Source organism: Tyto alba, unplaced genomic scaffold (genome assembly GCF_018691265.1).
Source record: "Tyto alba isolate M040663 unplaced genomic scaffold, T.alba_DEE_v4.0 Super-Scaffold_45, whole genome shotgun sequence".
NCBI lineage: Eukaryota > Metazoa > Chordata > Aves > Strigiformes > Tytonidae > Tyto > Tyto alba.
This window is the reverse complement of record NW_024881321.1, coordinates 15,664,742-15,808,920: the sequence shown is the minus strand read 5'-3', so window position 1 is coordinate 15,808,920 and position 144,179 is coordinate 15,664,742. Positions and strand designations below refer to the sequence as shown.

Genomic DNA, 144,179 nt, shown 5'->3' with positions numbered 1-144,179 from the left:
TGGATTGTCAGCTTAAACTACTTTAAGCTTTCCTGGATGAGATTTCTTTTTTACCCTTAAAAGCTTAGTAATGTTTGCTCTGGTAAAATATCTGTTTAACTTGCCACAAATATACAAGCTCAAGTATATCTCCTTTCTAATTAAGAGAAGAAGAAAAACCTTGCATTTGGCAGACAGCAGGTATCGTCCTCCAACTGTTTCTGGAGGTACCTTTTCACCCATTAGAATTTCCACCTTCAGAAATCAATGAAATTTATTTATATTCTGGTCCTCCAAAGTCCAAAATATGAACTTTGAAAGAAAGTACATGCCACATCTTCCTAAAGGTCTTAAAAAAGAAGTGTACACCATAGCCCTGCCGGTGTAAAGGACGCTATTCACTGTGTTACAACACTGGTGTTCTGTCACACTCCTGATTATTGCTAAAGTGTGTGAAATGTCTTCATAAAAGAAAGCATTTCATGTTGCATTTAGGTCAGCCTATAAGTAGTGGCATGATTTCCTCCTGCAGCTCTGGTGAAGGACTATGTGTCACTAAGTTCCTGTTACTTTCTCATTTAGCTCATATAATGGAACCTTTAGAGCCACACTTCTCAGACAACCCAGTCCTTAGTGATAATAATAACATAAATGTGTTCCTAAAAACAACTCACCAAACTTTTAAAGCAAGAAAGCTTTACATTCACAAACTTATAAGAAGAAATCACAGGAGACTATTAAGATAAATTTACTGGATTTTTTTGTTATCAGAGAACACAGAATTAAAGCAAAGAGAGGAAGAAATTCAGAATTTTAATAGGAGTGGCAGGTTTATGAGTTGAAATCTGAACCATGACATAAAATAGTTTTTAGCCAATGTTTGCATTGAATTGTTTGGTCTCATTTACATTTAAAAGTCCTGGAATGCAAGCACACAGGACAAAACCAGTTTCCAAAGACATTAGAGAAGTTTACTCCACTCTGGTCACATCTGTTAGATTATCCTGAAAGGCCCTAATAAGAGTGAGAAAATAATGCAGCTCTTTCCCCACACATGGCCTCCAAAGTACATCCACTTGGAGGGGAATGAAGTGTTCTATCCCACGCTGGCCCTTGAATAACAAGTTAATACTAGACCGAGGGTATATATTTCACATTGCAGAGAAAAAATTGCTTTAATAATAAACCTCATATATTTATCAAGCATCTAATGATGTCTAATCCTTAAACAACCTGATGAGTAACTTGATTATCAGCAGAACAAACAATCTGAAATTCATTGCCCCCAGTCAGATAACAAAAGACAACAAAAGCAGATTTCTGTGAATCTACCCTCAGACAATTAGAAGATAAATGCAGTATCTTGCTATTATCTCTCTTCAAAACATTTTGTCTTTGATTAACCTTTAATTGTTTAATTTTTTGCTGGAGTTAAAAACAATGATGAGCTGTGCTGAACACAGTTGGTTTTAGAACATATGCTATTACAATTACTTTCTGTAAAAATAATCATATTCACTATGCAAAGAAACTTAAGAGATAAAGTGTTTTACCTTCTGAACTTTCTTCAGAGAAAAAAAAAAAAAAAAAAAAAGGAAGAAAATCTACTCTATATGGTTCAAACAATCTCTTTAATATTGGTACCAAAATAGCAAAATGCAGTAATTACATCATTATTTTGTCAGTCTCTGTCAATCCATTGTAAGAAAATATTCTCTCTCTCACCCTTTATCCAGGTCTTAACATCTTCATAACGTTGTTATCTCTATTGTCTTAGAGTGCATGTTTTTCAAGTCAGGGATATGTCTTCTACTTCTCTGTAAAATGCCTACATATTTACTGGGTTATATTAGTAAGACAATAAAAAAGTAGTAATTTGGTATATTTGTGGTTCTTTGTACACATAATAATGCATCTACTGCAAAACAGGCTACTGGATTACACATAGTTTTCATATCTACTTCAAATAGTGAACATTTTTATTGACTCCTATTAAAAAAAAATCAGACTCAAAGCTCACCTACCAAAAGAGCAAAAGGTTATCTTTCCTGTGCAGCAGTAGTACTGGACAACAATTTGTCATAGTTTATACTCATAAGTCTTTTGGCCTGTATCTATATTAGTAAATTAAACAGGGCCAGAAAACTTTTTCTGGACACTGGAATGCAGTTGTCTATATTGTTAAATTATAATAATTCCTTGTGTGATTTTTGGTTTGTTGTAAAAAGCATTCTCAAATAGCTCTCAATGACAGTTTAAGAAAAGCACAATTCCCAAAAGACAATATGAATATAGCTTCTGATTTTGGAGGGTATAAGTTTATTAAAACGAATGCAGTACTAATAATAAATGACAAAGAATGATCCCATTAGTTTGTGCACGAATATAAATGCAGACTTGGTGATCAAAATGCCAAATAATGTCTATGGATGAAAATATAACTTTTTATTCCAAAAGCTTGAAAAAGCTTTGGAGTTGATAAAGGTTCAGTAATCTTACTTTGGTTTCCCTGCTGCATAACCATGTCATGGTGATTTCTCACAGTCTCTTTTTTATCCCCAGGAAAATCTATGACAAGAAAATCACAAATATTAAGTGTTCTATACAACTTATTTTTCATTTTCCATTAATAGATATAGTAACAAATTAAATTTTATTTAAAAAGTTGTATTCTGTGTGATACCACAAAAATCTTCTGAAATAGAACAGTAACAATGACCATGTGCCCTGTAGTAAATCTAAATATATATAACTTTTTTTCATATTTACATACAGTGGACAATCAAAGGATGTTTAACTAGTGTGTTATTAGATAATCCAAAGTACATTGTCAATTCCAGGCTCACAGTTTAAATGGTCATAGGTTTTCTGAGTCTGCAGTTCATCCTGATGAATTAACCAGATCATGAGTCTTTGAACATGGATTCATTCTGTCTGTATATTTAGAAAAACTGTCTCATATTCAGCAGTTCTTCACAGACTGGTCTCACACTTATTTTGTTGTTTTTTTTTTTTGTTTTGTTTTGCTTTGGATTGTTCTGTTTTGTTTTATTTTGTTTTTGTTTGGGTTTTTTTGTTTGCTTGTTTGCTTGTAGTTTTTTTGGTTTTGTTTTTGTTTTAAATTAACAACCAAATAACAAAATACTAGAGTTATATGTAGAAATCTAAAAAGTCTAGTGAGGACTTTATACCTTTTTAGTAATGAGTAATTTTTCTGGTATAGATTTCAAATAGCTCTACTTACTGCAGGAACATTTTGTATGCAGCGTTATATAGTAAATTGAGAAGATGTAAGCAGTTTAAATAACTGACTTAATTTCTTTGCATTAATATGAGACTCTAGATATTGAAATACCTGTACAAACTACATGCTAAATAGAAGCATAGTCAGATTTAAATAGAATAATATTAGCAAAGATATTTAAAATTATTCAGAGTGTATAGATAAATTCCAAGAAGTCTTCTCTTTTATCATTGCAGTTTTGTATAACTGTACCTGGAGGTATTTTGCAACAAAAAGATATTAAGGTAAATGGAGAAATTCAGATACATAATATCTAGAGCTCTATGATTCCCACTGCAGAAATCTCCTTAATTATAGAGATTATAGAGATTGTACACTAATACTAATTCTCCACTAAAACTGATGCAATTAAAAGATAGTAGTAGTTCTAAATTAAAACTTCAAATTTGCATTTGAAAGATAACAATTAGATTAGTCAATAAAACTTTGTGAAGTAAAAATGTAATCTTTATTTTTTTTTTTTCCCATGGAAAAACCAAGAAAATAAAGAACAGAAGAGAAAGACTGAAGGAACAAGGTAATTATTTACAGCGTAGCTTTGTTCTCCTAGTCACTGCAACATTTCAATTCTGAATTTTGGGAACATCTGTTCACACATGTAATATGTATATCTATACTGCAATAAAAGATAGATGATAAGTTAGGCTTCCAAACTGCTGTTTGTATTGTTGAGTTTGTCATTTAACAGTATCTTCTGGGTATACATCAGCCAACAGTAATGGAGGAGGGAGAAGGGGGAAATGGCAAAGCCGACCTTTCCACACTGTGCAATATTGGGATCAAAGTTCACTTTGAATTCCCTGTGTAGGTGCCAATATTGATTTTTTGAAGTGGTAGAGAGAAAAATTGTGAAAACTTTTGTGAGAAAAGATTCAACATTAAAAAAAAGGTTTGAACCATCACCAGCTTGCAGGAGAAACTTTGGCAAAGTTCATAGGTCGTAAACGCTCGAGCTATTTTTTTGTAAATGAAACATGGAAGGTTAGGAATTTGGTGCGTGTGCTTGTTCTCCAAGCAACAGGGATATTTTAGTATTTGTGGTCTAATGTCTAATCCAAGAAAATGGATTGCAATTTTATTTAGTTATCACCTGCTGTGTAGAGACCTTATTACAAATTCAAGAATCATAGGGGGTGTTGCACGTATATGTATTTTTACCCCTCATCGCTTCAAACGTAGGGGAAATAGCTCTCTCCTTAAATCTTAATGAGTCAAGGTGAATTCAAACCAGATGTTTTCTGTTTTTATTCCCACTTACAAATCACAGCTCTACTTGCTGCATAGAATGCCCTACATGTAATGGCCAGCTAGTACTCCCTCTTTTAGGAGTGAACATTCATGGGTCAGCCTCCAAGGTAAATATTTATTTTTCTAACTGTTTTATAGTAGAATTTGGTTAAAAGACTTGGCTCAATGTACTTCAGTTTAATTTTAAGCTTGACAGCAGTGCTGGCCTCAGAGTGTGTATGTGTGTAATTTAGTTGCTGTGCTACTGGAAGTCTATGGAAGATTAATGAATAGTAAAGCTCTGTGGCAGTTGTGAAGAGATGCAGGATAGAGAAAACCAGTTACCATCTGTTCAAAATGCCTCTTACAGCTTTTTTAAGGAAAACCATTGTCAGCGGGAGATAAAGGCATACAATAGTTTTAAATATTAAATTTTTTCTGATATCAGTGGGAAGTTCTGTTTCTGTACTTACCTTGTTGTGGCAGTAAGTGTCTCATGTAAATGTATATACACATACATACATACATTTGTGTTTATGTGATGTATGTTTAACTCTGTTCTTAATGTGGTATTTAAAAAAAAAAATCAGAAAAAAACATCACAACACGTAACAAAACACTAGACTCTTAATAGTTCAAGTCACTGAAAAATCTACCATAAATTTTATTTTCCTCAAAGTAAAAAGGAGATATTTACTTCCATATAAACTATTATATGCATAGTGCATATTGATTGAAATAAAAGTTGGATGGGTGTATCTAAAATTTAAAGCAATGTGATTTTATATAATTTCACCATGGGACATCCACATTTTTCAGATGAATTTACTAGGTTTAGTAGAGTTCATAGCAAAATTTCAACTTAAAATATATGTTACCAGAGCACAAAATGCTTATGATTTGGTTACCCAACATTTCTCTGTGTCTTGGTTTTCAGAGAAAGAATATAGTGAATGGGAATCATAATTCTGAAGAGGCTCTGAATCTGATTGAGTTTCCAATGTCCCTCAGCAGTTAAATCTAGATGTAGCTTCAAAAACTCTCTGAGCCTCTGAATGTTTTAACACATCCTATCACATAAATATTTGATGTTCTGTATTATTTAAGGGTTAATTCTGCTGTTACCAACTTCATCAATAACAGACAAGATGGAATTTCTGTCATTTAACTTTAGGGAAGAGATTCTGCTCATCCTAACCCCTTTGAGTGCGATCAACTTTCAAAATAAGGCACTTCAAGTATTCACACAAAAATATCTAACTCTAAGCAGAGTGTCTAAGCTTCCCTTACAACCAATATGGTTCCAGACTACAGACACTGGAATCTGGAGAGCTATTCAGGTGTTCAAATGTAGATGACTACTGCAGGATGAGACAAATAACTCTTCTGCACATCATGGACTGCAGTGACGAGAGAAGCAGGTGACACAAACTTCTAGTGCAATTTTATGTGCTGTAGGTTATTCCACCTGGCTTCTGTTTCTTCAGAAGGGGTTCAAGTCTCCTCCAAGTCTTGCTTGCTGTCAGGCAAGCTTCACATTATTGCATCAGTATGCTTAGGGCATCTCAAACAGAATGAGATACCTGTGTGTGGTTAGTTGAATCCCACCTGCTATTTCCACTGACTTCAATATGAGTTTAGGTCATCTGGATCACATGTAGCTGTAGATGTCTACATATAGATTAACTGCTTACTGTTCAAATCAACTAAGATTTATCTGATCATCTTGAGCTGGATTTGTATGAGAATTTGGTACTACTTAAAATGTCCAAGTATATCAGCCAAGGCTAGCAGATGTTACTGGACTCTTGGGACAGATGTCTGGAGCTGTTGATGGAAGCCAGAAGTAGAGTCCAGGACATCACAAAAGAAATATGTTCACAGCTGAACTGAGCTCTTTGCCTCTCTTTACACACGGTGCAGGGAAATATACACTCTGGAAGATGTTGAGTTGCAAATAATTTAATTTACAAATATAAAAGAAACAGAATAGCAAACCAAAGACTGAAAGCTTTTCCACTGAGTTTAACTTAGACAAATCGTGAAACAGGCAAAAGAACTTAGAAGTACAAGTTATGCAAACCAGTAGTACAGAAATAGCATCAAATTTGATTCTATGATGGCGCTCTGCATAACAGCACCAAACCAAGACTCCGACTTAAGAAGGGATGAACTGCTCTTCAGAGAAGTCTATTTCTCATTACTGATTACAGCAGGAACACAGAGAAATCAACTTAGATGTAAACTATCTTTTCCATATACCTCAAAAACTAGGTGAGACTAATCACATCCATATTTTATAAACTTTCCTGACTTACCTGTTATTGTCCAGCCACATTTATTTACTCTGGAAAAAAAAAAAAAAAAAAATTTTCTTTGAAAAAAAGTAAATAAAAAGTAAGGATCTTTCCTTTCTGCTTTAATGAGAATAACCTTTTTTTGCCTTCAGATGGCAACCCATCAACTACCATAGAGAGTGCAGAGCTAATATATTTTTTTTTTTAAATTTCTGTATTTTCAAATAAGCTTTTTGAAATAAGAAATTGCATATTATGCCTGCATATAGCTCTATAAAAGGCTAAAGCATGCACAATGCAATAAAAGTACTTACATTTTATTTCCTTCACTTTTTGCATAAAATTATTGTACACTTTGATGTGTTTTGAAAATCTCAGAACAGATAAACTACACAGTTTGTATTTGTCTTTTGTCTTTTATAATAAGTGTGAAGATCATACATATCCTCACTCAGTCAAACAAGCATTTAATACTATAAAATAAACCACCATTACTTTTTCTAATTAGCCAAAAAAAAAAAAAAAAAAAATATTTTCTGTAACGTGTAGAATTTCAGGGTTTTTTAATCCTTCATATAGAGTGCATTATCACATCTGAGCAGAAAATGATATTTTTCAATTAGAACACTGTACACAAAAAATTTTAATCATTTATTATTCTTGATGAATGGCAAAACATTCTTTTGACATTTACTAGTCTATTCATTTATTTGGTTTAAAATGATTAGAGGCTACTAAGGAGAAGCGTCTTTGGTTGAAAAAATTAGACATTTTATTGTGTTTATATTAAAATGTGTAATTGTTTTTAAGAGTTTAACATATGTACAAAGTCTATGCTCTTCTAAAAAGCCAAAATTCCATCTCTAACAGAATATTTACTTTAAATCTTTATATTCTTCTCTAGCAAACATAGTGTCTATAAAGAGATATAGTGATCTGTTCCTCTTTGCTTAGATCAAATGATACAGAGGACGCTAAAAGCCATCTTGAAGACATTAGTCCCAGTTCAAGAGTCAGGCTGACATATTTAATGAAATGAGATAAACTGCAGACATCAGAGTCATGTGATGAAGTAGCCATTCATGAAATGACTATTAAATTAACCTGAATCTTTTAGTCTTCAGGGAGACAGGAGCTATTTTTACTAAATATTCAAGTACAGAGAGTTGCATCTCCTTAAAGCCCTATTTTCTGAAACCTGTGAAGATCTAGCATGATCAGTGGTCTTTGTTGTGGTACTCTGAATCAGCCAGAGTCTTCTAGTGGATCTACTGCACATTTCATTTGAAATTAATATGTCAGAAGAGACCAAAAGGCTTCCAAATTTATGTTTTATTACAGTGCAAGAAGAAGGAAAATTACTCTTTTAGTTTAATAAAATCTAATATGCTGAATAAGAAAGACACATCTTTCCTTTTCATCTTGTTTTTCACTCAGCAGCTCCAGGCAGTTATCAACGACTCCTCTAGTTACAATGCAGTGTCCTCCTTTCTAACACCATGACTTGAGTCTGCTTCCTAATATGTCCTCTGTTTTTTTTCAGAACTTCCCCAGGGTCTTCTCCTGGCTGCAGTTTCACCCATCTGCCCACTAGAGGCATCTCCCCACTGTGAATAATTAGCTGCTCAGAGGACAGGAGAACCCGGTTAGAAAAAGATTCTGTTCCCATCTTACCCATGCAAAAAGTTTTAGGATTTGGTTCATAAAAAAAATTCTAATTTTAACTATAAGAACAGCCATATAGGACAAGATCCAGACTGCTTGTTTCCAGAGCCAATTTAATTATTCTGACACTTAACAGAAAGAGACAGCTGTAAGATAAATTTATTTAGATTCTATAAATTAAGGGATTATGTTCTCTATGAAATCACTCTGAAGAAGTAAGTGTTTCTGAGGTTGAACAGGGTGTAGTCAATAAGACTAAACAATATGAAATCATACGTACAGAGACATTTACCTTTCTGCTGTTCTCTGCAGGTTAGCAATCTGATAAAGGTTGTGCTTATATAGTGATGCAATTAAGTTCTTGATCCTGAGTTTAATCAAAGCAGACCCGCTAACACATCAAATTTATGTCCATGTTTGATATGTTAACATACACTAAGCCTGTCTACACATAGTCAGTTATGGAGTCTAAGCTGGGAGCTGGAATTTAATAGCTGAAAGGCATCAAGGAACAGCTTCTTAAATTACTTTTAGTTCTGAAAGGCTTTGTGAGCAATTTCAGTTAGTTAAAAAAAAAAAAAAAAAAAAAAAAAAAAAAGAAAGAAAGAAAGAAAGAAAGAAAAAAGATTGTAAAGCTCACAACCAAAAATTTGATTATTTTTTTTTTAAATGAACTGGGGGTTTCACCCCACCAGTTTCAGTGTCTTAGCTGGGAGTGGTAGCTAACCAAGTAAAAACCAGCTGCGTAAACACCACTCAGCTGAAAGTCTTTGAATTACAGACCTATTACAGTCCTTTATCCCTGCAGGAGGAAGAGTGTATTTAGTTTCTGATTCTGAGCGCTATCAGTTTACCTGCAGTGCTCTGTTTACCTTTCAGAGAAGCTCCAAATTACATTTTACTGGGTTGATGGTTCAGATGGTAAAACTCAAAGGGAAAATTTAGGGCCTTACTGAAGTAACTACATAAACATGTCTTTAGAGCTATTTCCTCCTTCTGGGGATCCAGACTTTGTGATCCTCATGTGAAGGCACGTGACTGAGTCATCAAACTCTTTCTGTGTCAGAAGACAAGAAGAGGATAACGTAGTGGTGTCCATCTTTTATACAACAACTATGGAACTGGAGTGGTGGATTCAAAGCTCCTACTAGCAGAAACTAGCAAATTCAAGAAGACTAAGGGAAACCTTCTATCTCTTCTGTGGAAGCTGGATTATGGACAAGACAGGAGTCAAGAGAAGGGAATTAAGAAAAGAAAGCAACTGGAAAGCAGCCATTGCTCAGAAGTTAGTGTACTACTCTAAGAAAGAATAGTTGTAAATTCTCCTCTTAGTTCTCCTTCACTTTTACTCAGCAACTGTCTAATATTAAAATGAATGGACATTTCACAGAGCAGTGTTGTCTGTATCTAATCTATTCCAAATCAAAATATATTATACATATTGTCCTGGCTGGGGCTGGCCTAGAGTTCCCATTGGTCTGGCAGCGGGAGGAGCTGCAGCACCCTGAGACCCCAGGGGCTCCCCAGGTCCCAGTGCCCTCACCTGTGTGCGGGGGCGGGGGGAGCACAGCTGGAGGGCTGGGCCCCGATTGGCCGATATCCCATGTCATGTGACATTGTGCTCACTATATAAAGGCAGGAGTGGGCCTGGAGGGGCTCTCCCTTCTGGGAGTGTTGCTGTGGTGCCTTTGTGTTGGGGATTGCTGGCCGGGAACAGGTGGGTGTTGGTGGGTGGGTGGTGAGCAGCTGTATTGTACATTACCTGCTGATACTGCTGTCAGCGTATTGTTCTGTTACTGTTATTAAACTGTTTTTATCTCAACCCGCGAGTCTCCCTTTGCCCCTCCGATTCCCTCCCCATTCCCAAGTGGGGGGAGGGTGGGTTAGCGACTGCGTGGTGTTTAGCTGCTGACCAGGCTCAAACCACAACACATATATACAATTATATTTATATATATATATATATATATATATATATATATGAAAAATTGTGTATGTAATATTTTAGGCTGGGTAGAATGCAACTGTGATCTGAGCAATGGTTTACCACAGCTGATCTCAGAAACCAATTTACATAACGTGCCTCTTCATTTTAGGCCTTACAAAGTAAATTTAGAAAAGTGAACCTTTAGGCCTTCAAACACTGGCTTCAGCTATCTTACTTCAAATGTTTAAATGTGTGTGCCTCAGTGGCCTTGATGGTAATAAAATTACACAGGAATATAAAGATGGGAACAATAGGTCAATATGATCCAAGGTTTTCTCCCAGGTTGCTAGGGAAAGAGTACAAGAGTAAGGAAACTACTTTCCTGGTTTGCGCTCTCAACTTAAATGAATGAATGGCTTTGGGAATTCTCAAGCTTGAGTATGAAGTCAGTCAGTTGGACTTACCTTCCACGATTTTGTCACATTCCTTTTTGAACTCATTTATGCATCTGGCATTCAGGACATCCTGTGACATTGTGTTCCCTAGTTTAACTATGCATTGCATTGCATGAAAAGAACTTCTTTTGAGGAACAGTATGTCTTTTCCCAAATAGAAATCCCTTCTAAAAGGAAATTTCGTAGGAAAGGCTAAGATCTTTCACTAGATTAATAACCTAGCTGGATAAATAAGACATCTGTGTGTCTGAAGCCCAGTCTGCCTGTTTGTTTGTTTACTTCTTGCCAAATATATTGCCTGGTTTAATTACCTTTTCCATAAGCCTTACCTTGCATCTTCACTTAGACCAATGATTACATTTAACAACAATGCAGCTGTGACTCTTAGCAGGAGATACTTGAAAATATTTATTTCTGATTTTTATGTCCTGGGATATCAACAGATAAATAGAATTTGTTCTCCTATTTCCTGGAGACTTCCAACTTTAAATTGACTTCATCAACTCTCATTGGTTATGTGATGTTAAATAAAGTATGTGTTTCAAATAGTACTTTTTTTATTAATAAGATGTATTTAATTTTCATTATTCTCTGTAATTTTTTTAAATCATGATTTATATTTTGTCTTGATCCTGGGCCTCCATTGTCTCTCATAAAACAATTCCTGTCACAACATCCTCAGCAAAGGCCACATAGTGTTTTGTAACTAGCCTCACCTCCACAGCTATTTGTTTACTTATAAGCAGGCTGTATTTAGCCCTGATATTTGAAAAGGTATGAGAAGTATAATCAAATACATTTTATAAACATCAGATGTTTAATCCAGCTCTGCATACTCTGGATGGTAGATTTTGTTAATAAGGAAACCTTGCTTAGACACTAAAATTGGAAAGCACAGATCAGAAAACCAACAGCAGCACAGTTCAGCCACACAGTCCATTATCTACTAAAGGAAAGGTTTTTTAATGAGATTTCCTTGACACTGGTATTCTTCTATCACAGCCAGGGCTGCTAATGTACCAATCAGACTGAAGCAATGTTGCTTCCAGCATTCTTCCTTAAAGAATGCATTTTTTGTTATGCCCTGTTAAGTATTTAACAGGTTTGTATTATACACAAATCCTTACAACACAGTTTAGTTTTTCATATGAAATAAATCAGCCTTCAGATATCAAATGTGGTTCATTTCAATGAACATGCATTTTTTTCTTCCAAATGTCAATATTAATGGGGATAGAAGTGAATGGGTGCCTCTAATAGTTTTTCTTTGTTGCCCTTTAGGAAAAAGCTCTTAGGTATGGAGTAATACAACATAACACCTTACTTTTTCCAAGTTATAATCCTCTCAGCCCAGGCAATTAGGGTAGCTAGCACAGATGAATGTAGCACATAGAATGTTGCTTATACAGACCCAATTTTAGTTGTGTGGGCAATTAGGAGTTGTGGCATGTTTAATTTATTTAGTTATCTACAGAATTTAAGCTTTTCTATTGTTACTTGCTAGTTCTGAAATTAAACACAGAGAATATTGTGCTGGGCATGTAACAATGAGAACTCATGCAGAACTGTCTTGAGGAAAAGAAATATTTTAATTTTGTGTAGTAATGGAACTCTAGATGTAGCACAAATTCTATGCTGAAGTCCATTTTAACAAAGTTTATGAAATATTTCCACTTAATTAGGTGAGTTCAATTTAATTTCAAGAATATTATAGAGGCAGCATGGTCTGATGGTTAAAGAATTACAGTAGTATAAGGTGTTACCAAATCCTGTTCTGCTATCCCTTCATGCTAGGATCTTTGCAAATACTGAGACTCATTAGAGGAGTTATATAGAGTTTGGGTAACTAATTTACATTAAACACATAGCAAACAAAATGTAGTTCTAGGAACAGTAACTGAGGCTTTCCTCTTCCCATGTAGGTGCCATAGAATATAAAGACAAAAGCAAAATAATTCAAAACAAAAAAAAAACAAGTATGGACTTGTTCTCTATGTCTGCTCCTCTTTCAGTAACTCTTAATTTTTTTTGCTGCATAGTTTATCTACCTTGTTGAAAGAAATGAAAATGTCTCTGTCTGGTATAGCACAGTGGTAAATTAATTTTCATGGAAGCAAGAAGATTTAATCTTAGACACTAGGAGAAGACAAGGACACTAAAGTCATAAAGTCATGGCTTCACCTTATCAGGAAGGCTTTTACCTTATTATTCCTTCTAGAATTGTGTGCTGTATAACAGTGATCCCCAAGAGTAAAAGCGTGAGAAGATATCAATGGCCTTGAAAATACAGGTACAAGACAATACATAAGACCACAGAAGTATAAGGACATATCACATATGGTCGTATAAGAATGAAACTTTAAGAGCTAGGTAGAACTCACTTTAGAGTATAACAAGAACAAAAACCGCATGCATTTAACATATATAATGAATCTCTCATACAGTGAAACACAAAGGAGATAATATATAGACATTGAAGTCCGCCACAGCTTCTACCAACATGGGAAAAAGGGAAGAATAGAAAGAGATGAATTACTGATGTATTGCTCCTCTTGGTTAAGGACACAATGCCTGATCTGTACCACTGCTTACCTGCAGAAGGTCCCTCTCCTCTTCAGCAGAAAGGACTGCTTTTTTGACTGCTGTTTGTTATGTTCTGCCTAAACATCAGAGGTGATCAAAGGTCATTGCTAAAACATGTGCTTTTACTTTTTTTTTTTTTTTTTTTTTTTTTTTTTTTTTTATTTAATAGTAGCTTGTGTCTACATTCTCTGTCTCTGAAGTGAAGGTTATGCATTTCTCTTACAGATTTCCCCCTCTGACTAGACCGACAAATAATGTTTAGGAATTTGAGATACTTTTTAGACAGTCTGTATTTTCCTGAAATCCTTGGCTCCCAAATTAAATATCTGACTATAAAATTTCCATCCTGGAATTAGATTTGAAGAAAACATTCTAAATAATGTCAATACTTAAGTAAGTTCCCTCTTATGTGCTTAGATTCCTAATTTTAACTACCAGACAGATTTCTTCCCTTAGAAGATTCATTCCTTTTCTACTTTCTTCTGGGAATAGACATCGAAGCCCTTTCGTTAAGAATTTGGCATTTCAGACCACTCTTAAAAAAAGGAAGGGTAGCTGGCAATGCCCTCCCCGCACTTTTTTCTAGTAACCAGTAGTTAGGACATTTACTTGGAAAGATTGAATTCTTTGCTTCAGTGAGTCTTATTTGATGCATAGCAGAGCAAATTGCACAAATGAGAATGAGACATGTCTGTCCCAGAAATACCCGTGGCCTGTTTTTTATTGTGTTCACTGGGGACATGGTCTCACACCCCACCTTGTTGAGGAGAGACTTAAGCCTAGGTTACCATTTTAAGAAAGTATCCCAAACTTATATTGATAAGAAGAGTATTTGGGAATGACCTGCTCCTAGTGTTTTCCTGGGGGGGGGGAAGTCATAACTCTGAATATGTCCATCAGTTCAGATTTGACACATGAGTTTGTGAACAGTGCTAAAATGTAACCATGAAGTTGAAGATTCAGGTTTAACTGATGATGAAAATTCCTAGGAGCAGGCACTTACAGGGTTACATCAATAAATATCAGTATGCTTATCAGCTTAATAAAAGGGTTCAGTGCTTCAACCTAAGAACAAATAGATTAACTTGCATCCACTCTAAGAGCTATGTCTCTCTGCAACAGAGAAATATGTTTGGAACAGGTCAAACCAGATACAAGGTAAAATCAAAGAACTAAGCAATGTGGGTGACCAGGGTCCCGTGTGGAAGTTTATTTCCTGTATCCTTATTTTTCATCATGTAACTGTAAACATACATGTTGACCTCAGGGAGTTATGACTGTGGAGTAAATGTATTTGATTTAGCTATCTAACTGCACTCCTTTTGTGATTTTTTTTTTTCTTACGCAATGTCAAATACCCAGATACTTGTGTGATGGCAATTCAGATCAGCTGTGGAAAAGGATAAAACACAATCATTCTGCGGTTAAGACAGCTGACTACTAACTTCTTAATTTTCTTGGTGGCAGTTTTGTTTTCCAAAATGTTTATTGACTCTGAAGTCAAATGGAGACATTCTTTGAACATTTAGGATGGGGTTTTGTGATTGTGTGATTCACGTCCACTAATTTAAGTTGCCTAATTTCAAAACTTTTTGGTGTCTAACCTAAAGGAGATTTCATCTACTCCATTAAATCTTAAATCCCCTGACAATCAGTTCCATGGTATCTCCATTTGGGCAGCCAAAATAAATATATCTCTTGGCCTTAATCTGTGCCTGTTAGAGTTGCTCATTTGTAAAATGAAGACAGTACCACCCCTCCATTCCACTGGGGAGAGTTGAAAAGTGTTTCTGGCATCTCTCAACTTTTAAGTGCCTTCTTGTGTAACCCTAACATTCTTGCAACATGGTATAGTAGTAACAAGGATAAAATGTAGTTTTTGCTACCATAACAAGGACCTTGGAGTCAAACTTCTGCTACTTGATCTCTGTCTCCTAGAGATTTGTTTGCAATTTCAAACTGTCTACAGTTCATCTCAGAAGCTCAAAGTAAAAAACAAAGAAGAAAGAAATAAAAAATTGTAAAGACTTATCACAGACTTGAATCTTTGCTCAGTGTATGTATCTCCCCAGATAATACTTCCTGGATTTTTGTACCTGTTTTGAGCTGCTATAAGCCTCTGCTCATTATGACATTCAAAAATGTTTTTTTTTTTCAGAGTTTAGAGGTAAAGCTTCTGTTGTTCTTTTTGTTTCAGACAGTTGTTTCTGCATTTTGGCTTAAATCTTTTTAATTACCTGAAGGAATGACCTTGCTCTGATATAATACCTACTCTATATAGTTTTGATCTATTTATGTGTATGTCTCAGTCTCCTTTTTGTGGCAGTTTATGCTGAAAGTACTACTGATATTGTTAGGGAGAATCCATTATTTGAGGTTGTATCTTTTTCATATTTTGAGAGTGTGGGGAATATTAAGAGGCTATGTATTCAATGCAGCAGCAGTAATGACCCTGCTGAACGTGATAATATTTTGTGACTGTTACATGTTAGACAGGCACTTGAACACACATGACCTGTTCATACCAAAAAGCCCCTCTATCTACTATAATGCTACAGCTTTTCACACTCCCCCTGCTGAGTTTCTAATGCAAACTATCACAGTGTGTGGTCCCCAGTACTGTAAACATTAATTCCTTTCTCATTGTGACTTTATATCTTCTACACTGATTATAATGATTCTCTGTCAGCTCAAAGCTGTCAACATGCTCCTGAAAGGACTGCTAGAGGCAGCAAGGAAAAAGAAAAAAAGAAAAAAGGTCTCGGATAGCTAAACAAAATAAAGTGTGACCAGAATCAGGAAAAGTTCAAGGATCTTTTACTACTTAGTTACATGTAATCAACAGTATATTTATATATGCTGCTTCTTTTGCCTTTCTCTTATTTTTTTAATTAATCTGAATAATTTAAGAACAGGCGTAATCTCTTCCCCTCTATTTCATATATTTTAGAGACATAAAGATGCGTACATCACACAGCCAATATCAGTTGGAACTCATTATATTCACCTTGCCCAGTGTAAAGTCAGAAGTGAGGCAGGTCTGCTTCTTTCTTTTAGAAAATTTATCCACAGTATTGCTTAATCTTATGTATCATTTAAAAATGGCAGTGTTGGTGAGATTGCCACGTTGTTTTTGCAGACAAGATGACACTTTATTACAATAAAGATAATAATATCACTGAAGTTACTGTGTATCTCCTTGATCATCCACAGCAGGTAGCAATACTGCATGTGGTAGTTTAAATTTTCTTCAGTGACTTGGCAGCTTCCAACGGAGTAAAAGAGTCCACATGTTTAGATGGATTTCAGGGACTTGGAGCACAGCCTTTGGCTTCAAGAACTTGAAGCTGTGACACAAGTGCATGATCTCCTGTGTCTTTCACATAAAACCCATTCACATTATATTTTTGGGCTGTGTTATAACCATGTTTTATGAGAAAGAAGCAACCGTGTTGTTTCTTTATGAGACAGAAACAGTGTTGTCATTATGTAAACTACAAGGAATTTCACAGAATCTAAGCATGGGCAATCTTTTCCTCAAAAATATTAATTTCTCTACCAAAGTTAAGGAGAAAATGTAAGCAATGATAGCGTTTCTACTACAAACCTCTATCATTTAGCTATGAAAAGTTATAAATCTACTGGTCACTCCAGGACCAAACATGACCATTTGCTAACATATGCTGTGCTTCAGAACAGGAAGTACAGGAGGTAAAGAAACAGTTACGTTGTTCCAGCAACAGTTAATGTCTACTTTCATTAATTACAGCAGGGATGTGAAGCAGACAGCTTATGCACTATTAGCTGAAATAAGCAAGTGATCAATATGACTGTTACTTTCACAAATAGCAACAAATATCCTGGAAGCCCTGTCGTAAGGTACCAACTGAAGAGAATTTTTGTACTGCTGCTTTCTTCACTCCAATCATACTCATAGGAAAAGCAAGCACAGGACTGATGTTCAATAGACTAAATTTAATGCTGCTCAGTGATAATCAGGGTCTTCAGACACAATACTAATAGTAATAGTCAACCACTATTATATTTTTAGATTTATGTGAAATGATTGAAATGCTATTTGCTATCATTTTTGTACAAGGTTCATCCAGTTGTTTATGCAGTATGTCGATATTGATTCTACACAGTTAAGTGTTTATAGCAAGGGCCCAGTGGCTAGTACATCTAACATCTCCAGTGCCAGCAGCAAGTGAGCTATGCCAAGCGTTAGTGGCAGCATGCCAAGCCATCCAGTACCCAGTTCATCTTTGCTAAGCTAGCTTATTTTGTACTGTTTTGTTTTGTTCTGTTTTGTTTTGTTTTTAATCACATATGTTTCTCCTGAATATATTTCCCCTTTAGCTAACACAGTGTGCAAGAAAAACAGAGGCAGGCAAAAGTCTTTTTAATGGCTCTTTCTCAATGAGGAAAAGATACATCTAGTAAAGATACCACTCTAGAGTCATTAGATTCTGTTATGTGGGATCGGTGCTGTGTCATTTAGCAAAGTGTTGCTCAGTGGGTGCAGCAGCTGGTATATATGATTTTCTATACCACCTGCAAAAATATCCCATACCATATAATCAACCACCTGGATAAAAAAGAGGGGTAGCGAAACACTGTTTATTATGTAGCAGCACCCATATTTTCCCTAAACTTCTGAGTACATAAACAGAGTTTGATAGTACAAACCTGTGTACAGGATAAGGTTTGTTAAAGCTTTTCTGTTCAATAAAGCATATACTGCCTGCTGTTCAGATAGTATTAAACAGATTTGCCTTATTTCTAATGAAGGTGTTTGGGCAATTTTCTGGCACAAATGAAGTAAAATTATGTACTTAAAATGTTCATTAAAAAAAAAAAAAGCATTCAACCAGCCACCACTATTTTCCTGTAACAGATTGGAAACTACAAAACATACAAACGGAACCTCAGTGATAAATTGGTATCATTAGTACTGTCGAGATTACTCATTTGCTTAGAAAGATCTTGTCCAGTGGCAACATTTCAAACAACTATTTTAACAACTTCTGATTAACAAGCTGCCCTTTAACATTCACAAGAGACATCTCAGATTATCATTTCTCAGCCAGCTCCCTCCCCACAGTTCCCATTGCTATTACACTCATTGTGGCCTCTGTGATTCATTTCCATGAAGTTATAGCAGTTTAGTCCTGCTGAAAATCTGGCACTCGGTCTTCAGCATCAAATCCAGCACACCTTTTCACCAACTAAGTAACAGTACTCTTTGTGTGTGCATCCACCCCTTCTGTTTATTGTATCAGGTTTTAACATATGCAGGGAAAGACTTAGAAATCAGAGCTATTGCTTTTGCCCTGATTATTTTAATTTTTATTTCAGCAAATGTGTTACTACCTAATCTTTAAAACATGAAAAGAAATCAAAAATTTCATACATAACAGCAACTAACATAAGTAAATGTTGCAGTTTAGTAAATGGGCAGACTAACCAGTTGAAGCAGAGAAGAAATATTCTAAAAGACCATGGATAACTACAGATTCTGTAGCATTTTGGCATTCTGGTTAAGTTCTTAATGTGTACTTTATTTCTACAAGCAGAACCTGGGTTAGATATGTATTAACCAGATCTACACAAAATCGGAATGGAAAAATTAAAGGTCTTTTATGAGAAACTAAAATAATTTCTCAATTAATATCTTCCAGTTTGAGCATGTTGTGGACTTATTTAGGTATCTGAGTTAGCCAGAAACAATCTTCCTGAAGGATTTGAAAGACAATCTGACTGCATGAGAATTTTAAGTATCTATGCTGACTGACTGATTCATTAAGAATCCAAATTTTAGTCATACGTTACTGTCCATATGAGGCCACGCTGGAAGTATTTGGGTGATGTTATTTATCTGTTGCAAACATTTGCAAATATCTTGTTGATTTTGTTTACTTTCTTATCTCAAATTCTCAGCATTCTTCACAATTGAGGTTTTGGAGGTAATATCATTTACTGAGCCAATAAAATGATGAAGAATCTTCGTTATTGAACTACTTTTTCTTTCACTTTTACTACTGTGATAGTTACATTTGGTTATCATTTGCAGAATTTGTTTTTCTGTCATAATAAATTAATTTAAATAGAAGAATTAAATGACAAAGAAAAAATGTAGAAGGTTATGGAGATTTTCACCTTCAGGTCGCTAATTCATATCTGACCAAGTAATAAGTAACTCAGATTTTTTACCGTCTGTTGGTTGTTTGAAGTCCTGCATAAAATGAGCTGACAATCTCTGGTGGATCAGTAAAGTCATCATATGTGACACCAACTGACAGCTTTGTCTGTAAAGGCAAAGATTCTGTGAAAAAAAGAGGAAAAAATGTTCTGTCAAGATCAGTTTGGTCAGAAAAAAAAGGAAAAAAAAAAAAAAAAATTCAGAGGAAAACCAGGAACACAAAAATCATTAACTGAAAGGGGGATAAAGGTTTTGATAGAGCTAACCAGCATTTTCAGGACTATTCATTTAGCAGTATTCTATTAGGACAAAATACTTGTATGGGTTACAAACCTACATGAACTGAAGACATGGGAAAACATTAAACATAAAATGTCACAGAGATGAAAAGCATAAAAATACCTACTGTCATCACACCCTTAGGAATAGTACCCTGTTCTTTTAGAGCAGTAATGGTTCTGTGTGCCTGATTTGAGAGAGCTTAAAAGGCGTGCTTTTCTGACAGCTCTTGTTTAGCAGTGTAGAATACCATATATTCATACGTTTAGGAACTTAGAACGAAATCTCTCACAGCAGACCAACAAATAAAAAAAAAAAAAAAAACAAAAAACCAGAAAAAAAGAAAACCAAAACAAAACACAAAAAAACACCCTGATTAGTAAACCTGGCTTGTTACTAGCCTTATATAAACTCATTTTGTAGCTGCAGAGAGGTTGATTTTTCAGGGTTGTTAGCTCAATATCTTACCTCTGTAAAAAAACATCTCTTCAGGAATTAAAAAAAAATAAAAATCAAAAATATGAACAGTGCTAAAACACTAATTAAGTCTGTTTTCCAATTATGTTAATGAAACTACAAAGAAAATGCAAATCTAGAAGTCTCCAGAAATTCTAACAGTTGTGGTGTAGCACCATGGCTGGTAGTCCCACAGCAATACTTCCACAACCCCCCAGGAGAATACCATATTAGTGGTTCACAAATGTGCATTAAATTAATCTGTTTGATCAGTAAGTGTTTTCTATTTTTTGGTGAACAGGGATTTATTTTGAACTCTGTTCCATGGGATTCAAAGATTGAAAAGTAACACTGCCATTTGAGTTACAGAAGTAAAGTGAGTAAAAATCTGTCACTATTTGTAACACTAACATAATTTTTCAAGCCTCATGACATCAGCCAGCAAGATTCTCTTATTTTAAGTAAGATATAAGTACACTTCTAAGTAGTGCTATTTCAGCCCACTAGAAGTCTAAGAGGTCCCACTACAGCAGTATAACAGTCACAAGACTAGTGATGCAGCACTTTAGGAGCGCTTTGCTTGCCTAATCATATTATAAACATATTCATAGTAGTCCCATGGAAGTCCAAGCCTGCTTTTGTAGTAGGGTACTTATGCAGTACAAATGAAGCTCACTTTGTCGCTAAGGAGAGGCTTTTTAACATTTTCTTTGGCACATGGGACTCTTGTTACTACAAGTTTTCCATTATGTTTTTCCATACACAAACACCAACCATATACTTTGTCAGATTGACCTTTGTTTGATATTAATTGAACAACAAAACAAGCAAGAACAAAGGCAAGCATCTGTGAGAAAGCATGCAAGTGTGTATGTCTCTGCACTGTACAAAACACAAACAAAACTGCAACAATCTGTGCGTAGAAAGGGGACATTGTTTTCTTGTAAAAGTGAAGAAAGAAAACTGGATAATTTCCTATGCATTTTGTAAAACCCCCAGTTGAACTGTGATTACATTCATTTTAATGGTTGTCTGCAGCTATGTTAAACCTGACTTATCTTTATTCATTTACTAGCTCAATTTCTCTAAGGAAATATTTGTTGGGCACAGACAGAGAGAATTGATGGTCTATATATCAGGGACAGGAGTCCTTTTCTCCTTGTGTCACTTCATCCATTTACCCTTATAAGTAATATAAAACTTGAGTTTAAACAGTCCTGGGTGTGAGAGATGCAGGAAGGCCTCAGTGGGATGCTCAAAAGTACATCAGGATATTAAATGTTGAAATTCTGTTGGTACAGGTCTCCTTTAAACATCCATCTGCCCAAGTACTTTTTAAAAAAAGCTATTAATTATTTCTTTAGGTACTTGACATGATGAAAAGGGGGCTCTTAGTTTTTCAAGTGAGCTCTCTAAAACTCTAATTCTTGTTAACTCTACAGTGTGATTAAAGATTCCTTGCTACCTCTTGCAGAAGTAGTGGTTAGCCCTTGGATACTTCTTATGAGTCTTTTGCTAACTGTAAGTTACATATTGTCCATTGATTCTACCCTGAGTGTTGGTGCTGGCTTCATTTACATTTCAGGTCTTGGCCTGTAAGCTATCAAATGCTTGGGTTTAGATTTTGAAAATTTTCAGTATACGTTATATAATGTATGTCTGTATTACTAACAGGTTATGTATGTAGCAGTTCATAAAGTAGAATGAAAGAAATAAGTAATATAAAAAATTATACTAGCATAAGATATTTCTAAGGGTTGTAAATTTCAAGGTTTGAGCATAAATACCTGCTTAAAAACCAAGATCCTTTAAAGTTTCTCAAATAAGGGATATTCCAGCCGTCCTTTTCTATCTTTTCCCTTTATTTCTTTTTTTTTTTTTTGTAAGACTTTAAAGTATATATTTTAATTCTGTAAAAGCAAGTATTTATTCTTAGCATCACAGTGTTAAGGAAGATAACAGAAACACATTTCAATTTTATCCTCTGATTCTGCTTTTAAATTCCCATTCAAGCAACCAAACATGGGCCATTGGTTTTTAACATGTACACCAGCATGAAAACCATTGTGGTTTTCAAATTTAGTAATAGAAATGTGAAAATGGACATCTCCTCACACAGGAGTAATTGCAGATTCTTCACAGTACCTCCTACATTGGAGGTATAAAAATCAATGCTATTTTTTTAAAAAAATGAGCAAGTAATGAGTCCTTTTATGGTGACTATCTACTATATTTACTACAACATTATTTTCTAGCAATACGATGATTTCTTCTTAGGTGTTAGAAATCTGAAGATGGAACAGGAAAGTAGGAGTTAGAATTATTTAGTTTTATGAATGCTTTTTCAATGGCTTCTCTTATATACATATATCACAGTAAAATGTTTTTTGAGTAATTATTGTTTATTGTCACATAATGATTCTTTTGAATATGCAGTAATGTGAAGTTATCCTAGTGTCTGTCCTTTCAGTACTTGAAAGTATACTTGTGGGAGTTTCACATTGTGACTGGATAAAGGTTGAAAGAATCATAAAAGTTACAAAAGTAAAAGGCATATTGTTCACTCCCCCCTTCCCTCACAGACTTTATATAGGCAGTCCAGCTGGATTTCCTCTCTCCTCCACATAGATTTTATATTAACATTTTTTCCATTCCAAAAAAAGGATCACTGAAGTCCCTTATTTTTCCAATACTGTCTTTAAATCCCTCTGAATTAAAGGTCGAAAATGTAACTGATATAATGCATCAGAATTAATGTCCATGCAAGCAAGATCATGGTTCAGAAAGTGGATGCTGAGGGAAAGAGCATGGGAAAGAAGCTATCTATTCAGTGATTTTTTATTTAATGTACCACCAGAGCTTCTGGAAGTCATCAGGTAGAGGCTCCTTGAACTGAAGATGGCAGTGATGCAGAGACACAAATGGTCTAATCCCTATGATTTTTTCCAGTCTCTGTCTGAACTAGGTCTCCTTTTTGCTTCCCATTTATCCAGTGGTTCACAATTAGCCACACACTTGTTAACTCACTCATTAACTATGCTGTAGAATCACAGAATATCTCAAGTTGTAAGGGACCCATCAGGATCACTGAGTCCAACTCCCTGCTCCTCTGCTATGTCAGAAGCCGAAGTGTAACTGATCAGAAAGTTGGCTCTATACCATATCTTTATGAGTCATGATCTAAGACATGTCTGGAAAGCGTTAGAAGTATTTGAAGGTGCAAGTTCTATTCAGATAGCATTGAAGGACTATTTCAGATGCGGGGAGACAAGCCCTGTACAGTTTTCGACATCCTGCCTGTAGTGTTTCCTGAAGTGCTCTCAGGACCTCATTCAGGTTTGCTTTGGAAGGAACTAGTTTGTTCATTACAAAGGGGAGAGCCCAGTAATAAAGTAATGTGCGTGCAATGTAGAAGATAAGGGGTTCTGCATGCTGTAATAAATAAGGTGTCTAAATTATTTGGCTACATATATGTATCCCATTCTTTGTTTCACTGTATCCTTCTCAAAACAGGATAATAAGAGAATTGTGCATTACTCAAGGGGAATATGTACCATGCATTTATACAGTAGCATAATGGCATTTTCTATTTTTATCTTTATTCTTTTTTTCTCAAAGTTACTAAAATTCTGTGTGCCTCACCATCATGCTAATGGAGCAACAGGTATCTGTTCACAGGGGGTGACAAAATCTCTTTCCTGACTGCAGTAATACCTAATCTGAGTCCATCAGTTTGTTTGCACAGCCAGGATTCCATTGCACTTACCAATATGGTGTATCTCCTGCTATTTTATTGCCCATTCACTTTTTACTTGAGTTTTAGCAGAGATAGTTCTGGAAAACATTATTTATTTTGTAAATTAGTCACCTCACTATCCACATACTTCTCCACTGGTGACCTTTGTGAAAATCAACCAGCTATTTTTACCTTTTAAACATGTAATAATCCAAGTCATAGATACTCCTTGTCAGTTTAGTTTCTTCAAGAGTCTTTGATGAGGAACCTTTTCAAGAAGTTTTGGAAATTCAATTGCATTATATTGATTGAAACATACTTAGACACATGATGATTCACAGGCTCTTGTAGTTCAAAAGTCTTAGGTTATGTGATAAAGACTATCTGCTCCACAGAGGAGCTCTGAGAGACAATGGCAGTATAGGGACCCCAAATAATACCTTGCTGATCTGATCCCAGGTCCATCACAGAGGCCATCAAATGATCAAAGGCCCATTTCCACAAACCCAGAGGAGCATAGGGCAGGCAAGCCCCAAATTACAGACCTCCAAGGAGCGAACATCTTGTCTGGGCCCCTCTCAGGGCTATCCCAGCAGAACCATCACCTCCATGTTCCAGGCATAAAAACCATCCAGAACAGCTCTCCAGATGACCTCTCAGACTGATTGTTGTTTAGGGTGGGATACACTATGGGATGCAGGGGAAGAGCAGTTTTGGATTATGTAGGATTTATTACAGGATGGTTAAGGGAGAAACCAAAGGTAGGAAAAAGGAGGGGCTTAGGTGAAATGATCTGGAGAGGAACATGTGTGGGGAAATAGAGCACTGAGGGGATAGAAAGGGCCAGTTGTGTGTAAATAGCTTGTTAGTCGGTACACTTGAATGGTTATGCCCTGCACCTGACCAGCACAATCTGTTTTACCATCCTTTCTAACTCTTTCCTGGGTTAGAGGGCTTTCTGTTCTGTCTGCATGTGTGCGTACAGAGGTGCTAGCACAGAAACTGGAGTCAAACCACAGGTTGGAGGGTTTTTGTGTCTGTCCATGGTGCCAGCAGCTGTATATATGTAGTGTATGTGTGTGCTGTGTGTGCACGTCTGCTGAGGACACATTGTCAGCCTTGCTACTCATTGTATCTGGGAGCATGGAGTAACAGCAGTCTTGTTTCTCTTGTGGTGTTGGATCTAGCATGATATATTTTCCTATAATAAAAAATAGTGTAATACTTTTCTGCAGCTTAGTAGTGAAATAAAGGAAAAATAAAATGAAACAAAAACTCTGTGAATGCTAGATTTTGTCCTGAATTGCCACTGCTTTTTGTATTGTAGTCATTTAGTCCTCTGCAAAATAAATAAAATGCTATCACATGGAGCTAGGAACATTGCTATCTTATTTTCATACTCACAAATGACTACTTAAGGTGCACCACAAATAGATTTTCAAGAACATTCACTAACTGTGTGAGCGTAATGAGACTTCGTTTAGCTAAATAGGGTGAATTTCCCTGCTCATTCTTCATACTATACCTGGATGAATCCTTTCAGTGTGGTGCAGTTTCTGTAGCAATGCTAAAGCATAGCACTAATTTAAAGAACTAATATTCTGCTGGAACACTCTGATTCAGAGCTCTTTACTTGACACATGGGACCATGCTCAGTGCCCATTTTGCTCTACACACCAGATACAGTAACTATCAGGTCACTGAATGTAAACTCTTTCCTTCACTGTCTGGGGGGCTGCTTATGATAAATTTTAAGCTCACAAAACATTTCTCTAATATAGTAAGGGACTAGCTCCAGTGTCCTGACTAGCCATTATCTTTCTCATTAAAATAATTATTGCGTCCAGTCTTGAATGTGAACTATTGTGTGTTATGATTGTGCATTTGTCTACAAAGTCATTGCGCTCTTGGAAGCTATTGTAGCTCATTTCTATAGGAAACCTTTTTATTATCTTGACTGTGAAGGGGAGTGGGGAAGAAGGGAATTCTGCCTTTCCCATATTCTGCATTTATTAAACATCATCTAAAAAAAAGCATTTTAAACACATAAAAGCTTTTATATGGGCTCTGCATCCAAGAGAACACATTTACTTTTTCTGCTACTTTAGCAGCATGTATCTGGTGATGGTATTTTGAAAAAATAGGTCAGGACCATTTTCACCCTAACAAAGACAGAACCATTTCATGATGTGCTGGGAAAAGTATTTTCCTTGTATTTTCTTGCATTTCTTAACTACAAGTAGGTATCCATGTATTTAGAAATCTCCAACCTGCGTTATTTCCTATAACTGTTAGAAGTGACTGGAGATAGTTCAGATCATTCTAATATCTACTGGCTGAGATAAAGTCAACATCATAAAGCCCTGTTTATCAGGTGGATTTTCTTATGCATTGTGCTACACTGGTTAAATTAAATAACTATGGCAAACACTTGCTGTCCTAAACTGATTATCTGTCTTTTGAAACATTTTCTTTTTAAATTTTTGAATGTGAATCAAAATTTCATGCTAAACATATGTGCATGCATTCCAGTTATAGATAAAGTCCATTCTTTGTAAATAATAACAGTCTCAAATTTTTCCTTCATACAAATCCTCATCAGTCCAGCTTGGGCTATTTTCTTTATCAACTATTCATATGTGTCCATAACGATTTCAGTCACCCACAGATGCCGTTTTATGTTGTCTTACATCTATGCGTTTCATTCACTTTCTGCCTTTTGCTAGGACTGTGGCTCTCTGAGATGAGGCTTACCTTCTTGTGTATTTAACACAATATGAAACCATTTTGTCTGATGACATTTTCACAGACAGGCAAGATGAAAAAGAACTTTTAAGTTTATTTTAGAATCATAGACTCATAGAATAGTTTGGGTTGGAATGTACCTTTTAAGGTGTACTGGTTTTGGCTGGGACAGAGTTATTTTTTTTCCTGGTAGCTTGTACAGGGCTATGTTTTGGATGTGTGCTGGAAACAGTGTTGATAACAAGGATGTTTTAGTTACTGCTAAGCAGTGCTTACAAGGCCAATTCTGCTTCTTATACCACCCCACCAGCGAGCGGGCTGGGGGTACACAAGAAGTTGGGAAGGGACACAGCTGATCCCAACTGACCAAAGGGATATTCCATACCATGTGATGTCACGCTCAGCATATAAATCTGGAGGAAGAAGGAAGAGAGTAATGATGACATAGAGCGTCAGGCTATATGTAAGCCCAGGCACATCACCATTGCTATTATCAAAATGTTTCCAGGCACAATGGAGTAAGATGATAAGCAGTGTAGCAGTACAGCAAGCAGTGAAAGCAAAAAGCAGCAATTAATGAACACTAGACTAATATACAGTAAGGCAAGCAAGTCCCATAGCAAGCACAGAAGCCTGCCAATTGATAGCTAAACAGCACTAACAGCTACAAATGAGACCTAGCAAATTCCAGTCAATTCTGTCATTATCTTGAACACTTTGAGTCCCATGTTGGGCTCTAAAAGGACTGTTGTGGTTTAACCCCAGTCAGCAACTAAGCACCACACAGCCACTTGTTTGCTCCCCTGCCTCCCAGTGGTATGGGGGAGAAAATCAGAACAGTAAAAGTGAGAAAACTTGTGGGTTGAGATAAAGACAATTTAATGAGTAAAGCAAAAGCCACACCTGCAAGCAAAGGAAAACAAGGAATTCATTCACCACTTCCCACTGTCAGGCAGGTGTTCAGCCATCTCCAGGAAAGCAGGGCTCCATCATGCACTACGGCTACTTGGGAAGATAAACGCCATCACTCTGAACATTCTCCCCCTTCCTTCTTTTTCCCCCAGATTTAAATGCTGTGCCTGATGTCATGTAGTATGGAATATATCTTTGGTCAGTTGGGGCCAGCTGTCCCAGCTGTGTCTCCTCCCAACTTCTTGTGCACCCCCAACCCCCTCACTGGTGGGGTGGGGTGAGGAGCAGAAAAGGACTTGACTCCGTGTAAGCACTGCTCAGCAGTAACTAAAACATCCCTGAATTATAAACACTGTTTCCAACACTAATCCAAAACTTAGGTCCATACTAGCTGTTGTGAAGTAAATTAACCCTACCTCAGATAAAACCAGCACAAAAGGTCATCTAGCTCACCCTTCCTGTAATAAGCAGGGACATCTTTAACTACATGGTCACTCTCTGAGGTGATCAGGTCTGGTGCAGGTACATCCCAGAGAGGAGGGGGGATTGAAACAAGTGAGGGGAGGTTTCCTGAGTCTGGAGACCCCCAGGGGAGCTTGGAGGCCCACCAGGAGCTGGCAGCTCTAATGAGAGCAAGCTGCTGACAAGGGGTGGGAGGGGCAAGAAGTAATGACATCAGATTTAAATGCTGTGTAACCACCATCAACTGTCACTTGCCAAGGTGATCAGCTCCAGTTCAGGCCAAGGGCACTCATCCTACCTGTCCCTCAAGGCAGGATGGCGAGCACTCATCTGACAGCAGAGGCTGCAGCTCTGGCTGGGGGTTCTGCACCATCCTCCCCAGCAGTGGCTGATGTCTGCACCCAGGTGGAGTTGCTGAAGGGAGAGGTAGCAGGGCAGAGCTCAGGCTGCAGGGAGTGCCTGGACCTTTGTGCTGGGGCAGGCACAGGTGGCAGAGCTACCTGCAAAAGACGTACCCAGGGGAAGGTCCTTCTGCAGCAAGTGGCTGGGCTGCAGGAGGTGGTGAGAAGGCTGTGTAGCTTCAGGGAGGCTGAGAAGGAGTTAGTTAGCTGGTTCCAAATGCAGTCTGCAGTGGACCCATACAGCCAAAATAGCCAAAAACTCCCTCACCAAAATAAACAGAAGGGAGTGAGGCCAGTATTGCAGAAGAATGGAAGCTTGCAACAGTGTAAACCTGCAGAAGGAAGGGACTTCACCTGAAGCTTGAGGTGCCCTTGCAGAACCACTTCACTACTCTGCAGACTGAAGAGGAAATCCCTCTTTGCAATGCAAGTAGCATGGGGAATAAACAAGAGGAGGTAGAGATGTGTGCATGCCTGTAGAGCTATGATCCTATTGTCATCATGGAGATGTGATGGTATGGGTACTATGGATTGTTGGAATGGAAAGAAACAAGCTCCTTATGAAGGACAGGCAGGGGAGATGAGGACAGGGTGTTGCACTCTATGTTAATGACCATCTGGAGTGCATGGATCTCCACCCAGGTATGGATGAGGATCTCACCAAGAACTTATATATGAGGACTAAAAGGAGGGCAGGGACAGGTGATGTTATAGTAAGGGTCTGCTACAGGCCACCTAAGCAGGAAGACCAATCAGATGAGGACTTCTATAGACAGATAGAAACAGTCTCATGTTCGCAAACCCTGGACTTTATGGGGGACTTCAACCACCCTGATATCTGCTGGAGGGAGAACACATCAGGGGATAAGCAATTCATGAGGTTTCTGGAATGCACTGAGAATAACTTCCTTCTCCAAGTGATAGAGAAGCCAATGAGGAGAGGTGTTATGCTGAACAAAGATGATCAGGAGGCGGGACCACCTCCCTTTTGAGGACAGCCTGAGAGAGTTAGGGTTGTTCAGCATGGAGAAGAGAAGGCTCCAGGGAGACCTTATAGCAGCCTTCCATTACTTAAAGGGGGGCCTACAGGAAAGATGGGACAGGATTCCTTATCAGGAGATGTAGTGATAGGATGAGAGGTAATAGTTTTAAACTGAAAGAGTGTAGATTTGGATTAGGTATAAGGAAGAAATTCTTTACTGTGAGGGTAGTGAGACACTGGAACAGGTTGTCCGAGAAGTTGTGGCTGCCTCCTCCCTGGAAGTGTTCAAGGCCAGGTTGGATGGGGCTTTGAGCAGCCTGATCGTGAAAGATATGCTTGCACATGGCAGGGGATTGGAACTAGATGATCTTTAAGGTCCCTCGCAACACAAAGCGTTCTATGATTGTATGATTCTAAATCAGGTTGCTCAGAGTGCTGTCCATTCTGACCTTGAATGTTTCCAGGAATGGGGAATCTACAGTCTCTCTGGGCAACAAGTTCTAATGTTTCACTGTAAAAAAATTCTTCCTAATATCTAGTCTGAATCTACCCTCTTTTAGTCTAATACCATCACACCCTGTTCTATCACAACAGGTTCTACTAAAATGTTTGTACCCATCTTTCTTATAAGCTCCCTTTAAGTACTGAAAAGCTGCAATAAGGTTTCCCTGGAGCCTTCTCTTCTCCAGGCTAAACAACCCCAACTCTCTCAGCCCGTCCTCAAAGGATTGGTGTTCCAGCCTGCTGATCATCTTCATGGCCCTCCTCTGGACTCGCTCCAACAGGTCCATATCTTTCCTGTGCTGGGGCCTCCAGATCTGGGCACATACTCCAAGTGGGGTATCACAGAGCAGAGTAAGAGGGGCATAATCACCTCTCTTGACCTGCTAACCATGCTTCTTTTAACGAAGCCCAGGTTACAGTTGGCTTTCTGGGATGTGAACACACATTTTCAGCTCATGTCCAGTTTTCCATCCACCAGGATCCCCAAGTCCTTCTTGACAGAGCTGCTCTCCCTCCCTTCATCCGTTTGACATCACCCAGGTGCAGGACCTTGCACTTGGCCTTGTTGATCCTCATCAGGGTCACATGGGCCCACTTCTCAAGCTTGTGCAGGTCCTTCTGGATGGCACCTCATCCCTCAGGCATGTCAACCACACCCCTCAGCTTGGTGTCATCTGCAAAGCTGCTGAGGGTGTATTTGATCCCATTGATATGTCATTGATGAAGTTATTAAACAGTACTGGTCCCAGTCTGGACCCCTGAGGGACACTATTCATCACTGATCTCCATTGGGACATTGAACTATTTATCACTTTCATTGCAGAATCAAGGTGCCTTTTTCCTCTGAAGTTTTACTCCTGATTAGAGGATGGTGAGAGAAAAATGAATGTAAATATCCCGTTTGGGATTGAGTCTAACAGTAGTGATATTACTGTCACAGGGAAACATAGCTGGCTAATGATATTGGCATGAATGTCAGGACACAGGACACCCACAGCCTAATTAACAGAAATAGAGTTTATAATGATCTGATCTAGGTTTCACTGCACACCTCAAAAGTATTCTCTTTTTGTAAGCTCTCTATTTAGACATTTATAATTAAGAGGATCAAAGACAACTCAAGATGAAAATCAGGAAATGTTATTTGTACATTTACAAATGGCTTAGCAATTTTTAAGACAAAAATAAAGAAACTAACCTACACGCATGCACTTGTAATAACAGTTAGAGTCTGGATGTATTTAAAATTATTTTCTCATTTGTATACTAGTGTTTCTTGCCGACTTGACTTTGGTCACAAGATGCCCAAGCACTAGATGAAAAACGTTTAATTATTTTATTATTTCACATATAAGGAAATAATTTATATTATACACAATATGTATGTGTACTTATGCACACATGTAAGTCTGTAAAGTACACCTCAAATTATTTTGTTAATCAATTCACTGAGATGTGTGATTGAAAAGGGCTTCAGTTGATCTAGCCTCCCGTACTGAGAAAGTCTCGAAAATACCTGTAATGATTTTCATGCATACTATTAAAAAAAAATATAAATCCATTTCAAATTAAATCAGAAATTATGACAGCAAGTATTTTATTGCTGAACTGAACAAGGCATAAAAGTAATTTAAATTAAGGAAAAGAAGTACTGCCCTTAGTCTGCTAAGATAATGGAAGATACCGGCTAAGTATTTAGAAACGGTGTGTAAGAGTATTTAACTAAGTTCTAAGAGCAGCTCCTTTTCTCAAGTGAAGAAAATATTTTCTTCTTTTCAAGTTTCATGAGAAACTGATTACAAGTTAAAGAGGCAGGAGTGCTTTTTCATCTTCTATTCTATGAGGAAAAAAGTCAAACAAACAAGCTGTGAAGGATGACAGGTATTGCATGGTGATTGGAGAAAATCAGTCAGCTCCTGAGACATGGATAATACTTTGTTTTGTCTAATAATTCAATTATTTTCCAAGGCAAAATTAATCAAATATTTTTTATTCTTATTTCTTGAGCCCATTTAAGAGTTTTACTTAAGTAATAAAAACCATTTTAAATGACATTTTATTTTTTTTTATTAAAAAAAAAAAATAGTAGCTCTAAATAGTAAGTGAATGAAACTTTCATAATATTTCCCAGTATACTAAAAACAAAAAATAAAAAATTAGAAGACTGAATAAATATTTACTGGACAATGTAACTGCCTAAATAGATGTGAACAAGCAAGATATATATTCCTAGTTAGCAAATAGAAATAAATTAGCCTAAAACTTCAGTAGGACAATCATTAAGACATATGAGGGTGAGGTTTATCTTACATAACTTAGATATTTAAATGTTCAGGTTTGCCATAAAGTAAACAGCAACAGGTCCTTCTGGAGGACATTTAATCTGTTTATCTATCAGAAATCTTCTTTCTCTATGCTGAATCTACATGATAGGCTTGGATTTACACAAGTTATTCTTTTAAATGTGTAAGGCAGCTAAGAAGATTCCTACCTATATTTGGTTATTGACATTGAAGGTTTTGAGGCTTATAGATTTAGATAGGATTAAAAGTTACAAGTGAATCTAGTTCCCTGCTGAAAACAGAGCAGCAGCAAAGTTGCTTTGTATTTGCCCATCCAGTTCTTGAAAAATAATTTTCAGAGCTCTTCCATCCTCTTGTGGTGGGATAATAAAATGGAATCGTGACTCCTCTTCCTCTCCCTCTTAACATCCATAGTTTAGTTCACACTTAAATGCTGCTTGTGGACAGAACTTTTTTTTTTTTGGAGGGTGGATGTCTTTATAAAAATGTTATAATCTGCAGTAGTAAGGACAAATCTTATGACACAACAACTGAAAGGAACTTTTCTTACCATTACTCCATGTAACTGATTAACCAAAGATCTGTGAAAAGAAATTCTCCTCTATTGTAAAACTGTCATTTATGACACCTAGACCAAAATTTGGCTGTCCTTTGAATCAAGCTGGCTTTAAAATATATTGTGTAGAGGGGAAAAGGCAGACACTAGCAAGAGTTAATTCCTGAAATCTATAGCTCCTACAATATGTCATGCTAACACATATAGCACATTTACACACTTGAGTGGACACTTTCTGGTGGTTGGCAGAATCTAACACCTCTTTTTCTTTGTCTGATTCATTGCTGTTAGGCTGGTTAGTTCATGTGTCTGTGTGCACATCCATAAATCCTATTTTTTTTTTTTTTTTTCTCTCCTATGAAAATTCTTACTCATTTAATATAACTTTCAGTTATACTTAGGTCTCATCATAACACTCTGTAAAAAAATTGTCTAATGAAATAAAGACAACTAGTTTTCACTATTAGTTAGTCAAATTTAAAAGGGTAGAAGATTCAAAAAAGAAAATATTTTTAGAAGAAAGACTGAGGGCCTTTTTCAGAAGATAGATTTCTATGACCTTTGTTTGTATTACTATTTGATCTTTGCTGAGTAACTTCATTAAAACTATTAAAAATATTCAGGTTAAATATGGTACAAGATCAGGACTCTAGCCAATTGTTTCTATACATATTTGTTCAATCCAGTGAGTGATTCTTTGTTTGAGTAAAGACCTAGGAAGATTCTCACAATTTGGAGCAAGAACTGTGGATAAAGACCAAGATGATTCCTTGACTGAAAATTAAATGTATATTAGCAGTGTGACATGGCAACGAGAAGTAAAATAAGTAAAATTTTGCAAAAAGAATGCAGACTTTTTGGACAGAAGAAATTCTTCCTTTGAATTTTTTAAAACCAGTCTGTAAAATTTAATAGAGGATAAAATCCTTAGTATGAATTGTGCTCTTTGTCAAATAATCCAGAACAAAAGCTAGAGATCAGTAGACTGATCTGTATGAAACCACTCTACAGGAGGAAGTTTATCTGTAATTTTATATATGCTTTTGTTATCATTTAGGTAGCAGTGAAAGTAATAATCATGTTTATTCCTTTTTATTACAAATATTCTGTTTCATAATCAAAGGCGTGTTTCTAAACTTTGGATGGAAATTGACTTTGTAAGTGAATGTACCTGCTTCCTAAGAATGCTTGTAAATTCTTGTAATGCAGCTTAGAATTTTTTTTTTTTTCATATTTTTTTTTTAAACAATAAAAACTAGTCCTTGGTACTGAAAGGGAAATGTTAACATCATTTGCCATTAGTCAGAAGTATAACTTCATTAAAGCAGAAGGCCTTATAATCCCTACAGGAGCTCTCTGCAGGAAATACTTTATTCTTACTTAGCATATCTGTGAATTCTATCAGCATTAGTGTCTTTCACAATGTTTGTTTCTTTTGAATATTTATGAAGGACTGTCCAGTGACCTGCTTAACATCTCCAGGTTTGTTCTGCCTTAACAATCTCTCAAGTAGAGTGCAATCAGACAACTCATTCTCCCTCAACAGCAGCGATCAATATGACAGAGGCCAAGGAAATGGCTGCAGAAAAGAGATTTCTATCAATAAAATGGAAGAAACAAAACAAAATATAGGATTGGACTATAACTCACCAAAAAAAAAACCCAAACACCTAAGAGGTGACAGTCTCTCTTTGTTAATCTTTGTGTTATCTAATCACTACATTATAACAGGTCACCACAAAAATTCTCCACACAAAACAGAGGTAGTACTTTTTATAATGAATTTGGAGAGCTTTTGAGATCAAAGAAATAGTGTTTCATCATAGTTTATTGATACAATTTAATTAATAAGTTAAATGTTTGGATTAAATTAGCTAGGATCAGAAGGTTTGATTTTTTTATGGTTATTTTTTGGCATATCTAATTTTACTATATTATTGCAACTATTCATGAAACTTAATGAAGTCACACACTTAGTCACTGTTAAGTTACTGGGTTTGTTATCCTTCTGAGGATTGTGCCCCAAATTTCCAATTATATATAGATGTCATATACATTGGTTGAGAATGTTAATGTACCACTAAGGTAGGTCAGTCATCTCATTGACTCTATAATCTCTCACTCCCAAAAGATTAATTCCCTTGTAATTGATAGTATCTTTACTTATCTTGCCAGATTTTTTGTTTCTAACTCATCTGGAAGGTTCTACATCCACTTGTTTGATTGCATGGGGGTTATTTTTTGTTGTTGTTTGTTTTTAACTTTCATCATAAAGAGCCATCTCCAGCATTATGTATGGACCCTCCCTAGATACGTTCACGTAAATGAACAGACTGATCAGAATGCAGATGTAGTGTTTTTGAAGATAGCTAGTATATAACACATATCTATCACTTGCATGCAATTGTCATATCTTTAGCATCAGATTTTCCAATGCAAAGTACATTATATATAATTTCCTAGATTTTTTTTTTTTTTTTTAATTTTGCAGATTAACTCTTAGACTACATTCTTCCAGGAAATATTTTGTCCTCTACTAAATGGTTAGCAACACAAAAGATACAAAACTCCTCCCTAGTTAAATCCTTGTCTGGGCTCTAAGTTTCTACCATTTTATAACCTTGAGTAGATACAATTGGAACTGTATATATTTATCAAGGACAAATGGCCTTGTTAGAAGTGATAAAATATGTTTATCACCTTTGAAATTCCTCCTGAATTCTGACTTTTATGTGTACATACAGCCTAGATTAATTCTGATAGACTTGAAATAAAGTTAATAGTTGGGCTTTTTTTTTTTTTTCCTTCCTTTCTTTCATCCCTCCCCCCACCCCCTGCAGTTGAAGACTTCTGGGAACTAAAACAAACAGCTGCAATTTTTTTATTATACATGTCTAATGTTACCCATATTAGCAAGAAATATTAACAAAATTTAGGATCTCACAGAGTAAGGAACGATTCAGCAAGAAAAATAAGGAGATAGTCAATTTTGATTAAAACAAATATATTATTTTAATTTTCCTGGAAGAGAATAACAATCAATCAGAAGAACACTACTTGTTTATAATCCCAAACTCTGTTCTGGACTCAATTTAGTCCAAATACATTTTTTCTTTTTTTTCTTTTTTTTTTTTTTTTCTGTCTTGAATTACTGGATGGCATTATTTGTTTAAGATGCAAAACAAGGATGGATAAAAAGGGAATATTATTATGTATTTTAAAGATTGTTATGAAAAAACTTTAATTTCAGGAAAAAAATTGAAAAACAGTCAGGTTCATTTATAAAATCAGAAGGCTAAACATAAGTTCCTTTGTCCTAAAGCTGAGGAATATTATTAGATTTCAAAACAAATATATATGGATATGGACAGGTTAAAAAAACATGGGTGAATTAGGAAATGCAGGAAGGTGAGAAGTTTGCCTGAGAACTCTGGATAACATAGAAAGCTCCAAATGAGAGCTAAGTGAATTTAGAGTTGAGTGTAATTAAGTGCTTTTCTGCTGTTTGACTTTTGTCTTGTTCAGAGACACAGAAGTCTGATATTCATTGTAAATAAGCACAGTTTAGACAGAAATTACCTTGCTTCATCTTGTAATTCTCCTCCTAAGGATATCAGTTCCAAAATTTTCCTTATGCATTTGGACTAAAGTGCTTGTTTTCTGAAAACAGAGACTATACAGAACATTTTATATGATGACATAACAATTTTAATAAAATAAAGCTAAGTGTTTGGATTGATAAAGCCAATCATATAAATTAACAAAATAAACCAGTTCTGATCTATTTAGAATGAAAAGGATCATACACTTAAGAAAAAAAATAATAAAATCTGGCTCTTCTTGACCACATATGGTAAGACCTTTGTTTTCTCTAACATCCAAAGAATTTCACATGTAATTTCAAAATTGCCTTAAGTTGTTAGTCTGTGCTACTGCCAAAAAAAGGTCTGTGTAACTGAGGGAAGCTGTGATATTCTTTCTACCTCATTGAGGACATACACGTCTGTTGGTTTCCATTTGACAGCTCTAGCTATCCATTATCTGAGTCAGCTCAGCTCAATTTCTAGAACACCCATGAGGGGAAGAAGGATGTGTGAGAAGGTGGCTGGGGTGAAGGAAGAGAGAAAGTTTTTTCATCACCATCCTGTAGTTAGGAAGACTTAAGCTGTCTTGGAAACCCTACCTAATATGACTTTGAGAATGAGAATTTTATGAATAGGAATATAAAGATTGTTCCTTACTTCTGTAAGTTGACATCTAAATAAAGGGACTGATTATTTTCAAAACCATAACAGAAAGTCTAGTCACTATAATTAATCCTTATAGTAGACTCCTTATGGGAGCCCCAAAAGGCATTTTGAAAACTGACCATTTTATCTATCTAACTATGAAGATAAAAGTCTACATCTAAGATCCAGTTACATCATTCTCCTTCAGTTTTGAGCAATATGCCTAATCCCAGCCATCCTGACAAAATGATGAAATACTGGTTGAGTACTAACTCACAGGGAAACTTGATAGGTGGAGGATGATCAAAACTACTTCCTAGAGTAGTCTTATTTATTTATTTATTTGTTTGTTTGTTTATTTATTTATTTATTGGAAGTCTGCCATCCAGGTATTGACCAGCTTTCATGCTGTTTAGCCTGTAAAAGCTGACAAGATCACAGCCCAAGGTTAAATGGCTGCACTTCATATAAATCCTGCAGACTTTAGGTGATGCTACAGAACAGCCAACAAGCTGTTCTAACGGAAGCCCATAATACTCTTTACATCTTGCAGAAGCAGCATACTGATTGAAACACAATTATCAAAGTTTATAAGGAAGGCTGAGTGAATCCAAAATATCGGCAGTAGTCCTTCCAGTTAAACAATCAAATTTATGTAAGTCTAGCACTTAATACCTGTTCTACTTTTATTGTTTACAAATATTGTTAAATTATAATTTGGAGTGACAGAAATCAAGTCTAGTATATTTTTGCATTTTTACAAGGAAACATCCAAGTATGATAAAATCAACTTTGTAACACCTGGTTACAGCTTATGGTAAGAGTTACATGGTGAAGAGAAGGATGGCAAAAAACTACTTGATTGAGTAACGTGTTTTTATTTTTAGGTAACAAGTAAATTTTTTTGAGAGGAAGTGTCTACAAATGAAATCTTGCCCTCTCTAGAGCCTAAGCACTTGCAAATAGGATTCTTTTTCCTCATCCTCTTATTATAGTAGGACACTAAGTTAATTTTCTAAAGAAAGTTAAACTTTTTTAATTTTTTATCTAGCAGTTCAGTGGTTAAAATTTACCTCCAGATTGTGAGAATCCTGGGTTCAGTTCCTTTTCTGCCTGAAGAAGTTTACATATTTCTAACCTATCATGAGATTGCCATTTTCCACAGAGTATTTTCTAATACATGGTGAAAAGGAAGAATGCCCAGTTTATCCTACTTATACTCAGCCTAAAATAATTTAATATTTTTTTCAAATAAATGAGAAGAGGTGCATAGGATATTTAGAAAGGGAGAGATGAGCCCTGCTGGGTGATAACTGTAAAAGCACGAAGGAAGGTTTCAAACATAGGCAGTATCTACTAAATAAGTTATACAAGTTGCATCTGTTCTCTACCCCGTGACTCTATTCATAAAATGATCAACATTTCTAATGGAGGGGCTGTGAGAATCACAACATCATTCTTTTTTTTTTTTTTTTTAAGTGACCTTAACCTGTTAATCAAGTGACGTTAATCAAGTGACCTTAACCTGTTAATAAAGTCATATTCTTGGGCAGTTCTACTGGAAAATTGTCTGTTGGAAAGTGAGGCAGGGGTTAATGTTTCAACTATTATGGCAATATTAACACTGGCTCCTGATCTGTTATAAGAGCTCAGATTGTTTATTAGACTGAGTTGTCCAGGTGTCACATGGTTCAGATATACAACAAACTACCTACTATGAAAAGTTTAGGTGCATGGGGTAAACTTTAGTATCAAAATACTTGGTCATCAATACTTTAAATAAAGTTTTCATTTTAGTCCCTGAAATATTTTTGTGGATCATCTCCAAAATGTGTTGAAGAACTAGCAGGAAGTTCTCTACAGTTAAATTAGTGTGTGGAAAAAACACATCTTCTGTGGTTGCTATTAGAAATAAAGAGGCTATATTTCAGAATTATTTGATTTCAAACTACAGAAAACTCATAAGAGAACAGGACTGTGTATTTACTTTACAAGTGACTAATATGATACATAAATAAATATTCTTCATCACTCGAGACGTATTTGAACAGCAATAGGAAAAGCTGCTTAAGTACAAAGGAGTGAATATTAATGTGAGACAGACAGTATGGAAGAATGTTATATAGATTAAAAATAAAAGAGTGTTTCAAATTGCACTTTACACCTGATCTGGGACTTGCCACTTCAGACATTTTGCATCAGAAATACATTACTATTTCACAATATCTCATCAACTGTGTACTAAGGCATGAAGTGCTCCACTTAATACTACAGCTTACACAAATAAACATATTTGATTTTGATGAATCCTGGGCTTGCTTTTTGATGAATACTATTGAGACAGCTCATTAAAAACTAGTTTTTTTCACTTTGGTCACATTACTATCTAGAACAAAGTCAGGCTGCTCTGCAAAATAATAAAAAAAAAAAGTTATATAATGACTTGGATTTCACCTCTGCTTATTAAAACAACATCACAGCCATGTGCTGATTTTTCTAAGAGGATTAATGTAGTCATGACAGCCAATGCTATCTAACATATTGTCAGAAACTTCACTAGATGCTCCTCTGTTGGGGGTGGGGGGGAATCTTTAGACAATCAGTGTGTTTGTAAGACTACATCTGTATGCACAACTCAAAGCAGTGTTAGAATTGCTGGTAACAACTGCGAACAATCACGATTGGGACCAGGAGAAGCAATATAGCCATGGAGATGCTGTTATGCCCAAACTCACAAACCCTGCAACTCAATAAAAGTAATGAGGTTACATGGAACTCTGCACTGGTGTGCCTATACTGCTTCTAGTAAGGAATTTTCTTAAAGCTCATATGAGTAACTCTGCTGCATTACATTGTTTGCTCTCCCTGAATTCACTTCCTTAAAACAGAGGTTTTACTAAAAAAGATTTGTCCTTTTTCCCCCTCTTTCATGTTACAAATATAATCTGAAATTTCTAAGTGTTTGTTAAAATCCTTTACTGTCTGACTACATTAATTCTCTATATTTCAGAGTCCTTTACTAGGGTTTAATGGAGAAGGCCTAGGAGGTAGAACTATATTTCTTCTAATTTATTGTGTAACTTAGGTATTAAGTGGCTTGTTTGAAAGTTGTAATAAAAGTGGAAACAATACCTCAATCTCTATCTTATTTGCCAGGTCACAGAGTTTCTTAAGGAAAAGAAAAAAAAAAAAAAGTGATCTGTGTATCAGTAAAGCTATTCCTAATATGGACAACTCCTGATTTCTTTCTTTTGTGGTCATATTTTATTCATTAATAAAAATTAATTATCTTGCTTCTAAACATTATTTCTGGTGGGTATGACAAGTTAGGAAACATGTCAACTGGAAAGGCTAAGAGGTAAGTGTGAGGACCGTGATGGGAATTACCCAGGCCTGAAGATTATTTCCCCGTGGTCACAAGTCACTTGTTTACTCCTTTATTTGAGTAAGACTTTGAGACTTATTTTCCTCCTTTATAAACACTTCAGGAATTAATTAAAAAGTTCAAAAATATTCAGGTACTAACTATTCCACCTTTGTTGCTGCTAATTCTGATAGCTGGTATGGAATAGAGCACTGAAATAACCTTGTGAGTACTTAATTCAAAAACAGGTGTTGTTCCACTAGAAAGGTAAGTGAAAGAACCATCTTTATTTGCGTATAACTAACCACACTCATCAAGGAAAGAATCACTCTCATCACATCAAGTCAAAACAGCTGTATAATTATTGACCAATAACTGGTCATATTTTTCAAGTATAAATTTCTATTCGAAAATTTGTATGCATTGCTTTATCCAAATTGGATATTCTATTTCCTTTGAAAGGCTGAATACAGTGATCACCGCCAAGTTGTTATCTTGGTTTTCAATTTGTGACGTGATAAGAACCAAAGCAAGTTGAAATGTCAAGTGTTAAAATACCATTGGCCCAATTTTGATTTAATATTACTGGAAAACTAATTTTGTCAGTGTAACTGTCTTACATAGACTTTGCTGTAACTGTGATGCTTATGTTGGTCTGACTATATATCTTGCATCACTACCATGTTTAAGTAATTTGATCACCAAATACCTAAAAACTGAAAGCTATCCTCAACTGATGACTGTTTTTTAAGAATATAACCCAATATAGATAGGTATTGAAGTGACCAACACACTTCATGAAGAATGCATCTGGGGATGTAAGGTCAAGAAGATGAGAACAAAAATGATGCTAGTCCATAGCTCAGCTCCAAACATTTAACAAACAGGAATGTTTTTGAGAAAACCAAATACTATTATTAAAAAAAAATTAAAAAAATCTGCTTTTACAATTTCTGCTTTCAGACTGAAATAGAAATAGATGTTTTAAATTCTTCTGGCAGTTGTCTGCTCACATTATTGTCTGTGAAAAGGTAGCATAATGCAGATTTCACAAGAACAACTACTTTTGTGTGACCTACAATTAAGTTTTGTAGATGCTTTTGCAAATTATTTAAATAATTCATGTTTATTTGGTCTTTTCTACTAAAATGGCATATGCTGAGGTATGTCAATGTCTCTGTTAAATACTTGTGTGACAATAAAACTGTCTTTCTCTTGTTTCTTTTCCATCCTAGGAAGGGGCTGTGTTTATCATGTCCACAGGATTTTTCTGTTTGTTCATTTGTTTATATAGGTACAGGTGAGGATGGATAGGTTCTTACTTACAAAGTAAAAGAAAAGGAAGAGTTTTTGAGATTAAAATAGTGGTCAAGTGAATTCACAGGTGATGTTTATCATTGAATTCCCCTTCACAGAAAAATTCACTATTCTCACAAGATTTCTTTTGTAATATACTATTTTATTGTTCCAGTGGAAAACAACCTAACAGAGTATTATGGGCCACAGGAAGGAATGGTATCTTAAGCAGGTCAGTCACACAAGAATTTGGATTTCTCTCTACAGTTAGTTAAGAGCAAGTGATGGGCTTGTGGTGACCTACATAGCTAAAAGAATTCTAGTGTTTATTTGAAGTAATTGGAGCTTTTCAGGATATGTGTCTCAGTTGCTAAAGGGAAGCTAAAATAATTAAGTCTAAATCTTGTGTCTAGATCTGTTCAAAAGCACAGACCACAGTAATCTCTTAAATATATAAGGTGTAGATACTTCACGTTTGTCTGTTTTTATTACAATGGTTGATAGAACTCCTTACAGAACTAAGGAAATCAAAAAGACCACAAGATTGTAAACCAATTTAATAAAGCCCTCAGCAGTAGGGATTATTATAAAGAAGATAATCTCTTTCAAATGCTATTCCTACTTGCATCTATAGCTACATGACTATCCTGTTGATTTGAAGGAATGACTAAAAACCTGCAGTAGATATCTGAAATGAAGGAACATAAAGTCTGTGTTTCACCTCTTGATGTTCCACAAGCTTTTTTTGTGTGTCTTGTGATAAATGATGTGAAGGTCTTGTGATACTTGTAATATAGTAAAGAACAGTCCATACTCACTGTATTTAATTTAAGGAGGAAAAAATGTAAAATTTCTAAGCTCTTCTTACAGTCAGCGGGGGGAGTCACATAAAAAATTGGGTGCAAAATACCTAATGCAATGGCATAATACACGGAAATATCACTATGCTTATCCCTTGCTCACAAACAAAAGCAGTCACCTACTAAAAGTCATGCATGTGGGTCTTTATTTCTTTAATTATGACTGCATATTAATTATTATCTGGTCCAAGATTTTGACAGCTGGTTTGTCATTTTTGCTGGTTTCTCTGGTATTACATATTAGAAAAGGAAGACCAGATACTGTATTACCCAATATTTTCAGAGAGATCCATATTATAGAACCATGATTCAAAGCGTGTATTAGGAATTATTTTATCACAAGTTTTAAAGAAGATCAAATAGGATCATTAACTAAAGATTCATTAAAAAAATCACTTTAAATTAAATTTTTTTGGAAGCCTTCATAATGTTGAATTCATTCCAAGTTGAATGTTACTTAATTTCAGCAGAACTTAATTGAACACAAAATACTCTGAGGTTTGTGGTAAGTATGCAGATTGATAGACCTTTTTTATTTCTTCACATGATAATTTTGGCATGTTGTCTCGATCTTTATTATCCATTACCTTTTAAAGGGATACAAATAGGAATTAGAAAATGGGTATAACAACAACAAAAACTTGAAAATCTTAAATATAAAGATATGTTATATATTAATTTTCAGTAGGATTCAAAAGTTAATGTTACATTTATGTTCTTTTATTAGCTTTCTTCCCCAGTAAAAAGTTTTATTCAATAAAATGTACATATGATTTTGTATTTTTATTATTATGATTCTATTTAAAAGGAAAAAAGGAAATAAGACATCTCTGTTTGTTCATTCATGCCTTGAATACCAGCCATTGTATGTAATGTGTTTGTCTAATGAGAATTCCAGAGCTGTTTGGCACAGTCAGAATAAGAGACCCTGGCTTTATCTCCACACTATTGATGTTTTACATGGAACCATAGGCTTTGTGAGAAAACTAAGCAGTATATAAGTGTGCACACAAGTTTCCTGTAGGATAGTTTTAATTTAAAAAAACTTCACAGATGATTTGTAGTTAGTTTTTCATGCTGGTTAAGTCTATGGATCAGGTGTCTTGGACCCATTCTTTGCCAAGAGATTTACAATCATTAAAAATTGCTCTTGAAAACTTTGTGTGTTTGTTGTTGGGGTTGTTTTGTTTGTTTGTTTTGTTCAATTTTTTTTCCCCTCCATTAAAATCTGTTTTTTTGTATCGGCTTTAGCAAATGAGCCCTGGCTTGTCTCACTCATGTGGATTTGAAGACTAAATAAAAAGTTTAATACAAGGAGTAATAGTTTTGAACAACCATAGATATTCCCAGTTCTTTATTAATGGAAGGTAAAGTGACTGAATTTCACCCCCTGGGAACACATTTCAATTAAAAAAAACCAAACAAACAAGCAAATAAACCTTTTAAATTTTAAAAAATATATGCTTATGCTACTGTTTAAAAATCATACAATATTTGAAATTCTATTAATTTTCTATTTCTACCTCAAGTTTGCAATATTCAGTATACTCTCCTACACATAATTGTTAACGTTTACATGGACATAACATTAATTCAAACTATCTATTTGACATGTGTAGAAAGTTAATTCTGGGAGAAGAAGAAGGAAGAAAATGGAAGTCAATATCCATTTCTACTGATGGATTCAGCCAGCTGTGCCATTTGAATTGTATTTTGGATCTAAGGGGGCCATTCCACGGTGCTCATGAAACTTCTATGGCTCAGCCACTTTCAAAAGTCTCTTTAGTGCTGAAAGGAGTCCTTAAGCTTTACAATCCTGTTAAAGCCTTCATTTTCCACTCAGATTAACCTTTATACTTTGAATCATTGGGGTATTCATCCTCACTTGAAAGCAGACTGAGGAAGCTATGGAAAGTTAGAGACTGGAGTTCATCGTTTTGAGGCTTGGCTATTTTTTTTTAAATGTGGGGGGAAAATAAACCTCTCTCTTTGAGCCCTACAAATAAAAATGCCTCATTCTAAGGAAGAGACATAAACTATCAAATATAATGAAATGTTTTTGTTAAATAATAAGCAACAGAAGCATAAAGAAATAAATATTTTTCATAGAGGTAAAATATATACAACTATAAAATCATAAATATACTGGAGAATTATAATATGAATTTGTAAATTGTATGCAAATAGCTTGAAACCAGATCTACAAAGACATAAATAAAGCAACAAGACTGAAAGGTTTATATGTTGGCTTGTTTATAGAGTAGCACAAACATTTTTCTTTTTTAATTGGCAATTAATTTTCAGCAGCCATCTAGGTACTTTCATGTCAAATTACTTTCCCTATACTAAACAAGATTAGGCATTGAAGCAGCAAAGCACTTATGTGAAAAGTGAGAAACTGACTGTCAAGTAGATATTTTCCACATATAACCAATTAAAATGTTTCTTTTGTGATGAATGGATGTTGTAATTCCACATCTTGTATTTCCACTTTGGTCTGCACACCTGCCTAAATTCCTGGTTCTTAAGTCTGAGGATAGATAAAGGCAATACTGACTTCTCTTGCTATTCCTCTTACTCTTTAACTTCAAGACAAATGTAGTGTACAGGCATCTGTTATTGAGGTCTGAGTTATAAATAATATATCCAACAAGTAATGCTGCCCATACATATTTTAGTTTAGATGAATATCCACAATACTATGGATGAATTCAAGCTTTTTAGCAGGTCATTGCTTTGATGACTTTTTTTCTTTTGCCTCACTTCAATATTTCTTCAAGATATCTCTACATTTAGAAGTAGGGCCACTGACACATAAGGTACAAAGTAATCTATTATTGATACTCTTAAAATGAATGACATAAAAAAGAAAATATTGATTTTAAGAAGATGTCTCATTTTTCTTATTTCACAGAAGACTGATGCTGTTTCATGTGGCTATCAATATTATTTGAATTAATGCATATTCCTTACTATTGATTGTTTTAACAATGATTGTCATAACTGATTTATGGGCACTTACACATGTTAAATTTTTAAAAAGGCAAATATCAGATTTGTATATATAGATAGATTGACTTGAATAAACAAGATTGCTAAATGTTAATGACACAGTGTTTGATATAATTTACATTATAATACATTATGTTCAATACTTTATTTTAAAAGTGCTAGTGAAAAACCTCAAAGATTTATTGGAGAAATTTTACTGTAGGACAGATTCTGCTACTCCCATTCATAGTATCTTATTCAACAAGACATACCTTTGATTTCAATGGGATTTATTATAAATAAAATAATTTTTAAGTGTTAAAAGTACCTTAAAAATCAATAGAAACAACTGCATTGACTTCAATGGGCTTTGGATCAGGCACAAGGATGGTCCCTATTCCACCTGAACATAAACAAGAAAAAGTGGGTGGGAGGGAGGGAACTGAAAATTTTTCAGGGGACGTGACTGTCTTTGAAAGGGAAATAAACCCAGGTCAAAAGGAATGACCAGAACTATGTAGTTGAGATGACTTTAAGGAATTTAAGATACATGGAAGAGAAATTCCGTATTTTAGAAGAAATGCCTTGAATTATAGAGAAGAATCCTGGACAGCACAATATAGTGACTTGAACTACACAAGTGCCCTGATATAGTGAAGAGACCATTTGGAGAAACATCTAGAAGGTTTATGAATTTGTCTTGCTGTATGCATCTCTAAAGGAGTGGTATTGGCTGACGAAGTTGGGCTGCAGCACTTCAGCTCTTGGACAAGTGTGTTAGACAGAAAAGTAGGGATTAATTTCACATTAAGTTCAGTATCTGTAAGGTCTTTGCTAGTTTTTGAAGTCTAATCAAGTCACTCATACATAATAAATGGGGAAAAAACATACAAAGGATGATACATCTAATTTTTAAATGGGTTTGCAAAATTTGTGAATTGAAACATGCTTCTGAATTTCTTATTTCTTTCCACTGACTGGAAAGAGAAACCAAGATGATTACTTTAGCCTTAGTAGACTATGTGTTAAATAACTCAAATTAGCTGAAATAAATTCCAGGTATTTTGAGAGTGCTTATAAACAGCCCAGCAAGTAAAACTGTCTGGATTTTGTTAGGACTCAAGGAAATTAAGGATGACCGGGGTCTAAGTTAGAAGCAAGTTCAAGAGCCTACTGTATGTCCAGCAAGGCAGTTTCACCAGGTTAGTTACCACATTTGCTTGACACAAATTAGACAATCTCTCTTTCAGAAGAAATTCTAAACTAAGCAGAGGAAGATTTAAGGAGTGTTTTGTTCCATCCAAATCCTAACTGAGAAAGCAGCTTTGAGCTTATCTTTAATCATGTTGGCATTCCGACTTAATTGTATCACTTTGTGTTTAAAGATAACCATGCACTTAGATTGCTGTTTTGTTTGGTTTATTTCTTTTGTTAGGGTTTCGTTTGTTTATTTAAAAAGCCATACAGAACACTTTGATCAAGGCAGGAACATGTAAATTTTTAACCATGAATTTTTAAAATGGTAACCCCTTACCTTGAAAACTTGAGAGGCAATTATCCTAAATTCACATGTGATTTAACTGTAAAACTGTATCTTGAAAATACTAATACACAAATTGTCCAGGATGCCATTATATCAAAAACATTTGGAGGGTTTTTTTGTTTACATCTCTATTAATTACAATTATAATATCTCTAATATCTAATGACTTCATATTGAGAGCTCAATTACTTCCCACTCTTACTGCAGTTCCAACAAGGCAGCTGACATCTGATAATCCTTGAGACGCTTTGAGTTCTGTCACTATTTTATGTCCCATATTTGGATTGGAGAGATTGCAAACACATACGATTATTTTTTATTCACAACCTATTTACTATGTAATTGCACAGTAAATACTGTATAATTACAAGAAAATTACATGCTTGCTTATCTTGGTTAAAAAAGTAAGATATTCTGCAGCTATTACTGTTAGAACCATATGACAGTTACACTACAAATGCTAAACTATTTATCATATAATTAAAAGTAAGTACTGCAGATTTTATTTAGTAGAAAAATTAACTCCCAAAGACTGTCACCTTAGCTTTGGAACTTTCACAGCACTTCATGCTGTGATTAAGAAATTGCATCTATCTCCCTTTGTATACACATACTGTACCTCTTCAAACAAGAGATGAATTAGTCTTTGCAATGTATTCAAAGTCTACACCAATAAGAATGTAATAGCCATTTGCAAAACATGTGTTTAGAAGACAGGCTTGAAAGATGGTGGTGTGATTCAGACAAGCAGTTTGTTTCCCAGGAAACAGCCTTCTGCCTATCTCTCATTATGTTTTTGTGGGTATATCTAGGCTAAAGGAACCTGATAGTGTTTCTTGTATCCCATGATCATATGTACACACTGGTTGTATCTGAAATCTATGTTAGGTGAGACCTAGGTGTGTTTTACTGTTTATTGTTGTTTGTCTATTTGGTAGTTTTAACCAGCTTCTACAAAGAATAAATGATAAGGTATTGACCAGATGGTATCCATGGCCTACTCCAAAATCTATCCAGTCTCAACAGTGAGAGGTAGAAGAATGAATCTCGATCTAGTCCAAGACCTCATCAGCACTATGGTTTAACTTTCTGACTATGAAACAAGGACAAAGACACTTTGTTCTCTTGATGATAAGAAAAGTCACAGGATGACAGCTGTATCAGTACTAGTGATATTTATTCATAGGTTAGAATTATGCAAATCTTATTTATTTATACATGCTATTGCTTTAGTAAGGTCCTAAATGGCTAGAGTAATAGAAAACAGGCAGTCTTGGGGAGGCCTTCAGTATATCCATTGAATTAATCTAATTCTTACACATTAAATAATCTTATCACTTTAATGTAAAAAGTCACAGAAAAATTACAAATCCATTACTGTCAGCATTTCTATCATGATATAGAATACACTGCAGACTTAGTTGGTTTATTCCTCCTCTCTGGAGCACATTTTGTCCCATCAGTCACAGGAACTGTGAATTTGAAGAATTTCCACTACTTCGGAAGATCATAAAGTCTCATGGGAAATGTAGTTTCTTTATGGATAATGATTTCTAAGGAAGAGGGAGTATGTTAGCCCTTCAAATGCAAGCCTTCATGACTGAATAGGGAAATGAAATTTAAGATTGATGTTAAATAGTGCAAATGTGAACTAAATGAGATTGGTGAACTCTGCTATAAAAGTTCCTAAAAACAACTATTCCAAAATCACGTCATTACCAATGTAACAAAACACCACCTCACTCTTCCTGATGTGATTATATCAGCAAAGCCTTCATACTTTCATGTACTAGAGTAGTTTAGGGAAGAAACAGAGAAATGAGATTCATTAAACTATCATTAGTGACTGATAAAATGATACTACGTACTATGGTCTTAGCTCTGGTGGTGATCTAAGCTACTGTGCTTGGCTTTGTGCTTAAACAGGCTAACATTATCCATTTGATCAGTTACTACACTTCAGGCAAAAAGGCAGTAACTTGTTTCTGAGGAGTGAAAATTTCTTAGTTTATATAAATTCGTCTGTCATGGCAAACTTGTGATGGTTTAATTAGCCCATAAAAAGTCCTGGAAATAATTGATGGAAACTTGGATAACAACATTTTGTTTTACAAAATAGAAATACAAAATCAAAAAGATGAAAAAGACATTTTCTGAGCACCAGTTCAACAACAGTTTTGACAACAGTAATGTATATTATGCTTACAATACACATCCATTCTGATTACTAAAGTGTGTGTCATTTAGAAAGGATAGATGGATTCATTCACAGGAACAACTGTAACATTTTTTTTAATCAGAAAAAAACCCCCAAAACGTAAATCCATATACACTTTATAACATGGGGAGACCTCAAGATTGTCTTGAACGATGACATTAATACTTTTCTATTGCTGCTGGTACTTTACTTAGTACACCCTATCTATCCTCTTTGACTTTTTTTTTCACAGCTATATTATACTGATGGCTCTTAGTTATGCTTACGGATCTGATACCATTCTAAAGACAGTTTTAATTGTACAAACACTCAGAACCGTTATTTTTGTTTTGGGCTGGAGTCCATAAGTATTTTCAAGCCTTCAAACACTTTTGCCAATCCAACTGAATCTTTCTCAGCCATCCTCTACCAAATAATGCATGACCTCCTCCTTTCACAACGTAAGGATTTAACATATGTTGTTTACAGTTATATGTTACCTTCACCATTACAACACTCAGGGGAGTGAGGATTTTCCTAGTACATGTTTTAGAAACACTGAAGTTTTCTGCAATTTCACCTTCTTAAGTAGCCTCTGACAAACCTGCCATGAGATTACAGAAGCAGCGGACTCTGGATCAAGCTCAAATTTATATTACATTGCTTTCACTTGCAAAGGAACTTAGATAATAACTTCTAAATTAAACAGCTGTGGAGATGTTAAGATATTCTCTGTGGACTCTGTGCTTCGTCTGTAAGCTGATGATTCTGGAATTCACAGGTATTGTCCCCATGGGGTGCTTTTTGCACTGACCTGTACATCTTTTCTGTGTATGTCCCAGTTTCTTTGCACAGTGTTTGTCCTTGAACCAGCAATAATTGGCACTGTGAGACTGTTTCATAATAAAAATATACAATCTGTAGGTGTTCCCTACACCATCCTTCCTGCTCTTCTCCTGGTGTTGATAAACCGATTTTCTGATGCTGTTGTGACCCTTTGCCATCTTCAGTACCAAATTAAAATAGTAATAACTAATATACATTTTATGGTGAAAACAACAACAATCAATAGCTGATTTGTGTTTTCTTAATCTTGCATACTACATACTATAAGTCCCTTCATAATTAAGAATTGTCCCTTAACTCTTCATTAAAATCACCTATGCCCTAGCAATGCATTTCTTTATTTCAGACACTTATTAATGTTTGGGTTTTTTTGGTTTTGTTTTCTTTAACCAGTCTGTACGCACTCTACAATCACTAGCAACTTCTGAAGTAAGGTAAATTTCTAGAATTTTTGCAATGTCAACATTTGTTTAGCATTGTGGTTTTGTGAAGCAACAGAAAATATGCAACAATATATAGGTTCAACCACTACTGCACTCAATAAAAGTGTTACTTTCTTCTCATCAGTAATATCATTATTGACTATATACTGTTGCATTCTCTCAGTATAGGTGCTTCAGTCCTCTACTAAACTATCAAATGAGAATGTTTACCCCAGGCAGACAGTTTTAGTTCCTTTTCCTTCTCTATTTGAGCTGCACTGCACCAGTTCTGCAGAACATGGTTTTAGTTTTACTATCCATCTACAGATAATTTGTCTTTAACTATATACATGGAATAAGGTCTTGTGTTTTTCACTACTTATTGTGTCTTGCTGCTTGCTTGCAGCACTGAATCTCAAATAATAGTATGTATTACCTGTGTAGGAGTGTACAGAATATGCTGCTATCTCAGGGTTACAACTCCTAGACTTGACATGCAGACACGACAGGCCGGTAACTCCATGGCTCTTGAAACAAAGCTGATGCTTTGAAAAGAAGATGTTGTGACTACGTTCATTTTACAAAAAGAACTTGTTTTGTCAAAAGGTGAACACCAAAGTTGTGTGTCAGACAGTAGACATTAACAAATATCCAACACTCTGTTGCATCTAACTTACAGAAAAAAGCATGCACTTCATTGTGCCTTTATTGTATACAACCCAACAGGTGTTTCATTTGTAACTAGAAACAATCCAGACATTCTGAGGTTATAAGGATAAATTATAAAGAGGAAGCTCAACAGCAACATATGTACCTACATTTAATGGACTGCATTATAAAAAAAAAAAAAAAAAAAAAAGAGGGAAATCACCTAGTGGTGTATTCTGCATTTATTTATTAATACTGAGAGAATCTATATGAAATCTCATTCCTAGTCTCTTGTCAAGCTTTGTTTCTGAGTGTGAAGGCATGTTTTAGATAACAGTCTGAATTTTCAGTAACAATCTGGTTCTGTGGAATTGATCTATTACAAAGAATGTGTTAGCATGCCAGGTTTCTGAAAGAGGGGAGCCTGTGGATAATTGCTCACCCATTTAAGCATTTAGTACCTAATAGTTAGAAGAAAACCCATTCTTCGCTCCTCACAAAGTCAGCTTCTTTAAGAGCAGCACTTAGCTGAAAAAGCAAGAGGTCTAAGTGGACACTGCCATCAACTAACTAGGCTATCATTCTATGTAATACCATCAAAAGAATTTGGATCTCTCTATTTCAACAAAGGAGGCTAAATATGGAATGAGCTTTATCCCACGATTTTTGTAGAATATATATGGGTCTAACTAAAACTATCTGTATAGTATTTCATAAACTTGATTCACATAAAATACATAGAGGAGAGATCAGAAAGGAAAAAAAGCCTTCTTCCTCTCTTCTTTCTTTTTCTAGTTCTATTTTTCCAACTAAGTTTTCAAAGCCTTCATTTGTTAGTACTCTTGTACATCTGTTTATTTATGTAAATGGTTTACACTTGTATGTACATTTTAGAAACGAACACTCAAAGTGGTATTAGTGACCTACTGATTTTTTTCATACTATTGAGTATGCGGTTTATAACTTCAAGATATTGTAAAAATGAAATATTTTCAAGATTGTCTAATGTTTGGGTTATACCATGATGTAGAATCATAGAATCACAGAATAGTTTGGGTTGGAAGGGAACTTTAAAGGTCATCTAGTCCAACCCCCTTGCTGTGAACAGGGACGTCTTCAACTAGATCAGGTTACTCAGAGCCCTGTCCATTCTGACCTTGAATGTTTCCAGGGATGGGTCATCTACTACGTCTCTGGGCAGCACCCTTCAGTGTTTCACCACCCTCATTTTTAAAAATGCATTCCTTATACCTAGTCTAAATCTACTTCTTTCAGTTTAAAACCATTACCCCTTGTCCTATTGCAACAGGTCCTACTAAAATGTTGATTCTCATCTTTCTCATAAGCCCCCTTTAAGTACTGAAAAGCTGCAATAAGGTTTCCCTGGAGCCTTTTCTTCTCCAGGCTAAACAACCCCAACTCTCTCAGCCCGTCCTCAAAGGATTGGTGTTCCAGCCCGCTGATCATCTTCATGGCCCTCCTCTGGACTCGGTCCAGCAGGTCCACGTCTTTCCCATACTGAGGACTCCAGAGCTGAACACAATACTCTAGGTGGGGTCTCACAGAGCAGAGTAGAGGGGCATAATCACCTCGACCTGCTGGCCACTCTCTTTTTGATGCAGCCCAGGATACAGTTGGATTTCTGGGATGTGAGCACACATTTTCAGCTCATGTCCAGCTTTTCATCCACCAGGATCCCCAAGTCCTTCTTGACAGAGCTGCTCTCAATTCCATCACACCACAACCTGTATTGATACTGGGGTTTGTTGTCACCCAGGTGCAGGACCTTGCACTTGGCCTTGTTGATCCTCATCAGGGTCACATGGGCCCACTTCTCAAGCTTGTGCAGGTCCTTCTGGATGGCACCTCATCCCTCAGGCATGTCAACCACACCCCTCAGCTTGGTGTCATCTGCAAAGCTGCTGAGGGTGCATTTGATCCCATTGATATGTCATTGATGAAGATATTAAACATTTCTGGTCCCAGAATGGGCCCTGAGACACTACTTGTCACTGATCTCCATCTGGACATTGAGGCTTTGACCACTACCCTCCTGATGTGACAAATCCCACCAACTCCTCATCCACTGAACAGTCCACTCATCAAATCCATATCTCTCCAATTTAAGGAGAAGAATGTTGTGGGGGACCCTGTCAAAAGCCTTACAGAAATCCAGATAGATGACATCTGTAGCTCTTCCTTTGTCCACTGATGTAGTCAATCCGTTATAGAAGACCACTAGGTTGGTCAGGCAGGACTTGCCCTTTTTGAAGCCATGCTCCCTGTCTTAAATCATCTCTTTGTCCTCTGTCTGATTTAGCATAGCTTCTAGAAGGATCTGTTCCATGATCTTCCCAGGCACAGATGTGAGGCTGCCAGGTTGGTAGTTCCCAGGGTCCTCCTTTATATAATTTTTAAAAATGGGTGCAATGTTTCCCTTTTTCCAGTCACTGGGGACTTCATCTGACTGACGTGAATTTTAAAATATCATGGGCAGTGACTTGATAACTACATCAGCCAATTCCCTCAGGACTCTGGGATGCATCTTGTCAGGTCCCATAGATCTATGCGTATTCAGGTTCCTCAGGTGGTCATGAGCCTGATCTTCTCTTACAGTAGGAGAGACTTTAATCCCTCAGTCCCTGTCTTGAGGGATACACTTGTCCACTTGAAGGATGTGGGAAGAGAGGTTTTCAGTAAAGATTGAGGCAAAAAAGTTGTGGAGAACCTCAGCCTTCTCCTTGTCCGTTGTTGCCTGTTTACCAGTTTTGCTCATCAGGGTGTATGCTTTCTTTGGCCTTCCTTTTCTGGCTGACATAGTTGTACAAACCTTTCTTATTATTCTTGTCAACTCACACCTTGCCCATCTAGTGACTGAGGAATAAATTTCCAAAAAAGAGGAGGAAAACTTAAAACATATTTGATACGTTAAAAGGGAGACTAATTTTTAACAATGGGTCTATCAGAGAGAAGAATTAGTATAGGAATTTCCCATATTTTTCTAGGGATCTAAGCATAACCTGGGTGAGGTAGAGATATTTCTCATGGGGAAGGGCTGCAACTGTGTTTATCCATTACATGTCTAAGAATGAATTTCCTTCCTTATTCTCATTAGATATCAATCTGTACCTTATTCAACATTCATACACTAATTTATGTTTTTACCTAAGGTGCATAATAATCCCAAACCTCTCATTTTAAAGGACAGTTACTACATTAACAGGATCAATCTTAGTCTCTAACACTGTGGGATAATGATAATGGAAAAATTGAAATGAAGATAAAGAAATATGCAAGTTAATTTGTTTTACTTGTAACTGGTTTAGCCACCCAGTAAACCTCTTTCCGTAGAATTTCTCTATTTTAGACCACAACGCTACACAAGTAGTTTTAGAAGTTTTTGTGATTTCTTGTTGAATATCTATTCAAACATCCCTCTGAATGCTTAAGTTAACATGAAGACCAATCTTATGGTTGAACTTTCACTCATCCTTATTCCTTTTGTCTCCAATTGTTGATAGAGGGTCCATAGCCAGAGCAAACAGCAGTGACCACAGTGACTATTTCTGATTTTTTTTTTTACTTACATAATACTGTTGTTTTAAGTTTTGAATAAAAGAACATATATGCAAATCCTCAGTTTAACTAAGACCAATTTTTCTTGCAGAATTCCTAAATATCCATTCTCTATCTTGTCAAGTACATTTGTACATATCAGCACCTTGCTCATTTTTAGGTCCAGTTATATCCCTATTATTACAAGCCTACTTGGCAAGTAGCCCAGTGTCTCTCTTTTTTAGCTGTGATAACTCTCTTTGCTTCTTTCTAAGAAAAGACAACTTCTCATTGTGTGATCTCATTACATAAGTCTATTTTCATAGGAGTTAAATATTGTTTTAGAGCCCTGTGAAGGCTGGCTATAAAAACTTTGAGCAAACTGCTTTAGATTTCTAATAACAATATCCACTTTCTTATTTCTAATGCAGCAACACAAGAATTTATTTTCTTTTCCCAAAGGAAGAACGCTTTGGGATTGTTTATTTAACCTTCTGTTTGGGTTAGCTCTATCTTCCTTTATAAAATTAACAGAAAATGTCCATTCTCTCTTCTGAATAGTGATCAACTTCACCTAATTTCACATTTCTTTAACTAATGGGGTTCCTGTAACGTTTTTTTTCTCCATGCTATATCAAATAGTCTCTTTTCGTACAGTGGTGAAGGATCAGGCCAGCTTCTAAGAACAGTCTACACCCTGGTTTACTATAGAAAATATTATATATACAATATGCATCATTGTAGAGACAATACTGGGATCTCTAATGCTAACACATAAACTACAAGCTCATTAGCCTCAAGATCTCATTTTTTAAACCATGTTTTCAGCAGTTCAAAAAATCCTCCGTTTTTCAGTTCTGTATGTAAAACTATGACAATAAAATAGTGTGCTCTGACAACACATACAAGAGAAATTCAACACATATTCACAGTAAACCATTTATTTGACAGCCATGCAGTGTGGACTTCTTACCTACTAACAATGACTTTGTCTGAACTTTATTCCTATAAGAATGTTTATTTCTGAACTTTGTATTTATTTTAGATGGTCTTTGTTACTCTCAATCTCATGATTAATTATATTTCACTATAAAATAAAAAAAAAAGACATTAAACACTTGATATATTTAAAATAGTATCACAAAGTAAAGAAAAATTATGATACATTACATATACAGTATATATTTATATATAGGTAATTGTATATATGTGTGTATATATATGTACATAAATATGATTATATATGACTATATACATATGCAGCTTTTATTCTTCTTCTAAGTGTATTCTTCATTATTGCAGTGAGAGAACAGTATGACCTAGTGCTATTTCCTAAGAAGGGCAGGTTCCTCTTTCTCTTGTAGCCCTTTGTACTTTGAAGACAACACACTAATCCTTTCTTTATACAGTTTCCTTTCTTTAGACCCTTCTTATTCCACAAATCTTCCCCTTACAAAATATTATCCCTGGAGTCTGATGTATGTGGAAGAAGTACACACTTGAACAAAAATATTCTTTCATTCTGTACTCCATAGCACTCTAAGGTGAGTGATAGAAGGACCTAAGGTTAGTGATACAGATCTAGGGATCTGGATTTCTTTTCAGAGTCTTACTTAGAAGAATATAGGCATTCAATATGATGTCTCTGCCATTCTCTTTGTCTGTCTAAAAGTTACTGTGAGTTGATCATCTAGAATCTCTCAATAACCATAGAGAAAAATGGGATCTTCCAGAGTACAAGTTTGCTTTTAAAACAAGTCAGAAGAATGGCTCTCCATTGACTGAAAAGGGAGACATGAAAAGTAATTTAGGCTACACACTTACATTTCAGATGGCTTAATTTAGGTGAGATTAATCTCTTCCCATGAGTGAGGGATTTCTTAATGACTCTTTCTAAATAGGGAGAAGTAATATCTTTCTATGCCAGAGATAATATTATGCTGAATTAATATAATTCAAATTATTTTCATTTTACTATCTTGAAGGTGTTGTCAAATTCCAATCTGCACCTACCATGTCATCAATGCAATACTATGGTATGTTGGACAAGTATGTATTATTGAATAAATTGTTAAAACATGAATAAAGTAAAAATTGCATATTATAACCTTTATTGTCTTTCAAGAGAAGGCTAGATATCAGATAGTTAATAATGAACTAAAAAGCTTAATAGCAACCTATATCTATATCAACATTTTTATAAAAGGATTTATTCCCCCTCTATTCCTTTAAAATCTCTAATAGACTATATTAATCACAGCATTTTTTTTCTTCTGTTAAAAATCCATGTGGGGCTGGCAGATATGACACAGTACTTGTAGAGAAACAGTACCATTACAGAATGGCAGCTAAAATTCGTGTAGAACACTCCAGCGATCTCAGATGGGGCTTATGGTAGGCAACCGAATCATGTTATTATGATCTACCACATGACTAAATTTATGGAAGATCTGATGGAACTGCAAAACATTTTATGAACATATTAAATGTGTTCTGTATTTGCAGTCAAGGTTAATTTTTCACTCTCCTTCTTTGAATATTCTATTAAAATATCCCTGGCAATTAAAAGTTAAACAACAACAGTATTTGGTTTAGATGATAGCAACAATGGACCTCAATGGGCCAAAATGATCAGAGCACAGATTATCAGACAGCTTAAATTTACTATCACTTTTTGCACATAGCTAATAAAGGTTGACAGCAAAGGAACATCCACCCTGAAAGTAACTTACTAAATATTTCTTTAAGGTCAGTTGTAGCGTATTTGCAAAATTACATGGTAGGCAGCTGTAGAGTGCGCATTCCCACAGGCTGGACAGAACATCATGCCCAACTTCCAGGACAGATCTGGCTGCTAATGTAACTGTGCTTGTGGTGACATAGGTCACCAACTAGTACTCTTCCTCTGCCATCCCTATTGAAGTTAAAGAAAAGAAAAAAACAGAGGAACAGTAGAAAAGGAAACAGCAAAAAAGAGATAACATTAAACCCAAACAAACTAAACTAAACTAAACTAATCTAAACTAAATTAAATAAAATATTTTATGGGACTTAACTGGTCCCACTTTCTCCTATCATGAATAACTTATTATTCCTTTCCTTAAATTTACATTGTTTTCCCAGCCCACAAATATATTATTGCAGAACACTGTCAAATCTTCTCATCTTCCATCTGGGCACCACAAGCATTCTTGCTCCTTTTGAATAACTCTTTGAATAACTTTGAAAAACTGAGGTGCTAGAGCACATCCAAAGAAGAGCAATGAAGCTGGTGAAGGGTCTAGAGCACAAAACTTATGAGGAGTTCCTGAAGGAAATAGGACTGTTTAGCCTGGAGAAAAGGAGCCTGATGGAAGACATCTCTCTCTACAACCTGAAAGGAATTTGTAGCAAGGCGAGTGTTGGTCTCTTCTCCCAAGTAACAAGCAACAGGACAAGAGGAAATGGCCTCAAGTTGAACCAGTGGATGTTTAGATTGGACATTAGAAAAAATTTCTTCATTGAAAGAATTATTAGGCATTGGAACAGGCTTCCCAAGGAAGTGGTTGAGTTCATCATGATCTTAGGGGTCTTTTTTCCAACTGAAATGATTCTGTGATTCTATGATTATAGCTCCTCACAAATACAGTGATTCACAGTTTCTCTCCCAGGGTATCCAAATATCTCAAAAATGTATCTGTCTTATTTTTTTTCCAAACTTTCTTTAGGTATTCAGTTTCTTACATATTCTGTGGTTCCCACCCTCACTCTCCCCCTCTCCCCACCACACCCCCACCCCCTCACACTTTAACTATCAGCTTCTTTGCAAATATTTTCTATCATCCAATCCAGATTCCCTGACAGTCTTGTCCTCACTAACCCAGATTTTCTATAGACTCTTCATATGAAACATTCTTATGGCATCAGTGCTTCTCTTAGTGCAGAATCTTGCTCTTGATGCGACAATTGTATTACCTAAAGAGATGAAAGAGAATGAGTTTTACCTGAGGAGACATGTAAGCAACACCGATTCTAGTCCTAATAGCCTAATGAATCGATTTTCATTGCAAAATTCAGAAAAAAATATTTTCAGTACATTCTCTGAAGTTTTGTCAAGTCATATTCTACATTATTTGCAATATTGTCCTGGGAAAATTATTTCATATACTGGCATCTATGACATTATATGTAGCCACATGCTCTTTTAGAGAAGAGCTACACTCAATCTTCTTATAAACTCTTACACCGTATATTGAAACACTAGTGCAGTCGACATGTTGCTTAATTGCTGTCTAAATCCTAATAACCTCAAAGAGAGTAAGAGCAGCTACTGGCAATTTAACAGCACTAACATCACAAGATGAATCTAGGTAATGGATATAACATGTGAGGGAGCAGTGGGCTAATTTACCTAAAACAAAATGTGATTAAATGATCTGAATACAAAAACCTTCAGCAGGTCAGGTACATCTATACCATCTGATGAACTGCTGGATGGATGCCCAAACCAGCACTGGAAAGCTAGTATTTCTAAACTGTCAGTTCAGAAACCAGATGTATTATAGCCTGTAGCAAACTTTGCATTTTCTGAGGCAAAGGTGAGTTGGAAGTACTGCATTAAAAGTGCTGCTATGAAGCTCTGAGAAATGTGATAAAAATAAGTTCTAAGTGGAAAGAAATAGGAAATATTGAAGTACAATTTGTCTGATGTATTTAGATGTCTAACTGAGAAGAGACGAATTGTACCCTAGAGTGCCTATTTATTTCCTTGGAGTATAGGTGAACTCATATGATGATAGATCTGGCCTGATTCATTTGCATGAAGAAAGGACTCTTATGCCAGTTGAGACACTCTAGAGTATCTGAGACAACAGTTCACAGATGTGACACACAACCAAGAAGACCCAGTTGATTTCTGCTATGGTAGCCCTAGGCCAGATGGAAGATCTAAAGCATCTCAACTGGTATTACTGGCCTCTGTTGTAAAAATGAATTGAGCCCCACAGTGTGTGAGAAAATGAGAGCTCAGGATTATAGACACCCATATGTAGGCATCTGAATGTGAACATCTACATGAGGGCTTTATTTCTAACACCTCATTATAGTCTACTTTACTATACGGGAAGGGGTTTTGCTGTCCAAGCATAGGCATTTTAGTGCCATTTCTATTCTAGATTCATTTCAGTTACTACTCCTGATTTGTGCTTGTGCTCATTTTAGTTGATAATATTGATAAAGAGATACTTAACCAACTATGGGTCTTTGCTTTAGGCTGCACCCTGCAAGACACATTGATTGTACTGACCGTAACTCCATTGGCTGTATCTCCACTGGCTACAGTGAGAGCATGTTCCACATGTGGCCACCACCATTTAGATATCTGTGCATAGACATACTTGTTTACAATTTGGAAAGAAGTCCCATCTTGTAGTCTAAAGTTAAATCACGTAAATCCAGTATCTTTTGCTGAGTTTCTCTTGACTCCTACATCCTGAAGTGATCTAGTGTCTGGAAATTAACTTCACTGCAGTTTAAGTTTAACACATAGAGACATGTCAGGCCTGGAACTGTATGAAGACTAATATGCCTTCTGGTACCTGTAGCACAGAGAAGCAGATGAAGAGAAGGCTGCTTTCTAGCTAGCACCTCCACCTTGGGACTGGTCTTCTCAGTTTTATGCTAGATTTTTATTTCCATTACCTCCACCTTGGGACTGGTCTTCTCAGTTTTATGCTAGATTTTATCTGGCACAATGGATGTGTCTACTTTGTGTTTTTGTTGTGATTTAAACCCAGGCAGCAGCCAAACACAACGCAGCCACTCGCTCGTCCTCCCCTGCCTGGAGGACAGAATTGTAGGGGTAAAGGGAGACTCGTAGGTTGAGATGAAAACAGTTTAATAATTGAAATGAAATAAAACAATAACAATAATAGAAAGTACAAATGGGTAATGAACAACGCCATTGTTAATCACCCACTGACTGATACCCAGCCTGTTCCCAGTTAATGATCCTGAAATACCAAGGTCCAACAGTTGCAATCCCGGAAGTGAGAGAGAACACTCTCCTTCCTGGACTCCCCTCCTTTATATACTAAGCATGATGTTACATGATATGGAATATTTAATTGGTCAATTTGGGTCTGGTGCTCTGGCTGTGCTCCCTCCCAGCTTCTTGTGTACCTGCGCACAAGCTGGACATGGGGAGTTGGAGAGTCCTTGATCTCTCAGCAACAACTGAAAACTTCAGTGTGTTATCGGCATTCTTATACCAAATCCCATGCTGAATACAAAACACAGCACTATGCTAGCTACCAAGAAGAAAAATTAACTGTATCCCATCCAAAACTAGGACAGTTTTTGAGCACTTTGATGGGATAATTTATTAGGCTGGCGCAATGCTAAGATTGAATTATAAGCCTTCTCAACTTCATAAAATACCCAGAATTTAAGTGTAAAGAACAGATGTGGAATAAATGGCTCAGCTCAGGGCTGTCATATGCAGAACTAATAAAACTTGTCAGCTCTGTGTAGAAATCTGGATTGTCTCTTCACTAAGTTCATGTTTCTAGAAACTTGGTGCAGATGTTGGAGAGCAGCACAAAGGAGATGGGCTGCCACACACAACTGTCTAAATTGGAAATTAGAAAATCCCAGGACCCATAGTATTAATTTACTAAGAATATACATACACACAGAGGCCTAATTTTTCAGAAGTTTACAGATGCATGGTTTACATTCATCTTAGTTATAATTACAAAGGAAAAATAAGCATGTAATGAGTGAAAGATGAGGCGTTGTTTTTTTTTTCTCCCCCTTTTATTTTAGTTCAAATGTTCATGTCTGCTTGATTTTGATTAACAGTGTTTAAGGGAAGTGAAAAAGAGATAGGCAAAAGTGAAAATTTTATGTATAATATTTAGAATAATTATAGTAAGAAAAGTGAAAGAGGAAATGTGGCTAAAACACGATCAGAAGAGTCTGATTTGTTTTTTTCTCGAATATTTTATTTATTTATCCAAAGAGATACCATGATGAGACTCTGGGATAAACAGGAGGTTCCCGAAAGTAGTCACAGGAGCAGAACAGGCTCTATTACCTTCAGACTCTCTGTTCGGAATGTATTAAACTGCTTTGAGCAGTCTTTCCCAGGCCTCAAACAGTAAGCTCAAGCATACTCTTCATTTATGGGGGAGAACAGAAATTTAGATTGGGACCATGGATCCAAATAATCTTAACTTGTTATTATAATTATAATAGGGGGAAAAAAAGAAAGAAAAGTGAAAAGAAAAAAAAAAAAAAAAAAAGAAAAAGAAGAGATATCAAGGGACTGTAAATCTAATCTGCATGCTATTGCCAAAAGATGCAGCAGAATCTCTCTCAACTTGCTATGCTTGCCAAAGTCACTGGAGTAATGTCTGTTATAATAACATCTTCCAGCAAACAGCAGTGCAGTGTTGCTGCTGTCTGCCGAAACAAGACATCAAGTCCTTAGAACAGTATGATTCACATCTAGGTGCTTCTCCAAAGAAACCAAAACCACCCACCCACACTATCCACCCCCCCAAAAAATACCATCCAGAAAAACAAAGGACGAGCCCAAAGTTTTTGTGTTTTCTTTATTTGTTTTATTCTTTGCAAGAATACAGTGGGTGATTTTGGAATTCCCAGCTATATGTGGGCTGAGATTAGAAAAAATAATATGGATTTCTACCCCACCCTAAAGTTTGCTTCCTAATTCAGAGTGCATGCTAATGGCAGTTCTTAGGTGACATACTATCAAGTATGTCGCATATAGAACTAGATCTTAGAATCCACTGATATCTTTTTCCACTTTTGTTCTGGCATTTGTAAGAACCTGCAAAACTGCTTAAGTATTAGAGAAGATTTCAATAAATCAGAAGTACACAGGTAACCTGCAGCAGTGCAATTCCTAGTGTTTCTGCCCGCATAAAAATTTTAATGAAAAATACAGCCCTTGTAATGTATATAATGGAGATACTGTACACATACAGGACGTTTTTCTAAAAAAGGTCTTGACACTTCATCATATTCTTAGTGGATTTTGGTGTTATGTAGATATAAAAGCTGCCCTCCTAGTTAACTTGCTGTAATTAGTAATTAAATGAGCAATTAGTAATTAAATGAGCACTAATATGAAGGTCTCTTTACCTTATAGTGAGATCATACTTGTTGCGAGAAAACAGTTGACATATAGCACACCTATTCCACATAACAAACAATTCCAATATCTACCAATTGATCCAAAACTAGAGGTCTAAAAGGACTCAGATTTCATGTAGATTCTCTCTTACTTGCCTACTTCATACAGATATCTCAGGTACCACAAATGGCACCAGATACTTGAACATTATTCCTAAACTGGACCCTAGAGAAGACCAAATTTATAGCTCTGTTTCAAGGTGGGTTAAATAGTTGTCCAAAAGCTTTTCATGGACAATAGATCTGTGTTACTTATCACAGACATTTCAACACCTTGTTCAGGTATGGAGATCTAAATTTATGCATTTAAATTCAGGTATCTACAATCTGGAAGTAAACTCCACTCTACTCATAAAAGCAGTTTTTTCTTTACTTCCGTCTCTCAATTAGGGAAAACAAAACAAAACAAAACAAAACGCTGTTTCTTTAAATAATTAAATAATTTGCAAGAGATGAGATATAGTTGATATGATTGTATTTATATGTTCTTCATCAGTAAAGTCTTACTATCCTCAATACAAGAAGAGTCAAATGATACCAGATAATGCTCTGCTCACAGCTCCAAGCTTCTTTAAATCAGCATTTTACCAACAGCTAGCTGATACCCCATTTTTCTCTAGGATCACACTTTCAGTCTAGCTGTGGCAGTCTTTTTTAGTTTAATCCTTTATTTTTGTCAGACATCTGTGGTCATTCCATCGTTTTGCAGTTAGAAAATAAGACAAGGAATCAGTATCCTAATTTTCAATCATTAAGTTGTAAGGGAGGCATGTCTTGATAATCTTTTTTTTTTTTTTTTTTTTTCCCCCCATGATGCATTTATATATTGTGCACTCAATGGTAATTCAGTAAAACCTAGAAATAGTGCAGAGACTGGATTTCAGATCAGTGATCACCAGACTGGATGCAGAACTGACAGTCTTGAGTTCACAGAGATGCAGCCCTGGGTGAAGTACTTGATTTTCTAGGTATTGCAGCTAATAAATTGTAAACACTTAATTAGGTAGGTCTTACTTATAATGATTTTAGTGATGCTAGAGCCTGGACAAAATTAGAAACTTGAACTTTTGTTGTCTAGCTCTCATGATACTCTGTTACGTCTAATGTAGAATTTATTTTTAATCTATTTACCATTTTGTGCCTAGAATGGTTTTATGAATTCTTAGATATTTAATGTGTACAGTGAGATAAACCTAGGAAGAATGAGTGATATGAATAATTTTGAGACTAGAAGCTCCAGAGTATAAGTGGAATATCACATAGATTCAGTTTCTCTTTGAAGGTATTATTCCCATTTAACCCGAAGAAAACTTGTTTGTTGTTAACCAGGATTCAATTATCATTCCAATTAAAGGTAAAGCAAAAAAACCTACAACCAAAACATCACTACTAACATGGTCAATATTTGGACTTCCTAATATTAAATATATTTTTTTTTTTTTAATCTTGTGGTCTTTTCTGCTTTTGCTCTGAGGCAAAATACGATTTCAATCATCATGTGAAATTCAAAACAGAAATAAGGTTAAAAATGTGTAACAAATTGTCTTGTTCAAACCAAAACCAACAATTTTTCTTGGTACTTAGCACAAGCTTCTTACATCTATGCAAGACAAGTAAAAGAAGTTATCAAGTCACAAAGGTATTATGTGAAGTCATCATGTATTTATTTTCCATACATGGAAATACACATCATCGTATTCCAAAACCTGGAAAGCAAACCAGATCAAGTGTCCATAGGTTAAGCACCCTGCTGTAATTATTTATGTGTATTTTTAAAATTTTTAATTTCTATCTTCTATTTGAAAGCGTCTTAAAATGCAACTTACAAAGCTAGAATCCCTACCCATTATAGATGTAGTAATAACTTTCTAATTAGTGAATTCATTGCTATACTGCATAATCAGCTCGTTGAAGACATGCATTATAGTAAAAAAAAAAAAACCCCACACTCAGTAGTAACATAGCTGTCCCATTAAAGTCTTGATTAACTTTATAACAATAATGCAATATCATTATACTTTCATAAATTAGAAGACAAATTGGATGTATATCAAGTAATAATCTTGTAACTTTACAAAAGCATGCATGTTTAATTTAAAGTAAAATAACTCCAACGACATTAATTTCTTAAGTAGGGTGATGACATATATAAACTCAACACAAAAATATAAACCAAATATTTCAATATCTCAGAAGTATTATGTTAAAGTTTTCAGAGAAAGCTATATAGCTCCTAGGCATTAAATGACATACAGTAACGTCAAAACCAATTGATGTGAGCAATGCCAACTGATATTATCTATTACAGACAGGCTGACCCATCCAGGTTTGGTTAGCAGACACCTTTTACCATCTGCTTTACTTACATTAGCTCCATCTTTTCTATTATTACATAATAGAGATATGGCTAGATGGCAATTTTGCTTCAACATGCAATCTGAGAATCACAGAATTTTCAAATTTTCCAGTGATGTAAAACATTTTTTCATTGTTCAAAATAAAAAGAAGATTAAATTTATGAGAATCTAAAATAATATAGTACTGATATTTAAATCTACAATTTGTATGTATATTTATAAATGAGAAAACAAAGACTGGTTTCCACATGTCAGAATTTTATTTCTAATACCAAAATAACTGAATGAAATGTTCATAGGCTAAATGGGACCTAAGGAAAACATTCTTAAAGGTAGAAAAGATTCTATATATCCCTGTTAGTATCAAAACTCCTCTCACTCCATAAACAAAACCTACAGCATCATTGCTCTGTAACTATTCCAATAATATTTTTGAAACTATATTGCATGGTATAATCTCAGAAATTGAGTGAATAACAAAGTATTTTTCATAAAATCATTAGATAACAGTCAACCAGTCATTTAAAAGACTGTGCTTTGAAGTTTAATCACAAAGAACCATAGGAGCGTAGAAGAGAAACAGTATATACAAAAGGAAGACGGAGTCAGAACACCAAACCATATCCATATCCCTACATGGCTAGCAATTTACTTTAAAATGTAGCTAATAAATTTTTGCCCACTCTTGCTTCTCTCCTCAAAGCCTATTGTATACAGTTCTAAAATTTGATATTTTTGCTATTATGTTTATATGGTACCTAATGGTGTAGCTTAATCCCATATGTATGTACTAATACTTCATGTATTTTATAAGGTATTTCTAGAAGTAAGATATAAGGAATATCCCAACTTTTATCTTAAAAATAAAGTAAATCCTGTTTGTGGAGAAAATAAAGCAATTTATCAACAATTTCTTCAAAAATAAAAAAAGTAATGTACTGGAAATCTGAATCACATCATAGTAATAAAATACCTATTAGCTTTAGCTTTTTTTTTTAATTTTTTTTGGTCATAATTTTCCCAGATTGTTCTGAAAAGTACTCATTTGGCCTTATTCTTGGAGAAATCATTTGGGTTTTTTTTGTTTTTCCTTTTTTTTTTTTCTTTCCCCCCCCCCCCCCCCCCCCCCATTGCTTTCATCTCATGCAGAGATCTTTGGGATTAATTTTGTTGTTATTTAGATTTTTTGGGGAATACTACAGAACAGAAACCATGAGTTAGATAAAAACAATGTGATTCTAGTGAATAAGATATCACATCAATATCCTAATCATTTCATAGCCTAAAGGCAACTACAGTGAAGCCAACAAAACAGCAAGTAGAGACTGCCAATGAGACAGATGCTACCGTTGGAAAAGAAACTTCTGTGGTTTAACATCTGGGCACAGTGAATACCTTTCAGAAATGAAGACAAGATCTATCTTATACTGAGATACAGATAAAGTTTATTAAAATACATGTCATTAACAGATACTTGCCACTTAAAAAAAAAAATCATTAGAAGGTATTTTATGTACTTATAGCTAAATTTGTTTAAAGAGAGAATGAAAATATAACGTTATCCTCTAGAATATATTTTAAAGCAACCCTTGTGCTCATTTTGAATTATCAGGAATTGTTGATAGGACTCTTGTAATCAATATGGCAGCTAATGTGCGGGTGTCATTTTGATTCTATTTGACTTCAAAGGAAGTATTAGTAGTAAGCATGGTTTTACTTTCAGTGTTATGCAGCTTCTACAGCTCATCTGGAGATCAGTGTTTCCTAGCAGTCCCATTGGATGTAAGATATATCCACGTGAAAGTGTTGAATAAAACAGTGATTAAATGGATGCTGCACGTTAATTTTGATTCATCTTTCTCTAAGGACTGTAGATAGAAGATTTTTTCCCCTGTGAAAATGTGGGAAGAGAGAGAACAAGATTGTAGGCATAAATGTGGATGGTACATTGTATTGGTCATCTTCTCCAGCACGAAGAACAAGCAGATGAAAAAGATGTGAATAAAATAGGCTGATTCCAAATAGCACTTAAGATTTCATGTTGTTTTTCAGTCACAATTTTCATGTTATATAGAAAGGAAGTAGTAGGAAAGGTCATATGCAAATACTGATGGGGAGAGCTTATGAACTAACATATCTCACTTCTGAAACATGCTCATATAATAAAATGGAAAAGATATGTCTTCAGGAATAATAGCTAAACTAAATCCCTTCAAAGTCTGGAAAAGTGAGGATTGAGTATAGGTGTACAGATCAGCTCTGCTATGGCTCAAATACCAGACTTCATATTGGACTGGAACAGTGTAAGTAGGAAAAATGGAAGTAATAAGACTATGGCAAATTTAGTCAATGGAAATAATTAAACATACTTTTTTATCATTCCCCCTCCCCCACTTTTTTTTCACAGCATGAAAATAATTTGGGGAAATTTAAACTTTTAAATGGGACTCTATGAGAATGAAATGAGAATGAAGCTTGCTGAATTCACATTAAAAAATATCTTAGAAATTTTCAATTCTACTTTTACCAGCAAATAGTTGTTTTTTGGTTTTTTTTTTTTTTTTTTTATTATTGTTCCTCTGAAGGTAGCATTATGTGCAGTATTGCCTATCCACACCATCAGGCAGGATGATAATTATTATCTAAAGTATTGACTCCGTTAATGATGATAAAATATAAGCATATTGTGTATACTTACTATACTAAGAAACTAAGTATGGTTATACTTTCCTCTTTCTAAAATAGTAAAATATAGATACACAAAATAGCACCTTATTATATAAGTAATCTGGATAAGGACTTTTTCAATGGCACGCCTGTATACTTGAAATTTTTAAGTGTGTTAGAAGAACAGTTTAAGAAAATTTAGACAGGTTTTCCATTACCACAACACATGCTTTGAATAAAACTTTTACAGAAACATGAAATCCAAACAAGCCACAAATTTGACCTGATAAAGAAAAAGTTCTAACATGTAGTCCTTAACCAACTTCTCATTCACTGTTGATTTTATGTGGGAAGCACTCAGAATAATGGCATAGACACCACTATGAAATCCTGGTAGAGCTAAGAGTCATATTCTATTCTCATTGTTATTATAATGCCAACAGCATTACCATGATGTCTTAGGATACACAAACTTTGAGCCATACCTTTTATGGCTCTAGTTTTACTTCTAGACTACTATTACCTGTGCTCTATATCACTATCTAAAAAATAATACTTCTTAAAATGAGGCATATATCTCTTCACATAAAGAGGGTGCCTGATGAAGCAGACACTGCAGCATTACCTTTTTTCAAACAAATAGAAATGTATCAAGAGTAAAAAATTTCTAGCTTCCAAGTAAGAGCTTTATAAAATACTGCTCAGGGAAAAGAAAATTTGCCACAGTTTATGAATATAGCCCATAGCCTTTATTTTCACATCATAATCACAGTTTCAGATCTCAGTATTTTTTTTTTTTTTCTCCCTTGGGTAATTTTTGATGGCTATTGACCTTGGAACTAATCACTATTTATTTGCTGGTTTTGTTTTTGTTTTTGTTTTTGTTTTTGTTTTTGTTTTTTTCCTAGCGTAACATGCACAATTTCATGTTTCCTGTAGTGTGTTTGACAAGCATAAAAAGATGTAGAAGAATAAGAAAATGGCTCCCAAATACAGAAAGAAGTTGAATAATTTTAAAAACCTCAAACCTTAAATGGGCTGTGCTCCAGATTATTGTTTTAGGTCACAGAGTCAAGTGAACCTCTTGAAAGACTGTTGCTAGATGCTCAATAATAGAGGGGAAAAAAAAATGTTGAACAACTAGCTGTGCAATGTTACAAAATTGTCTTTATGAAAATGTCTTTACTTTAGGTCATATGAACCTATGTCAGCCCACTGAATTGTGCTTGGCTGTTAAGAAGATAGAATCCGGTCTCATAATTCTTGGTCTTAGTTACAACACAATTTAGGTGAGAAATCTGATTCTCTAATACAGGGCAATTGTCTACTAGTAAAATTTTAGACTTATGCTTTGTTTGTGGCTTTTAATTCAATTACAGATCTTCATTAAAGCCTCTTAGTGGTACTTATAATGGACTGGAAAGACCAAGTAAGAACTACATCATGCTACTAGTGTATGTATGAAAGAAAATACAATCATTAAGATTTTATAATTTCTGTAATATTTGTTGTTGCATGAAACAGTACTTTGAGGTACACTGTTTATTATATTTTAGTTTCATAATTGATTGCACACATATTTAATGGAATTAACTTTTTGTTCATTTAATTCTAAAAGCTGTTTCCATTTTCTAGGCTCTGTCATTTGCAGCAGATGAGTAAATATACTTATATGACTTTGAAACTACCCTATTTCTGACTGCAGTTTTGTTACTACTATGAATGACTTTCACAACAGGAACACAGGCCAATTTAAAGTCCAGGCACCAAGCAATTTGAGATCCTCCAGCTTTATGCAGTAATATAATTATTCCCTCCGAGGCTCTTAATTGTATTCATCACACCATGATTTCTGCACAAATTAAGCATGCATTTACTGCTATATATAACTTGCTTTGCAGTTAACATCCTGGAAACAAATTTCAAGGAGATAGAATCTTGAACTTAGTCATCCCATGAAATCACTAGTTTCACTGCTTGGAAAAGTCACTTAGACTGTAAGGTCATTATATTTTTACATCACAAAATCATATGCAGAGAAGCAGTGAAAAAAGAGTGGGATGAAAAGATCAGCAAATTTTTATACGAATAGTTTTTTTCAGAGTTTAATTGTTACAGCCCCTAGTGAAAAAAAATCCTTCGATATGATTTTAAGACACAAATTATAAAACAAACATTATTAAAAAACCTTGCAATCTGCAGAAGACAAAATGTCTGAAATTCAGAGACAGAAAAAATATAATTGAGGTATATATATATATCTCACATGTATGTGTGTATATATGTGGATATACATACATGTGCATATGCCAGTCTGACCTTTTATTTTGCTAATTTTATAACAAATCACACATTTCTAAGAAACATCTCTAGTAAAAAAATAAGCATTTAGAATGAACTTCACATAATTTTCCAAAAAATAAATGACAATCAATGTAAATTTTTAGGAAATAATTCAATATAAGATAGTTTTCCATGTGTTTTTGAGCTTCCTTGCACAGGGGGGTATATTTACTCTGTTACCCAGGTAATTTAAAAATATGCAAGTTTTTATAATTACATAACAGCAATGTTGGTATATGTGAATCCAGAATAACCCACTGTATTTCTTTCTTGAAAAACTGTTTTTTTGGTGGATGGCATAGGAGGAAGGAAAGGAAAACCAATTGTGGTGCTATGCATAACTCAATAATCCATAGATATTTGGGCCTAGGCATCCTTTTTGTATTACTTTGGAAATTGTTTCTTTCTTTGGACATTTCTCTATATCCACAATTATGGAAGATATTCATCAAGAAAAGACAAAGAAGAAAAGCACAGAATAGAGAGCCTGTGATCCATCTCCGCCTTTCCATAATCATTCTTCTGGAATTTTAGAGTACCATTTTGATATGTCCATAAATTGTTTTATAAATTGTACAGTATCCCACAGAGTTAAGAATCAAGATTTTAGCAAGCTTCAGAGCTGTTGTGGATAGTAGAAATATCCTGTAATAATGACAGAGTTAAGGGCTAAAAACTATAATAAAAAAAAGGGAAAAATATTTAAAACTCCTTGACTTCAATTGGCTTCTACATATTGGAAGTCAAAACAGAAAACGTTTCTGAAGTGTCAGAGGCTGGTGAGCATTAGTAAAAGAATACTGGCCTAATCTGACTGAGGTGACAACTCTTACATTCTTGCAATGTTATTTTCTATTCTTTCCATATTTTTTCCTTTATTATGTGTAACATATTTACTGAGTCAGGGTTTATTCTATTTGTATTTATTGTCAGGGTGTATTCTATTTTCAGGGTTTATTCTATTTGTATTTAATAAAATTGGAAAGACTGATAGAGTTTAACGTTTGCTTCCTATCTTAATTGTTTGAGTTTGCTAGTAAAACAATGAAAATATCAAATGTGTTCATAATCAACAGACCTCTTAGTAAAGGCTTAGCTTGGCCTTGGTGTGTGATTAGAATCAAAGTATAAGGTCATAAGAACAATTTATACTTTCAGAAACAAGCCCTAATCTCCAGATGTCAATGAAAAACACCTATTGTCTAATAAAATTAAATTACATATTAACATGAGTAATGTGAGAAGAATTGCACTGATATATTAAGTCATTAGGTATCTCATCTCACCATGCACATATAATATAGAAATATTTCTGCATTTGTTGCATATATGGGGGAGAACCTTTGTTAGAAAATTACTTGGGAAAATTCCCTTGAAGATCTGTAAGACATTTGCCTGACTAAGGTCCTAAATTTTAAATTTCAATAGCCTACAGGGAGCACCTCTCTCACAATTAATATACCAAAGAATTATAACATGGGAACAGCATGGAAGTGACTTGGAATGTTATATCAGGGCCGAGGGAGTATTTAATTTAATGATCTCTTTTAGTTGCAGTTCACATGTGTGAATCCTCTACCCTTCAATCTGATACGAGTTTTCTCTCATTGTATAGTGTGAATGAGCAGATATTATTTCTATGTTTACATTGCAGAAATGGTCCTTCAAAATCTACATAAGATAACAGGCACCTGCTATGAATTAATAAAAAAACCATAATCCCTAAGCATAGAGCAAAACCAGCAACAAAATTTAGCCAAAATATAACAACCAATCAGCAAATATCTATTGGCAATGAAAACTGCCAGCCCTTCCAGGTCCCCAAATGAAGCCTCTTCCTCAACAAGCCTCATCTCTCTGCATGCATCTGTTCAATATAACTGGCTTTGCAAAAATCAGAGAAGGGCAAGACCTTTCGATTACTCTTGAACAATAAGGGAAAGAGCTACATGAACATTATGGAAAATTAAGTATTAGCAATCTCTATGCTCCTGTTGTAGGATTTGGAATTCTGTCTTGATTAATAGAATTGGAAAAAAAGCCTCTCCTGAGTGTCTTGCTCTAAGCCATTTGGAGCCTTAGAAATCAGGAGCAGTACCCTTGTATCCTCCTGGAAAGAGGAATCAGACAGTGAAATTGTAAACCACTTTCTGTATACTCCCTTAAAAATTTTATCTAAAATATTACTGAGCTCTTTTTTCCCCCCTCAGAATATCTTTCAAATGGATTCTGTGCTCATAGTGAAACATATTACAGTAATCTAGTGCAGTGCAGTGGGTTATCAGATTCTTCTCCTAAGAAAGAACAACAGTCTTACTGATGCTGTTTGTTTTTGTAAAACAGCTGGGAGTATACCATTATCCCAAAGAAATAAGATTTGGCAAATGACCATGAATCAGAAGGTGCTGCAGGAGACTTTCTTCTTACTCAGAAAGGACAAAGTGATAGTCATGCCCAAGTTTTATTCTTAACATTCTAATTTACAACAGTAATACATGGATACTTCCTAGACTATAGACAAATGTTAGCTTCTCTAACGCAGTTGCATGTGTTACTGACTTTTACCAGAATATTTCTTAACTTTTCATTTTAATCCAGTATATCCAGCTCAAAATACAATCATTGATTTCTACCTTCCCTGCTTAAAGAGATATTGTTCACTGGTTATTAATACAGTAAGACTGAAATTCTAACATCTATGCATATAGAATTCTTGGTTTGTGATATATATGTATTATTTGATTAGCTGAATTCTGAGCTCAAAAACTTTTTGGGCCATTCTTTGCTTGATGTCCTGGTTGGGGCTGGACTAGAGTTCCTGTTGTTTTGGCAGCTGGAGGAGTGCTGCAGCACCCTGAGACCCCAGGGGCTCCCCAGGTCCCAGTGCCCTCACCTGTGTGCGGGGGCGGGGGGAGCACAGCTGGAGGGCTGGGCCCGGATTGGCTGATATCCCATGTCACGTGACATTGCGCTCACTATATAAAGGCAGGAGTGGGCCTGGAGGGGCTCTCTCTTCTGAGAGTGTTGCTGTGGTGCCTTTGTGTTGGGGATGGCCGGCTGGGAGCAGGTGAGTGTTGGTGGATGGGTGGGTGGTGAGCAGCTGTATTGTACATTACCTGCTGATACTGCTGTCAGCGTATTGTTCTGTTACTGTTATTAAACTGTTTTTCTCTCAACCTGTGAGTCTCCCTTTGTCCCTCTGATTCCCTCCCCATTCCCAAGTGGGGGGAGGGTGGGTTAGCGACTGCGTGGTGTTTAGCTGCTGACCAGGCTCAAATGATAACACTTGCTTAGGGTAATACCATCTCTGGCCAGATCTCCCAATTTGGATAAAGAGTCATATTTATCTCTGATAATTTAGAATACTTCAGACCTTATCAGGAGCCTTTTCAGGTCACTGTATAAAATATAATCATGTAGCAAAATGAAGAAAAGATTGTAACATGTTCAGTAAATCTTTGTTTACCCAACCTACAGGCATGGTGCTCAAGCCTTGACATCTACTGTTGGTCAAAATACAGGCTCCCTGTTCTATGTATGCTGTTATTCAAGTTGCTACTGTATGCTGAAGCACATGCCCTCATGTTCATTTGATTTGTTGCCCTTGTTAAGTAGACAATACCAGAATACTGTTGTTTTGCTCCTTTGACAATGTAGCTATGGGAAAAAAATTAGAACTCTCTTAATTTTATACACCCTGAGTCCCCAAAACCCTATCAGATTGAAAGGACATTCTCTATCAGATAAAAACAAATTAAAATCTTAGTTTTACCAACTTATTAAAATCACTTTGGATCACATCTTTTGAAGAGCCCAACCCACCGATCATGGAGGCTGGTACTATTAGCTTTTTCACACGCGCCAGTAAATGTAGCTGCACTTTTGTCACATAATCAGTGTAGATTTTGCCTCAGTAATATTAGCAATCTAAAGCCAGTTACTTTTAATAGAAAGTTTGTATGTAAGGCAGAAGTTCTGAGCAATCAGAAAAAGCAGCACAATTAATGTAATAAAAAGCTTCAACAGGAAGTCTGTTGTGTCTGTTTCCCTCTTAACTATAAAATTATAAAGGAATTACAGGCACTATAAAGTCACATGAGAAATATGTCATAGAAATGTTCTTTGTTCTTGAATGAAATTACCTATTTTTATGAGGAAAAGTAATCTGAAAAGATAAGTAATATTATGGTGGGAAGAAAATCCAGCTTTCATGCTGCTGTTTCTCATACCTCCTTTTTGACATTAAAATAATAGAGCCAATTAAGTGAACAGATTTCTAGATTTATGTAATACATATCATTCAGTCAGTTAACAATTGGCATAATGACAAAGTGGCCAGGGAAAATGTAGGTGGTAAAAAAAGGATTTGAACAAACAGGATGTGCAAAAGAAGCAGTCTTAGAGTCTGCATACACCCAGTGGCACAACTAGCTGCTTTCCCATTGTATTGCTTAAAAAAGTCAAATATTGCAGGTCTTCTGGGTATGAGGTATGTTTGATAAACACAAACCTTCTAATTTTCTATTTCTAAAGAAAGGTCTGTCAAGGTTGATGCTGAAGGGTCACGGAGAATTTTGATTGGCACTGAGCAATAGTTTGAGAAGTATAACCGAAGAAACTGAAACAATACTCCACTGAAATATCTAGGGAACTTAGATTGTTAGCAGTGTGCATACAGCATTGTACACCATGGCATCCTGGACATGAATATTCATGCAGCTACAGTTACATATGCACAAAAGCCTGAAAAAGTTCCCTGAGATATTATCATGCTGTAACTATTAATCCCAGTTAATATGTCCTGAAAAGGATAAGGCCTGGGACTACACAAAAGGAAACTTTTACTATCAATACACGGTTTATATAGGAAACTTCTTTATTTGTACACACCGAGTTTTGAACTCTGGCATGAGGACGTGAAAGGTGTTTGTTTACAACCTAGAGTAGTACTAAGTACTTTGTGTTCACATTGTGCTCAATTCTCTCCCTTCACAAAACAATGATCCTGTCCATAATTTCTGCCAGAAACTGTGCCAACCCATATTACATCCTGGATTGTGACTGGGCACTGATTTGGGTAAAAACATTCCAGGAAGACTATTAGAAGCCAAAAATCATGAATGTTTTTGTGAAAGTATTTGAGTCTGAGCTCTAGCCCTGCGTGATCTATAAATAAGCAACAGGTACATTCATAGTTCTAATGAAGAGGTGCATGGATGTGCATAGCCGTAACTGGTTCTAAACTGGTTATTTGGTTATTATTTTAAAATTCACGCTATTTGTTCTTATTTTTTTGTTTTGTTTGTTTTTTGGTTTTTTTTTTTTTTTTTTTTTTTTGATGTCTCTCCTCAAAAAGAAACTGGTACAGAAGCTAGCCATAAGCAATATCACAGATGAAAGCCAAGACCTCCACACTCAGCTTGCAGATCAGTGATTGTGTCCTGTCCTCTTTTATTTAAAGGCATGGTTACAGATAGTAAATACTGCTCGGTTAGACACCTGTTTAAGGAAAACAGTCTCTGGCAGGAAAAGCAGTATAATCTCCAGAAAGCAGGGACATCTCAGAAACAACCCTGCACTTTACACTTCCTGTTGGCTGTTCTCTAGGTGACTTCCCACTCAGTAATGTGCTTTTTGGTTTGCTTTTTAAGAGACATTTTAATCACACTGTTGAATATATAAAGAACATCACTGCTTAAGTTATATAATCTAACACTTCTATTCATGAATTTGTGCAAAAATCACAGAGTTTGCCATTTATTATTATAATATACAGAGACCCCTTCACTTTACACGAGTCCTATTGCTGATGATATCCAAATGCATTGTAAAGATGTATGACATAAGATTATAAATGCTAAAGAAGATATTTTAACTAATGCTGAAATAAATCTCATATAGATCTGCAAAACATCGAATGAAATAATAAGCAGTTACTTATAAGATGGAAAAGTCTCCAGTTTCACTTTATTGTCTATAGAAAACATGGATCCCAAAAAATGTTATTCAGAAATAATATATAGCTCCTTTAAAAAATGTGTGCTGGTGGAATTGACATAATGCATATTTATTTATAGTTAAAGAATCTTAGGAATTTTTCATTACAGAATAAAATTTGTAAACTTATTTGTAATAGAATCCTGCTATTATTTAAAAGATTTCCTATAGAAAGTACAGCTTAGTTGTACACAATAATCCAAGCCCAACAATATGTACATGTAAGACTCATTACAATTTTCTCCTACTTGCCTCATGAGGCTCAATGCTCAAAAGAGATCAATGACTCTGAGGTGAATTGACAAAATGGGTATTTTATCTTTTACTTGTGCCCTGCCTTAAACAGTGAAAAAGATTAGTTTATATTTATTTTCTGAAGAATTTCTACTTTCATTTCTGTAAGTATTACCACATTCAGCTGCTTTCACGCTCTTTCTGTTTCACTAGCAATCTGTTAGTGATCTTTTCCTTTCATGTATCCACATATATATCCTAATGAAATCATTATGGCTGAACTGTTGGTTTTCATCCTCCTCTATTCCTACAGTATATGGTGGTAATGATCTCATTTTATTTTGATACACTGACATTACAGCTGTGCTTTTCATCCCCCCAAATCTATTTTATGTTTATTTAAATAAATATATTTAATTATTCAAATCACACAGCTGTACTGCATAATCTCACTTGATGCGAAAACATTTGATTATCAGATATGGGATACTGACATGGCTGCTAACATTTTTTTTGTTGTGTCAATTACAAGTTGTTAAACAATAATACCCTGAACTGTTGTATGACAAAAAAGGAAAAAGAAAAAATATTTGATGATGGTTTAAAAGGTTTTGCTATTAAAGGGGGAAGATGTGTCTCATTTCGTATCTTCTTGCATTGTAATCCATTGTCAGCTTGCGTTATCTTACATCTTTTAACTTAGAGGACAATAATTCTTCCATTATGTTTTGTTTTTTTTTTTTTTTTTACTTTTAGTCTCAGGACTTAATTGAAATGTGGAAGTCTTACTAAAGCAAGGATTGCAAAAATAAGCAAATATTTCTTAGTAAACCACTATATGAATAGTGGAGCTTTGCTAATTTCTATCTATTTCGGGGATCAGGTTGTGCATTTTCTGGAGCTTGGAAACAAGTGGCAAATTTAATCAACTTTTTGGCCTTGTGCTTTGTCTGAAATTTTCTCCTTACCCACAGAAGTACTATTGTTGACTTTGTTCATAATGCTGGCCAGTTTTTCACCATGAATATATAATCAAGACTAGGAAAGGGGGATTTTTATTTCTTTTGTTCTGCTCATTTTCCATGTTCCATAACACACTGTTGAAGGGTTCCTTAAAAATGCATGATTTCCCTGAAGTATATGCATAAGAAGAGGAATTTCATACCTCCTCCCTCTTTCCCTTCTGTACTTCCCCATATTGGGTGAAGGGAAGAGCCTGCTGTGTAATAGTGTGGGTTAATGAGAACTAACCCTTAACTGTCATTATCTGGAAGTATTGCTAACTGATGTGAAATAGCATAGCTCGTAGTTTTGGCCTGAAATGTCTCAGCTGAGTCAGATAAAAACCCAACCAAACCACGTAGTTCACCAAATAACAGCAATAAAAGAGAAAAAGGGTCAACACTTTTGCTTATAAACATATTGTCCTTTTTTTTAGCTGTTAAAAACCTCTATCTCTGCTAGCTGCTTCTGTGTCTCAGGGAAAGTTAAGGTAATTTCCTGTATTTCTTTCCCCTCCACGAAAAGAGAAACCAGGGGATCAGTCCTACAAATAAAAGGACAACCTCTGCTCGCATCCTTTCTGGTCAGTGTCAGAAATTATGGCATTTGCTAAGCAGCCCCCTGCTAATCTCCATCTTCAGTGCCTTCCCTCAACAGTAAGCATGGTTAAAAAACACTTTGGTACAAAAATCTCAAGGGGAGGCTCATAGGACACTTTCATCTCATGAATGTACACAAGTTTGCTCCTTACTTCCTCTCTCATGAGAACCAGAAATTGATGTCTTAAGAGTCAAAATCACCCAAAGCTCACAGTTTGAACATCACTGATTCAGGTCACTCTTACTCTTACATTTTGAGTTAATATCATAGGCACACTATACTTATATTAGCTCAATTTCCAGTATTACATTTGCACAATGGTACTGCTACCCCAGACAGGTTCCCTTGGAAACCAACATATTAAAAAAATGTGTTTTGGATGTTTTTTATAAAATATTTTGAAATAAACTATGTTTTTGGGCTTTGTTTAAGAGCAAAACTTGATTATGCATGAAGAAACTAAATGTGAAGAGATTTTTAAAGTAGTAAGCTTTAGTTGAACTTGGTAAGCCAGTAAGATCAGATACATAATGTGAAATTCAGGTTTATACCTCTGGGTGTTCTAACTTACCACATTAGGGTTTGTCTTCTGCATTTGGATCTAAATTAGAAAGCAAGTTTAAAAACATGAATATATATTTTCATTTTTTATTTAGATACAAGCACATTTCCCATGAAAATGTTATTAAGGAACAATGTGTATGCGCAGGATCTTCACAGGCCACACACTAGAGACTCACAGACTGTGCATAAGAAAGAAGGGGAATGATAACTACGAAACAGACACTAAAAATAAAATAAGCACAAAGAAATTCCATTTGCTTATTCAAAATAAGGAAGATGTTTCAGAGTTCAGGAGGTTTCATGAATTACAAAGCCATAAAGCCAAGGTACAGGTGAGAATAAATAAGTGAATGATCAGGGACAGGTGCATGGGGCAGCTACTCTTATTTCAGACTCAGCTTTCTCAAGATGTTGAGAACTACTCAATATAGGAAAGAGAATTAAATCAGTGTTTACAGTTCAAGGGTCTTGTTTTCTCAGATTCATACTTCTTGTGTGAATTACCCATTTTTCAGATACCAGGAAAAGGTTCACATAAGAATAATATGTCTGCTTTATTCTGAAAGTGAGAAAAGGTTTCATCAGTACCTGAGACTATGTTAGACTTCTACAAAGGAATAAAACTTTTTCACTGACTAGTATATTGTTCTCATTGAAATTACTGCCTGAATAGATTACTATTCCATGTGAGTAAGTGCAACAGATCCAGGACTATGTTATTTTACTGTCAATCAGTGAAAGAACTCAGCAGCTTTGTAGGTTTGAAGCATCATCATATTTTAATAAGAGAAATCTGGTGAAAGGATTAGAAGACAGTAAGTAAAAAAAAGAAATATAGTCTGCATCAGAAGGCAAATATAGTTTTGGGTTTGATCTTTACAAAGTATTTTATGTCTATGTCAAAAAAAAAACAAACAAAGCATTATTTTTCTCATTTATGTCAACAGTAAGGTGGTATATCCAGTAAATAAACTGATCTCTGTTTTCCTTTGAGGTCTGAGATTTAAACTTAGTGGACATATGAATTATCTATATATATTATATATATTATTCATATATATATATATAGGCTAAGATAAATATATATATCATTGTGGTAGTGTAACAGATACTTTTATTTTATTTCTAATTTAGCTATTGTTCTGTTCCATCACCTAAGTAGAAGGTATTATATCATCCAAACTCTGGGAATGACATGATAAGAGCAATGTTTATCAGGACAAAATACTTTGCTGTATTTTCACTAAAGGGTGTGAATCTCTCACTGATATAGTTTATACAGAGTCTGTTTCAAATATATTCCTCCTAGATGAATACTTTCTCTCAATCTTTCTTGTTTTTATGTTTTTCCATTCAATCTTTACTTTGTCATTTTACCCATATCTATGGAACCTTCGGAGTAGAACCCTTTCCCACAGATGACATTTTTTAAATAAATGAGAAGAGATTACTGTTTGAAAAAATGCCTCCTTAAATGAGTGGATGGCAAGTGACTTTAAAAGTGACCTAAAATGAATCATTCTTTTCAGCTCTTTTCTACCATTTTTATTTCTGTACATGTTGTTTTTGATTCATTCCTGCATTTTCTGCATATTAATAATGCGCTTGATTTCAGGAATTTATGTGCAATGACAATGAATTCATACAATTAGACTCCTCTTACTTCCAAAATTACACACCCACATACTCCGTTTCTGCACCCTCTGAAAGTAAGCATTTAAAAAAAGGATGAGCTGAGTCCCTTTGGTAAAGACCAGCTAAATGGAACTCTTGCACATTCACAGGGAAGGTGGAATTAAAAATCAAAAAATGTCACCTACTGTTGTACAAATATTTTAATTTCTTAAAGATTTCTTCTTCCATGCTCATCATTTTATTCTCTCCTGATTCAGACATACAGTTTGTATTCAGTTCACTTTTATTTTCTGGGTTAGTCTTTTAATCTGGCAGATGTTTTAACTTGTTACTGAAAAATCTCATAATTCTTTAAACCAACATATATTAAATTACTTGCAATCAATAGTGTAAAATGATGAACACAGTGTTTTTTGCTCAATGTATTTCTTGATATTTTTGTTACAGTATAGGACTCATAAATGTAGTGATTATGGTACCTTCACTTTGGTCTTAAAATTTGCAACCTTTAGGTCTCATCTGTCTTAACCAGTATGTCACTGTAGTAGTTTAATTGTCTTCAGTAGAGGTATTCCCAAGGATATTCTTGAAATGTTTTCGGAAAAATATGTTTCCATTGGTGAACATTATACTAGGCAAGTCCTGATGAACTCTAGTGAAATTCAGCTGTTAATGACCTGGCTTTAAGTATCTCCGAAACTATTCATATTGGAATAACCCTGAACTACTTTTTCTTCTCGTGTATCAGTTATGATGTACTCTCTTTTTTATCTTTCTCCTTTCTCATTTCTCTTTCACTTCAGATTAAATTAAATCTTTTTTCTAGAATTCAAGTCTCTCACAGAGTCAAGAAATATATTTTATTTTCTTTGTATTCTCTTGTATTTCCTCTTTTACTGCAAATTCCAGACAATTTTCCAGACACCAAAGAAGAGCAGGCCAGATTTCATTCCTTTTATCACCCTAGTGTATTTCAAAGCTAGAACAACATTAACGTTTTCCTAATCCATGGAACTGATTTTGGCCACAAAAAGTTGAATTATTTCTACTAAATCAGTATGAATTTCATTTATTTAATTTGGATCAACATGGTCGTGGGATTCCCCTCAACTATTTTAAGAGTTCCTTATAAGAGTTTACATTTTAAAAATTATGTATCAAATGAATTCTATTTTTTTGTTATCAGTTTTATAACTTTATTCTTCTTCTGATACTGTAGCCTTTGTTCTCTGTGAATACTTGCTCATCACGGTATACTTTTGTTCAAAGATAGTCTGCTTTGACACACTGAGATCTTCCTTTATTTACTCTTTAACACCTGAAATATAATTGTACAAAGTGGCTATATAAGTAACATTACTGTAAAAAAATCATACAAAGAAAAATAGTTCACCTGATATATAATTCTCTCTTCCACTCCAATTACTGTCTTCTGTTTTACTAAACAGATAATTTCTTACACAACTTCATTATGCTTTTCTTGACCATCTCATATCTATTTTATATAAAAGAAAACACATGCCTATGACTACATGATACAGCTTTTAAATACACGTCACTGATTTTAATTTCTTTTCCTTTGATGTAAGGACATTCTTGACAAGATTCTTCATATTTTGTAACCCTTTCCTTAAGTGTTCTGTCTAAATTTAGGTAGAATCCCTTTCCTGAAGATGTTGAATGTAGACATAGTGTTGCTCATGCTGTTCTCTTATTGCTTAAATTAAATTGACTTCAAAGACAACAGCTATATGTTACTTAGTAAATCAAGAATATCATTATCTTTTTTTTTCTTTCTTTTTTTTTTTTTTTTTTTTTTTTTGTAAAAGTAATTGTTTAGGGAATCAATTATTTTTGTTAGCTCAGAAATTTGATCTTTTAAATCTTGTTCCATTTGGATATTTGACCAACTACTATGCAGATTGATGAGGCTATACAATTTTGTTTTCTATAGACAGTTACATAATGGTCTTCATAGAAAAGTAGTCTAGGTTGAGAAATTGATTTCTTTTTCCAATTAATACCACATTCTTTAGCAGAATTTTGGTGAGATCTTAAAGGACAAGTCAAGCAGTAAGATCATTAATTGATTTTAATTCTGGGTCATGCTCATAGAAATTACACAAATTGCTACTTGGTAATAGTGTAAAATGATTTCCTACACTTTCAACAGTCATTTCATAAGGAATGGCAGTCTTGTTAGAACTGTGAGCTGAACTATTGTTCAAAGTATGAGAAAGAGGGAAGAAAAGAAGCAGTTTAGTGTTTAATTTTATTTTATTTGTTCCTTTTCTTTCATGGTAGTTAAGAATCTGTTTGGAATTATGATCTGAAAATGAGAAAGAGAAAATTCTTTGCAAACTAGACTCTCTTAAATCTAATAACTGATGAGAACAATGTCTCATTATATATTCTCTACTTGCCTCTGGAAATATAAACTGGAGTTAGGTCTTTTTTCCTACGATAGTGACCTAAGCCAGAACTAGCATTTCCATTTCTTCTCTGTAATAAAAGTCTGTGCCAGAAGATGAAGAGTATACTCATAGTCTTTCTCATAAAAGTTATTTTGAAGATCAAAGGTAATAGGAAGGGTGCAATGTAAAATCTTGGTGTGTCTGTGGCAGGTTGTGTGGCTTGCTATATTTCTAGTGCATTTCTATCCCAGTGCCCTTTTCATGGCCAATGTGAAAATGATCAAAATCACTACTTCTGTGTCTAACTTATTTCAAATAAGTAACTCTAGGCATAAACACCTGAAAAAAAAAAAAAAAAAAAAGCCTGTAACCTTGATCTGATATTATAGTTCCTTCCAATCTGAAAATCACTAGATTTTACATTAGGTGCCAGTTCTTGAGTCTCCTATGATTTTTGGCTCAGTTTTTATTCATAAATATAATTTCAGTGCCTAACATACTCTATAATTCCAATCAAACTGCGTTACCCACATACAAACGTACAGGCCCTCTATATAATTTCTGAAACTTGTCACATCTCCTCAAAACTTTAGTAATCAGTCATGGTCAGTTATGGTCCCAAGAGATGGTGTAAATGTCTTCTCAGTGCATCCCTTCCACTCTTAGTTTCTCTATCTCCCCAGGAAACACTGGTTCTAGTTCTGGACCCACCACTTCTCTTATCTCTGAATTCCCTTAAGTTAGAAGATTTTTACATAAAATTGTACTCACATGAGACTGATGAAGTCTCTTAACTGTTTCAAGACTTGATCAGGCAATTCTCTTGGCTATAAATTCACATCCTGCCCCGTACACTGTAGGAGGAAGATACAGCATTGCATTAATTAATTTTACTTGAATTAGAAAAAATCTGATTAAATGATCAATTGATTACTTGATTACTTTTCACTGTTAAATCTCCTAAGTTATTCTTAAGGTCTTTAACTTTTACTGAGTGCATTGCTGAGATGATGGGTCTCCTGATGTTTGGTTTAAGATGTAGGTTAAAAGACAACAATAAGAATATTATGCTGATAGAAGCCAAACAAAGTATATTAAAAAAATTAGCTTCTAATATAACATATGAATAAATGACTCCTCAAGGAATAGCAAAACATAACAAAAACCTTCTTTCATATAAACCTATGTAATTTCTGTATAGAAGACTTCTTAATAAACAGTGTGAGAAGAGGGTCATAAAAAACCTAACCTTTTAACTAATGCTTTTTAACTAATGCTATGTCATTGTTAACAAGGAATCTTTGATTTTATAATTATTTTAAAGTAGGACAGATTAATTTGATTTAAATTCACTGATTTCAGTGAACAATTTTAAGCATTATTTAAATCAGCAAGATGAAAAACATGATTTAAAAATTACCTAACTTTTTTTTTCTTTTTATTATTTAGTAATTTTTCTAAAGAAAGACTGAGTCATTGTTTTCTATAGTTTTCTATTTTTTAATTGCCTTTTTAGGATAAATAATACCTACATATATTTAGAAATAACTAAGTTATTAAACAAAAAGGCTATTATATTTGTTGTGCTGAAGTGGTTGTTTCTGATTATTGTGTCCTTCAAGAACTTAAAACTAACATATCTTGGTTTCTCACATATATATTTTTTTTTAATAAAATGGAAAAGCCATCTGACTTTCTCAAACCAAATTTGTGTTTGTTTGTTTTCAAAGTTTAAATAAACTGGTTACTGAATATAACTAGTTCAAAAATGGAAAAAATATATTCTGCTTGCCTGCACAGAATATGATAGTTATCAAAAGCTGGTTTAGCACATAATGAAACTAGACTATATTACTGATGGTTAAGTCACATTTAGATACTGGCCATTCTTCATTACATAAATATTTGGAAATTATTTTTTGTTCATCTAGGCAGACATGATTATTACAAAATACCTATCCAGACCTCAGTTTGCACGGAGTTCCAGCACATGGAAAACCCTACTTGTGTAAGACAGTGGTGGATATCATAGCTACTAGAGTGCCCATCTAGATGAATCTTCAGAAAAATATCTGTGATACAAGAGGAGCTCAACAGCCTGTCCTGTATCTTGGATTGTGAGTGGGAAATTGATACATGGTATTGTGTGCTGTCCCAGGCTGAGTGACAGCCCTGCCATAAGGCCATGCAAGGGGAAACTAAGTCTGAATTCAACTTCAGGCTGACTGAAACAAGAAACCCATGAGATGAAGGAGACTGGACCTTTGTCTCTGCTTGGGACAGAAGGAAGAACCTTCTCCTAAAGTGCCCCTGAGTAACTGATGTGATGCTCTGGGGGAGGAGAATGAATAGCACGTGAGTAATGGTCAGAATTTAGAGGAAGTTAACCATGCAAAGTTGATCCAACTGCTCAACCACATTAGAACCAGTGCTACCAGAAAGAGACTATATGACCCTTGGAGCAAAGTTAAAAGGATCTAGAGCACGGGTGGTGTTCTCTTCTAGCCTTCTATTGAAAGGAAGAGCCTTAGGAAGGAAGAGATGAACTGTACATGTGACTGCCTGGCTGTGTGACTGGTGTTATACTTAAGATATTGACTTCTATGATCATAGGTCTACCTTTGAGAAGATGGTCTGTTGGGAGTTGATGGGATTCACCTGACCAAGTAGGGCAAGAAAGTCTTCACCAATAAGCTGCCCAAACTTACATGGAGAGTTTTAAACTAGACAGCAGGGGAAAGGGGTGGAGTTTTAAGAAGCCAGGGGTGGCTGAGGTATTAGGATCCAACAGGTTAACACCTGTGAAGTGCCTCAAAAGAATTAGGGTGTGGTCCTCTAAAAAGGTGACATGATCAGTAGCCCATCTGAAGTGCCTCTATGCTAATGTATGCAGTATGGGTAACGAGCAGGAGGAGCTGGAAGCCATTGTGCACCTAGAAAGCTATGACTGAATCACTATCACCAAAATGTGATGGGACAAATTGCACAACTGGAGCACTGCAATTGATGGATACAAACTGTTCAGGAGGGACAGGCAAGGAGGGAGGGGTAGGGGAGGGAGTGTGCCCTCCATGTAAAAGAATGCTTGACTAAACTATTAACCTTCTACAATGGAGTGGCTGTATCAGTGGACAAGGGAAGGACTACAGATTTTATCTGCTTAGACTTCTATCAGGCCTTGATACAGTACCCCAAAACATCCCTGCTGCTAAATTGGAGAGATACGCGCTTGATGAATGGACTGATAGATGGATAAGGAACTGGTTGGATGGCTATGTCCAAAGAGTTATAGTCAATGGCTCACTCTCTAAATGTAAACCAGTAAAAAATGGTGTCCCTCAGGTGTTCAAACTGGGACTAATATTACTTAATATCTTCATCAACAACATAGTGTGATTTGAGTCTACCCTCAGCAAGTTTGCAGATGATGCTAAACTGAGTGACGTAGTTGATTTGCTATAAGGAAGGGATGCCATCCAGGCAGATCTTGACAGGCTTGAGGAGTGGGCCCATGTGAACCACAGGAGGTTCAATAAGGCCAAGTCTTGCACTTGGGTCAGAGTAATCCCAAGCATCAATACAGGCTGGGGAATTAATAGATTGAGAGCAGCCCTGTAGAGAAGGAATTGGGGATACTGGTGAATGAAAAATTAGACATGATCTGGCAAGATGTGCTTGTAACCCTGAAAGCCAACTGTATCCTGGGCTGCATAAAAAGAAATGTGGCCAGCAGGTCAAGGAAGGTGATGCTCACCCTCTACTCCACTCTTATGAGATCCCACCTGGACCACTATGTCCAGCTCTGAGGCTCCCAGCAGAAGACAGACATGCATCTGTTTGAATGGGTCCAAACAAGGGTAACAAAAATGAACAGAGAGCTGGAACACCTCTCCCATGAAGAGAGAGGAAGGGCTTTTTAGTAGGGTCTGTAGCAATAGGACAAGGGTTAATGGTTTTAAACTGAAAGAGGGTAGAATCAGACTGTAAATAAGGAAGGAATTTTTTACGAAGAGGGTGGTGAAACACTGCAACAGGTTGCCTAGAGAGGTGGTAGATGTCCCTGGAAATATTCAAGGCCAGGTTGGATGGGGCTTTGATCAACCTGATCTAGTTGAAGATGTCTCTACTCATGGCAGGGGGGTTGGACTAGGACACCTTTAAAGGTCCTTTTTAACCCAAACCATTCTATGATTCTGTGACAGACTGAGATAGTTGGGGTTGTTTATACTGGAGAAGAGAAGGCTTCAGGGAGACCTTATTGCCACTTTTCAATATTTAAAGGGGGCTTATAAGAAGGATGGGGAGATACCTTTTACCAAGGACCATAGTGACAGGACAAAGGACAATGGTTTTAAACTGAAAGAGTTAGGTTTAGAATAGACATAAGGAAGAAATTTTTTTACCATGAGGGAGGTAATACATTGGAACAGGATGCCCAGTCAAGTTGTGGAATCCCCATCATTGGTAATATTCAAGATCAGGTTGTATGGGGCTTTGATCAACTTGATCTAGTGAAAACTGTTCCCTGCCCATGGCAGTGGGGTTGGATTAGGTGACCTTAAAGGTGACCTTCCAGCACAAACTATTTTATTATTCTATGATTATTATGCCTGTAAAAATAAATTCTTTTTTAGGATTGAATGACCAGGATAAATTTTGATTATCTTGTGACCAAATATCAAGCAGTTAAAAATACAAGTTAGCAATTTCAAAATCAGTTGCATTTTTTCAGCTACGATTATTGTTATGAAACATCTTTTTCAAAGTAATGAAAATTACATATGTATATATATTCACACACACTCAGAGATATACAATTATAGAAATTAAGTACTTAGAAGGAAAAAAAAGCTTATATGAAATATTTTCTCCCTTTCTTCCAATCTTCTAAGTATGGAAGTATGTCATAAGGTCAGGAAATCCAAAGAAAGTGGATACACTGCAGTTAACTCCTTGCTGATATGTAATAGATTAATTTATTAACTTTGTAACTAATTTTTAAAAGATTCTAAAAAGGTTCTCATCTGTATTTTCTGTGTCACTAGAGCTCAACAAAGTATAAAATGGTTTCATATGTCTCCTACTTTCTTTAAATCATGTTTGATGTATAAAGATGCATTCATCTATCCTAGAAGAAAAAATATGTCACTTTCCCTGCCATACTGTAGTATTCTGACTTAACGTCCCTCCCTTTCCCCCTCCATAAAGACACACACACAGAGTCCAAGTCAGTAAAGAGAAATAGTGTTTCTCAGTTCACACTAGTATTCTGGAGAAGGTGATCCAGTCCCTATATTCAGTGTGTGCTGTTCTATTGGTATACAGAGCAAAGAGGAAGGGGGTTGGTCCTCTCTGCTCATTTAGTAACCCATCAGTTCTCCCTAAACTGATACTGGGCTCCTAATGCTTTTGATGAAACCTTATATCTCTGACAGGCTCTGATGGGACTACTTGCCTAGCAAACGGAAGGTATGAATTCCAGACTGTATCCCCATTTCATACGTCCAAAGTCATATCTAATAGACCATGGAATATATTTGTAGGGTACTTTCTATTGCCCGCGTGTTAAAAATGGCCCATGATGCAGTCAGATACAAGGTATGTAAGTGTCTGACCATTTTTTTAACTTAAAACTATATATCCATGGGTTCTGGTTTCTCCTCATAAAATATGTTTAAATTATTGTTGTGCTTGTCATTCTTACTGCTATTAAGAAAATGGATAGGCCAGTGTAAAGAGCATTCCAGGGAAAGAGATATGGATTTTCCAGTTTGACTCCTCAGTGCTTCATGTTTGTATCTTAGGCAGCCTGAATTACATCAACAACGCATAAAGACCAAGCAGGGCAAGGTCAGTTACTGAGCAGTGGGGAAACCTTTAGACTTTGAGAAATTACTTCTGTAACTGAGTAATGAGCCTTGGATTCTGCAACCTGGCACCTGCCATGAGTACTAAATTAATTGAAAAGGAAAACCCTTAGAGTCCTTATAGAGGCATAAAAGCTGGTGTTACAGAGTGGTGAATCAAGCAGTAGCCTTTATGAATAGATACTGCGGTGTTTTACAATAATGATCAAAAGCACTATAGCTTGTAACACTATTACTGGACTCTTTATGGATAAGAAGCATTACTCTACTAAGGTTTTTTATAGTTCTGAATCTACCAGGCTTTGTTGTAAGTGGCCCTCCATAAAAGACTTTAAGTTAATACCAGTATTTTATGCTGTACTACTTTTGCTGTGAGGCCCATGTCTCCATTCATTTCTCTTTATTGTATTTCAGCAGATGGAACTGTAGGTCCAGATCCAAGAAAAAGCATTTGAGTGAGCTTAAGGTTTTATGCTGGAAATTGTGATCTAGAAAATCCATTCCAAGATTTTACTTGAAGTATTTGCTGTCAAAATTTGCTAGGTGTCATTTCTATGGGTTCTCTGGGAGCCCTGAATTCTCCTTCAAGGCAGGTATATAAAGAACTAGACTTCTGTACATAATGGGTAAAACACCTAACTATGAGGACAGAGATCTATGATCTATTTTAGGCCTATTTTAATCCATTGACTCAGTATAAAATGCATTCTGGGCTTTAGGAGCCACTCAGAAGTCTATCACAATTTACAAATTGCGGTATTTAACCCTATATTACTAAGGTCTTTATTGGATATGGCCTTTAATAAATTCACAGCTCTAGCAATTATTTTTTTCATATTAATCATTGAACTGGTAATGTCATTTACTGTTGTATAAAGTACATACCATTCAGATATTCCTTCTTTGAAAATAGTGTGGTTCTGGAGTATTTCTTCCTACAGAGAACTATGTTAAATATAACTAATATAAAGAAATTTCTGATGTAATTATGACATATAACATTAAGATTATGGCTATAGGAATATATAGTTATAGGGTTATAGTATTATGGTTATATATTAAGCTCCAGGTGGCAGTGGGGAAGAATAGTCTTTCTGTATTTTGTTGATATGTAACTTGCCATTTTGTCCTCCTTTTTTTTTTTTTTTTTTCCAATCTTCTTCTTAAAAGATTGCAAAACTTTCAAATTCAATATCCTTCTGATAATATTGCAGTGAAGCATGTCATTTAAAAGATAGCTAGCTGTGGTTTCGGCAACATGATACGTACAGTTACACAGTAAATATATAAAGTATTGAAGACTTCTGGAATTCTGCTGCCAGCAGTGAACTCGACAGGCAAGCAAGGCTCTATGAATTGGGGAAAACCTCTTTTAAAATCTGTTTAATTGCCACAGGGGGAATAAACTACCATGATTCTAAAGAGTATGACATGCTGATTTCTTTTGAAGCTTTAGCAGTTTCAGGCAAGAAGTCCATTTATGGATTCACATTCACCTCATTGTTATTCCTTTAACCGATGCTTCCCTGGTGGTTGTACTACCAGTAGGAATTTCTGCTAAAGCATGTATGGGCTCACTTCTGCTGACAGGATTAACAAAACTCTACTTAATCTGGATCATCCAGTGAATAGATGAAGGTCATAATGTCCTGTCTTCCTCATCTTTTTCCATCCTCAGATTCATGCAAATAACATCTTTGTTGCTTATTTATATTCTAGGAAAACCTAGTAAAATAAAATATAAAATGTAACACAATAAAGACTTCCTGAGCTTTCTTTTTTAATTTCTTATGGCCATGGTGCTCATATTTAAATGAAATATGTGTTTTCTGTGCTATGTGTGCCATGAAATACGAGAAGTATGTGAGTTTAAGACATTTTTAGCACCATTTTGAAAAGGGCTTTAGTGGTCTTCTTAGATATAAATTAATCTTTTTAATTTATGTGTGGATTCTTTAATTTTTTGTTTTAAATCCTGTAATAGGTGAAATAGTTAAAATTAATTTCACTATGTACTGAATTTCACTGATGTTAATACAAATTTTTGCTAAGAACTGCTGTAAACTTTGTCTAATATCATATCTTCCCACATGACTTCAATACTGGGGAATGCTCATGATACTGCAGTTTTCTACATCCATTAAGACATCGCAGTAACTTTCAGTTTGCAAACCTGTATGGTACAAATCACACAGTTCTGTGACATTAGAGGACTCCCTGATAGCAGGCAGAATGAGATATGAAATGTCAGATCTCTTTATCCAGTTCAAACTAGCCTGAAGTGCAAAAAGCTTGGGATACTGATTTCTGTATTGCTTGTAAATCTTGATAGTTCACTTCAATGAAAAGAAAAATGTATCTTGAATTTCCAGGGTAATCAACACAAAGTTTTTATCCCTTAGCTTTCTCTGCTCATAGAATTTGCTGCTTGAGATACATCAGGAAAACTCATTTTGCCAGGTACCCTCAAAATAAAATTGAATGGTGACAGTGATTCTAAGGCATGATGCTGGACTTAGTAGAAGTCAGAGAGTCTTCAGAGTAAATCTTTAGCAAGACGCTTGATATTGCCTGACATGGAGGTATCCTAGAACCTCATTTACTGCCTCTAGATGAGGCTCATGTCTGAACAGCTGATCTAGAAATTGTGTCACTCAGCCATAGAAACATATTTTCATATCATGGAACTTAATGAAATTATCTATGACAATATTTTATATTGGAAAGATGCTGTGACAGCATCTAGCTATGTTCAAACTGAGGGAGATCCCCAAAAGATGAAATGTTCTTCATTCCTCTTCCATGTAGATAAGCATTTCCTCTACCTCTATTTAAACAGAAGGAATATTTTAGGTTTTCTTATGACACAAATTATATACTATTTTTATATAATAATGTAGATATTAAAAAGATGTTAGCAATACTGAAGCATCAAAAAGATACATACTATTAAAGAAAAGTTAATTGTGGCAGGTGGTGAACAATATATACGTATCAGCCATAACTTAAGAAACAATTTTCATTTTTTTCTTCTTTTTTAACTTCAATTTCAGCTTCAAAACTTCAGGAATCATACTCACTACAATTCTTAAATAATCAGATTTGAAAGGCAGAAATATACATCAATAACAAAACTGTAAGTAAATATCATTAAGGAAGAAAAAACTAAAATACAACATATTCAAAAAACTTTCCTTTTCAGGAATATGCCTCTATTTTGTGGTTGTTTTTCAGTCCTGAAGCTGTCACCTCTAACAATTTTCTATTCACATTAGAGAGAATTGGTTTTTGAATGTTGGTTTTATAGTTATAAAATGAAACCAAAAGATTATTGCCACAAAGATAAAAGTATTTACATAAGACTGTTTTATACCTGATTTTTTACAGTCACATATTCTCTTTTTTTATTCTTACGTTGTGATCTACATTACTACAAAGTAATGCACAGTTTTTGCAAAAGATACCTTTATTCACATGAAAACAGAAATAACAAACACAGACTTGCCAGTGTTTATTAGGCAAAGAAAATGGTATCTGGAAACTATGAGATAAAAAAAAAAAAAATCAAAACACAATTGAATATTTTCTTATGCACATAACATTTAAGTTGTAGGATTTGCAATAAGTACTTTGTACATAAACAAAGTTATTCATGCCATTTCACATCAGATATTTAACATTACAAACTATATTAGAGGATTGAACTCCCTTCATGATCTATGAAACCTGGAAAAGAAAATTCATAGCATGTACATTAGGACCTGGTTTGTCCCATTAACAAGAACCTAATGCTTTAACCTGCTGTTTAAATACAGGGAGTGTATAACCCCTAGCAGTGTGAGACAGCATCTATTTTGTGACTTGCCTCTGCTGAAAAGGCCTGCAGTTATAATCTTTTCCAATGGCTGTACTAGAGAAATCTTTGTGCTAGAGTACATGAGAACACATAGTACAATGCACATAGAAAAGTAATAGAAGGAAAGGTGTTAGGCTATCAAAGTCCATCTGGCTTGGGAAACTTCAGAAGGAATTGTATAATACTATTGGAAGAGGAGTATATTGAGAGGAGAGGTGAGAGTGTTGACAGCGAATGTATTCAAAAGCAGGAATTCTGATGGGTTTGAAATAGGACAGCAGTGTCTGGAGCTGCAGTAAAGAACAATTTCCTAAGCTTCTAGGGTATAATATAAACTCTTTTTCCTATGCAACTAAGGAGAAGGATTGTTATATCGTTGAAGGTTTCATGGAGGCTTGTGGTCAGTAATACATAGTTGAATTTTCCTTCCCCTGTTCTTAAGTCCTTCATTGAGTTACCTATATTGTCCAAGGTAACAGATCTTATACAGCAGCAACTGGAGTTTCTGAATTTACAGCTGAATTGTATTAGAAGAATAGATGTTTTCATAATCTGTTTCTCACCCCAGCTGACACAATTTCCAACGTGTCTAGACATGGCTGGTTGAGCCAAACTGGGAAAACAAAAGAATTATAATTCTTTGGTTCTTAGTAGCCTAACCATAACTTATGCAAAATAAATACACAATGGTGTACACACAGCTCATATTGATAGGTTTCTTTTTCATATCTGAGAAACTCTAGCCTGTATAATCACGCTAAAAATACTATCCCTATGGTTTGTAAAAGTATTTCAGCATGCTGGTCTTTTGAGTAAATTTTTTGAAACTAGTGAGTGTTCAAGATGCTGAAGTAAGATGAAGTCTAAAAGAGCATTCAGGTTTTTCTGAAATATTTATCGCAACCAAGAGTTGTTGCCAAAGATGCATGCCACATGCTAGACAGAATTGGGATCACATGAATTCTGAAGGGAAACCAAAAGGCTGAGTTCATGCTGCAGGGGGTTCGTGTGTGTGAGAGAGAGAACCAAATGAAATAACACAAAAATATTGAGAGAAATTAAACAAGGAAACTCTAGAGATATCCATAAAAACACGAGTTATTCTGTAATTGAATAGACTGGAAGAGTAGACAACATCTTGTATTCTTCATTCTGATTTATCACTTTTCTCTAGTCTTTGCAGGAGCTTGTGCTAGCCTTGTACAATAATATTGACAGAAGGCTGAGGAAGATTGTTTTCAAATGAGAGTGGTTAACAAGTTCAGGTGCCTAAGCAAAACTAAGATCTTCATCTGGTGTTTATAGATGAGATGCTTGGGAACAGCAGTTGAGGATGAGGAAAGATATCTCAGGACATCTAAGATGGCATTGCCCAGCAAAATTTAGGCAATGGAAAAATTTGTTGTATGTCTGAAGTATTTGACCTTGTTGTTTTAACTAGATAAAACTAGAAAGCAATTTGAAATAATCTATATATCTGGAATTGTGGGCTTGTCAGGTACCAATGTGAAGCCAAAAGCCTTGATACAGTTTTGGAGGAAACAGAAAGAAAATGGACAATAAGACCTCTTTTACAATATGCTCTGATATGACATAAACTTCTGAAAGAAATAAAGCAAGGAGAGATTCCTGAAGGAATTGCTCTTACAATTTCTGACATATATCCTTTTCAGACTTAAGGTACAATGATGATACAGATGAGATACTCAATAAAATGAGTAATATGTTAAAGTGTACCACAGTACAATAGCCCAGAACCAGGAATTGCTGTTAGGTGGCTGATGTTTTTCTGTGCTTATCTTTATGATTAGTGGACCCTGTTTCTCCTTGTTGGGCCCTTGTACATTTAATAGAAGTTATTTTGAAACATCATGTTCGCATATTTAAAAATGTCATTACATATTATTAGCTGTATTGATTATATGCAGCCACCTGCATTTAGACCTTTAGTTTCTACCAATGTTTCCTACTATTTATCCATTAAGAAGTGCAAGTAGATCTCCTCCCTTGCCTTCAGCAGCCTGAACTTTACTAGGTCAGAACCCCAGGGCTTTGAGGAAACAGTCTGGGGGTTTTATAAACCAAATAACCTCAAGATGTTCAATAAAGTATTTAAAATGTAAGTACTGTACCACTAGTGTCATTAGGACCTCAAATGTGCAACACTGTGGCTATCCTATTTCTAACACAATATGAAATTATAGATGTTTCTACATAATATTGATTTATGAGACCTAGCAGTAAAATAACATATGCAGATGGTTTCTACAATACACTTGGAGCACCTCAGAAAGATTCTCACAGTAAGCGGCACCTTTGCATAGTGGGATAAACTCCAGAGACAAGTGTGCTACATTAGTATCAGTGTCAAGCTGACATTTCAGGGTCAGTGAATAAATATCCTAAAGCCCAAGTGTTTATTTTTGAGAAATTTCATATATAATGACCTTGACTTTGCATTGTTTTTTAGGTATGCATATGACCTCTATCCAAATCACAATGTGCTGTTATTTAGTCCATGGACATTATTCCAGCACTATTAAAATGAATTAATCAAAGCTTGATGCAGTGCTTTTTCTTTCCCATTTGTGCTTTTATTCTTTCTTATATGTCGATGAAATAGAGTAAGAACTTTGAATTATTAAAGCACATATGCTCAAACATGCATACACACACACATAAATGGGATCTCCAATTTGTAACCATATGATACATAAAAAAGTATCAAAATAAAGAAGATCCAGTTCACTATCTAACAAGTTGTTAATTTTTTGTGTGTGCCTAGTGAGATTACTTTCCTGCCTACTCTTCAGCGTGAAAGGAAGTATACAAAGAGATTGTTACAGAATTTACCCTGGCAGAATTGCCATGAAACATTTGTTTGGCCACAGAAGATACAGGTACTTAGTCACCAAAACTTACAGTTCCACAGATTATTATCTTGTTCGTCTTTATCCTTGTAAGGAGAATTTTCTAATACCTTTCTGAAAGCAGAACTCTGCTCTTCAGTGACTATGAAAAAAAATCCCTTCATTGGAACATTGTAACATAAAACAAGCCATACAGCTGGGCAATGCCCAACTGTATGAAATATAAGAAGAGTAAGGGCCAGATTCTCAACCTGGGACAGGGTAATGCTGGTTATACGTACAACCTGGGGGATGAGATCCTGCAGAGTAGCCCTACGGAAAGAGGTCTAGTGGTTTGGGTTGATGGCAAGTTAAATATGACTCAACAGTGTGTCATGGCAGCCAAAAGGGCCAACTGTGACATGGGGTGCATCAAGCTTGCAGAGATGGATAGTCGAGGGAGGTGATTGTCACATTCTGCACTGGTGCAGCTCCACCTCAAGTGCTGTGTGCAGTTTTGGGCATCTCAGTATATTTAGGACATTGAACTATTAGACTGTCAATCAAAGACAATCAAGATGATGAAAGGCATTTAGGGCAAGACTTACAAGGAGCAGCTGAGGTCATGTGGTTTGTTCACCTTGAAGAAGAGAAGGTTGAGAGGTGACATCATCACAGTTTACAACTTCCTCAAGGGTGATAGTGGAGAGGGAGGTGCTGATCTCCTATCTCTGATTACCAGTGACAGGACATGAGGACATAGAATGAAGCTGAGTCAGGGGAAGTTCAGACTGTATATTAGGAAAAGGTTCTTCACTGAGAGGGTGGTTGGTCACTGGAACATGCTCCCCAGGGAAGTGGTCATAGCATCAAGCCTGTCAGAGCTGGTGGAAATCTAAACGATGCTCTTGGTCATATGGTTTAGTTTTGGGTAGCCCTGTGAGGAGTAGGGAGTTGGACTCAATGATCCTTATGGGTCCCTTATAATTCAAGATATTTTATGATTCTAAATCATTGAAATTGAAGTTTTCAATATGAAATGAAAGAACTAAAAGCTTCTTGCAGCTGTAACTAAGAACAGATATGCACACAGGAAATGCAATGGCAGCAGCTGTGTGCTGCACCTAGTATTTAATAACACTCTTAAAAGATGTGTTTTCCTGATAATTGAGGTAGGGGCTCGGTGAGAGGGGAGTTGACAGATGATGATTATTAATTATTCGCAGGCATCTGGCTGTTATTTATTTTATATCTATACTGTGATTGAGAAAGTGGGCTTCCAATACAAGTAGGGTTCTTTTGTATTTTTATAAAGCTGTTCTTAATACTGGTATTGATTGCTATTTTAGAAAACATACTGGTGCTCAAGAAAAGATGACAGACCAATCTTGTTAGAAGATGAGTATCTTTGTTTCTTCATTGAACAGAGTTCATGGTATAATAGAAAGAGTAGCAGTTTAATTCCATATTTCCTGTCCATGAGGGACACAGGCCTGGTTATGAAGAGCATGTTTGTCATGGATAAATTCTCATTAAATCATAGACACAGATCTGGACCTATGCCCTCTGTTGTTTTTGCATCATGTAAAGCTGCACTGTGTAGACTTTCCCCACATCTACCTGTACCTGGAACAGAAAGAAGGCTGGTTGGACTCTTCATCCCTCTGTTATCTTCTAACTCCTCTGAGACACTTCAGTAAAGGGGAAAAGGGAAAGCAGCCCTAATGCAGCTGTAAGGTATCCTGGAATCATTTGGCCAAATACTTCAATGGAATCATTCAATAAGACATATACATAAGAGAGAATGCATCCTCTGTGGTATAGTCAATGACCTTGGCTGCTATACTGACAGCAGTACAGCTGTGTTACTGCAGTGTCAGCCAGGGATAGAAAAACCTTTCTCAGTAGCTTTCCACTGGCTGGATGATTTCTGTACTCTGTTCCATTTTGCAGCACAGAACATGCCATATGAAGACACTTTTGTGCTGCATCATAAATTACCTTACAGATTTAACCTCTAGGATGAAACCTTAGTCCTTTAAAATCCATGGGTATTTTCCCAGGAACTCAGCTGATCAGAATTTTCATTTTGATACCTGTTTAAGACCTGACCATGGGCAGTTTTACTTTGTTTTTCCTGGATTCATGATGCATGACATTTTTGAGTTGGAATTTAATAGATTTTAAGGATTCTGCTATTCCATACTCTGATTTGTCATAGTGGTTAAGTCTTCAATTAATATTTTGAAAAACTTATTTTTCAACTGCAACTTGCATTATAACTTATTTCATGGTAGAAATTTGGCTTCTGTGTGACGGATAAAGATTAAAGAATTTTCAAGAAGAGAAAGTTAAGGATATTATGCATTATTACCCTTTCATTTCTCTCCTTCCTATGTATGCACTCCCATATAATCTCTAAAAATCTCCTAAAGTAGTGTACCACTTCTACTTAATTATCACTGATTAGTTCCATACTTTTCAGCATTTGAGTCCAATCTAGGATAAAGGTTTTCCAGTTGGCATTTCTGTTCTGTGTCAAACATGAGAGCAAAGAGCAAGTCTCACATACGTTCATCTACCTGTCTTTGTTACTCTTGATACTTTAAACATCAAAGGCTTCAATAAGAACATTAGCTCCCTGGATATCTGCTTTTATTTACCACAGATATCTAATTCTACATGTTATTAGTCTATCTGCTCTCTTAGTGATGGGTACTGGTGAATTGAACTGGAATATTTGGCTCTCAACTACCTTTTAAGCACTGATAAATAGTTACTTCACAAAACCTCTCTTATTTATCCATCTTTTCAGATAGGAAAACATTTTTCTCAGAATTGATGACTACTTATTTTTCAGCTAAAGTAAATACAGATCTATATCTCTTTTCATTTGTGCAAGAAGCTGACACATTCTGTCACAACAAAGCATAAGTAAATGGGAAAATGACAGCTTCCTGGCAAAATTTTAAAGAGATAAACATCTATTTTTGTTTAAACAGCTACTAAAAAAAAAAAAAAAAAATGGATAGAAGCTTTCCAAGCTGAAAGGATGTGGAATATATGAATGTTACAAACTGGAAAATGAATGCACAAGATCCAGATTCTTAGTGTTACCCCTAGTATTTTCACTGTATTTGTCCATTACCAAGTACGAAAAGTTTAAGTAATGTACAACATTATTAGGTAGGTATGTGGAACACTAAATTTTATTATTTTTCTGAAGAATAGATAACTGAATTTAAAGAAAAAATCTTCTAAGCAGGAGTGCATTTTTGCATAGTTGCACAGTGTATTTGGCTTATGTGGCAAGGTTTGGTAGTGCAGGAAGGGGTGTACAGGATTGGCTTCTGTGAGAATAGGTCAGGAGTTACCCCCATGTTGTATAGAGCCAGCTTCAGTTAGCTCTAAGATGGACCTGCTGTTGTCCAAAACTGAGACCATCAGTGATGCTGGTGGTGACTCTGTGATAACATTTATGAAAGGCTAACGAATGTTTCATGGCAGCTGTGAGAGATAAGTGAGAAAATGTGAGAGAAACAACTCTGCAGACACCAAGGTCAATGAAGAAACAGGGGGAGGAAGTACCTCAGGAGCCAGAGCAGAGATTCCCCTGCAGCCTGTGCAGAAGGCCATGGTGGAACAGTTTGTCCCCTTGCAGCCTATGGAAGTCAGCGGTGGAACAGATATTCACACAGCAGCCTGTGGAGGACCCCACACCAGAGCAAGTTGGATATGCCCTGGAGGGAATCCAAGGAGGCTCCTGTCATGAGCTGTGGGTCATAGAGAGGAGGCCACACAGGAGCAGGTTTTCTGGCATGAACTGTGGCCCATGGGGAACCCATGCTGGAGTAGCCCATTCCTGAATGACTGTACCTTATGGAAAGGACCCATGCTGGACCAGTCTTTGAAGAACTGCAGCTTGTGGGAATGACCCATGTTAGAGAAGTTTGTGAAGGACTGTCTCCCATGGGAGGGACCCCACGCTGGAGCAGGGGAAGAGTGTGAGGAATAAGGAGTGGTAGAGATGAAGTGTTATGGACTGATTGCAACCCGAATTCCGCCACTCCTCATCCCTCTGTGTTTCTCAGGGGGAGGAGGCAGAAGTGGCAGAAGTGAAGCTGATTCTGGGAAGAAGGGAGGGTGCAGAGTAGATGGTTTTAGTTTTGGTTTTATTTATCACTATCCTACTCTGTTATTAATTGGCAATAAATTAAATTATTCTTCCCCAAACTGAGTCTGTTTTGCCCATGACAGTAGCTGATGAGTGATCTTCCTATCTTTATCTCAACCCATGAGCTTTTTCATCCCCCTATACTGTTGAGGAGGGTGAATGATACAGCGGCTTGTTAGGCACCTAGTGGCCAGCCAGGTTTAAACCACTACATACACTTATAGAGTACTTACAGATTCTTACACCAATAGATACAAAATGGTTTAGACAGTCATTAGATTCTTTTTGCTCAAAATTAGCAGGATGATGAGATATCAGAAGGTCTTTTACTATATTTCTGAGTTTAGAATTCAGAAATGATAAGGAGAATAAAAAAAAACAAGAAGAGATAAGTTAAAAGGAAAGCTAATAAGGAAGATAATTGTGTATACAGGAAAAAGAATGAGAATGTAGGACTGGGTAAAGGATAAGTTTGGGCAGCTGAGAAAATGTGAGAGAAAGGATGGAAAGTGTATACTGTTACTTGAAAGCAGGAAAGACGTTTGTCAAAGAAAGGAAAACAGAAGTGAAAGGTTCACAGGTAAGAGAGAAATGAAGAAAGAGTGAAACAGTGGGAGTGGGGAAAAGACTGTAAAATTACAAGAAATAGAAGATAAAAGATCTGGATAAAGGAAGAAGATTCTTTGGATAATCTAGTCAAAGATCACAGAGATAAGTGATGTGAGAAAACAATGAGATAAAGTTGCTTTGCTTTATGCTACTGGTTTTATAAGATTTTTAGGCTTTTTCTTTAACCTTACAAAGCTAAAAGGAAAACGTTTACAAGGATTGTTGTCCAGGACCTACCTATGTGCATTTTCCTTCGTCTTGAACACTAGATATCTCTGAAGATGACACACAGTGTTGTTTAGCTATTGACCAACACCTGTGAGCATGAAAGTGGCTTCATTAGCTCAGTTTTGCAAATAGGGAAATTGAGGTAAGGACTAATCATTTTCCTGGGACTTCAGTGCAGTCACAATGATAAAGCCAGGATAACTGTATTCTAAACCCAGTGTTGAAATTTCAGACTCAAGTTCTTCTAATGTTGCATGTGGTGTTGTTGAAAAATATTGCATTTATATTTGTTGAGATAAGTGTAGAGCTCACAGAAGGAGAGTTGAGTTTGGATTTAAATACAGCATATCTTCAATTTCCATCAGTGTTTCTCACTTAACACTAGAGGACAACTCTTCTGCAAGCATCTGCAGTGTCAGTAATTCCATTAACAAAGAAGCCACTACATTATCAACATACTGTAGCTTCATTTTAATGTGTCATTTGCACTTCAAAGTCATATAACTTTTATTATGGTAAATCAATTAAAACTATTTCTCATGATAATTTATCTTCTACAGAGTTTATCATCTCAGAGAATGCAATATTTCCCAATTTAACTTCCAAGACAAAAGTGGTGTAATTTGAATGCCTTTTACTGAGCTTATTAAGCATAAAGATCACAGAAATTTCAAACCCTGAAAGATAACTGTTTCATCTATGTGATAAAATGGAAGTCACATTTTAGTAGCTTACTGGAGGTAGTAGGAGACAGTATGCTAATTAGTACTATAACCTCATTTACTCATTTGGTATGTCTCTTGTTTTAAATGATAGTCTGTCTAGAATAGATATCTAGCTTGATACAAATATGAAAAGGAAATCAAGTGAAGCTACTGTATATTCAATAAAGCTATGTGTAGCATTCATTTGATGATGCTTTTCTTTGTGCGTTTATAATCCATGAATCACCTTGAAATAAAGTAAACATTTAAAAAGATCTTGCAGTGAAGAATAGAGGTTTGAATAGAAAAACTCTCCTTCAGTAGGGAGTGGTGGGTAAGATCGTCAACTAACAAAAGTTGAAAACCTGATGATGTACAAATGTTAAAAAAAAAAAACCATAACAAAACAAAAAAAACCCAACCAGTATACATCCACCAACCCCTTGAAATATAGAGGTAGTGGTATGAGATTAAAAGCTCCTCTGTATCTTTAGTGCATATACTGGAGCGTGACTGATTGTTTCTTTAGTGGCAGAAGGCTTGATTTTCAAATATTTTTTTTCCAAATGTGCTTAGGTCCCCCTGACTTGCACTGTGATTTGTGCTCTTGTCTATTCAAAAGGGTTTGAAAATTCTACCAGCCACTAGTTCTTGTCTCTTCTTCATGTAGAAGTGCTGGGTTCATGTATTACATTATAATGTGGATGAAACTCACAAATAAGAAAATAGTAACCCTTGACTCTCTTAAAATTAGACCATGCAAGTGTATGCAGAGGAGCAGCAATAATAGTCCCAACATCCAGTCAGGCCTCTGGCCCCCTTTCTTTGCAACTGCAATAGCAGTAAATAATTGCAGCACCTAAGCCCTAGACCTTTGCCCAGGAGGGGAAGGGAGAGCTGTTACTGGTTGCGTGTGTTATTTGATGGCCTGTTGCTAATGCCTCATGGCTCGCCACAGGAGTCATTGGTGCACGCCTGCTCTGAGCTAAAGTGTTGTTGGCTGGAGTAGGATAACTGGGAACACTAGGCTGCCTGTTGAGCTAAAACAGAATGCATATTAATTATTTAGAGGTCTGACATAAACTTAAAATCTTTGACCTGGCCTCTTTTTGGTCTCTGTTTCTGAAACTGGAGCCTAAGGAGGTGCTTCTACTGTAGGTGGGGTTTATGTTCATATTTGACATGGTGAGAAAGCTTCTCTGGAATTATTGTTTTTCACAGTGTAAGACTAAACTGCTGAAAGTATTCTGTCTCACTTGTTCTAAGTAATTATGCTTGGAACAAATTTAAATTTGTGTTTTTCCATGCAGCTTCACTCATAAAAATACAGTAGTATCTTATCATTTCACTCTTTCATCTGTAAGACATTTAGTGCATTTCTGGATTTTATTAACAAGTGACGTAAAAATAATTGAAAAAAGGGTTTGTGACGACGCATGGAGATATAGATACATAAAAGGGATAATGTGTATATATAAAAAGGAAATTTAGACTGAAAAGCTGCCTTAATGGTGTGATTTATTGGACTAAATTATAGTCTCCCAAGGGAGGTGATAGAAGCCCCATTAAATAATGGAAAAATTCATATCTCCTGAGGACCAGAACATATGGGAACTAAACACAGGAAAACTGAACAGATTTTATCTAAGCTAGAACTGGCTAGTTTCTTCTGCCATTACAATATTCCCAAAGGAGCAGAAGAACAGATATATAACATTTTCTTATCATTTGTATTTGTATGGCATAAGCAGTATGAAGTATGTTCCAAAATAATTTCCCTTGATGATGATTATTTGTTGCTATGCAAATTAACCAGTTTAACAGTAGGAATATTGTCCTTAAATTAATCATTTCACGTTATGGCCATTCAAGAAAGCAAAGGATGAGCCATTCTTTTGTATAATTAGCCTGAAAAACGCTCACTTAAGAGTCACGTATCTAGGACTTGCTTTTGCACAAGTAAAAGGGAGTTTTGCTATTGTCTTCAACAGGAACAGTCAAAGAGCCAGTTTCTTAGGAGATGCTGAGGCCTTTTTGAAATTGGTTGTATTTGACTTTACTCAATATACAGAAGAAAATGCCTAGTATCTCATTGACAAAACCCACTTGGTCTAAGCTTACCCACTGCTGAAGTCATTACACTACTAACGTTCTGAGAACAGAATTCTGAGAACCCATTAAAGACCCAAATATCCCTTGCTTTATACTTTCTTTAGTCCTCTGCACTTTTGAAAATGAATATAAAATCCTACTCCACCACTGCTTTAGGGTTTACAATGCAATTGTGCTTCCTTTGCTTTGATAAAAGGGAAGTTTCATCAACATTCTATATTTCAGCTATTGGAGAAGCAAAGACCTGCTTATGAAAGGTTACTTATAAGAATTCTTTTTTCATACACTAGAATTATGCATCGAGACATTTGGACTATAATGCAAAAAGCTGCCTATCTATTATATTACCACCTGAATGTGTTATTAAAATGTTACTGGAGTGCTGCACTTTGATGGTTTCATGCAGTCAGAATACAACGAACAGCATTTTAGAATCCCATCTTTGCATTACTATTTTTAAGGGTATTGATTTTTTTCTAATAGCCTTTCTGAACTGTTTCTTGGGTTCAATGAGGTTTTTTTATTCCCTAATTACAGAAAGCTTACTGAAGATAATACTGTTTTGAAAGATTTTTTTTTTTTTCAGTTTAGTTTTGTTTTGATATGCTGACGTTTATGTAAATAAAGACCTGTTTACTCAGTTTCAATATATAGTAGTCTTAAATCAGAGAAAGCTCATAATAAATATGAAACTAGAACATTCCTTTTTGTAAACACATCTGCAAGCCTGACTGCATCTCACTAAGCATTTTATAGGTTCATTACACTACTTGGCTCACATTGAAGTCACCTCAAATTTTATTTTTATTTTTTCTAACCACCATATGAATAAACTTTGGCTTCTGTATAGACTGGAAAATATCCAGTATTTTCTTATAATCTACAGATTCAGGAAAACATAATGGTTATTACTGGTAGCAAGGCATTTCTCTACACCTGTGTGTCACATACTAAACTTTAGGAAGGGTCAACAGAAATGTCATTCTCTAGAACTGCATGGTCTATTTCATGTAGAGACCTGAAGCTAAAATAAATTGCCTCTCACTTGTGTAAATGTGAAATATTTGGAGCAAAGTTAACTGATGTGTGTAAGTATATAACTAATGGTAATGAGGGATAGTTTCTGAACATCCTAAACATTATAGTTTGCCAAGAGCACTGATAACAATTATAACTTTTTTTTTTTTTTTTCCCTTCTTTACAGCTCAGATGCTTTTGGAGGGTTTCATCATTAGCTGCCTAAGAACTCATTTAAGAAGCAGCTTAGAACAACCTCAGCTATGAGTTCCCCTACCAGCAGTGATACAGTGCTCTAACAGGCTACACAGGACCAACTTCTTATCTGGTGCTCTTGTCATGAAGATTCTTACCACTCTACATCATACGCCTACAGTGTACTCGAAGAGTGGAAGATTAGGTCTTTGTTAAGAAATTATCAGGAGCCATTTTAATGTTCCCAGGAAATTCTACATAGTGTTGTTATCAATTATATAATCCTATAAACTGTAGAAGGAAAAAGTTATATACATATGCAGTTGTGGCTTCAGCATGAACAGTATTTAAAACTACATTAAGGCACTCTTGAGAATGCATGAGGAAATAATATAATAACACATATATACTGTATACTGAAGGTTATCAGACTTAAAAAAATACATGATTCTTTCAACAGGATGTTATACTTGCAAAACCATTGACTTCTGTATAAACTCACCATTTGTAATAGTGACAGAGTCAAGTCCATCAATGACAGTACCTGTACTGTAGTTCACAAGATCCTTTCATGAATAACAAATTATTAACTCCTTATCAGAATGAATAAAATACTACTTGTGTTATTTAAATGTTATTATTGATAGCTATTTTAAGTTTTTACCTGCAGCTAGCTAGGATATCAGCAATTTCTGGAGGACAGTGTTATAAGAATTGCATTTTCCAATACTAATGTTGAAACTTAGTTACTTGGTCAGTTGGATTGGAAAATTTTAGTTCATCAGTGTGAATAATGTTGGAAAAAGTCCATATGGTTAAGATCAATCATGTTCTACTTATTGTTTGGGTGGATGTAGAACTGTCTAAAACCTTGAAAAAAAATACACAAATAGTTTCCTTAATCTTGGCACTGCTTGTAAATCTTCAAGTAAAAATTATTTATTAAATATTTGCTTGAGGTGAAAATTAGACTTTAACAATTGAAAATAGATTCAAAGAAGCTTAGATCTGTAAGGATTTTCTTCTTTAAATTTAAACTTTAAACCAGTCTCTTGAGATTCATCTTGTTTCTGAGACCCTTAGGGAATAGCAGGAAATTCATACATATTTAATAATAGTCAAATCAACCAATGCAGTAACCATGCTAAAAGAACAATTATGCAGACTATTTATGTGAATATGGAATAAGAATTACATGTTTTTATTTAGAACATTGAGAAGACTTGTAAATTATTTAATTTAAGAAGACATGCTTTGGAGTGATTTTAAGCAATTAATTTACAATATATATATCATAGCAAAATATTTTAATATATTTGTATTTTCATATTCATTTCAACCATAACTAGATTAAGACTACTATAATTTTCAGAGAACAGAATTGCTTTGTTTTTTATGGAAAACACATACAAATGTTTGTTTGTGCCAGAGATATTTTATTTAACATTTTATTTTAACTTTTTTTGACTAAAGACATGTGGCAAAACTATTAATTTTGTGTTTTCAATAATAATAAAATAATAATATTTTTCATGTGTAAAATAGCTTTAAAAATCTGCAAATATTTTTTTTTTCTATTTTCCTGATCTAATCTGTGATGGAGAATGATGAATATTTTAATAAACCTAGAAACCAGTCTCCAGTTATCTTCCAACTCCTAGGACTGATATGCTTCCTGAGGAACAGTGGAAGGTATTCACAAAAACCATGAATTCACCCTTTCAGAAACTACTTTCTTATTTTAACATCATAGATAATTCTTGATTATTCATGATTTTTTGTGAAGTATGTTACTAGATGAAGAAAATATTGTGTTCAGAGGTATTGGCACTGAAACATGGAGTGAAGAAAAAATGTCAAGAGTTAAGGTCACATAAAGACCTTTGGAATCTCTGTGCTATTCAAAGACTTAATGCTGAGAAGGATCAGAGAATTCTTACTAGTTTAGGTCAGTTCGGAACTGCATCACAGCCATTCTATCTGTTGCTTTCCTGCAAAAAGAAGATAACTGACTTGGTAGTAAACAGGTTGTCTATGTCAAAATATGGGACTTTTTAATTATCAATTGATTTGACAAAGCCATTTTGGGAGCTTATTCTGGTCAGGTATAGATGGTGGCAATTGTCTAAACCAGAGAGAAATAGACTTTTTCACAGTCACTTTTCTGACTCATTTAATATGTATGCATAAGTATAAGATGCATTTTACATTAAATATGCAAGCTTTTCATTGACTGTAAGGAGAAGTTAGAATGACTCAGTTAACTTCAGTGTCTTTAGTGTAGACGCCTGTATTTACTCCTGATAACTCTCTGTGCAATTACACCTCAACTCCTCTAGATCTCTACTGTTATATTAGTTATCAGAACTGGCAGTTTGATTGATTGTTCTTTGGCTGTCAGCCAGCACTTTGTGTTGATCCCAGAATCATATAAGTGGCCTGCCAAAAAAAGGGAAATTGAGGATGGGCATTATTTCAGTTTGAACTCTGACTTTACGAAGTTTCAAGACATATAGGCTGGCAAGTTTAGCCCTAACTGCACAAAAGTGCTTAACAGTATATTGTGCAAAAACATGGCCAGATCTAAGAAAGGATTTAGATTACTTGGATTAGGTCCTTCAGCTGAAAACCTAGAGTTGAAAGATACAAATCTGAAAACTAAGTGTACAGAGCTGGTACTTCTTTTGAGAGTTTGTAGTTTATGCACACATGATGATGAAATCCCATCAGATTTCAGAAACTAGTAATTTTTGCATCTAATCAGAAGCACTTCAGCTACTAGGGCTTCTTACAAGAAACTCCATGTGCAGTTAAATAGAATGGGTCTTACTAAATGGTGAAAGCATAGTTGCTTTTATTAAAGAGGTCAGAAGAAAGAGATCAGTCCTCATATTCATATAAAAGCTCGGTGATCAGAATATTTACCTGAGTTTCTGAGTACAAAGCCTGTCTGTCAAGGAAGATTTTTTCCAACTTCCTCTTTTAGAGTAGTACACAAATGCCATAGAGGAGGAGGGAAACAAAAAGGAAAGGAATGCACTCTCCTGTTCTTTTAAGAAATTGTCTTTTGGCCTGTTGGCTCAGGAAGGCACATATGGAAGCAAGACACAGTCTCCCAGAATTCAGGAGCATAATTGCATTTACCTTTCTCTATATCCAGCACAGGCAGGCTTTTGTATAGGGTGGCAATAATGAATGGGATGAATCTGAACACAGGGAAGAAGAGTTGTACTTTGAAATTCTCTCATCAGTACTTATTTTCTGTGACAATTGTTTCTTATTTTAAGATGAAGAAAAAAACCCTAAGAAAAAAAACACTCTTAGGGACAAGGCCAGAATCTAGGGACCATCTTTCTGAACTCAGTCTAGCAGTTAGTCTCACAGTTCCAACTCCTGGATTGTGTTCACAAACTTCTGGTGTTGAAGAACTAAACTAACAAGTAGCTGTCTATTTCCCACCATGGTTTCAGTGTTTGCCTTCCTTGTCACAAACAGAAATAACACTTTTACAGTCATTTTACCTAGAACACGACCAAGACACTGTCCTAACACCTTTTAGCTTTGTCTTCATATTTTCAGGAAAAAAAACAAAAGATGTATTTGTGCATGACAGACACAGCATTATGAGCCTTGCAACTAATATGCCTGACTTTACTGCTGTTTTCTATCTCTGTTCTGTTTCGCTTTCTAGAAGTCTACAGTTCTAAAGTTAAATTGGAGAGTAGTACTAATTGAAGATCAGCTGGAAAAAATCAGTACAGACATTACTATATATTAACTGTTACTGTTATCCTAAAAGAAACATTGGTTCATCAGTTCTTGTAAGAAAGATAAAAACCAAAATTGATGTGATAGATTCCTGAGCAAAACAATGTAAAATAGGAAGCTTCAGTAACTGAAAAAGTTGTGAGAACAATTTTACCTGCTGTGGATGAACGCTTTGTATTGTAATACTGAGAAAGTCATGCAGCGAACTAGATTGGCAATTACAGTGCTGTGGATTTTCAAGCATAATTTAATTAATTCATAGTCAGTAAATCGACGTTCATTTTTACGTGAACACCCATGTGGTGAATATTTTCAAAGAATGAATGTCATTCTTTACATCCCAATATTCTAATTTGTTAGTTATTAACCAAACTACTGTTCATACTAAGGTATATTTTGATTTTTAGTGCTACTTTGACTTAAATCATATTATTCATTGCACTTGACCTGACTTAGTAAAGTTTTTGTTGTTGTTCCATTAGTAGGGTAATAGTTACTTTTGAAATGTTTATCCTTTCCATTCTTTAATTTCTAAAAAAGTGAAGTTGGTAAGCTTGAACTAGAAATAGATACTTTGTGTCAGGCCCCATCTAGAACAAATGAGTTCTGTTCTATTCAAGTCTAGAGAGTTATACTGGTCTACTTGGGAGTCTGGCTCAAATATCTCATTTTAACTCTAACAGATATATTTAAGTTTCAAATTTATGTAGGGAAAACCATCCTCAAATCTTTCTTTTCCGATTGAAAGACACCATTCATTAGAACAGTGTAAGAAAGTCTGTAGGATCATCAAGATATTTCTGCAGAATTTTAGTTTAATAGTAATAGTTCAGTTCGGTCTTACAACAAAACAAAACAAAACAACAATAACATAATTCCAGTGAGCTTTTGTCATTAAGTAAAATGGTATTATCTTGGAGAAAACAATTATTTTGTTTGTTTGTTTGTTTGTTTGTTTGCTTGCTTGTTTTAAAAATAAATTATTAGTAGTGTACCTAAAATGGTGTGTTTATATACACACATGGTGTGTTGACCTTGGCCAGCTGTCAGATGGACACCCAGCTGTTGTCTTACTCCTCCTCCTCAACAGGAAAGGGGGAGGAAATAAGATGGAAAAGCTCATAGGTCAAGATAAAGACTAGGGATCACTTACCAATTGCTGTCAAAGGCAAACAGACTTGACTTGGGGAAAATTAATTTGAATTTCTGCTCATTTTTTAAAAAGAGAGTTGAGTGGTGAAAGACAAAGAGAAAACTTAAACATACCTTTGGCTTTGCCCCTTTCTTCCAGGCTCAACCTCACTCCTTCATTCCTGATCCCTTGACCTCCTCACTCTCTGGAGTGACACAGGATGATGGGGAATGGGGGCTGTGGTCAGTCCATAACAGTTCCTCTCTGCTGCTCCTTCCTCCTCATGTTTTTCCCTGCTCCAGTGTGTGCCCTTCTGTACATTGTAGTCTTTCAGGATGAACTGGTTCCATTGTGGTCTCTCCCACAGGCTGCAAGGGAGTTTCTGCTCCAGCTCATAGAACACCTCCTCCTCTCTTTCTTGTTTGAACTTGGTGTTTGCAGGGCTCTTTCTCACACTATTTTTCCTAACTCTGCACTCTGCTGTGCAGCACTTTTTGCCTTTTCTTAAATATGTTTTCCCTGAGGTGCCACCATTTTGGCTGAGGGGCTCAGCTGTGCCCTGCAGTGGGTCTGTTTGAATTAGTTGGAACCATCTGGAACCAGCTCACAGAGGCTCCTGCAGCCACCCATTGCCAAGATCTGGACTCCTACACCCAATACAATACAGAAATATAAATATACCACAAGATACAGAGAATTTTTCTTCTTTTTTTTTTTTTTTTTTTTTTTTTTTTTTTCCCCTCCATTTGTAAAACAATAATAGGATCCACAACAGGGCATCATCATCATGAATTAAACTTATGACTGAACAAACCAACTTTTTCGGCTGTACCTATAACAGTACTACTCATTTGTTCAGTCAGTGCTGAAAGACAGATGCCTGAAGTAACTAAAATCTAATGCTCCAGATAGCCACATGGTCTTGCTTTTACACTGGGTATCTATGTTGTATTCATTGTATTGAATGTCTTGACCACAAGAATATGATCTGCAAGAGTTATTGGCAGATCGAGCTTCTTTATTTCAAATGGAAGAAACTTCATATTAAAGGTTTCAGGTTCAATCTCTATAGGTGATCTCCGCTTAGGTATAATACATGTGAAAGTAATAGAATGGAATGAAAGGTGATATAAAGAATTTTATTAAAAATGCTCTTGCATACTTATGCAGTGTGAATACAGGAGGTTCTAATATACACATTCATCTTAGATTCTAACACAGGATGAGAAGATAATTCTGCAAACACAATAGGGGTATTGAATCATAAATGTTACACTGATGACTAAAGTTTGTGACATCAAATTTCTAATCATGTGTCTTAAATCAGTATGGTTATATTTTACATTAGGTTGTTATATTAGCTTTATTAACCTCTCTGACAAAATATATAGTGATTTTCTGCTTAAAGACAAACCGTGAAGAGGATAGGAGGATTTATTGCATATAAAGGTTATCAAAAGATAGTTTCAAAGGTTCTCTAACTTTTTGGACTATGCTTGTTTATATATCTAGTTTTGCAGTAGAAATACAACAGAAAAATAAGATGCAGAAAGCTGAAGTAGGTTAGCAAAGCTCATACCTGCAGATTTTCCAATAACAACTAAATGAGGATTAAATTAGTCTAAAAATCTGAAAGGGGTTGCTGAGCTATGGTTCTAATCAACAGAAAAGAGCAGAGATAGTGTCTTGGTTTGGGCTGAAATAGAGTTAATATTCCTTTTCAGGGACTAGATGAGTGCTGTGTTTTGGATTTAGCTTTGGGTTTGGTATGAGAAGAATGCTGATAGCACACTGGTGTTTTCAGCTGCTACCCAGACTTCAAGGACTCTCTGACTCCCCATGTCCTGCCCGTGCACAAGAAACAGGGAGGGAGCATGGACAGAACACCAGACCCAAATTGGCCAATGAAATATTCCATATCATGGCACGTCATGCTCACTATATAGAGGAGGGGTGGTTGGGAAGGAGCTCTCTCACTTCCGGGATTGCGATTGTGGGATCTTGGTATCTCAGGGTCGCTGGCCAGGAACGGGCTGGATATTGGTTAGCGGGTGGTGAGCAATTACGCTGTACATTACCTGTTTATATATTTCTTTTTGTTTTCCCCCTATCATCATTATTGTTCTTGTTTTATTGCCATTATTAAACTGTTCTTATCTCAGCCTGCGAGTCTCCCTTCACCCCTCTAATCCCCTCCCCCATTCCCAGGTGGGGAAGGGGAAGGGAGGGTGATTAGCTGCGGTGGTTGGTTGCTGATCAGGCCCAAACCACAACAGATAGGAACATAACTCTGCACTGGTGGTAGTAACAGATTTATCACAGAATTTACCATGGTCTTCAAACTGTGTGTAATTGGTAGCCAATACTGCCTGCCATATGACTGCTAAAGTTTTCTGAAATGTTTATCTTTCTGTTGACTACTGAGGTGCTTTATATGCGCATTTACCCTTGGAAAGGAAATGTAGTTCTCATTTTTTAGTGAAATGGACTCTGTTGATCTTGGAAAAATCATAAGATATTTTAATGATATAGCTACTCTAGTAATTTCTTATAGAACTTGATTCACTGTGAGTGTCTGTCAGACTGGGTTTTAGTTACATGGAAATGTATAGTAGTTTGGGACAGAAATGCAAATTTTAGATACCAGATGGTCAAATGTCTCCATAGACAATGTTAATGTAACAAATGACCTAAGACGGGTTTTAAAACAAAGTTGAAGTATTAGGTTTTGGATTAAGGTGTAGAAGATTCTGGCAGCTTACTTTTTTGTTGGGTTAATTAATATTTATTTATTTATTTATTTAGGTTTGGTTTTGTTTAAAATAAATTTATTTTAGACAGATATAGACAGACTATTACTACATAGATATCTAAAGTCAAACTGAAATTCTTTTAAGGATATACCCTGGAGGACAAATATGCAAAATTATACTAGGGAGAAATTACTTAGACCAGGAATATGAACTATCAAATTCCAGCACTTTCATAGATTTATATTTCTGGACTGTTTTTTTTTTAATTCCAAATCATGTATATACTGGTTTATAGTGTCCTACAACATGCAGATACACAAGCACATCCTAACAAACAACAGACTTATGAAATCTCTATATGGTATACAGACAGGCTAGTGGTGAGAATGAAGACATAACGGCTAAGATAAGTGAATGTTACAAGTACAAAAAATGCATGGCAAAAACGGATCTGTTCTCAGATCTCAGTACTTATAATAGCTCTCACAATTTCTTTGACTCTCTTTAAATTAACAACCAATTGAGTAATAAATGAGTTAGAGGTGTATCCATGTTTTCAAAATCTTCCAGCCCCTACAGCTAGACATCTACATAAGAAGTCAACAGAAATCCCTCATGAAAAAAGAAAATGAAGATTTGAATGAGACTACCCTCCTTCTTATTTCTGTGGTTCCTCAAAGAACTTCAAATTTGTTATCCTGTACTTTAAAAATACAGTCAGATAATGTTGATTTGCTCTCCCTTTTTGCTAAAAAATGTCTAAAACTGGCATGAAAAATTCGAATCTCAGATTTCCCCCCCCTTTTTTTTTTTTCATGCACCAATGGCATCAAAGGAATGATAAAATTCTTATTTAAATTTTTGATGATTACTGAAAGTTGATGATGAGAAAATACAAGATAAAATATGGATTTAAGCAGTCAGTATACTATGCAAATTATGAATGGTAAATTGGACAGATTGATTGGATCCTAGTAGGTGGAATAGTTTGAGAAACGATGCCTGTCATCTAAGTTTTTTGACAGGTGTCAAGTAAACGGAACAATTTTTTTTAAGGGATACTTTTTAATTGAAATAGAATTCTATAGGGATGCATTTTTCTATGTTCAGGGTTCAGTTATCAGCTTGTTGAATTCTGGAATAAACTATATGCGCTTCTTCCCTTAATTTCCAGGCATCATTTCTGAGTCAGGATCACATGGTATTCTATTTTTATAACATCTAAAAAATATATAAAATATATATCTAAATGCATTTATATATATGTATTTTTTTGAAAAATAATACTCTGAGAACTATTTAAAAATAAGTGTTTTAAATAACAAAATTTTGATCAACTTTAATTCTAAGTTAAGATTTAAATTTATACCTAGGAAAATCCAACCTAAAAAAATGGATATGTTAACATGAAAGTATTTCATGAAGTTTCAGACACCCAGCTGCTGCAATATAAAAGTGAATGGCAAGGATAAAATTCTGAAACTCTTGGAAAATATATCCACAAACACATAGTTAATCTTTGCTATTACGCTAAGTATAGTGAAGCGGTAATAATTTGCCTGGTAAATTACAGTATATTATGAAGTATACTGTAAACATACATATTCATAAGAAATAATTATATATTTTAAAAGAGATAAAGCAAAACTTCCACCTCTAAATGACAATTCCTTTTGTGTAGATATTTAGCAAGTACATGTATGACTTTTATATTGGTTTCTCTAGATTTTAGTGGCATGTTGTAGTTATATTTGGCCAAATATGTAGTTCTTAAGAAATACCTCTTAGTGGGAGCTTTAATCAATGAAAATGTTCACACTCAAAAAAAAAAATCCCTAATACACCTGTTTTTTTAAAAAAAATAGTATTTCACCTTAATGAATACAATATTTTCAAAAGTCCTAAGTTTATCTATATGCTACAGGGTGAACATGTTAAGAAACAATAAGACCTATGTATCTGTCTGTTTATATTTGTTCTCATGCTTGTAATGTCTAAGTGCATGAAAATAAAAACTGTTCAATGACTGGCAATTAAAAATGTGAATCTGACCAACCTCCTTTATTATCCAACCCTAAAGCAGTATAAGGTTTAAACACAAGACAAAATTATGCAAACTCACATTTAAATAAGACATAGCAGTCTTAGATTTTGTTCTAGCTCCTTTCTCTTCAGCCATTATATTCTATTGAATGTGATAGCCTAAGTTTTAATAAGCTTCCGGTTGCAGTAGAGTTTAGACTGGTTCCAAATTTAGCTAAACAGCATATAAGAGCAATGGGAGTTAGTCCTGCAGAATCAGTGTTGATAATTGAGGGTACCAGTTACAATCCTTTTTCCACAAATACTTATGTAGCTGCATGCGCATAACTTGAACTCCCATGTGTATGGTTTATTGAATCAATGTATATGAAGAAAAAAAAAAAAAAAAAAGAATAAGTTGTGTCTGCTATTAGACAAGAAGTATTAAATTCAAATGAATAGTGGGCCTACTGATGTCTCTGGCAAGGTCTCTCACTGCTCTACCTCAGAATGCCTGTCTCCACATTCTCTTTCTCTTTTCTTTTTGTCCCATGTCAGTGTCTCTACTTTCAAGTCACCACTAATCATTTTTCCTTTACTGAAACAGTTTCCTGTCACAATCCTGCAATGTTGGAGGGTGCCAGGTTGGTGGCTGAAAAAGTCTCATTAGATTTGTATCACATATTCCTTTCACCTTCACAGGCTGCCAAAAGAGAATATAGAGATGCTATGGATTCAAACAGGACAAAGGTTATTTAGTTGGATGGGTGACAAGAGTTACATGAAAGGTAGGAATACTACTTCTGGTTTATAAACTGGGCAAGAAACTTTTACAATAATAATTTTAGGAAGCCAGTTTCAAATCTAATATCGCATTTGCAGTTGTTTGGCTAACTAGCTGAAAAGTCTTACTTTATAGATAATTACAGGTTGCACAGGGAGGTTGTGGAGTCTCCATCCTTGGAGATGCTCAAAAGCCACCTGGACACAGTCCTTGGTAACTGACTCTAGATGGTCCTGCTTGACCAGGGTGATTAGACAAGATGACCTCCAGAAGCCCCTTCCAACATCAACTGTTCTGTGATTCTGTGATATATTTTATATTTTTATAGTTTATAAACATACCAACCATAATTGAACTTTTACATTATTCTCAGGTCATTTTATCATTCTGTAAAAAATCTTAATTTACAAGAATCTGTAAAACATTAAGATTAATTCCTTTTTTAATCTGGTAATTTACTTCAAGCATGTGGTGTACAGAGCAACAACACAGAATGAAGATACTGACATCCACTACTCTAACATAATAACATTACAAACCACTTGATATTCACCTTTGTGCTTTCCATGATGTGGCATGACCTCCCTGAAAACAGAGTCTCTCTCTTAAAAGGGAATATGTTCTTACCTTCCAACTCCAGTTATTAATCAATGCAAAATTCTTAGTTACGGCTGAAACTTCTTATCATGATATCATAATTTTGCTCTTGAAATATTTTCATTTTAAGATATTGATAACAGAAACCAGATAAGAAACTTTGCCTTCCAGCATTACTAAATGTCTTGCACTGCTAATCAATTATCTCTTTGCTTTTAAATTAACCCTACTTTGGGTATAACAGGATTCTGTATATGAATATACAATGTGCCCTTGTGTGCACATGTGTATATGTGTAGATCAGTATGTACTCTGTCCTTTTTGCATATGTAAGGCAGGGCTTTAAATAACTCTATTCTCAAGAAAAAAGACGCCACATTCCCCTCTTACAGAAACCAAGAAGAAATCTTTCAAAAACTGATGTAAAAATAGGTTTCACAGCTGTACCAGAATTTCAACCATAGAGTTAGAAACTTTTGTTTCAATATTTGTTTCATGCTACATTAAAATTAATATATAGTTAACCAACATACAGTATTTTGACATATTCAAATGTAATTTTAATATTATAAATAATATTTGGAAAGTTTATTTTTTTAATTGGGTAAGAAGAATGGAATAAAAGCTTTATATTAGTCATTTTTTGTATCAAGAATTATAAATATGTAGACAAATAGTTCCAATAATAGATGGTTTTCATATAAATGTTTAAAAACTCTAATCATAAAAGGCAATTTTCTTTGAAAATGAGACCTCTTTCTAATTAAAAAAAAAAAAAAATCAATTAAAAACTATACTAGCCAGGGGATTAAGATGAAGTTTTTCACTAATATTGGAAAATATGAACTGCACCATTAATTAATTACATGATTTGTGCAGCTCTGGTGTAAGTTGTCAGCTCTCCTATAGCACTGCAAAAAAAGGTCTATGAACTGATCAAAATTTCCCGTTTTTCATAAGGGATGCAAGTTTCTAAAAAGTAACGTAAGTTCTTCAAAAATACTTAGGAAAACAGTTTTTCCATGAGTAGGGGCTAAGGGAACTCAGAAAGGGGAAAAGCGCCACCTATTGATCTTGGGCTGCAATTTTAATCGCTGCTTGGTATCTGTGGTACTGTTTGATGAGCACAGACGGCGTTTTAAGTGCATATGTCTGCTATAAGTTTCTATATATTAAGGCTTCATGCTAAAGTGTTTAAAGAATATATATTAAAAAATAACTAAAGCCAAATGACTATTTTACACTTTAATAGTAATTTCTTTCTTTCTTTCTTTCTTTCTTTCTTTCTTTCTTTCTTTCTTTCTTTCTTTCTTTCTTTCTTTCTTTCTTTCTTTCTTTCTTTCTTTCTTTCTTTCTTTCTTTCTTTCTTTCTTTCTTTCTTTCTTTCTTTCTTTCTTTCTTTCTTTCTTTCTTTCTTTCTTTCTTTCTTTCTTTCTTTCTTTCTTTCTTTCTTTCTTTCTTTCTTTCTTTCTTTCTTTCTTTCTTTCTTTCTTTCTTTCTTTCTTTCTTTCTTTCTTTCTTTCTTTCTTTCTTTCTTTCTTTCTTTCTTTCTTTCTTTCTTTCTTTCTTTCTTTCTTTCTTTCTTTCTTTCTTTCTTTCTTTCTTTCTTTCTTTCTTTCTTTCTTTCTTTCTTTCTTTCTTTCTTCTTTCTTTCTTTCTTTCTTTCTTTCTTTCTTTCTTTCTTTCTTTCTTTCTTTCTTTCTTTCTTTCTTTCTTTCTTTCTTTCTTTCTTTCTTTCTTTCTTCTTTTCTTTTCTTTTCTTTTCTTTTCTTTTCTTTTCTTTTCTTTTCTTTTCTTTTCTTTTCTTTTCTTTTCTTTTCTTTTCTTTTCTTTTCTTTTCTTTTCTTTTCTTTTCTTTTCTTTTCTTTTCTTTTCTTTTCTTTTCTTTTCTTTTCTTTTCTTTTCTTTTCTTTTCTTTTCTTTTCTTTTCTTTTCTTTTTTTTCTTTTCTTTTCTTTTTATTTTCTATCTTCTCTCCCTCCCTTCCTTCCTTCCAGCTTTCTTTTGTGAGTATAGATGGCGTGGGGAACAGCTTTAACAGAAAATCTGTTACAATTAGTAGAACATGAGGCTGTACAAACTGAAATACCTTCAGACTTGGTGGAGAACTTTGCATGTTAACTAGACAAGCTTATATATCTTCCAGTAGTTAAGGAGATAAACAAGTAATTTCCCCTTGGATGAGTGTGCTGTTTGTTACAGATATCAAAAAGTTGGCAACAAAGCAATTCTGATTGAATGTTTCAAAGATTATTGTGTAGATACTGCAATATGCTTTTAACATTTTTCAAATCCTGCCAAGTTTTCTGGAATTTGACATTTTTTTTCAAATAGGCCTTAATGATGTACATATTGTGACTTTTAAATCACTGGGTTCAATAATGAATAGTTCATTGACTGCTAGTTCAGTGAATTGTGTGGAAATTCATGGACCATGCAGGCAAAGAGAAAAGGTAACTGTTATTATTTCAAACGAAGATTTTATGTCTTAGTGGCATTGTGAAAGATTGACCTTCACATGAGATATTGCTGTTCTTGCATTACCACCCCTATATCAATAGAAAACTGCTTTTAATCTACACAAAGGGTCCTGTTATCCTCTCAATGCATGGGGGATTATCATGCTTAACTCCCCAGAACATCTAGAGGCAAATAGACCCCACAGTCTCTATTGCTGTGAAGCGATTTCTTAAACATATTTCACATGCTTTTAAATGATGGTTTTGAAAAGTTCAGGGGCTTTTTGTGTGTTTTGTTTTGCTTCGCTTTAAACTAGGAAGTTCACATTTTTTAGTAAACTTGTACAATAACACTATTCTATTTGATATGTTGTAAGTAAGGCTTTACTGAGTTGTCAATATTAGTAATCTGATGAAAATGTTCATGATAATCTCAGTTAACCATAGGATCTCTTCTCAGTAATGCTCATTGTAGAAGCTAAGTACTTTGTGTTGTAATGGAACTGTAAATGTGATATTTATATAGGAATCTGTCAGAGGGCACATCTCATTTACAAAGAAAAACAGGTAATAACAATAATATATTTGTTTATCAGTACTGATTTTCATAATCTCAAATTGTGATGGTACTCTTCCTTACTAAAATTACATTGCATATCTGTCTTCTGCGTTTCCAGATCAGTAAGGTAACTATGGGTTTCTGTGTTCTTATAAATATATCTATAAACACACATATATATATATCTGTGTGGATATGTGTGTACTGCGTCCACTCAGTGAAAACTTTTAAATATTAAAAAGAAGTATTGCATCCCATATTTCATCTATTCTTACAAGACAAGAATGACAGTATTAAGATGCACATTCAGGATAGCACTCTTTCTACTTTGAACGCTGTCAAGAACAAAGTGCTTTACAGACTTAAAATAAATCTAGGTACTAATCCATTGAATTTCTGACAACAGGAGCCCAAGGTTTCCATGCACTTAGCTGAGTACTGCATAAGAGCTTGTGCATTATTTATGTCCACTAATGGTGTTGCAATGCTCTTTGTGTGAAGCAGTGACAGTGCAATCTACTAAGATAGCTGCTGCTGCGGACAAAGCCATACATTTTCCTGGACTTGAATTTTTGACAGAATACTCTATTAATGCCAATTCTGCTTAAGTAAATGCTGAACAGGGGTCAGTTCCTCCCCCCCATTCCCCTTATTATTTAAGAAAACAGTGCCATAAAACTGAAAATGATGTTCTGGGCTTTACTGAATTTTGCAACACAATAGTAGCTGATAAAGGTCAGTCTGCTTTTTTGTCTACTTTTATGATTTTGTGTGATGGTCCACAGACTAAATAGGAAAGCTCTTAGCACTGGAGAAGGGAGGTGCTATTAATTCCAGTTTCATTGCCATTATACTCTTCAGTGGATCAATAGAATTAAATGAGCTGAGATATTAGGAAAATATTGTGAAGAGAAGTACGGTGGTATTATTTGACCAAGGTTAGGATGAATAGAAAATAAAGAATCATTTATACTGGGATGTCAATAAATCATAGAACCCATATATAAAATGGAATAGGGCATAACAATCATAAGCAAATGACCATAATATCTTTATGTTTTTTTTCAAATACAGTAATGTTTGGCTGGCAATTCAAAGGGCCACTGCAAACACATTTTTTTTTAACTGGATTAATTTAAAAAATAATAATAATTCTGTTTGTATAGTAGGTCCTGTTTAAATTGAGTAATCATAAAAAAAAAACCAAAAACACAGCTCATTCAACCCAGGGCATCATAATAAGTTTATAAGAATTCTTTTAAAATACCTGTTTTCTTTACTTGCTTCTCTAACCATTTAAGACCTGGAAGTTCTAGTGGGCACATGACTGAACCCTGGGTATGTTTTCCCCTGTGCTTTCCTGTTTGTATTGCCTGCTGCCTCTGCAATTTCCATTTCAGACTTGCAGTTGCTGCTTCTAGCAAATGCTTTTCTGAAGAGCTTGTAAACCATTGCATACATCAAATAAATCTGCAGAAATGACTAACCCAAAGGACATGAAGTATCTCCTTTAGGATTCAACATACACAGATGCCTGTGGGAGATAGACGAAGGAGTTTCAGCTATTTGAGAGAAAAAAAAAAAAAAGAACAATGGAGATTAGCACATTTGTCTTTATTGTCTCTCAGAATTCACAGTATTAACAGCAACAGTTCTCAGTATCTGAAGAGCTCAGTGACTATAAAGCAAGCTTTTTTCACCGTTTCCCTTCTACAGATAGGAAAACAGATAATTTACAGATGAAGTTTTCCTAGAGTAATGGACCTAAAGACAGTGGTGTAGTCTTGTCACAAGCTTAATGGTTATTTGTAAGTAATGTATTTCAGCTATAAGTGAATTCTTCTGTATTTATTCATTTTAAAAAGAAATCAACAATAAACCAGGTTAGCCTGTGTAATAATTTGGGCTAAAACTGAAAAAAAATATATCTAAAGTTTTTGTTTAGCACTAGAATGATTCTATTTAATTTTCATGAGTCTAGTAAGATAAAATTAATAGCCTTTCAAACTGTTGAAATTGAAGAAAATCTTTTCATCTTCTTCATGACCATGTTTTTCGTTTGCCCATACTCTTCAGTTAATCTCTCACCCTTTTTGCCTGTCCTTCATAATATAAGCAGTCTTCAAGTTTTTTGGTCTTAAAAAAAAAAAAAAATCTCTTGTCTTTTCTTAGAATTGTGAATTATTGTAGAGTTTTCCAGGACCTATGGAAGTCTTTTGTCCAGTGCCTCACTGAATGCACATCCAGGTGTAGCAGGTTGCTCAGGGCTGTGTCCAGCTGAGTTCTGAATATCTCCAAGGATAAGACACCACAGCCCCTCTGCGCATCCTGTTCCAGTGTGTGCCCACACACCACATTTATTTGGTTTTCTTTCAGGGACAGAATTTATTGTGTTCTAACTTTCTTCATGACTTCGTTCTGTGCACTGTTGAATTTGGCTGTTCTCTTTATACTTTCTCATTAGGTAGTTATGGATAGCCATAAGATCCTCTTCCAACATTTTTTTTGTTAAGGATGAAAAAAATCCATCTCTCAGCCTCTCATCTTGGCTTACTCTGCAAACTACAGAAGTGGTGCTATAAGCCAGTTGTGTCTGATTCATGATCAACCTCCTCCAGTCAGTGGTGCTCTTCTTCCAGGAATTTAAAGAATTCAAGGAAAGATACCAAGAAGAAGTCTTAGTTTATCTCAGTTTACATATTCTGTCTTCCACCAGTTTTCCTCCTGCCTACCCAGTCATTACTTCATAACTTTGTCTGGGGAAACACAGATATCACCACTATAACTTTTTGTGGGATTCCTACAGAGCTATGTTGCAGCCCTGTTCCTCTTCTCACTTTTGATACTTGATAGAGTTATATCCTCTATCTTTAGACAACTACAGTATGGAGATTCTCACATGAGATTATTATCTAGGCTACCTTCACTGGCATTTATAATGTGTGATTCATCTACTTTTAATGACTTATGCAGTAGCTCAGATGATTTTTTTTTTCCTCCCTACTGGCTGTCATAATGGAGCACTGCTACTAAGTCTTAGATTTTATGAGAGAACACTTTCTGCAGAGAATATTTTAGAATATTGACTATGCTTTCTTCCACTGTACTGATCATATGTTTGTCGCTCTCCTCCTCTCCCCCTTCTTATCGCTCTATTTCTTATCTCCAAACTATAGTCCCTCTGAGCAAATACTGTGAGCCTACCTCTTTAATAGCACATTTTCCCCCTCACAGTCTTCTTTCACCTCTACCTTTACGAGCAACTTCACTATCCTGCTTGTGAGTTAGGTAATATCTTCAATTAACTTCCGGAATATATCTAAATTTGCAGATTCTTCTTGAACAGTGGCTCTGATTCATGATCTGTGGTATCTCTCTGCAAAACTAGAACATCTGTTCAGGCTCTCATAACTTTGTGTCACCAGAAATTTTTAGATCCCTGTGAGTCTTGCCCTTTCTATCACATTAAATACCATCTTTTAACTTTCATTTTCAAGACCGTTCTTAAGCTACCCCTGACCTATATTCACTTCACATTAAGCACAGTTTTAAACTCTAGTCTTTGAGCAGTGTGTGACATGTGCCATCACTGTCCATTTGTCATCTTTTTGGAAACACAAATCATTGTAAGACATGCATTGTATGGCATGGGTTCCTTAGAAACTTGCGTAAGTTTATCTGCAGTCTTCCTTCACTCCTCTCCCTTAAAACTTGATGTGATTTAGTGGTGGGGGGGGGGGGGGGCTGTGGGAAGGTTGGGGAGGAAAGACAAACCAAAAACCTTTGACAGTGTTTGTATCAAATATATATTCAGTATCTTTAGCTAATATGTCATTGCTTCCCTGTTCTTAGATTTTTGTTTCTAGCTCTTATGACAGCCTTATACTGAGACTAGACACTGTATATTTGTTTCACCTTTATGTGAAATCTCGCCTTTCTTTGACTATTAACTCTGAATGCTTATGGTGGACTTCATTTCACCTAAGACTGGCAATTGAAATATCTAGACCCAAACTAATCAATTTATAATACCTGCAATCATCAGGGAAAAATAAACATGATTGATCTGATCCATTTTTGATATCTGCATTTTGATGGAATGCCTCACATTAAAGTTGCTTATTTAAGCAAGTGGACTATGTTTGGTACAATTCTCTATCTGTCTATCTGAGCCAGTGGAGAAAATACTGTTGGGTTAGAGTCATGAAACAGACAATTACATGACAATAAGTAGTGGGAAAAAGTGTAGAAGTCCCACAAAATGCTCAAATAACATAGAAGCAGGTCACACTTCCAGTAAAAGTTTAAGTTCAAAGGTCACCCTTGAGAGACAAATATTAAATCTTCTCTCTATTTAAGCCCTTATATAATTTAGTTTGCAATCTATATTCTGAACTATGGCACTGAAAATCTGAAGTAGTTCAACAGCCTGCAAGGAATTTAAGTAGGAGCTTTGTCTGGTCTACATGTCTGGCCTTATACAGATAGATATATGCTTGTCAGTAATGTTGTAAATTTCTAAATCTTTTATTGATTTCAGTGACCAATTTGCATGTGTTGGGAAGCTGATCTCTTATATCTAGAATAGAAGGAAATAAAAGCAAACTTATTCAGTGTTGCTATATAGCAGCTTCTCTATTTGTGCCAGCAAATCTGACATAAACCCTGATTTTCAGTGGTTTATCTCAGACATAAAAAAATCACTTCAGTTTAAAACTGGGTGCACCAGGTCTCTCCCTGAAGCTAATTTTTGTAAAATTTAAGAAGATGTTTGAGCTGATTTTAGTTAAAAAGTGTCAGAAGAAGTTGCTAGTGGTTTCAGAGAGTTGTACTCTCACAGCTAAAATGCTTCAAACTTTTAAGAGCTCCATTCGATTACAGATATTTTCTATCTTCTGCAGAAAAGAATCTATTGAAATTTCCTCTGTAACCAGACATCTTACTCAGGAAGAAGCAATAAACAGTAGAAAGGTAAGTTATTGTTTATTCCATTTGTTTATTTCTGATAGGAATCTATATATCTGTAACTCCTACCAGTATGCATCTCTGCTATGGCTGAAAAATGGTATGGGAGCTACCAAATCTTTTGAGGGAGATATTACTACTTCTGTCACTACCAAAGAACAAGATTCCCTCCTACACACACTTAGGTAGCACAGCTTTGTATGATACCAGAGCACACCTGAGTTCATTGATCATCTGTGTCCGTGGCATCAGGTCTATCAGGTCAGGAGGAAGGAGAGAGATGGCAGCACTTGCTAAAAAACTGGTACACACTACTTAACATCTCTCTCTCTCCTGTTTCACAGTTGAAAAATAACCCTTCTTGTTATGAGACATGTGAAGTTAGATGCATGTGACAGATATTCCTGAGAGAACTGTGTGACTATGTCTATGCCAGTATACTAGTAAATAAAATGGCCTGTGCAAATTTTCAAACAGTGTACCAGAATTTTCTAGTGGTTAATTGTGATTATGTTCCCTGGCACCTTTTTAAGGTTTGTATCAACTACCCCCTTATAGACAATGTTCCTGTCACTTTTATTTAACAATGTCGATGTAGTCAGAGTGCCACTCTAATAAACACTAATTCCTATTCTAGATAAGATAAGGAAGAATATAAAGACACTTAAAACTCTGGATAAAGGAATAACATTTAAGCCACTTGGGAGAGGATTAACAACCATATACCATGTTTTCCAAAACCATTCTTTTAAAAGTTATCTACAGTAGAATTTAGGCAGAAAATATCAGCCCCAAACCAATCATTTTAAGCAGTTTCTTAGGTAAAATCTCTATTTAGGTATTGAATTGCAGTGCCAAAGATCAGACATTTATCCTGTTTTATAATCCAGGTGCTATTATAATGTGACAATGATTTTAAACATCTAAGATCTAAATTTGACAAGAAAGTTACCTGTGATATGTTCTGAATAATTTTTAAAATATTCAGGGGAAAACAAATAAAGTTGTTTAAATAGTATGTCGTATAGCAAGCGGTCAGTGTGTTTGGTTCACAAATATTGTGTTCTGTCTATATGGCTATGTTTACAGTAGTTAAACAAAGATGCTTAAGACTGTTTTCTGGCACTAAGATCAACTAACACTAAATAATTTACACCCATACATGCCTTTGTCTCTAAGCAGGGTAGCCACAACCACCTGACGGTTCCCGTCCAAGGCTTATTCCTGAAACGTGTTCAGAATTATAGTGACTGCATGTAATTTAAAAAATTTATTTATATACACATGAAATTACATGAGCCTGAAAACATTTCCTACACTGAAGTTGTACATTTGGTATAGTTGAGTCGATTAATGAAGAAGGAGGTTGCTGAGGCCACAGTAGCTATGACTTCCTACTTAATAGTTTAATGTTGAGAATGATTGAAAAGGATTTGAGGAGAATAGTATGGGATTTCAGTCTTTCTTACTTCCCAGAATTGTGCCTCAATCACCAATCTATTGGGTGAACACCTAGCATTTCTAATTCATCCTGCTGAAGTAAATGAACAATCAGAAATGCAAGAGTTCTGGACCCAGAAGGAGAGAATGGGAAAGAAAGCCCAGCTTTGCTGGCTCTGGAAATGTTAAGAGAATGTGGTGAGAGTAGGAACAGCAAAGGTAGAACACATGTGGTTAATTTTAGAGATGGTGTGATTGCTATAGTCAAGAAACTGTAATGAAGCTGGAGTTCATATTCTGTTTATGAAATTTCAGTTTAATTTTGTAGATGTAGGAGTCAACAGTGCTCAGAATAAAGATGAGAACATGAGAAATACTTTACAGGATCTGGCCTTGTCCACATCTAGTCCAGGTCTAGTCTGGCCTAGTCCAGATCCACATCTAGATCAGACTAGTCCATCTTGCACACTATTATGTGCCTGGTTAAAGACGTTATTTACCAACAACACACTAGTCTCAGCCCTTTCCGCTGTTAATTCTGTTCTCACAGCATTCATATTGTTTTATATTAAAAGTTTTAGAAGGTATCTCCCTGCTTGGCTCAATATACTGGTTCAATTCTTGCACACTTCTAAATGCCTACCTATTCATAACATGGTTGTTCATAAAATAATCAGTATTTACTGGTTTGGATAAACCTCTCTGTTGGTTCAATAGCAGGTTAACAAGCTGATAAAAAGGAAATAATGCTGGAAAGAACCACATAGAAAGTAAAAGATCAGTGAAGAGATGCCTGTATATAATGTGATACTTTTTATACCAAAATCTCAGCATGTCTTCCTAACTCTCGCTATGTTATTTTTGCTGAATAATGAGTCTATAAGCACATGACTTGCTTATGTTACCGAATGTTAGTTGTATTATTAGATTAATTGGTTTAAGATTCCAGACATGGAAACCATAAAGAAGAAAGCTGTTGAATATAACTTTAAGGTGTATAAATTCAGAGATTTACATTCTTTTAAGATTTCTGGCAGAAATCAACACTGCTGGTAAATACATAACAGATGCACAAATGTGCCTTGAGATGAATACATTATGGACAAAAAATCATATTTATTCCCATCACAATAACAGTTTGTTTGGATCACCTGCTCTTTCTGGTTGCACCTGTGTCTTGTTCATTTGGTTGGAACATGGGAAAATGCCAGGATCAATACAATCTGTGGATTTTTGCTCCCTTGTGTGTGTGTTTCTTTTAGTTATTCCCTAAATGTTCTTTGTGTACAGTCTTTAGGTATAATGAAGAACAGAAATAAAAAAAGAAAAAAGAGAAAGACATTAGTGCAATATTAAGGCTTGAGAGAATGTAGCAGTCAAAACCCAGGAAATTCCAAGCTCCAGAGTGGTTTCTAAACTTTATCTCAGCTGTAACTTTCAAATATAATAATGAACAATTCAATTTTCTTTGAAATGAAAAGTAATTGAATAATATTTACAATATTCTTACTAAGAGGGAAAACATATAAAGACATTGATATTTCCTAGCTGCAAAAGCAGTACCTTTATATTTCTTAAATAATCTGGGTGTTTCTCCTGTATAACTTTTGCCTGTATGCCATTTCAAACTTTTTGCTACATACATATGTAATTTATACTGCACAACTGTTATTCACAAAGAACTGCTCTCTCCTCTACACAAAGTTCTACCGATTTCAGTGTAGTATGTTGAAGAAGAAAGACACATCAATAAAACCTATACTGTTTGATGGACTGCCATGATAAGGAGAATATCTTTGTGTTTTCCCTTTCAGATAATAATTTTTCAGAGTTTAAGCTATGTTCTCTGAAAAAGCTGCATTTTCACTCCCAAATTCTGGAGTTGTGGCTGTTCTTTGTGTTCAGGAGAGATCATTCATACCCAAAACAGCACACCAGCATAAGGAATTTAATATAAGAACATCAACATCTGAGACTTTAGGTAAAGAGAGTATAAAATAGTGGACATTTTCTCAGGGTGAAATGCCTGTGAAAGAACATATCTCTAGTTATTCAATGTAGCAGGAGCCTATAGTAACTATGCTTCTGATTTACTTCAGTCAAGTTCCTAAATTCAGTGAAGATTAAACCTAGCTTAAGGTTTCTAGACATCCTGAGACATCTGTACAGATTCAGATGCAATTTAATTCTTTGAGATATAACTTCTTTTGAGTTTTCTTTCACTAAACACATGATAAGCATTGTTACATTTTTCTAGACAACCTCAATGTACCTGTAAATATTAAAAATCAGTTACCAAAAAGAAATTTTAAAATTATAGGTGGATACCCATGCACAATAGGCTTTGAGAAGATAAATCATTTGAACACATTTATGATAACATGTTTATATAATGCACTTCAACATGTTTGTCTCCAGGAGTTTTTCATCTTCAGGTATCATGGGGAAGAAGAATTCACAGCTGCGAATAGTAAGTGACTATTTCTGATGTTATTTTCATATTTCAGGTTAGAATTGTTTTGCAATAAAATTACACCTGAAAAGTGATTTTCAGATTATTTAATGTTATAGTCTATTGGTGTTTGAAAATTCCAGTGCATTGAGGAGCTCAAGAACTTGATTGCTGTGTAATCATGTTTGGGTTCATAGCAACATCAAATGTGAATCGAGATGTTCTGAAAATGTTACCAGTTCAGGTGAAGTACCATGATAATGGGTATTTGTCATGTCAACAGTATTTCTAACTCTATTCCAGAGTTGATTCTGACCTGTGAAAATGAGGGTGCAGCCACATAAAGATTCTACTCTCCTATGTAACAAACACTAACGGTGTTGCATTAACATTTTCAAACTGTGGTCTGCATCCAAACATATCACTCTGAGCCAGCTTCTTATTTATAGGACATAATACTTCTACAAGAGAGGAACAAAATTCTTATTGATTAAAATAGACAGAATGCCTGAAATGGAATCTGAATAACTGAACCTGTTTGCATCTGGTATTACTGAACAAAAGAACATATCCTCAATCTAGTAAAATAGTGTCCAGTAAAGATATCTTGTGCTCATTAAAGGTATGTGCTATCAGAAAGATCTTCATGAGATAAGCTTGGTTTTCTGTGCTGATGTACTTCACTGTCTGAATAAATAGTGAAATGGAATAGCAGTCATTGTGATTTCCTTTTTGCATGTTGCTGAACTTTAATGTTCACAGAAAGAGTTAAAACACTGCACTGTTGAAATAGCACCATTCATTCACCGGGAATGTTATGATAGTGTAAACTCATAATGAAACTTCCAACCAGAACGACTACTTACAGCTATTTACACCAGTGTCATGATATACTCTGAATATGGACATGCAGTATATCCCTCTTTTATAACAGCCTCTTAGAGATTTACTAGTCAGTGGAACTTTTCCCCAGATGTGCTACTCCTTTAACCTGTTATTGTTTTCTCAAAAACTCTAGCTCATTACTTAACAGTAATGTTTTTCGGTGTAAGATTTTTAGTCATGTTCAAAGGCCAAAGGATTCTAGCCCTAAAATAAACATGTGCTTTTACATATCTTTTGTATTATAACTTTCAATTAGTTTCTGATTTTTTTACCTCAATCAAAAACAACAACCGTAACCAAAAAAAATTGTAGATAAAACCTAAGACTGGAAGATAGAATAGCTAAATACACAGACAAACTTAAGCTGAACAAATAGATAGCTAAAATTTAAGATTAACTAGGGTATGGGTTTACAAGTCCTTTAAAATTCCTGGCAAGTTGCATAATAAATAAAACACATTCTAAGGGTAGCATATCTACTCGGTCATCAGGATTAGCTGGTTTTTAGTCACTTCAGGTAAATGTCATGACTTGTAGTCAACTTCATTTTTTTCCAGAATACACTGACTTCTATAGTAAAGGGCCTAGTAATTCCCGTAGGTACAGTATTTAATGTTGCTTATGACATCCTGCATATAACTTTGCATAATCTGTCTTGATTGAGTTATTTTGGCAACCAACTTTGTTAGAAGTGGTTATGTGTTTACTACATTGCAGTTTCATGAGGTTTCCAAGAAAGTTATAAGCTTGAATGAATCACAACCACTAGAATTTTATTGCCATCCTTTTCAGTAGTTTTAACTGGTACTTATCCCACAGGGATAGACAGAAAAAGGCAGATGCTTGTTTATTCTTTGTAGTTTCCTTTGGCTGGAAACTTTTCAAGATAGTAGTAGAAAAGCAATTTATACAGAATAATGTGACAAATGCCATCTTGAAGTCTTGTTTTCTCTTCAGCCTATTACTGATTTATACCTTTTGAGTTATACAGATGGGTTATTGCACTCCAAAATAAACTGTTAATTTGATAATGAGGACAGTAATATGTACAATAGATAGGTACATTGTGGTGCCTTCCTCCTAAGTCCCTGCAGAATTCCCAGCTTTACATAATAAATAAAATTCATGCCCATTTTTCTGTATTTACTTTCCAGTTATTGATTATCTCAGGCAAACATAAAAAAAATATATAGAAAGGGGTTTTATATATTTTTTAAGTAACTGTATATTTTTAATTTTGTTAAAGCTTTTTCCATCATGGTCTATGCACTGTTCACAGGGAAATAATCTAATTTAGGTTCATTTTTTTTTCCATAAACAGATGTTTTAAGACTAATAATTACTTCTAGGCATAGCAGAGAACATTGAAAATATTTATCAGCTGCATACTTTTTACAACTTATGATTTCTATTTCTTATGAATTTATGGAAATATTATAAAGTCGAAAGAGATTTATCTTTAATATTTTAAGATAGCATCAGCATCACCACTATTTGGCCATTCTATTATATTATATTAGAATACTGAACAATTGACATATTTGATATTTTCCACTTTATTAACTGAATGGAATAGCGAGTGTTCTTCTAGCCACCACTGGGACCACAACAGCTATTAGAGACCTGACAAGTAGAAGTTATGAATTAGCTGATTGATTACTTGTTAATAGTTAACTATTATAAACTAAAAGTTTAATGTTTAATATTCAGCAATAAAATTCTGACATATTGGGAAGTTTAAAGTTAACTTCAGTGCTAAGCCTGATTAAAATTAAAGTGAACTACAGTATCTCCTCCTCTTTATGTACTTTACATTGTTTTTTACCCCTTTTTAACAATTATATTCAGAAACACACCACCTATAGAGCTCTGGATGATAATCTTGCCTTGTTTAAGACAACAGACAGTAAGATTGCTTTATATGTCTCTTTGCACAGTTTAATAAGTTTAATTCATTTATAATTGGTGCTTGGAATACAAAATAACTGCAGACTTCAAAGAGAAGTTCTTAGACCTCATGAGATAGTAAATAATGCTTTCCACTGTAATTTTCGTTGAGGCAAGCTTAGGTAGAAATTAAATGGTAACGTAACTGAATATAGTTAGTGGGTGTCCCTCCAGATCACACCGCCTATGTTGAGTAGATGCTTGATGCAGTTCCCCACACAGAGCACCTAGCGTTGTCTAAAGATGTCTGACACTTTGTATCGCCAAGCATTATAAAGAAACCTTACCATGACTGAGAATCAGATGTTTAACCTCTTGTTTGATTCAGATGCAGAAAACAGGGAGTATTTTATTTCCTAAAGGTACATTCTTCCTATCCATTTCAAGCTTTCGCATGAGCTGATTCTAACATATTTGACATTACTATTGAATATAGGAAGAATTCATCAAATCCAGTCTCATGTTGAGATCAGCAGAAATCTGTGCACATTATATTTACCATAAATGAGTAATACACTACTTCCTCTGCCTAATAAAACTAAACTATTTGCCAGTTGTTACCCTGCTGGAATAAGATGCTCAAGTTAAACCACATGAAGAACAAAAGAGGAACTAAAGTTTAAATTCCCTAGCAAAATCTCTTTACAAGTTTTATGTGCTGTACATCATACTCTTCATGCATAGTCAAAAACAATGAATGAGGTTGCAATTGTTATCTTGCAAATATATAATACAAGCTCCAAATTTAAAAAGGGAAAGTGTTTCAATCCAAATGTTCATGTTTGCTGCTTTTAGTTTTAACTCAGGAATTATTCCCGTACACAGGAGAAGCCAGTAGGAAAAAAAAAAAAAATCAACACAGCTTCTTACAAGACAATATAACATAGAATAAACGAAAGAGCTTCTGATCACCCTAAGCAGCACCCAGGTTAATACCTCTAGCAGCTGTCCTGATCTCTGTGGTTTAAGCTTTTAACTAACTTTAATTAAACAGAATCTTTGGTGTACCAGGATGCATATGACTGGGATATGAATAAAAGAAATAAAGAGCAGAGACTGGCATATGGTTGAAGGCACATGCATCATATGATTTTTGTAATACTTTTTTTTTTTTTTAATCTTTTTTAACATTCATGAGCAGTGAAAGAGCTTAAAACAGAAATAGAATTGTCTCACTGGATTTGTAACTTTGACTGTTAGTGAAGGTTCTCTATTTCTATTATTTTTCCATTGCAGAAAGTATATTAAAAAAAAAAAAAAAAAAACAAAAAAAAAACAACACTACTATGTCTTAATTGTCATATGCACAATCTTCAATGTTTAAATGGACCCTGTGGATTTTGGTCCAAAACCAAACCAATCAGTTTCAAGGTATTTTTCTTTTTTGTTAGATGTTCTTCTGCAATATTTGCATAAATGTAACCATGCTGTCCGTCTTTTAACTTTCACTCAATTAATTATACTCCCAGCCCCCTGCTGATGGACAAAAATGAGACTTCATCTGCAAATAGCTTCAGCAGTTTACAGCTTATTAAATGCCAAAATCTAGTTAAGACAGTTTGAGAATTCTCATGTCAGGCATTTCAACATGCCAGTTTTAACACAAAACTCTTATTAAAAGGGAAAAAAGTGAGGCCACTACCCCAAGACAAGGGAAGAAAATGCAATAGAATAAAGGTAATGAACAGATAAGAATTTTCTACAAATTATGTACTTAGCATATGTGGCACAGTCTGAGTATGTTTTAATTGGTTCTCCTAATAATGAAAAACATTGGAAAAGATTACCAGTTGAAAACAAAATGGTCTCTACAAATTGCAGACAGCTTTAGTCTATGGTATTACCTTTGATAATTTTTATAAAAGTCTGAACGAACCTTAGAATAAGCAGATTACATACTAAAGCATTCTTAAAAAATAACTTTTCTATGACTCCTTTTGACAGGTTTTACATTTTGCATCAAGCATCTGGTGCTTTCATTTTTCAGTACATAGTGTTCTGGTATACTTTATACCATGCTGGGTTGATTCTTGATTTAAAACAGAAATGGAGAAGCAATATGGTATACAGCAAAACTGAAGTGTGCCATGCTCCAAAAGAAATTCAATATATAGTTTCACACTATAACCTTTACCAGAGAGCTTAACCTGCTTAAACTTTAAGCAGTCTCTCTTTAAAACTGGATATAATAAAGATCTCATTGAAGAATAAATGTTATGCCTGAATGTCAGCTTCTCATCTTGAATGAATTACGAAAAGAGGACTAACAAAATTTCTCTTCAATATTACAAGCTACATTTAATTGTTTCCATTTATTTTTGTTGTTAGCTGATAAACATTCCTTTAGCTGTCTGTTGTTAGTGAAATACATAGAAAAATGCCAGTCAAAAAAACAGAGACAAACTTTAAAACATATTATTTCAGTTGCAGTTATGAAGAATATAATTTCAATTATTTTCTTTTTCTGGGGGGGAAGAACAACACCCAAGCTGAAAGGAAGAGATTATTTTTTTTTCCCTAAATTTTCTGACATATTATCTAGGTTATTGTGACATATTTTGCCATGTTTATTGTCTCATGTTATAAACTAAAGTGACTGATCTGAACATGACATGATGATTCATGACAGAAATGTCAGGAATTAAGATAAAGAAATATAACTCATGTCCAGTAATACAGCAATTACCAGTTCTCTTATGAAGTGCTTAGATATTTCATGTTTAATGTAATGGAAAAAAAAATACAGTATATGATATTGTATCAGTTTCCCACCTTAATATTATTTTTAATTTCTGAAGATTTATTTCAAAGTAGTATACACTAATGACGTCATCATGTAGAAGTATAGTGAAATTTGATGATCTATATTAAGAGACATATTCCTCAACAAGCAGACCCAACACTCAGGCTGTTCCACATGAAATGCCCCTTGCATATCTGCTCCCTGAAGTCCAAATTCCCACCATATTAGTGAGAAAGTATCAGCATTATCCTTTGCATAAATAAATGCATCTTCAAGCAGACTTCTCTCACACTCAGAAAAGGGGACACGCATGTGATACGTTCCTGTTTAGCATGACTGTGTTGTTGCTAAACTGCCTCAAAGTGTTTAAAAGACTAGGATAAAAGTTATAGTGGAGTGTCAAATTCCCATTATAATATATGTCTCTCAAAGCTGTTTTTTTCTGTTAGCTAGCTTTTTTTAAGTATAATGGTGGAAACAGGTACTGAGGACATTTTTTTAGAGACAACAGTGGCCTTATAGTTGACCTGTAGGAGGGTGGTTGATCACCACTGCTTTTAAACAGTGTAGAAAAAAGTACAGAAATAACTGTGGGAGAAGTGATTAGAAGAGAGATTGAGTTTAACATGACTGGTGGAGTATCTTCAGGCAAGACAATAAAAGACTGGTCTTGGGATGTAATCAAGAGTGACAGAAAAAGCGTGGGGGTGCTAGTAGTGGTGCAGAGGGATCAGAAGGAAATATAAAGTAGTCATTTTCCTGACATCTGTGTTAACTCACAACTGGCATATAGAGGAAAAGTGTATTTTTCCACATTTAAACTTCAGTGTTTTAACATCATGGTGGACAGTATCCCCTGGGGACCAAAGCCTTGTCCTCCATTCTGGGTAGTGACCCTGAGTTCTGCTGCACGTATTCCACCTCTTCTTCATTATTGACATAGATAGACCACTTCTAGGCATGACATGGTAGATTATGCTCTGCCAATCAGTGTGCCAATTAATGCCAGTTATAGAGACATGTTTTCTGAAATTAATATTCCTTAAGCCTGTGAATGGCAGAAAGTACTGGAGGGAAACACTGGAAATATAAGTGGGTTTGTAAAAGAGTAAAAATTAGGATTTTCCTGAATGCTCGTTAACCTGTTTTAAAAAGATTTTTCAAGGAGAAGGTGATTTCTGATTAAATTTCTTTGGGTTTTGACCAAATTTCCAATCAGAATAAATGTTATGAATTAGACTCATTGAGCTCCAGGGAGAGAAGTTAATACTGAAATATTAAAAATACTTTTCTGTTGCCAGATATTGATGCCCAGTAGTAATTTCTGTCAGATAAGGTGGAATAGATTTATTTTATCAAGAATTAAATTTAATATGTTTAAGTTAATACTCAAGTTGGGGAAGAAGGAGGACAATGCAAAATATAATAAAGTGTGGGGTTTTAAAAAAAAAAAAAAAAAACTCCAAAGGAAAATTTGGAGAACATTGCAATTTTCATTTCATCAAGCTTCATGTACGAGATTATATGATGCAGGTACAAGCCTTGTCTCAAACTAGGAGGAGATCTTCTCTACCTAATTACTGCATGGAATATGACACATCCTGTTTCATACCATAAATGATCATTTCCTTTTTTGTACTCACTTTGTTTGCATTTATGAGAGAAATCATGTGGTTTTTTTTTTTCTGGCAATCCAAGTTCATATGAATTCTCTTTTCCCCAGAATATTTTTATTGACTTTACAAAAGGTGTCAGCTATTCCAAGTATTTTAGTAGGTGTGTTTGAACTTTTTTTTGCATAATTTGCTACTGTAGGAACAAAACATGTGCATTTCATTTTAGCTTTGATAATTTTTCTTCTATAGTGAAAAATTTATCTTACATACATCACCAGATGGAATCAGATAAAGTGAAATCTTTCATTTAATTGAAGAGAAAGGACAATAAGATTTAGTCCATAATGATTTTTTTTTTTAGTATTTTTTATTATTTTGAGGATCACATAAGCCCTAGAATACAGCAATTGCATCTTATAAAAAAATCTATTGCTCTAAAATATATTTTTCTCCCTTGATTTTCAATAAAGTACAGTACTGTAGAATTAGGTAAACCAGGAAAATGTTTCCACCTGTAGCATGAATGTAGCAAACTTGATTGTTATTACAGAAGCAGCAAAGTTAAAACATATTAGAAGAGCAACACATGCTGTATTTCTATTAAAAGTTCTCCAAATGCTCCTTCTTTAGTGCTATGACTATAATGTATTCAAAGCAGAGATATATGCTTCATTAGTCGTAGAGGTGTTGGCACTTGCTGCTTTATAGCTAGAAAGAAATAATAGATCATAAAGAACAAGAATGTGTAAAGGAATGAGAAACAGTAATCAAATATATATGTTTATACATAATCACAAACCACAACAAGGATACACATACACCTGTTTTTAAATGTATGAATGTACACCCTTTATGTAGAAAGCCTCTGGAATGTGGATATGCTTATTTTTAAATGTTCAGGTTTTATGAATATGTTGGACATCATAAGGATATAAGATGTAAACAGATGTCAATTTTATACTTTGAACAACAGAACTGATTAACTATTCTGTGAATACTACAGTCTGGGATGGATGATAAAGAACTGAAACTGTTCAGACATGTATTATGCAGCATATTTTCAAAAAGGGCATCTTCCTTTTATAAATCATTATAAACTCACTACCTAACTGTAGGGAGAATAATATATTTGGATTCTGACTTTCTTAGTGCGGAAGTGATAAGAACATGTTCTTAGGCACTGAACGACACCCTTTTTAGCAACTTACTCTGTTAGCATACAGAAGGGCTAAATGAACCCTGTAGAAATCTCAACAGCCAGCATTATTCCTCACATTCCAACCTGTTATGATTATTGTGTTTTACTTTATAATTAATGGAACACTACTCAAAAACTGGCTCCATTTGCAAGAGAATGTACAAATACATATATGTTGTTTGTCCCACTCTGAGGAGCAGTGGAGACATAACACTGAACAAAAACAAAAAATGAAAGGAAAGAGGAAGTGGAAGGGAGAAGAAGGGGAAGCAGGGGGTGAAGGGGAGGCAGGGGGGAAGGGGGGGAAGGGGAAGAGGAAGCAAAGGTTGAAGACAAAGGCAAATGTAGGGAAAGAAGGATCATAGATGGTAGAATTCAGGGAAGAGAATGTATGAGGCCAAGTAAGAAGGATGATCAAATTATGAAGATAGTGGGAAAAGATTTTGGCAAAGAGCTACTTAGGAAAGGGTACAGAAAATCTGGTCAAGATGCTGAAATACTCTGAAGCAAGGATTCATCTACCTGAATTTTAAACAATGTAGTGAAGTAGGCACAACTTATGTGTGATTCATCAGAACTATATTAGATTAGATTCCTTGAATTTACACAAGAAAGTACTAGTTGCCCTATCAGTTGCTCATCTGAATCAACAGTTCTTCTGAAAAACAGATTTTTCAACTCTACCTCATAAACAAGCTTTTTAATTCAGACCTGTTAAATTGCTCAGCGGAGCCCCAGACTGAGACTCTCAACATGCTCTTTATACATGTTTACCCTAGATTTCCTCAGAAATGAATGCAGGTTTAATGCTTTTAGTCATTTGCAAATAAGCCTGCAGGAAAGTACAGTTCATGCTTCTGCATGTCTAGAATGTCTTCATTGAGTGGCCCTGTATTACAGCTGTGGATATGTAATACCCATCTTCAGACACCACTTTCTCAGAAAATTGGAACAAGTTGAAAATGACATTTTTTAGTTCCAGCTAACTCCTCCTCACTCTACTACTGCTATCATGAGTGATATATCAGAAACTCCTGGCTTTGGTCATTAGGCTATGACTGAGATTTTTCACAGAATTAAATCCTCTTTGGATTTTTGTATCAAACACCAGTTTTGACCACTTTAAAATCTCTAGGATCAAATCTCTCAGACATAGATTTTGCTGGTGAATTCTGTACTTTTTCTGACTCTGATGAAACGTATCTGCTTAAACAATCTGCAGCTGACAATTCAGAACATCCTAAAAAAAAATACTTTACTTTTACTTTCTGGTGACACCTAGTTCTTTTCACTGTTGTTTAAAAGACAAACAGACTATAGGAGGTTAAGTATGACACTTAGACTAGATACATAATTTTTAGAAATTAATCCCATCTGTAACTGTATCTACAGATGCTACTAGTTTAATTTAGTATTATTTTAAACACATTTTGCACAGATAAAAAGATCAGATGAGCAAGGGAGCAGATAAACAAGCCCAATGCAAAACTGAAGGGATTATAATTTGGTTTCAGGTTAACATTAACATTTAGCTCTCTTTATTCTTTCCAGAGAGTGTTTCTATTTTCTCTGATCTTCTTACTTACTTGTTAGACAGCTTCAGTAGTATATGACAATTGCAGTTGTAAAAAAGTGAAGCATACGTGAATGCAAACACTCATCTTAGTGACACTAATAATGGAATATAATGCTAGTGAAGCCAAAAATGTATAACAATTTTATAATACACTTTGATTTTACATATGTGTATTTAAGGATAGGGTGTATAATGATTGCACTGAACAATTTACCTTTAAAAATTTTCTTTTTTGTACTCAGAATGTTTCAGCTGCTGAAATCTGAAATAGTGCTGGGTGCTCAATGTTCTACTAAGCTTTCAATTAAATATTTCAACATAACATTAAAGAAAGAATGGTACTAGAATAAAAAATGTGGGGCTTTGGTTTTGTTTTTGGTTTTTTTTTTTTTTTTTTAGTTTTTTATTTCTGAGTGACTCTGTGACATCTGTGAGTAATAACACAGAATATTTACATTTATTTTCTTTCAAACATACAATGATTTTAATATTATTATTCAATATTTCATTATAGGCATTTCAGTGTAGAAAAATGGATAAAGAGTGGACCCTTGAAGAGGAAAGTTCCTTACTAGTTCAGATGATGATAACTCACAGAGCACTAGCCAGATTTAGTAACTGTTTTAATTCTTCCTGGGACTGTAATCAGTGTCTGTGCAATGGCAGAAAAGTGAATCTCTTGCATTTTTTCTAGGACCTTCCCCTAGGGTAAAATCCTCTAGAACTGATCAAACATGGTTGAACAGCATGAGCAAGTACTTTCCATGTTATGAACCAACATCAGGATCCCCTAAAACACAAATGACTTTATATGATACTTCTTTTTAGGTACTTACACAACTAATTGAAATGTTAAACTTGAACGAGCTCACTGAACTGAATAATAACAAACTAAAATTAGTGAAAACATGCCTAGGGCAAAGTGTAGCTTCTTACATCTGTTTTAACTTTCAGTTCGGCTCTTTCTATGAAAAGCATGTGACCAAGGAAGTCATAATAAAATCACATTTAAAAGACTATTTAAAAATACAGACTCATAAGATTGGTTTTCTACAGTAAGAGTATTTGTTTTTCCACAGTCATGTATTCTTTTTCAACACCCTTTCCTGACATTTATTATTGATGAATTACTGAGAATCTGTCTGAGAAACTACAGCTGTCCTGTTCCATGTATGTGGAAAATCTCCCACTTTAAGGCATACACACCTCCACCCAGTAAAGGAACTGTCATGACAATAGGTTATAATGTACTTAGGTTAAGAAAGACAGAAAATAACATGTGGTAAGTAATTATCAGACAATTATAGTAGTAAGTAGTTATTCTCAATTGCAGCTCAAGTACACTGATTTTATGTTTGGATCTTAAAAGCTAGTACAGATAGCTGATATGGAAAAACATGAAGAAACGCAAAAAGAGGATCTTATAGCTAATAAACTGAAAGGAAAATGGTATCCTAGAATTTACAACTGAACCTAAACCAATGTCTAGGAAATGACCAAATGCAGTTGGATTTCAGCATCCAGTGTATGTGGGTTTAGACATTTCCGTGAAACAAGAGTGCAAAGATTAACTTAGTCCATATTTCCTAATTTATTTTTCCTTTTGTCTAGTGACTTTCAAGTGTGGAATATATGCTTGAGGTAGTAGCTTTTAATTTCAGAGTCCCAGTCAAGATTAGTTGTAGAATACCTGGAAAAAAAACCTTAACTAGAATATCATGGACTTGAGATGTTAGGAAAAAAGTGAGTTTGGGAGACAACAAGTAGACCACTGATTATGGTCAAAATAAATGAATCTGACAATATTGTAAGGAATTACAGTGGTCAATGAAAACTGCTTAAAGTTTTGCATGGATTCAATGGCAGACATGTGTGGTAAAGTAACAGGTTTAATTCATGTACCTCCATGACAATATCTGGAGTTGAAGACTGATTAAATACAGTCATTAAAATGGCATGTTATACCTCAAAATCAAGTGTTTGAAATCAGAATAACTACACATGTTGCTGCATGTCTATCTAAGTGGTATTGAATAATCCCTTTGCCTTATATTTCTGGTGGGTTTGATTTTCCCTATAGTAGCAAAGGAAATGAAGAAGGGAAATCTGGTTGCTACCATATATTGTAATGAGTTTTACTAACGCTTTTAAAGAAAGGTTATGTGCCCATTTCACCTTTAAAAGAGAAATCTCACCTTATAATAACTTATTTTATTGCACCATGAGACCAAGATAAGCAGTAGACGCTGATGACTCCTATGTCATTTTGTATTGATCATTTATAAATTATTACAGTCATACTGCAGTATAGATAAACATGCAGTGGAAGGCATCAGGGTTCTGCATATGTGGTGCTATGTGGGAATCACTTGTAGGAATGATAGATACTTATGGAAAACAGAAAGCTGTGGACAGCTTTTCCCAGGATTTTATTTGTGTGGTCATGTCCTACTCCATAAATGATTGCTCATATATGAAAATTCCTTGAGTTTCAATGCTCTAGGAGCTTATTTCATTCTTCAAATTAATACTCTGCAGCAACATCAAAATATTTTATCCTGGGAGATTTTTAAGTTTTATTTTTCCAAGTATTTGTTTGCCTATTGGTTAAGAGATGTTTAATGTAAAATTACTATATTTTAATTAGTAAAAAGTAATATCTCTGTACTGGAGACACAGGATGCCCTTATTCAACTTACTTTTATCAAACGTTGTAGTTATTCAAGAACACATAATTAACTTGTTTTAATCTTATCATTTTCAGAGGCATACTACAGTAATTGGCTTTCTTTCCTCTCATTTTTAGTTAGAAGATTGCTAAAGGATCAATGAAGAATACATTTTTCTATTCTGCAGCATCAATTACAGTGACCCTGGGTGTAAATTTATTGATTTTTCTTATTAGAACATTATCACTAGTTATTCACAGCATGGTGTTTATTAATTAGTAAGGAAAATAAAGATTCATTTGTGAAAAATCCTCCTTTTAAGTTCTCTATCTAGCACATTCATAGCTATATGAGATCTCCTAATTGTATTCTGCCTTTATGAACTACCATGCAGTATTTCATTCCCTATTCTGTTTGTTTTTTCTTATCATCCTGAAAAAAAAAAAAAATCTACAGAATTACAACTACTGTTCCGAGGTATAGAAATTGTCCGTTTTGACTATTGACTTGCAGAAGCTGCACAAGCCTTTTTCATTTTATGCTCATGACAGCTACTTTATTCTGAGAAGAATATAATGAAATACTAAAACATACCAAAAAAAAAAAAAAAAACAAGAAGAAGAAGAGGAGAAGAGGAAACAGACACTTATTATCTCCTAGGCACAGCTTAGCTTTCCAGTTATCCCTGCAGAAGGCATACAAGGTAGAAAGAAGGAAAACAATTTTTAATTTTGCAGTCTTGTTAATCATAATTATACAGGGCTGAGAGGTGAGGAAAAATTCAGTAGATTATGATTTTTTTCATTGGTCTTTTCCCACAAATTTGATACTGCCTTAGTATTTCAGTTTTTTTAACTGAAGTAAGTAGTTATCTCAGCTAAGACCTGTATTCTGGCTTTGGATTGGGGGACTTGGCACCTCAGTCCACGGTATATTAGTCAGTGGGTGAATGGAAGCAGATGAAATATTTAAAATAGCATACAATAATATCTTTATTTTCCTGGGAAGTACATGACTAACAACACATTTAAGGTGTGTGAATAACATTTGTATTAAAGTTTAATACCACAGTTGTTCAGCCCTGTTAAGCTAAAAAAATGTTATTTAACAAGACAGAATGTGTTCAGAGTATTTATCAATTTATATCAATTCTAACAAAGAAACTATTGCTAGATTCAAGGTTGGATTAGAGAGAATAAACATCTGTTCTCATTGGTGAACCTCTGTGTTTCATGTACAGAAAGAGCAATAATTTGTAAAAGAAGAAATTAATAATACTTTGATATTTAGGATGCAAATAAAATTGAGATATCCAAGAATTTATCAACTATTACAGATTGGGGGGGGGGGGGCAATAAAATATGTCTTTATTACTATGAAAAGCCTTTAGCTAGGTCTTTTTTACCATGTGAATTCTGAAAATAATAAAGGTCCTGATCCTACTGCTGTGTTTGAAAAGGGACAATTAATTCCATTTAAAAAATCCTGCTGAGCTAGTACAAATGTTCTTCATTATGACCTACCTGTAAAGATTGATTGCAACCAACATACACAGACTTCTATACTATGGAAGTCACACTAGTATGTATAAGGTTTCCACTTTAATATCAGTTAGGTATAAGATCTTCAGATGAAGGGTATCTTTCTGTGGTCTATAAGCAAGTATGACTCTAAAATGCTGGCAGAAAGAGTTACACCGAGAGCACTGAAGGCAATGGCCTTAATATCCAGAACATGAACCGACGCAGGATTAAATTAGAAATATAGGATGTCCTGTTTGCTTTGGATTAAGAAATGGGACATTTTTAGTTTGAAAATTTTGAAAATTGGTTGTTAGAAAAACTGAAAACAAAACAAAACAAGCCTAAAACTGAAAGCACCAAAAATGGGTTGTTGTGGTTTGAGCCTGGTCAGCAGCTCAACACCACGCAGCCGTTCACCCACCCTCACCCCAATTGGGAATGGGAAGGGAATCAGAGGGGCAAAGGGAGACTCACAGGTTGAAATAAAGACAGTTTAGTAACAGTAATAGAATAATACAGTGACAGTGTAAACAGGTAATGTACAACACAGCTGCTCCTTACCCACTTGCTCCCAGCCAGCAATCCCCAACACAAAGGAACCACAGCAACACTCCCAGAAGTCAGAGCCCCTCCAGGCCCACTCTTGCCTTTATATAGTGAGCACAATGTCACATGACATGGGATATCGGCCAATCCGGGCCCAGCCCTCCATCTGTGCTCCCCCCACCCCCGCACACAGGTGAGGGCACTGGGCCCTGGGGAGCCCCTGGGGTCTCAGGGTGCTGCAGCACTCCTCCTGCTGCCAAACCAACAGGAACTCTAGTCCAGCCCCAACCAGGACATGGGTATTGTAAAATAAAACTGTTATTAGTTGATTTTTGACTTACATAAAAACACTGATAATAATGTGAATAAAATAATTTCAGTTTTAATCGTTAAATCTTACCAGTTAAGATACAATATCTTTCTGCAGTTTTGCTTGAATAAAAGTCCAGCATAGAGCACAGTATAAACAATATTTAATATATAACACTAAGTTGATCTTCAGTTGAATAATTTTATGTGAAAACCAGTTAAATGTAATTTTTACAAGTGAGATATAATGAAACTAAAACTCAATCTTGAAGTAGAAACCTAAGATTTTACACTCAGCAGCAAAGGCAACTGTTGTAATAATTTATCATCCCTTTTATCAAGTACTGAGATTGTAATTCAGTCCTGAAGGCAGTTTATAGTATCAGCAGAACCTTCTGATGGAATAGAATGCCTTATACTATTGGATATGTTAACATTAATGTTACCATTATCTATTTAATTTCCACATTATGTTTTGCTCAATTTACTAATCTGAATGACTTGCTTGTGCAGAACTCTGAGGGTCAAATCTAGCCATATTCTGTTGCATACTTCATTACCAATATTACTGATTCTTGAAGTGGACTTTTATCTTTCTCTTCTATTTAAATATTTTATTATTATTATTGATGATTAAATTAAAAGTAAAAGGTAGGTGTTGATTTCCCAACTAGCTTTATTCATGCAATATAGTCAGTAGAGTTAACATTAAAACCTTCATCAACCTCATCATTATTATTTTTGAAGGTTTCATGGAATATAATGGTAGGTTTTGATTCAAAAAGCACAAATTTGTTTATAAAATACACATGGAAATTTATCATATTAAAATCTCCATAATTTGTAAGTGAGCATACAGTCATATGTTCTTAAAGACTAATGTCCTCAATGCTAGGGGTAGCTAAGCACTGGAACAGGACAATTAGAAATTCAGAAATATGTTTTATTGGAGGGATAGATTAAAAAAATCTCAGTGTACATGTATTCTTGCTTCAGTTAAGAAAGATGAATTTGATGACTTCATAAATCTTGAGGACCATTTCAATCCCACGTCACTAAGAACTGACATGTTTTTGGACAAATCAGTTGTTAAATCCTCATTAATTCAGTAGTGTTAATGAAGCCTTTAATCCACTCTTCTGTCTCCATTTAGAAACGGCCTAGAGTTTTAAACTTCTTAGTCTAGTAACATATTAAAAATGAATTGCAAATTGTTCCAGTGCTATATCTGTAACTGTTACATCAAGATGAACAGATGACATATTTTACAAGTCTATCTATTGGGAAAAAAGGTCTAGAAATACTGTTTTCTAAGATGTAGATCAAAAACATAGCATAAATGGTAACCATGGTCATCACACTTTAATATCTGCATGGACTACATGTTTAAAATTTGTAGTATAGGAAGTGCTTTATTCCAAGTAAGTGTAAAACGGTGTTCAAGTTACTGTAAATGCACCAGTCCTCTGAATAATCTTTGATATCAAAGTCTGGATGTCCAGAGAGGATCTTCAGAATTCCTGACTTCAAAGACAATAAAAATAGAAGGGAAGGATTTTTTTTTTTTTTTACCAGGTAATCTTATATTCTTACTCTTGTATAAAAGCAAAAAACATTACTAAAATTAATAGATATCCTTTTAAAATTAAAAAAAAAAAAAATAACCTTCTTCCTGTGAAAAGATGGAT

General features: G+C 35.1%; 1 long non-coding RNA gene across 1 annotated transcript; it reads right to left on the bottom strand.

Annotated features, from left to right (window-relative positions):
- Window positions 1–81,621: 81,621 nt before the first annotated feature.
- On the bottom strand, window positions 81,622–109,736 carry LOC116960388. Its single transcript, XR_004406354.1, has 3 exons — window positions 109,584–109,736; window positions 83,710–83,792; window positions 81,622–81,842 (listed from the first exon to the last, which is right to left on the bottom strand). It is a non-coding gene; the product is annotated as an uncharacterized LOC116960388 (long non-coding RNA).
- Between the last annotated feature and the right edge of the window lie 34,443 nt (window positions 109,737–144,179).